Source organism: Cupressus sempervirens, chromosome 8 (genome assembly GCF_028749045.1).
Source record: "Cupressus sempervirens isolate cs-2001-9-10 chromosome 8, ASM2874904v1, whole genome shotgun sequence".
NCBI lineage: Eukaryota > Viridiplantae > Streptophyta > Pinopsida > Cupressales > Cupressaceae > Cupressus > Cupressus sempervirens.
This window is the reverse complement of record NC_143125.1, coordinates 280,382,453-280,526,631: the sequence shown is the minus strand read 5'-3', so window position 1 is coordinate 280,526,631 and position 144,179 is coordinate 280,382,453. Positions and strand designations below refer to the sequence as shown.

The 144,179-nt window shown below is 35.7% G+C and overlaps 1 protein-coding gene across 7 annotated transcripts; it reads right to left on the bottom strand.

The window, feature by feature from the left end:
- Positions 1-29,642: 29,642 nt before the first annotated feature.
- On the bottom strand, positions 29,643-128,040 carry LOC149542530 (uncharacterized). 7 transcript variants are annotated; one of them, XM_089797459.1, is made up of 15 exons: positions 127,278-128,040; positions 85,941-86,019; positions 85,731-85,820; positions 85,426-85,470; positions 84,787-84,822; positions 84,484-84,528; positions 84,181-84,225; positions 83,847-84,009; positions 83,636-83,694; positions 57,616-57,726; positions 57,334-57,485; positions 57,138-57,177; positions 40,227-40,289; positions 39,796-39,992; positions 29,643-30,534 (listed from the first exon to the last, which is right to left on the bottom strand). In XM_089797459.1, exons 1-15 carry the CDS (start codon positions 127,889-127,891, stop codon positions 29,922-29,924), a joined length of 2,352 nt encoding a protein of 783 aa, XP_089653585.1. In that variant the 5' UTR covers positions 127,892-128,040; the 3' UTR covers positions 29,643-29,921. The 7 variants fall into 7 exon arrangements, with proteins under 7 accessions (XP_089653585.1, XP_089653584.1, XP_089653586.1 ...); XM_089797458.1 differs by having other exon boundaries at positions 57,601-57,726; positions 127,278-128,005; XM_089797462.1 differs by lacking the exon at positions 29,643-30,534 and adding an exon at positions 30,795-31,111 and having other exon boundaries at positions 57,601-57,726; positions 127,278-128,006.
- Positions 128,041-144,179: the final 16,139 nt, after the last annotated feature.

Genomic DNA, 144,179 nt, shown 5'->3' with positions numbered 1-144,179 from the left:
ATTTGCAAAGAGAAAATTTTAAATGAAGCAAATGCAACTATAGAAGATCTACTTGGAAGGAACCTCATTCTACAAGAAGAAGTCAAAAAATTGAATAGAGAACAAGAGATTCATTCAGTTAGAATATGTGGTCATGGAAAAAAAGAACCAAGCTGAAAATGAAAAAAATATAGTAGAAGAAGACAATATACTACTCATCACTAGGTTGGGAGAAAAAGACAATGAAATCCAACATCTCTCACTACATCAGGAAGATTTTGTAAATTAGTTGAATAGTAAAAATCAAGAAGTCATCAATCTAAGGATAGAAAATGAAAGACATGTGAATGATCCTAGAACAAAAAGAGAAACTAGTGAAATAATGATGAGATCACAAGAAAGCATAGACCAATTAGCAGAGCTATCTCAGAATAGACACAAAGGTAAAGAAGGATTGGGATACACTAAACAAGGAGATTCATCACAGCAAGGAGGTCAAAACAATAAAAGATCAACATGTAATCATTATGGAAAGATAGGGACCACATCAAACAAATCTTGGAGCAATAGAAAGTCAAATTTTAATGGAAAATGCTATAGTTGTATAAAACATGGACATAGAGCAAGTGAATGCATAGAGAAAAAAAAGTTTGAAGGAAAAGGTTTCATATGCAACAAACAAGGTCATAAATCTTCAAAGTGCAGAACCAAGAATTGGAATCCTATGTTTGAACAACTTTCTAAAGAAATATTTGGTTGGGATTATGACACTTGGTGTGGATGTTATCTATGTGGTGATTTTGGACACATTGGAACTAAATACATAAAGGCTCACTTCAGAAAAAGGAATCCTACCAAAATATGTTATGTATGCAAAGAACTTGGTCATCTAGTAAAGCATTGCATGAATAGAGCTAAAGTTGAAGATGAAAAGAAAGAAAAGGTTGATAGGATCAAGACTCAAATGAAGTAGCAATGGGTAAGGAAATCTCCAAAGAACTCAAGTGAAAATAGTAAGGTCATTGACACCCAAGGAAATTAATTAGGTGGTTCAATCATCTCTACATAAGAATGTAAGGAGACCACCGGAGTTGTATTAAAATTCATATTCCACATCAATTCCATTCATTCAATCAAGAAAGGCCAGATTGGCATATCAAATGCACTTGGACAAAAGAAAAGTCTTGCACTTTGCCAAGCTATTAGTTCTAACTGAGTCACTCCTTAGACCTAATCGAGCTATTAGTCCTAACTGAGTTACCTCTTAGACCTAACCGAGCAAAGGTAGACTCGATTGAGTCACTGACTCAACCTAGTGTGGTTAGTTGAGCTTCAAAGGTTAAAGACCAAATCAAGTATCTTTCACCTACCTAGGTACAAAGCATTAAATGGATCCCTAATATTTAAAATCCGATAAAAGTTAGAAATTGAAAACTCATTTTTCACCATTAATTCAAAGTTTTCAAAGAACACACCACTCCTCGAGCCCCCAAAGTGATTTAGAGAAAATTTGTTGAAGGAAAGTCTCAGTCAAAGTCACAATCTTTAAATCCTTCATCAACCAAGTAATATGGCAACATCTTCTAGTGCAAAGGTCAAAAAGGGTTTAGAAATATTAGTAAAAAGTTTTTACTACATTCCACCAATATTCAAATTATATCCAGCAATCATTGAGGAGAAGGATCCATAAGGGGCACACTCTTCAATTCCTCCCAAGGTACTTCTCATTCACAATATCATATCATTCTATCACTTTTCTATTCAACAATTAGGTAATTTTGAGCTAGATCAGACATATGGTGTATTGTGCAAAAATGATGTGTTGAAGCCAGAACACAACCATTTAGAAGTCAAGGGTTTGACCCACATCATCCATATTCCAAGAAATTCTTGAATCAAATGGATTGGGCTTATACTAAGCCAAGTTCATGGCTAGTGCAGACCTATCCCATCATGAAGAAGACAATCCATAAGATAACTGGGTATCCAATGTTGGAAAAGCCAAAAGTTACCAAAACCTGACGTAGGAAAAGGAACAAATAACTAGGGCCAAGGGCTCACCTAGCTATCCAAACCACCCTGTGAGAGTTAACACAATGGAAGAAAACACAAGGAGTAGCAACCAAAGGAGGAGGAAGAGTGAAATATTTTTATTGATTCATCAAAACATCTTCATACATGCGTAGTTGTAAGGCCTTATATGTTACGGCCAGCTACAAATACATTCACATTCAAATATCCAACTATAAACTTACACTTTCAATTCTACTCAGCAATCTACTCTTCAAAAACTTCTCCCCAAAAACCTTCCTAACTCTAAGCCTAAACAGTCTATATATACTTGCAAAAATGGCTTATGGATTATTCTAGAACATTGCATAAGAGGAGGTCCGACCCAACAATGGTCTGGACTCATCCCAAGAAAAGATCTTAACATAAATGTCATGATCAAAATAAATCCCACAAGTTGGCTCATAGAAATCACATCCAAATATTGACACTCAGCATACACTAGGTAACTCAACACACACTAGAAAACTGGCACTCGGCATCAACTGGAAACTGGGAACTCAGCATCAACTGGAAACTGGCAACTTGGCATTAACTAGAAAACTGGCACTTGGTAGCAACTAGAACTCAATAGCAACTGGAAAAATGAACAAAAGTATAAGATGACAAGGAAACCTAGGATGCTCCTGCATTAGACAACCAGGGTTGAAAGAAATGATTCGCCTAAATCATTGAGATTTCACAACCTAAGCTGAACCCAATTCAAATTGAGAAATCCATGAAGCATCTTCAATAGGTCTGTTCTTCCACTTCACCAAATAATCATAATAATATTTTCCTCTTGTGCTCTTGCCAACTCTTTGATCCAATATCTATTCAACTTCTTCAATCTACTTCTTAGGATAATCATCTGATACAACAACTTCATCCTCTAACTCATGATAATTATAAAAATTAGCAATATTTAATATAGGAGATATATCCATGTCATTAGGTAACTCAACTTTATAAGCATTACCACTGTCAAACTTCTTCAAGATCTTACAAGGTCCAAATTTCTTCATCTTTAGCTTACTGTATGTTCTAACTAGGAATCTTCCTTTCTTCACATGAATGATCACCTCATCGCCAACTTGAAAATCATGGCATCTTCTAGACTGATCAGCATTCTCCTTATACTTCTAATTACTTTGTTCCAACCTCAAATTTACTTCCTTATGCAAAGACTCCATAAAATCAACAAATTCTTCTCCTATAGCGCTTCTCTTTTCTTCACCAACAAAATCTCTCAAATCTAAGATACCTCTAGGATGCATTCCAGTAAAAATCTCAAAAGGTTTCCTTCCTATACTCCTATTCACAAAATTATTATATGCAAATTTAGCTTATGCCAATACCATCTCCTAATTACTTCACTTATTCCCAACTAAACATCTTAGCAAATTACCCAAGCTTCTACTCACAACCTCTATCTATCCATCTATTTTTGGATGGAATGTAGAACTAAACTTCAATTCAATACCCATCTTCTTCAACAAAGTCTTCCAAAAATAACCAACAAACTTACTGTCTCTGTCTGAAATAATAATTCTTGGTAATCCATGCAATCTCACAATCTCTTTAAAGAAAAGTTCAGCAACATGTTCAGCATCTGATGTCTTCTTACATGGTATGAAATGAGCCTTCTCAGAAAATCTTTCCACTACAACAAATATGGAATCATACCCCTTCACTGTCTTAGGTAATCCAAGAACAAAATCCATATTGATGTCAGTCCAAGGTTTCTCAGGAACAGTAATAGGTGTATACAAACAAATATTTTGACTCACCCCTTTTGCAATTTGAATAACTCCACAACTCTTTACAAATTTTTGAACATCCTTATACATTTGTGGCCAATAATACTTATCTTTCATCAAACTTAATGTCTTATCAATTCCAAAATGTCTAGCCGATCCACCACTATGTTGTTCCTTAATCAAATTCAACCTCATAGAACTTCTAGGAATAGACAACTAAATACTTTTGAACAACATACCTTCTTGAATGAAATACTCATCATACTTACTTATATGATCTATCAAATTTGGTGCTCTACACTCTCTCCAAGCCTTCGAAAAATCAAGATCAGCATCATACAAGTCACATCAAAACCAAGAACTTCAACCTTCATTTTAGTCAACAAAGAATGTCTTCTATTCAATGCATCGACAACTCTATTAGTAACTCCACTCTTATGCTTAATGGAAAATGTAAAACTCTGCAAGTACTCAACCCACTTCATATGTCTCTGATTCAATTTATGTTGACTTCCCAAGTATTGTAAAGCTTTATGATCAGTATACAACACAAAATCCTTCGGCATCAAATAATGTCTCCACTTCTTCAATGCTTTAACAATAGCATAAAATTCTTGATCGTACACAGAATATTTCCTTTTAGCATCATTCAATTTTTCACTAAAGAAAGCAACAAGCTTACCTTCTTGACTTAATACAGTTCCTATTGCATTACCATTTGCATCACATTCTACTTGAAATACTTTGTTGAAATTAGGCAAAGCCAATATAGGTAATTCAGCGACCTTTTGCTTTAGAGTTTCAAAACTCTTATTAGCTCTATGTGTCCACTTGAATTCTTTTTTTATCGCCCCTCATTGTCTCAGTCATAGCATTACAAACAACACTCAAATTCTTTATAAACTTTTGGTAAAAACTAGCCAAACCATGAAATGATCTTATCTCACCCACATTCTCAAGTGTAGGCCATTCCAAAATTGCTTTAACCTTCTCAGGATCCATCTTCAATCCATCAACTGAAATCACAAATCTCAAATACACAATCTCCTCTTGCATAAAAGAACACTTTTTCAAATTAATCAGCAACTTTTCCTCTTTCAACCTCTATAATACTTGTCTAATATGCTCAAGATGTTCTTCCTTAGTCTTATTGAATATCAAAATATCATCTAAATAAATAATTACAAACTTACCCAAAAATCTTTTTAGAACTTCATTCATCAACCTCATGAAAGTACTAGGTATTAATCAAACCAAAAAGCATAACCAACCATTCATACAAACCATCCTTTGTCTTGAAAGTGGTCTTCCATTCATCACCTTCTCTAATTTTGATCTAATGATAGCCACTCTTCAAATCAATCTTGGTAAAACACTTTGCTCCACTCAAACAATCCATTATGTCATCCATCCTTGACATAGGAAACATATATTTCATTGTTATCTTGTTAATGGCTCTAGAATCAGAACACATTCTCCATTCTCCATTCTGTTAGGTGCTAATATAGTAGGTATAGCACACAGACTAAAGCTTTCTTTGATCAAAACTTTCTACAATAACTCATGCACTTTTTTGTTAAGTTCTTCATTCTCTATAGGTGTCAATCTATATGGCACTTTGTTTGGCAAAATAGCTCTAGGAATCAGATCCATACAATGACTTATACTTCTTACTAGAGGTAAACCATTAGGAATATCATCACCAATAATGTCTTTATACTCATTTAGAAATTCTATAATTTCTTTTGGCACTCAGTCAATACTACCATCTGTCACTCAGTCATCACTAACTGGCACTCGATTAACACTATTTTTTGGCTCTCGGTCTCCATTGAAAAAATTCAATTTTTTTGGAATTATAGAAAAACAAACTTGATTCCTCCTTACTTCCTTTTCAAATTGTTTCTCATTAACCATGTAAATTTTTTATAGTAGTACAATTGACCTCATCTGGACTTTCAATCAAAGGCAGCAATGTTTGTTTCTTCCCATTTACCCAAAGAGTATATTGATTCAATCTTCCATCATGTACAACATATCTATCATATTTCCAAGGTCTATGCAAAAAAATATGACAACAATCCATAGGCATAATATCACACAAAACTTCATCAAATTAATGTCCAATTTTGAACTTCACAAGGCATTGCTCACTTACCAATATCTTATGCTCATCTTTGATCCACAAAACATGATAAGGTTTGGGATTTTTCAACCTCTGCAACTGCAACTTGGTAACTAGCTCTTCTAATGAAATATTTGTAGAACTTCCACTATCAATGATCACTCTGCAACATTTTCCAACCATCTTACATTTTGTCTTGAAAAGACTTATGTTGGAAATCTGATTAAAAAGCTCATTGTTGTTGAAGATCAAAGAGGGAGATTGTTGTAAAAGAATGTTTTCAATCATTTTTTTATCATTGATGTCAAACCTACTATTTGTAGGAATGATATTTTCTTATAAGATCCAAGTACTATCATTTAGTTGATTGATGAAGAGGATTTGATCAACAAGATGTAACAAGAACACCTAAGGGAAAGGTTGAGTTATGATTTTGTAATGAAGTGCAAGGATTAGTTAAGACAATGTTCAAGTAATGTATTGATGGCATACTCAAAGATAGAGAGGTTGGTTACACTTAGACACATTCGAGGAAGAAGTTGTAACAAGGTTGACTGCAAAGCTTAAACTAAAATCATAAGTGGGTGTTGAGCAAGTTAGTTGAAGTCGAGAAAATTTTTAGTAGAAGCTGAGTAACAGACATTTCTAGTGTGTGCCGAGTGATCTTCATGTGCTAAGTGAAGATCAGGTGTCAAGCATAGAAAATTCTCAATTGGTGCCAAGTGATCTTCAGGTGTCGAGCATCAGGAAAAACACAGTTGATGCCAAGTAACATAGTATGTGTCAAGCACCAATATTTCAATAGTATTGAGCTACTGATTATTTCAAAAGATTAAGATTTGCCAAATCAAAGATGGCATAGTGGTTACATTGAATTTTGTGAATGAGTTGGAGGATAAGGATGATGAGGAGTTGGCACAAAATCCTATGTAAACCATTTTTGGGTGAATTCTAAAGGATTAATCAAGACATTTCTAGTGGAAACATAATATGGGTTAGATGCAATGAATCATACCTAATCCATGTGAATTGAAATTAAAAAATGGAAGAATTGAGTGGGAAAAGGTACTTCAAGACTTCTATTTAAGAACTTATAGACCAAGAAGCAAAGAGATGCTGATATTGTTGCTGCTGAAGAGCCAAATCTATGAAGTGGTTGAAAGGGTGTCAAGGAGGTGACATCTAGGTGAAGGAAGAGCACAAAGGCTTTGCTTCTACAAGTGGTCATGAAGAGATGATTGCACTAGTACATTAAGTGTGGAGACTCAAGAGGACTAAGCTTGAAAGGAGGGAAAGTTGTCAAGAGTTGCATAGATTGAAGGCCAGCCAAGGGTCTGAGCTGAGAAGTGATCTGAGATCTACAAGATAAGTTGTATGTTATAGTTAGGTCAAGATTTTCTAATACTCTTTATCAATTGTATTAGATCTAAAAATCCCATTGACTTAGGTTGGCCTAACAGCCATTTGTAAATCCTTTAATAGGGTGGCATTCCATGTGAATGTTCTAAAGTTCTCTAACCCAACCCACTTCTAACAAGGTGGTTAAATCATGTAACAAGGTCGCATTTAATAGTGTGTTATAAGCCTTTAACAAGGCAAGCCTTTCACAGGGCATCACTTTAGAAGGCTGAGAATTGAGTAGCATGTTACTGGTGGTTTTTCCAAATTGGGTTTCCACATAAATCAGTGTGTCATGTGTTGATTTCTTATGTGTTATACTTGCATGTTGATATACAATAACTTGCTGATTAGATAAGTTAAAGCTTGGATGAATGAATAGTTGAATTGGTTCACTACACTTAGTGAAAATTTTGAATAGGATATTTGGACCTTGAATAACTGATTCACCCACCCCCCCCCCCCCCCATCTCAGTTATTCTAAAGCAATTCTAATAATTGGTATCAGAGCCATCTACTGATTTAGTTTCAAGGCACTAGAAGCAAGAAGATCAAGATGTCCAAGAGAGAAGTTCCCAAGCTCAATAAAGACAATTTTGTTGCATGGTAGAGTTTGATGAAATCACACCTTGGATCAATAGGTGACTATGCAAAAACTTTAATTGAAATAGAACATGTAACTCTAGTAGGACCTCTTACTACAGATGATTTGAACAAAAAGAAGGAGCATAACCAAGCAATGCTAGAGATTGCCTCTACACTTAATTATGTTGAATATGATGACATCAAAGACTCTGACACTGCATTCAAGATATGGAAAACCTTTTCAGATATCTATGGAGGAGATCAAAATGTCTAGAGAGAAGAGAGAAAACTTAAGAGGAAAATTTGATGATATGAAGATGGAGGAAGGTGAAAATGTTGCTCAGTACACTGCAAGAATGAAAGAAGTGGTGAGTGCAATAAGAAGTCTAGGTGGACAATTAAAAGAAGAAATAGCTTTTAGAAAATACTTAAGAACTCTACTCCCTATCTATGCTATAAGAGTTTCAGTGATCCAAGAGTTGAGGTGTGTACAAGGGAACACACTAACCTTTGAAGGAATAGTGGGAAGACTGACTGCATTTGAGCTATCCAATTTTGACAATTACAGACTAGAGAACCTTGAATCTACTTTCAAAGCCAAGATGAAAATAAAAGACACTGAGGAGGACACATCAAGCAAGAGAAGAAGAAAACAAAAACAAGCATCTAGTGATAGCAGCACATATGAGGAAGATGTGGAACAGTTGGAAGCACTACTAGCTAGGAGATTCCATAGAGGTAAAGGAAAATTCAAAGGTAAGCTCCCTATCATATGTTTCAATTACAATGAATTTGGTCATATAGCTACAGATGTCCACAGAAGAAGAACTACAAAGAAGGAAACAAGTACAGGAACAAAAGAGAAGATGACAGCAAAAATCACAAGGAGAAAGGCAAGAGATGCTACATTGTTGAACAAGATTATGATGAGAATGATGATGAAGTAGTCTATGTAGCCATGAAGGATGAATTAGATAAAGATGAAGATGAAGCAATAGCATTGGTTACCTATGTGAACAAGAATAACAAGTGGATCATAGATAGTGGATGCTCACATCACATGATAGGAGATAAAAGTAAGTTCATTACATTTACTCAATATGATGGAAATAGTGTTAGATTTGGTAATGATTCCCCATGTCAAATCAAAGGAAAAGGCTCTATCAAACTTACAGAGAAAATTTTATGTGACAATGCATACTATGTTGAAAGATTGAACTACAACTTGTTGAGTGTATCACAGTTAGGCAATGTAGGTTGAAAAGTTGAATTTGGAAAAAAAATTGCCAAGATCTATGACACTGACGAAAATCTAATAGGAAAGGGTGAAAAAACTAGGAGTAATCTATTTTATCTTGATATGGAAGATGCAACATGTCTTGTTGTTAGACTTGATGATGTGTGGTTGTGGCATAAAAGGTTGTGTCATGTTAACTTTGATAATCTGATTAGCATCAGCAAGAAAAAGAAAGTCGGAGGGTTGCCCAAGTTGAAGAAACCTAAAAACACAATGTGCAAACAATGTCAACTAGGAAAGATGACTAAGTCTAGTTTAAAAAGCAAAACATACACTTCCAATGAAGTACTAGATTTAGTTCATACAGACTTATGTAGCCCAATAGAAGTGCAAAGCTACCCAGGAGATAGATACATAATGTTATTTGTAGATGACTATTCTAGGATGATGACTGCTATGTTCTTAAAAAAAAAATTTGATGCATTCCAAATGTTTAAGTGGTATTTGGCTAGAGTTGAGAAGGAAACAAGAAAGAACTTGAAATGCCTAAGGTCAGACAGAAGAGGTGAGTTCACATCAAGAGAGTTTGAACTATTCTGCAATGGCAACAGTATTAAAAGGCAAACATCACCACCAAGAACTCCACCATAGAATGACATTGTTGAAAGGAGGAATAGGTCAATGATTGACTATGCTAGAACCTTCATGATGGAGAAAAATGTTGCACTAAAGTACTAGAGAGAAGCTATAAGTACTATAGTCTACACACTAAACAGAGTTCAAGTCAAGAAAGGTACAAATGTAACACCTTTTGAATTGTGGTATGGTCATTCACCTAATGTCAAACATTTCAAAGTATTTGGTTGTAAATGTTATATTCTAAAAAATACTAGAAATGGCAAGTTTGATGCAAAAAGTGATGAAGGCATATTTCTTGGATAATCCACTAGAAGTAAGGCATATAAGTGTTTGAATGTTAACACTAACAAAGTTGTGGAGAGTGCAAATGTAAATTTTGATGAGCATGTAGAAGTTCAGGTTGATGAGTCAAAGCAAATAGAAGATTATAGATCCTTTGTATACTTCTATGAAGGAATGACAATTGAAGACAATGTTGCAAATCAAGTTGGGAATTAGCAACAAAGTTCAGTATCTACCAAGTCTCAACCAGTGAATCCCAAGTTGCATTCAAAAGACAAGCTACAGAATGTAGAAAATGCACATTTTGATTCTAAAAATAGTATGCAAGAAAGAAATGATGAAATGCTAGATGAAGAAGAAAAAAATGACTCTAAAGCTAAAGGATCAAATATGGAAAGAAGGACTGAACCTAGATTAGCTAAGTATGTAAGAAGACATCACCCTGTAGATCAAATCATTGGTGACAAGGATGCTAGACAAATGACAAGGAATAGGCTCATAAATGAATCATGTCTGCTAAGCAAGGTTGAACCCAAAATAGTAAAAGATGCACTACAAGATGATGACTAGCATAAAGCCATGAAAGAAAAAATATATCAGATTGAGAAGAACAAAACATGATCTGTAGTTTCTAGACCAGTTGACAAGAATCTGATTGGTTCAAAATGGGTGTTTAGAAACAAACTTGATGAGAATGGTGAGATAACAAGAAACAAATCCAGATTAGTTTTCAAAGTCTATGCACAAGAAGGACTGGATTATTGAGAGAGATTTTTCCCTATTGCAAGAATGGAAGGAGTAAGAATGTTACTTGCATATGTTGCATACAAAGGTTTCAAAGTCTGCCAAATGGATGTGAAGTCTGCTTCTCTAAATGGTATACTAGAAGAGGAAGTCTACATAGAACAACTAGAGGGATTTGTTGATGAGAAGAAAAAGGACATGGTCAACAAGCTACACAAAGCACTTTATGGATTGAAGCAAGCACCAAGAGCATGGTATGAGAGGTTGCACAAATATCTTGTGAAGATAGGATTTGAAAGAAGATATGACAATAGCAACTTGTACATCAAAGCTGAGGATGGTAAAGACATTTTGATATCAAAGATCTTTGTTGATGATATAATATTTGGAAGAAAAGATGTTTTATGCAAAGATTTTGATGATCAAATGAAGCATGAATTTAAGATGTCAATGTTTGGAGAAAAAAAATTCTTTGTTGGATTACAAGTACATCAATTAAAGCATGGCATATTTGTGACCCAATCAAAATACATCAAGGAAGTACTCAAAACATTTGGGCTAGAAGACTCAAAACCAATCAACACACCAATGGCAACAAGCCATAAGCTATCCAAGAATGATGAGTCTACTAAAGTAAATCAGACATTTTTTATAGGTCAATGACTGGCAAGCTGCAGTATGTTGTACATAGTAGACCAGACATTGCATTAGTTGTTGGAATAGTAGCAAGATTTTCTACAAATCCAAGAGAAAATCACTTAATGGTAGTAAAGAGAATACTGAGATACCTAAAAGGAACTAATGACTTTGGTCTATACTACAAGAGGGATGAGAAGTTTGAACTAAAAGCCTACACTGATGCAAATTGGGGAGGTAACATTGATGATAGAAAAAGCACCAGTTGTGGAGCACTTTTCTTAGAAAAGAGGTTGATTACATGGACAAGCAAAAAGAAAAGTTGCACCTCACAGTCTACTATTGAAGCTAAGTATGTGGCAGCTACTATAAACTGCACTAATATTGTATGGATCAAACATTTGCTGCAAGGTATGAAGGAAGAAGTAAATGAGCCTGTGATACTTTATTGTGATAATACAAGTGTCATTAACATATCAAAGAATTCAGTAATGCATGCTAAAACCAAGCATATTGCAATCAAATATCACTATGTAAGAGAGTTGGTGGAAGACAAACAAGTGAAGATGGAATATGTTAGCTCAAAGGAATAGATTGTTGATATCTTCACAAAACCACTACCTAAAGATGCTTTTGAGTATCTTAGAGGTAAGTTAGGGGTGATACCCCTAGCTAAGGCTACTTGAACCAAAAAGCAAGTATGCCCTACTTCAAATAAAATGAATGATGAAGATTTTATACATTGATGCAGAGGATGTTTACTTTGGGATCTATGCCTAAAGTAGTAGAAGTGCTAAAATTCCAAATCAGTCAAAAGTAAGGTGACAGAGTGAGACATTAAATGAACCTATAAGACCTACATCTACATATTAAGATGCTAATATGTCTTTGGCATTGTTGTCAAAGAGGGAGAAGTAAACAACTAATCAATAATTATTGAAGATAAAGGATCAGAAAAGAAGGAGAGAAGTAGACAACTGAAATAAAAATAGAGGGAGATTTTAGAGGTTGATTAGAACAATAAAAGCTGAGCAATATAGAGGGAGAATGATACAAAGAACAAGGGTACAGTAGCAAAGAGGGAGAAGCTGAAATGAAGCAATCAGAATGGTAGAAGGAGATGTGATGTTACAATTTACTTTTTGACATTTGACTTACTATTCTAACCTAGTAATCTTATGGTTGAATAGTTTAGTCTGAAGGTTGATCAGTTTGGTTTGCCATCAATGCCAAAGAGGGAGATTGTTGGAAATCTGATTGAAAAGCTCATTGTTGTTGAAGATCAAAGAGGGAGATTGTTGAAAAAGAATTTTTTCAATCATTTTTTTGTCATTGATGTCAAACCTGCTATTTGTAGGAATGATATTTGCTTATAAGATTAAAGTACTATCACTTTGTTGATTGATGAAGAGGATTTGATCAAAAAGATGTAACAAGAACACCTAAGGGAAAGGTTGAGTTATGATGTTGTAATGAAGTGTAAGGATCAATTAAGATAGTGGTCAAGTAATGTATTGATGATATACTCAAAGATAAAGAGGTTGGTTACACTTAAAAACATTGGAAAAAGAAGTTGTAACAAGGTTGACTGCAAAGCTCAAACTAAAATCATAAGTGGGTGCTGAGCAAGTTAATTGAAGCCAAGAAATTTTTTAGTAAAAGCTGAGTAATAGACATTTCTAGTGTGTGCCGAGTGATCTTCATGTGCCGAGTGAAGATCAGATGCTGAGCATCAAAAAATTCTCAATTGGTGCCCAGTGATCTTCAGGTGTCGAGCATCAAGAAAAACATAATTGATGTCGAGTAAAAATATGTGTCGAGCACCAGTATTTCAATAGTGTTGAGCTATTGCATTATTTCAAAAGATGAAGATTTTCCAAATCTAAGCCGACATAGTGGTTACATTGAATTTTGTGAATGAGTTGGAGAATAAGGATGATGAGATGTTGGCACAGAATCCTATGTAAACTATTTTTGGGTGAATTCTAAAGGATTAATCAAGAAGTTTCTAGAGGAAACAAAATATGGATTAGATGCAATGAATCCTACCTAATCCATGCAAATTGAAATTGAAAAATGGAAGAATCGAGCAGGAAAAGGTACTCGAAGACTTCTATTTAAGAAGTCATAGACCAAGAAATAAAGAGTTGTTGATACTATTGTTGCTTAAGAGCCAAATCTATGAAGTGGTTGAGAGGATGTCAAGGAGGTGACATCTAGGTGAAGGAAGAGCACAAAGGCTCTACTTCTACAAGTGGTCATGAAGAGATGATTGCACTGGTACATTGGGTATGGAGACTCAAGAGGACTAAGCTTGAAAGGAGGGCAAGCTATCAAGAGTTGTAGAGATCGAAGGCCAGGCAAGGGTATGAGTTGAGAAGTGATCTGAGATCTGCAAGATAAGTTGTATGTTGTAGTTAGGTCAAGATTTGCTAGTACTCTTTAGCAATTGTATTAGATCCAAAAATCCTATGGACTTAGGTTGGCCTAACAGCCATTTGTAAATCCTTTAACAGGGTGGCATTCCAAGTGAATGTTCTAAAGTCCTCTAACCAAGTTCACTTCTAACAAGGTGGTTAAATCCTCTAACAAAGTTGCATTTAACAGTGTATTGTAAGACTTTAACAATGTAGGCCTTTCACAGGGCATCACTTCAGAAGGGTGAGAACTGAGTAGCATGTTATTGGTGGTTTTTTCCAAATTGAGTTTCCACATAAATCACTATGTCATGTGTTGATTTCTTATGTGTTATACTTTCTTGTTGATATATAGTAACTTGTTGATTTGATAAGTTAAAGCTTGGATGAATGAATGGTTGAATCGGTTCACTACACTTAGTGAAAAGTTTGAATACGACATTTGGACCTTGAATAACTGATTCACCCTCCCCCCCCCCCCCCCCCTCCTAGTTATTCTAAAGAAATTCTAAAAACTTCTCCTTAAAATAGGTTCCTCATCACTTCCCTTATTACATGAGGTTCTTCTCACCATCATATTTTCTCCAACCTCAAGTTCACTTGGTGAACTCTTAATGTCTTCTTGAATCACAGCGTTTCTATTATTTTGCCCACTTTTAGAGGATCTACATTCAAAAGATCTATGTCCCTCTTTACCACATCTAAAATAATTACCCCGAAAACCACCTCTAGGATAAGAATTACCTCTTCCTTAGTAAGATCTAGTACCTCCTTGGTATGAACTACTACCTTTCCACTCGATCTTGTCCTTTTCATCATTCTTCCATTCAGATTTGCCTTTATCCTGCATAGAATTGTCAAATCTACCACCTTCACCATAAGATCTACCTCTGCCTCTCTGGAATCTATCACCTCTACCTCTTTTTCTTTGTTCATGCTTCTTTGTCAAGATCTACTCAGCTTTCAAGGCATATTGATATGCTTCTTCTACACTTTCTAACTTCACAAAACTTATTTTATCTTGTATTCCAGATCTCAATCCATTAATGTACGTTGTAATTTTATCAACATCATCAGCCACATGTCTAGATCTGATATCCAATCTATAGAATTCCTCAGTATATTCTTTCATAGTCATTTCCTTTTGTTTCAAATTTTGCATCTTTCTTAATAAGATAACTTGGTAATCAGCTGGAAGGAATTTGTTCTTTACCTTGTTCACCATCTTTGGCCAAGTTCTAATCTTATCCTTTCCTCTCCTTTATCTTTTAGTTTGCAAGTGCTCCCACCATAGTGATGCATGACCTTTCAACCTAGTGACTGCAATCTTCACCTTTCTATTATCAGGAGTGTTTTCATACTCAAAGAACTTCTCCATATCAAAGATTCAATCCAACACAGCATTGGTATTCAATTTTCCATATAAAGAACAACTTCTACAACAGGCTTTGAATTTTCCCTAGACAACACTTGCAACAATCTTTCCTCATCTTGATCTTCTTCAGGTTCTGGATTATAGTTTTGTTTTGTTTCTTCATCATCACTCACATCTTCAAGATGCACTCCTCTCCTCAAGGTTGTCTCCATAGCATCTAATTTGGTTTCAATTTGTCCCAACTGATCCAATATAGCATTATCAATATTATTTCCTCTACCACGAACCATCTTTACAAATCAGGTTCCTAAAACATTGTAACCCTCTGCAAGTTATAGGTCAAATCTACAAATCTTCCACCCTATAACCAAATCCAAATCAGGGTTCTACATGATCCAATCTTCACAAGGATGAACCTCAAGCTTTGATACCAACTGACACAAATAAAGGAATGAATAACTAGGGCTAAGGGCTCACCCAACTATCCAAACCATACTGTGAGAGTTAACACAATGGAAGAAAACACAAGGAGTAGCAACCAAAGGAGGAAGGAGAGTGAAATACTTTTATTGATTCATCAAAACATCTTTAGACATGCCCAACTATAAGGCCTTCTAAGTTATAGCCAATTACAAATACATTCACATTCAAAGATCCAACTGTAAATTCACACTTCCAGTTCTGCTCAGCAATCTACTCTTCAAAAACTTCCCCCCAAAAACCTTCCTAACTCTAAGCCTAAACACTCTATATATACTTGCCAAAATGGCTTACAAATTATTCTAAAACATTACATAAGAGGAGGGTCGACCCAACAATGGTTTGGACTCATCCTAAGAAAAGATCTTAACATAAATGTTGCAATCAAAATAAATCTCACAAGTTGGCTCATAGAAATCACATCCAAATATTGACACTCGACATACACTGAGTAACTCGGCACATACTAGAAAAATGGCACTCGACATCAACTGGAAACTGGCACTCAACATCAACTAGAAACTAGCAACTCGGCATCAACTAGAAATTGGCAACTCGGCATCAATTGGAAAACTGGCACTCGGTAGCAACTGGCAGAATGAAAAAAAGTGCAAGATGACAAGGAAACCTAGGATGCTCCTGCATCAAAACCCTAAATCGAGGAAAATTGGCAAAGCTAACCCTAGTTGAATGGAATGTTAGAGGCATGAAATTGAATAGTGTGGCTAACATGGAAATCAAGTTTTTCATCCATGTCATAGCACACAAAATCTATAGTTTAAGTCATCCAAATAGTGTGCCATGTGAAGCAATGGTCTTGGCATACAAGGTCATGAAGAAGAACCTATCCTTTGACCTTGACAAGCTTCCACGCATCTAGCTAAGAAAGAACATGGAGAGCATTTAGACCTCCAAGAATAACTCAAGTAAGATCGGTTCACTCCTATTATGTTTATTCTTTTACTTGCAAAAATTCTTTCCTTCGAATGGAAATATAGTTTGGAGAAAAGACACCCTAATACTATATCAAATTAATGAGGTCATAGATGAGATGGGTGAGAATTTTAAAAGCATCATGGAGACATACTTTAATAACTTCAAAGAGAGGATGTAGAGTAGGCTTAGAATCCCTAAGAAATTGGTAGATGATTAGATGTATGCTTCCTAGTTGACTGTGACAAAGTTCAAATTCAGGAAATTAGACTTAGGATTGCATGGGTAAAACCTCTAACATATGAGGTAAATATTGATGAAACAAAAGACATTATTGAGGTTCTCATTAATGATCCTATGGACCCCAAGGCTAAATATTTTGGAACATATGAGGAAGCCAAGTAAAGAATCTCACTTGAGATTCAGATTCCTCAAATTTTGAAGAGAGGAAAGAAAAGGTTAGATAACATTGAGAAGAGACTTGCCAAAACAGATTCACCTCTCATGCTCACTAAAGGAAAGGGTGATGGTGTAGAAGACGAAGATGAAGAGAAAGATGAAGAGGAAGGAGGAGAAGAAGAGGAGGAAGCAGAGGAACCTCATAAAAAGAAAGTTAAGACCCTGTCAAAGTCTACATCAAAAAAACTAGAAAGATAGACTCCTATAATCACTGCTACTAAGCCTAGGAGGATAAGGAAGAAATCAAGACTTGAGGTAGAGGATGATGATTTAGATGATTACAATTCTCCTATCATCTCTCTCAAGAAGCCACCACATACCTTTGACCAAATATTGAAAGCATTAATGGAAGGATGTGGATGGTAGATTTTAGATACCTAAAATATGACACCAGAAGAAAGGATAAGCAAAAGAAAATTTAAGATGCAATGGTTGAGAAGATGGATAAATGGAAGTATGACCTTAATTAACTTAAAGGGTAAGCTTTTGAAGCCCTAATTAAGGTTATTTCTCACCATTGGGATAATATTGTAAAAATAGAGAAAGACGTCAAAGAGAAGACTCTGAGAAAATTAATCCCAAACCTTTCTAACAAAGAAATCAAAGAGGCAATGATCAAATATGAAAACAAACAAACTCTAAGATTTAAAGCTTTTCAAGTTTTATCAAAAAGTATAGAAGATTTTGCGAAGTCTACAACAAATATGTGGAAATAAATTTTTGATATCAAAGAAGTAGGAGCCCTACTAGAGATTTAGACAATTGTAGAGTTTGATCCTAAGAAGATTGTTGCAAGGTCATGGCATCACTTCCTACCACTCCTCCTAAGGAAGCACCTGAGAAACAATCCATTGAGTTGAACCTAGTTCAACCAAGAAGTGAAGTGAATATTGTTACACCTTCAGAAACTCTCTCCCAGAGGTAACCAAGCAATAGGCTCCCATAGTTTCCATTGAGTTGTAGTAGGAGGATTCGATTGACAAAGGAAAAGTTATGATACCTTCTTTAGCTATTAAGAGCAAAGGTAGAGGGAAGGTAGTTAATGACATAGACCTAGATGAGGAGATTTTAATCCCAAATTGTGATCAATCCAATCTATATATTAAGAAAATGGATATTTTGGGAGAATTATGGAGGAAAAGAGCCAAATAGCAGTGCTAGGAGTTGAAAGAGATAGAAGCAAAGTATTGGAAGATATCAAAAAAAAATTATGGACACTCTATCTATAGAGGTAAATGAAATAGGCCCTAACTTTCATGAATTTATTGATATTGTTCATAAGTTCAATGAGGACACTAATGGGTAGGACAAACCTCTTGAGAAAGCTGAAAGGAAGTTTGAGAATAAAGTGCTAGAGAATGTAGCACAGAAAAGAGCCATTGATCAAGTAGAATTATCTACTTTATTTTATACTTCAAAAAATTTTGTGAATGGTCTTGTTTCTTTAATTTTAAAGTTGAGAGATTTCACTAACTTTACCAAGGAACTAAAAGAGAAACTAGTCAAGATTGATATGGACTTGAAGGCTAGTGCTAGTCAATTGGCACTCAACCCAAGTTCTAGCTCCAATCATTTTGCAAAACCTAGATTTTTGACACATCCCCAAGTAGTTTGAGAGAAGAAGCCAGAATAAGAGAAACTCTAGTAGATATATAGAGTATGATGCTTCCCCAGATGGACATTATGTAGAAAATAATAGTTCATGCAAGGACACTAGTCAAGGATACAAATCTATCAGTTGCAGATCACATGATAGAGTTATCGGCAGAACTTCATATTGATCTAAAAATTCTAAAGGCAAGATAACTGAGATAAGACTATGTCTTTGATTTTGAACCTACATCATGATTTTCTTTCTCATTTTGGCATAATATTGTAAATTTTATGCATTTGTAACAAAAACAAGGGGAAAAGTATATGCACATGAAAGTATGTATAGAATAAAAGGAATATGTATAGTAGAAAGATATATAAAAAGAAGTTATACAAAAACAATTTCAAAAAATTAAAAAATAGATTTTTCAGTTCAAACCAAGTTGTAGAGTCTCCAGTGCAAACCAAGCTACACAAAAAAAGCATACTTAAAGAGGAATTTTGAAGAATTTTGATTTCAGATTTTGAGCATGATAAAAAAAAATTTACTAATGCCAAATGGGGAGATTGTTAATCTCATGGCAAGATATATTGTCAATTAGTGTCAAATCACTTAGTCATAATGGAAATTTGGTAGTGACCAAGCTACCAGTCTGGAATATTAATCGAGCTCATGAAGGAACCAAGCTAACAGTGTTAACCTAGAATAAAGTAATTATTGTCAAGCAAATTGACATTTCCAACCAAGCTATAGTGTCAATCGAGTTGACAATATCTACAAAGCTATAGTGAGAATCGAGTTAGTAGAGTATTCTTGTTCTAAGATGATAATCAAGATGGAAAAGCAATGTGCACCAAGTCACAAGTGTTTACCAAGTGATCAGTATGAACCAAGTATCCAGTATTAACTGAGTGCCAGAGTTAGCCAAGGTGGCAGTGTTTCCCAAGTGTCTTTAGTATCACCCAAGTAAGTCATTGGACCCAAGTTACAGCATTGAGCTGACTTGGTAATTATTTTTGGAACTATTTATGTTGCAGTTGACCTATGATGGAATTATTTGGATGGATATAAGTATAAGGTATTTTTTTAATCCAAATATATAATCAATATACTATGAATCAATGTACTATGAAGAACATTTATATAGAAGCGAATATGGAAGTGCAGAATAGTTAGAAGACTACAAGCAGCATAAGGAAAGGTAGAGACACATCTATCATAGTCGGGTGATTAGTTTACTCCAAATGATCTTCATCAGCAATCAAAGTTACATATCAAAGATCAATCCATTGATTCCTCCTAACAGGTCCATCGGTCCTAAATCCTTTAACAGGGTGGACTTAAGAGTCCTTTGCAAAAACTCCTAACATAGTACATACTTAATTATATTATATAAATCATTTCACAAGGTAGACCAAGTATTCCTATTACTCTTAATCGAGTAGATCACTAGAAGTGATCATTTGTAAGCCTTAATAGGCCAACTTTATTACTACATTAGTCAAGCATTGTGGGCGTCATCCCCACCCTAGTTTTACCTTCTACTTTGAGGGTTTCTAGGTTAACAAATATTGTGTTATGGTGTTGTTACTTTACTACTTTATGTCTCATTCATGCAAGTAGATTAGATAACATAAGTAAGTGGATTAAGTGATTGAAGTTTAAGCGGTTCCTAATTCAACCCCCCCACCCTCAATCACCTGGCTTGCATTATATTTCCAACACTAGCAAGTCAAAAAATCCATTCCTAGGATGATATATGGGTGGGTGACCTCACCCTAGGCTCCAATAGTTTCTCCTCACTTAGGAATATTCTCATTCTTAGAGTGAGGAACTTGGTAGCCAACTACATAAATAATAGACATTGGATGGACCTCTTTTCCCTCCTAGGTGATAGGATTGACCTTACTCTTATGGCCACTGGTCTCATGATCTTGTTGCAAAGCTCCATAATTTCTTTGTTTGACTTCCTTGATAGAACCCTCTGGTCCTACACTCACAATGGGCATTTCTCAATTAAATCGGCCTATTCCATGTTGATCAAAGAATTTGTTGACCTGATCTACTAGAAAAAAGTGTGTAGTTCCCATCTTATCCCCCAAGTGAACTTCTTCTAGTGGGTGATGCTTCATAGAAAAATCCATACTCTAGATAAATTTGTTAAATGGGATTTTAGAATCAAAAATAAATGTAGCCTCTAGAAGAAGGATGAGGAAAGCATCAACCATCTCTTTTTGGATTGTAAGTTTTCCTTGACTACCTATCAATTGGTCATCCCAAACTCAACCTCCCTTAAGTGACTAATAAGGATATCCACCAACACCCCCCCACCCCCCTCCCACTCTCCCACCCATTTCTATTGGATATTTGGAAGTAGTGCAATAATAGAATATTCAAATACTATGAGCTATCCCTTGTTGAGGTCTTCCACATGACCTCTAAGCTATTGTTGGAGTAATCTCTTTTTATTCCATTTTATTTAGAGTAATCTCGGTGGTGTGGCAAAAGCCAAGGCCCTGAAAAAAATCTTATCATTTTTCACCAGGGTTTAATGTTTCTTCTTTACAAATTCCACTCTTCCCTTTTCCCCCACTGAATATTTTAGTGTTAACTATCACTCAATAGCATCCCAACTCCTAGCCTTCTAGGTTTCAAGATTAGGGGGACCCCTCTAATTAGAAAGGAAAAAGATGTGCTAAAAACCCTTCCTTGAGCCTTGACTCGTCTAGAGCCTCTCCCTTCTTAGACACTCTGGTGGACAATAAGAGTGAGAGGAGCTTGGATGCCCATACCCACTGCCCTAGTAAAAATAATTAGAACTTATGTTCTTAATCTAGATTTTGAGGGTGATTTTGACACCTCGCAAAGGAAAACTTTTTTCTCTAATAGTTTGGCTAAGGAGCATGAGAAGAGGGCCATAAAAGATATGGTAAAAAAAATTGATACTCGACTGAGTCTAGCAGTGAAAATGGCTCTAAGAATAAGTCTAACAGAGACTCCTCCAACAAGGATTCTCAGAGTCCTAAAAAGAATGTTTCCCCTGGCCCTTCTACCAATCTCCCCTCCCCCTAGGCCCCATTGGAAACTAATAATATCCCCTCCCCCTCTCGCATGTCCCCTTTACTAAACTTAAGAAATATTGATGTGGGAGGGCTCAACAAAAGCAACTGCCTAAGGGATGTGAAAAAGTTTGCACTCAAAGTTATGTACACCTCTACTACCACTCTTTGTCTACTCCTATAATGACCTAAAAATGGTCATCTAGACTATGAGCCGTCTTTCTACAAATTTTGCATGATTTATTAATGACTTATCTTTGATCAAATCATCAGTTCACGACTTAATTGACTTTAACATATGGTTTTACGACTAGCTTATCCTAAGTCTTTTATTTAATCAGAAGAAGTTGCTCCCTTTTTAATTAAATAAAATCCCCAAAATTCACTTATCCTAAGTGTGCATGTGAAAATCATTATTCTTATTTTAAAAATAAAAGAAAGGCATTTTTGTCTCACGAGGTGTACACTTTCCAAGGTGTGTGAAATTTTTATTCTCCACATCTTTTGCCTCTTAAACATATCCATTAGTTCTTGTGTACACGGATCACTCAAGACTCATTCTCCACTGTTGATTTTGCCTCTTATTCTCTATTGTCCATTTCTCTTTAGAAGGAGGCTCTATCATCACTCTCTCATCTCTTAAACTCTCATGCTATTGTTATGTTGCAGGTTTTCTTAGAGATTTTAGAGCACTTGGAGCATTCACTTTGCACTCCTCTTGCACTTGAATTCTCTTACTTGCATTTAGCTTAGTTTTCCTTTATGCATAGCTTAGCTCACATAGCTTAACTAGGTGGCTATGTAACTATTCTTACTTGTTAGCTTAGATCTTGCATCTTATTCTAGTTTATCTTTCATTTACATTACACTCTCGTGATTCTTGGATATTGGCATTCTTGCCACTATTCTTTGAATCTTCCATTCTATGGTGCACCCTGCAAGAGTTTCTTAATCTAGATTTATTTTAGAGCCAGAATCTCAACGTTCTTGCATGTCATAGATAAGAAGTTATATGGAGCCTCCTATGGTGCTCTTCCTCATGGGTATTCTTGAGTATAAGGGTCTATAGAAGTGTGTCTACATTTTATACACACAACTTCATGAGAAGGCATCTGGTGGTAACCTAGTCAAGGAAGATTGTGTTTGGGAGCTCTTCAAGTTCATGAGGTGTGTGTGGATACTATATTGTCGAAGTGGCTGGGAAAAGTCATTTGATGGTTTTTTTATGTGTTGTCATATAGTCAACTCTTCTAGCCTGAGGGATTATTTTTACTCTTTTGTTATAGCATTAAGACGAAGACTGAAAAAATTTGTTTTAGCCATGTCTGGCTTGTTATGGTTATTAGGCTTAATATTTTTTCTAAGTACTCTATTTTGGATCATGATAATCTAGACTTTATTTTTGATGATAAGTGGTGGTACTATGCTTTTCTCAAATGGCTTTTGATAGAGGTAGACGTTATGTCTTACTTTCGTGTGTGCTTTAGATACTTTGAATATGTTGTTGATGTGTATCTAGTGTATTGTCAATTTACCATAGGATAACACCCTCTTGATGTTGATTATTATCAAAAACATGCATAAGCATGTTGACCCTCACTGCCAGTGTCAAGAATAGACTGCAAATAGAACACTAGCAAAAAAACTAGAAGCTTCAACCACAATGTAAGGAGGAGAATGAGAGCTTGAAAATTGATTTTTTCCTACATTGTCAAAGAACCATTCAGACAATACTATCACTAAGATCTCCACCACAAGAGGAGCAAGTGGTGAAACCCTTTTTGAGAGATTGTCGGCGCAAAGAGCAGAGTGTTGAGAAAATTGTACTCATTAGCTAAAGGTTGGAGCACAGCATGAGAAATAGAATGAGGAAGGTCCATGTAGTCATGGGTTGCATTAATGGAAAGAGGGGGAAGAAGGTCAACCAAGTTTGAGGAGGCCAAATTAGCAACAATATCATCTTAAGAAGAGTCTTCATCAACTTGTAAAGAGTAACTAGAAGTATAATCAAAATATTTAGCTAAAGAGGTCAATGGGCCCTTGGTCTACTATTGAAGTTAAATGGTTCTAATGAACCCACCAGGGATCAAGTCTTGTTGAGTGCAAGGCTCTAACATCATAAGGGATGAGGTTAGGAATCATGCCCCGAATGAATTTGGCAGAATGGATACCTCTGAGTAAAGAGGTTAATGTATTTTCTTGTTCTCGTATCAAGTAGAAAAGCTTTCATTACAACCCTCATTGGGTTGGATTACTCATAGGTTTGGTGCCTCTACTGAATAGTCATGCTCACGTCTGAACCTCCAACCAAAAAATGGATCATCATTAGCATCATTCCACCAAGTGGTAGCATCTTTATGATGTGAGAGAATAATATGTTGTTAAGTGACCAATTGAGAAGCATCAATATCATTGAATGAGGCACTCATAATCCAAAATTGAGACCAAGTTTATCCTTAACTATTTGCAATAAATTGATGGCTCCTGCTCACACTACTCCCACTCGTGATTTTCAAAATGAGCATGCTCCCACGCATCGTCCTCCTGCTACTATTGTTGCAACTGCTCACCATCCTCCTCTTGTTGCTCATGATAGATTCTGTTATGTTGCATTTCCTAGTGGGTCCTCTAGACAATCTCAGATGGCCCTCTCTAGTGCTGCGGGGAGGTCTGTGATCTCTTATGTGGATGTCGATGCTTTTGAGGCAGGCCTTTGTGGTCCTGCTTCAGTTGGGAGAGGGGGACTCTATCCATTGGTTGTGCTTGTCTCCGTAAGTAGCCCCATTGTAATTAATCTATATTTAGAAAATATTGATGAGATTTCTAGATACGTGGAGGATTACTCTTCTACTACTGTTATTTTTTCATTTTTGGGGTTTTTGGCCCTCTCTTTCAGATTTACATCCTTGGATTTCCAAACATTGGGAACCAAACATAATTGATACATTTCATATTTACCTTGTGACAAGGGGTTTTTTATTGTGAAATTTGCAAGTTTCGTAGATAGGAAAACCATTCTATGTAATTGTTTCTCTTAGGAGCAGAGGTTCCCCCTGATGGCCAAAGCTTGGTATCAGGGTTTTGATCCCGCTATTGAATCCTTTAATCGGATACCTTTATGAGTAAGATTGTTGAATCTTCCCCTTCACTTTTGGTTGGATTCGGTCTTGGAGGTTGTGGGGGAGGCCATTGGGGATTTCCAGATGGATAATTCAGAGTCTTCAGATGTGTTTAAGATGACATATGCCCGCATTCTTGTGGAGGATGATGTTTCCAAGGGTCTCCTTGAACAGATTACTTTGGCTTCTCCAAATGCTTCTTGGACCCAAAATCTTGATTATGAGGATATTCCTTTCAGGTGCAGGAAATGTCATAAGATCGGTCATCTCATTGCACGGTGTTGCTCTAATAAGGTTAGGTCGAAGAAATCGCATTCTTGGTGGTTGGGGGTTTTGGACCATCACTATACAGTTTAGAAAGTTTCCAAGGAAGGGGATGGGATGGATAGCTCATCTCATAATGGTCTTTCTTTGGTAGATGATATAGTTATTGTCTTTGATGATACAGATGTTGTCTCTAAAGCGGCTTTGATTCAGAATGTTAAAGTTGTCCCTTCTTTTGTTGTTAACTCTGCCCAAAACATTGTTGTTGGTGTTGATTTAATTGTCTTATCTCCTGTTGTTGTGGGTATTGAGGCCCATGTTTCTTCTATGAGGGTTTTGGGGGTTAGCATTGGTGCTACCCCTTTCCCCCCTATGGAATTTCTTGCAGTTTGCCCTGGTTCTTCAGGTTTAACTATGGATTGGTAGATGGTTGTTGAAAAGGTGGAGGATGGATGGACATCAATTAAAGGAAAAATGTCAAATCCTCCAAACTTTCGTTTGATATGTATTTATGTTCTCAAAAGATTGGACCAAAATGTAAAGCTTGATGGTCATTTGGTTTTTTTGGGCTAGTTTTTAGCCCTCTTGTTGGGAACTATGGTGTCTCCCTCTAGTTTTTCAGGTGGTGTTCCATAGTTGTATTATGATCCTTCATTGATATATCTTTCTTGTATCTTTGTACAAGGTTACGGATACTTTCAAAACCTGTTTTTACTTAAACAAAACTATGAAAACCACATCCACCAAAAGAGTGTAGAGATGTCAATATTGACTGGAATACTTACAAAAGTAGAAAGACCCCTAGTGATCATGGTATTATCACTATAAATAAATCTCCTTCTACCATCAAGTTAGACATTTCAAAAATACCATTAAAACTTCTCATTTTATATACAAATATCCAAATAAGTAAAGCTTTTCGTAAGTAAATTTATCACAAGATTCTAATTGCAAAACCTCTAGTTACAACATGTTACCCTTTACAACCCTATCAAATTCTAATATAGAATGTCCAACCAAAGGTGGAGACATAATACTAAATATTAGTAGTTGAATTCAAACTAATATTATTGTTGATGTTTGATAGCTTCAATCAGATAAACCTATTATATATTTGTTCCATATATTTGAGATATAGGTTATTGTTATATGAAAAAAAGTGTTATATATATGATTAAATATGTTATTATATTAATTATTTGATTAATGAATAGACATATCCTATGAAGAGACATGTCTATTCATGGTCTGTTCACTATATATAAAACTAAGAGAATGTTGTATTTAAACCACATACTAAACATAATGGTAGTGCTTTGTACATTTGCAGTAGATCTTGGAAAAAAATATGGTATCAAAGCTTAGTTGCAAACGTATAAATGCACAAACTTGATCATTGTAAAATCAACAAAATACATTTGATAAGTCAATCACAGATGTAAGTGAAAAGAAGGCAAACAATGAAGATTTGTGATAGGTATTTGCAAGAGCTATCAAAATCATACTAATAATCCTGCCAAGCACATAGTGAACATGTGGATCAAGAAATATAATTATGGCTTGACCAACAAAGATAGGGATAGGTCATATGTAATAACAAAGAACGCACTAAGATACTCTCTTTTGCATACAGTTATAATGATGTAGTAGAGGATTCGTGGGAGTAAAAAATTTATTATTTACTGCCAATTCTACATTATCAATAGTCTATTTAATAAAGTTCTAAGGAAATTGTTACATATGAAATTAGTGTTGAAACTTTATATATGTGCTATTATATTAATCCAAATACATTGGGTAGAGAAAGGAAATCAAAGAAAAGACTTATTAATGACCTTATCAAGCTATATAATCAATGATAGAAAAGATGTTTTCGTCATCACAGATAAATATAGTCTAATAGGGCATTACAAATATACACCTACGATCATGTTGCATACAGTAATCTGATGAGAAGCAATAATCATCTTAGAAATATTAGCTAAACCTTCTACCCATTCAAGAATGACATTAAAAATGTTGTTGAGGGAGTCAAACAAGTTGACCCACAAGAAGGTATAAAAGTATAGAGAAGTCATGAGAAAAGGACGATGACATATATTATTCCTAGGTCGATGTGAGTCCAAGTGTAAGCATGTTGGAAGGGGAATTATTTGCGTACAAGGACAATTAACTATATACAGACAACTTTGGTACTCAGGGACATTTTTTATTATCTACCTCACACTATAAAGTTGATTGTCAAATTAAGATGGCAAGTCATAAAATAGTAAAATAGCCGCATGCATATGTCATAGGGTATAGTATTGCATATCAAATTTGTACAAGTTTGAAAAAGAGATAGTTTTGATAGTAAGGAGAAAAGCATAAAGGATTTGAATCCAACCTTCTATTCAAGAATTTATTGCACTATTTCTAAGATGTGAATCGAGGGGTGAGTCAGAATTGTTTCAAACTAATTTTGATATGTACATGAAGCAGTTGTAATGTAGAACTTATAATGAAAATGATGTGTTCGATGATATGAGCGGCACAAGGTAACCTGGCATTATATGGAGCAAAGTATAAAATCTTATAATATTAGTGGGGAAATTCATTAATATTTTTAGTTACTTTTGCAGTTGCATTAAATTATTATATGTAGGCATATGTGATTATAATATATCTAGGGATATAAAATATGCTTATCAAAAAAAAATTATGCTAGCATATTATTTAAGGGTCTCCTTTCACATTTGAAATATTTTACATAAAATTCATAAGGAATGCATTTCTTTTATATGTAAAAGAAATAAAAATTGTGAGGGGAATGTGTGATTTTATTATGCAAAATTACTTATTCTTGAGTAATATATTTGCCTTGATCTTTTTCTTTCAAGAATGTTATTGTAGGATAACGAGAGAGATTGAGATTCAGAGGGAGCCTGACATTTCATTAGAGACAAACTTGAAAGAGGAGTAGATAGAGGATATGATTCAATGAACCTTATTTTGAGTACTTGGTGATTATCATCGATATTTTGGGAGGCCAATACTCTTGATATCAGATGTGATATCAAACCTTATTTTGAGCACTTGGTGAATATCACTGATATTCTTGGAGGCGAATACTATTGATATCAAATGTGATATCAAACTTTATTTTGAGTACTTAGTGAATATCATGAGTTGATATTATGATATCATATGCAATATCAAATGGTGGAAATTTTCTAAGATATCAAATGAGATATCCTTAAAATTGTTATTTGTAATATTACATTGAAGTAGTATTTATTCTGTGTGTTTATCCTCCCTACGCTAAGAGGGAGTGATGATGTTTGATAGCTTTAGTCAAATAAACTAATTATATATGTGTTTGTTATCTATTATATGAGAATGTGTGTGTGTGTGTGTGTGTGTGTGTGTGTGTGTGTGTGTGTGTGTGTGTGTGTGAGAGAGAGAGAGAGAGAGAGAGAGATTAAATATGTTATTATATTAATTATCTGATTAATGAATAGATGTCCTATGAAGGGACGTGTCTATTCATCGTCTATTCTCCATATACAAATCTAAGAGGATGTTGCATTTGGAACACACATACCAAACATAATGGCAGTGCTTACTACATTTGCAATAGATCCTAAAAAATCAACAATTATTCTTATTATCATGAAGACTAAAATGTAAAATTTTATGAGATGATCTTTGGCTTGAATGTAAAACAAATGTCAATTGAATGAAAATGAACTAAGCTTACATACTATTAACCCTCTATGCTACTATGTTCGTTATTAACAGAAATGCAACATACAAATCTTTAATTCAGCAGTAATGGACTACACTTGTATGGATAGATGGATAGAAATATTGATAGGTAATTCTCTAGTCATTCTCTATATAAATTGTATATAGTTTTTCTAAAGATTCAATATTATCAGAGTTTAAATATCAAGTTTTAGTTCAATGATAAATCACTTGTTCTGTAATAAATTAATAAAAATATCTTATGCAATATCAAATATGAAGATTGTTTACTGAATGGATCTTTGGTCTACTAGTGCAATTGAACAGTTCTAAATGATTCTACTAAAGACTGAGACTTGTTCATTTTAATACTCCAACACTACAAGGAATGAGACTAGGAGCCTAACCCTAATAACATGGTAAAGATAGATATCCCTCACCTTATGAGGTTCACCAAAACGATATCACCTTTAAGACTCATGGTCTTGAATGAAGCAACTAAATGATTTTTGAAGGTTTCAAATAAAATCATCAAACAACATAAAAAACTAAATATTGAACTGTCAAAATGGAATGATAACAAAGCTGCAGAACATGATAATCCTAATTTAGGGAGTAACCACAATATGGAATCCCATTTCATCGGTTAACTTGATATAAACTCGCTTTTAGTTTTTTCATAGTAAGATAGAAAATTTTGTATTAAATAAACAAAAGCCTTTTATCTCGAAAGTGATTTTATGTGGAAAAATCATATTAGCAGCCATTTACAAGTTTCAATCTATAAAACTATTACGATCATTACCATTATTAAATTATTATACAAATTAATTTACATCAAAAATCACATTAGCAGTCATTTTGCAAGTTTCAATCTATACATCAGCCATTACTATCAGTGCTGTTTATCCGTTGCAGAATAATTGATCATATGACAAGACAGTAATGAGGGGAGGCAAAAATTTGCAAGATTTGGAATTAACCTATGGTTGGTTTGAACATACATGCTAGAGTAACTATGTATATACAGATCTTATCAAAAAACTAAACATTTCAAATTTTCACTTTGAATACGCATAAACTTGCAATTTTTTCTCACTCACACAACCAAGAATGTCTGTTCCTTGCATCTGAACATGTTTCACATCTTGGATAGGAGTTTCATGTGGCTCTAAGCTACTTATAGCAGATAAACTCTGCACATCCCAAAGGGAAACTGCTTTGATGCACTCATCTCCACAAGCAAATAATGATTGCTTACAATCGGGGCCCCTCCCAGATGTTTCTAAAGTAATTATTGCAGATTTTGGCACTCCCGCTGCACTAACACGTCCATGCATGACTTTCTCAGAGTTGAAGTTCCATTCCATACCTGAAGCAGAAACCTCTTGATGTGCCATTGGGTTCCCAGACTGTGGGTTCCTGCCATTCCTTGTTAGAACAAAATGAGACCCCATTCTTGGAGTTCTTGCCAAGGATGAAGGGTCGATAATGCCTTCAGCTGATATACACTGAGAGGAAATAGTACCCTCCATGGAAAAGGAACTGCTTGCTGAAGCCCCATTTTGTTGACCTACAAACGGACGATATGAAGCTACAGCAATATTACTTTTACTGCAATAAGCAACTGAAATACAAGAACCTTGGTTTTCCGGGCCAGTAATTGAATAAGACCTGCCAAAAGGAAACAACTTTATACCGTTCAAAAATGCATGTGTGAACACATTATCTAATGATAGTAATGAAAATTGAGCTGAAGGTGCTAATCACTGCATGGATACCAGATGGACCTCACCAATTAAATTATATATTCAGACTGTACTATTGCCATACAAAGTTCTTAATGATAGACAGAAGCTCAATAGTGATGTTTAAGCAACTACGCATTATTCTTTTGCAATATTCAAATAAAAAATTTAACTTAAAAAGATGAATTTTAAGGAAATTTATGAATATATTTTGTCAATATAAAAATTCCAACCAGTACGAGTATGGATAGACTTTGACATCAACAGAACATGACACGAATAGTGTGCTACAATATAAGGAAAATAAATCCAACCAGTATGAGTATGGACAGACTGACATCAACTGAACGTGACACACACAGTATGCTACACTTCAAGGAAAAACAGATCCTGAACCAAACACTTAAAGTTTAAGCTCAAGGTTTGGCATTTTGTTCCTTGTACTGTCACCAAGAAGATTGAGAATACATGCCAGTTGGACCTTCCACCATTTCTTAACATTCCTGCGATGTTACAGATAAGAGCAAGATTTATTGTCCAATCTTGTTGGAAGAATACAGTCCAACCTGAAACTCATCATGAAATAATTGAGAATGTAATTATGAAACCATGGTGGTAGAAACCCACCTAATCAAAACACATTTTCATTTTATTTTAATTGTATAAATAAGAAACTTGTTTTTCATAGAGTGATCGAGTCAGTGTTGAAACTCCCTTTTCTAGCCATAAATGTTGTTTATCTCAAAATTTGGCCTCTTTATTGTCTTGAAATTAAAATTCTATAGAAAACTCCTAAATATGGACATGTTTTTCTGAAGATTTATTTGAAAAAATTGTGGTAGTAATTTGTTTTCCTTTTCGATTTCTGAGCTCAAACGTTATTTGCATCTTTTAATATTCATCTTGTTTCCTAACACAGCTAGTGTGAATACAATACCCCAACAGCAGCAGTCAACTAAGATATCCTTTGTTTAACATTAGTGTTGGGGTGTTTGAAGTGTTGTATCCAGTAGGTTACTCCTAGGTCCTAGACACACATATTACTTAGAGTTTCCTTAGGGAACACGTGAAAAATCCCACTTTTGCTGACATTATCACATTATCATTTTTCCACTATTGTTGCACTTTTACACCTTGGGAGGCTGATCCACCTTTAGTAGAGTGTGAAACTTTCACATTTCCACCTTTGGAAGGTGATGCACCTTTAATTTTAATTTTTAATGAATGTGTCACACTATCACTTATCCACATTGTGCTTTCCATTAGGCCTCCAGATCTTGGATGGTTATCTTCATAACCAAAACTTACAAAAGCTAATGCAAATGTTATTCTTTTTCCATTTATCTTCTATTTTAGCTCAAATGTTATTTATATCTTTTGAGACTCGTTTTTAGCCCTAACATGGCTACTACGAATACAAGAGCCCAACAGAAACTGTCAGCAAAGATATTTCTTTGTTTAACATTAGCCAATACCTGTTTCTGTTAAGCAGTACAATTCAAATAAAGTTTTACTCCAAATAGATGCAATCAGATCTTCTTCTAGCAAGTAAGACACGTGATCCACAGTCAAACTCAAAAGATGTACAAACTTGGCATTGCATGTAGTTTTTTGTTAACAGTTAGGCTAGGCGTTTTGTACACCTTGCATATTTATAGTATATTGTGTTGTAATTTTGGCACCTGATTCAATGGTGTCACCCATGGAAGAATTCATGGATGCCTTGGATGACGCAACTCATCACTTGGAATGTTAAGTACAGTATAAGTTACTTTATATGAGCAAAATGACGGGAGTTACAAATGTTACAAGTAAAGATAGTCTGTGATACGGAGGTTGTAACCTGTGAGTGAAAATGATCCTTGGGAGTTTGAGAATTGTGCCTTTGACATCCACCTAAGCTGTTGACAAGTGATTGATTTGTTAAGAACTACACTTTGACTAAAAATATTGAGTCATTGACATGGTTAAAATGTAAAAGGTCCATTTGTATGAGATTCTGCCAGTATGCAGCTGGAACTCGAAAAATTTTATCATAGAGAACCAGCAGCAGAGAAAGCATCCCCCCCTACTATGGCAAAGGGCAGCAGTTCATTCTGCAGGTCCACCAACTTGTTTTGAAAGGAGCCGGTAGGTGGAGGCCATTCAATGCCCGCAGCGTCCCTTCTGGTCTGGTTAGAGAGTATTAGAGGTGCTTACAAAAATGATAAAATCTCATTGTTGTAAAGCTCATTTGAGCTAATATAGTGAGTGGCACTGATTTTTGGGGCTCAGTTTTTCCCAAGAGGGTATTTTAGAATAAATCTTGGTTATGTTTCTATGTTGTTTACACTATATTTCTGTTCATAGGTTTCTTTTTCATCAAGCTTTCTGTCATTCAAAATCTGTAAAATGGAATTAAACTATTCTGCATTTCAATATTAGATGCCTAAAAGAAGCCTACCAATACTTGCAAACACAAAACCAAATCTTCATTCCACAATGGCAACTCCACATTAACAATATTATCATAAATTCATTATCAAAATTTGGTGTATTTTTGCATCTGCGTTGTACAACTCCAAGACTCCCAATGGCAACTCCACATTAACAATATTATCATAAATTCATTATCAAAATTTGGTGTATTTTTGCATCTGCGGTGTACAACTCCAAGACTCCCAACAATGTCAGTTTTGCAAATAGGTGCTAATTTCAGCATTACCAAATGTACCTGAAAACAACTTGCCCAATTCTTCGCAGAATCCCACCCCGATCTTTGCAAAAGTCAAAGTCTAACCTAATACAAACATTAGTACATATATCACACTTGAGACTTGCCCCAAGTGGAATTTCTTATACTCGACAGCTGGGAAGCTAAATTTCTTTAAACCTCCTTTAATTGTAACAGAATATACATAAATATGAACCTTACACCTGCAGATTAATTCAGCTCCTACTTTCTCATTCTAACAAATTACATTCCAGGAATCTTCTTATAGTTCAGAATACATTCTTGGTGAAATTCATTCATCTTTTCTCTCCCAAATTGTCAGGGAATTTGATTTGCTGACATGAGAAAATTGCATATTTTGAAAACCAAAAGTCAAATCAACATTTCCATTTCCAGATAAGAAATAAACCTCAGTTGTCCAATGTGCAGAGCGGCCAAACTAAAAACTTTAATCTTTGAGGAGCCAAAAAGAATAGTGCGTGTATTAATAATGCAAATGTAAACTAAACTTCTTTATCAGAATGGTATAGTTTAGGCAATTTGCAGATTTGAATGCTCTGATTATTCTTTTGTTGCAAACTTGCAGGTAATGATGAGTCTTTCCTAATGAAGGAATCGGTTTAGAGAATTATGTGGAATACCAATGTAAATAAGAGAATGCAATTTAATCTTCGGATCTGAAACTGCTGAACTTCCAAATAGAGAGTATTGATTGATTTCTATTTTTCTCTGGGACTTACTGGCTGGGTATAAATATTGTTTCCAGTAAACATATAATGAAAAGGTGTTTCATGAGTGGACATGTCTCATGTCCACTCATGACAAGACCTTTCAATTGAACAAATGGTTAATGTTAATTATAATCAGATTTGTTTATAAATAGCCAATTATTTCCTTAACAAATTGCCAATCTGCTAGAGCATTAATGAATCATTACTCAATCCAAAAGGAGACTTCACATGCAATCATTATTTGATCTATATATATCAACTCAAAGATCACATTTTGATTTAAGTCAAGAGAGAATAATTATCATCAGAATCTGCCAACACTGATCGTATTATACTTGATCATAAAGTTCCAGGTCTGGATATCAGGATGATATATTTGTCTTCAAGGTTCTGTAATGATTACACATGTTGAACATAGCAATTGTGTATGTATACATACATGCATGCACACGTGTGTAAGCATTACAATCTATCATTCTAATATCTGACCGAAGCTACTATGTATCAACAAATAATAAGATTAGTGGTGTACAAACACTCAAAAGAGGTCTCAGCCTTCTGAATTAAAATGGTTCACCTTATAGATAAATCTGTAGACTTTTCATTCCTGATTCCAACAATCTGAAGAAACACAAATTGTAGAGATCTCAAATCCAATAGCCTGCAGGCTTCTGGACAAAAGGTTCCTCACAAATAAAGTGGAGCACACCCTGCTCATGTGTCACTCTCACAAAAGTTAAAAGGAAGAAAAATCTGCCAATAAAATTTTCACCTTATTTGCCAATTCATAGCACCCTGGCCTGGATTTGGAGGATGCGCTTCCTGTGAGCATCCATAGGGCATCTGTGAGCTTTCAAACGCATCAAAAGACCCAGCATAAAAAACTGGAGCTTTTTGGAATGAAAAAACAAGTTAAAGCACATTAACACATGTGCTAAATAACATGTTTTATTCTGATTCGGATTAGTAATCTTGAATCTTGATTGATAAACATTGAATCATGAACCCAAAAAAAAATTTGTAATTGTAATGATTTTCTGATTTGCATTGGAATGGTGAACAGACATATATGATATGGCTTATTAAGTCATTAATAATTTCAATTTGAATATTTGTGAACTATCAGATATCTTGATCAATGGTGAACGCATCCAAACCCCACAACCCCTCCCCGCACCCAAAAAAATAATAATTGTGCATCCGCACCCGAATTGGCAACTTAGCCCACCATCAATCAAAATTCAATCCAACATGGAAAATAAAATGGCCAACTCAAAGAAAGATGAGGGAACATATCAAAAACTTCAAACATTTGATATCATAAACCTTACTTTTTAGCAAATAAGGCCATATTCCATGAGAGACTTTACATGAGCCTATAGTACAATGATCCATAGTACAAAGTGAATCAATATTTGTGACCTTTTAGTTTCTTATACAATATAGGCTAAAATACTGATTCTAGTTCTGTACTGATGCGGGATTCTGATGCACGGATGCACAGACTTTTTTTTATATTCTAAATGCGTTTGGTTGCAACTATATGAATATATACACACATACCATAATTTGTATATGCAAAGAAATACAAGAAATATACAAAAATAAACCATTCCATAGCATGATACTTCACCATTGATAGTTCAACTTCAAACTTCAAACTTCATAAACACAAAGTGACAAATATAAAAATTGAAATAAAAAGGAGCAAAAATTAAAAAATGAATTAAACACATGTAAAATAGTCACTTAAGTGACTTTGGGTGTCCTAAAGGCCTTTATATGCATGAGTGTTGTCCGTATGCGCCTGGATGCTCTCAGGGTGCTCCCTGGAAGCGAATCCTGGGACTGTGGATGCTCTCTGGATGTTTTCCAGTGTATCCCGAGAGCACCCACAGTCCCAGGATGTGCTTCCTGGGTGCACCCATGCAGAACCAAGATGCATCCATGCACCCGTGCACACCAGCACCAGCACCCAGCAAAAACCAGAGAACACCGGTATCTAAGAATATAGGCATTTTTTATTTTAAATTGCTTTTGGCAAAGGGTTCAAGCCACAATGTGTCAGCTTGCAATAAGCCCCTTCCAAATATAACCTATTGAATCTTGAGATCTCTCAAAACTACTAACAAAGGGAAAGAATGCAAGTACGTACACTAATTGCATTGAGTTTTTCTAAGGCCATTGTCAATTATTTTGATGATGTAAATATATCATATAAAACTGTATCAAACAAAGACTTTTCAATACTGCAGACAGAGGCAAACTGGGCAGGTGGGCTTCATTTGTATCACATAGACCTCATGTAAGTGGAAAACCTCAGTTACCAACTTGGTTACAGATGCAGCTAAGATATGCTGTAACGACAACATCTTGAAAAAGGGTTGGGTACATTTTGGATACATCCATACAAAAGAAACACACTAACACATATATTTTCAAAAATTAAATGTAATTAATTATAAATATTTAAAATTTTGAAATATAATCAATCAATGTCTTAAAAATATTTATTATATATACACTATTAAAATGGTATAATATATATATATATATATATATATATATATATATATAGATCGGTAATGGGCAGAAGCCTAGATTAATTATTATTATTTAATAAAATTAATTAGTATTGTGTTAAGCTCAAGTAGACTCAAACCTAAGACCTCTTACATGAGAGGCTCACAAGTTACCATTGTGTTGTAGGATATATATATTTATATATATTCTTAGTCGCATTTTCCATCTATTTGAGATATTATCCAGAGAAGCTATTTTTCTGTTGAGAATTTATTACTTGCTCTCCTAGACTTGGTTGATTCAATCCAAAGCTGAATCATGAAATCCAAGCCCAAAAATTTTGGTGTAGGATATAACACCACTCCATGGAAGAGTCTGATGCCTCTGCTCTATAATATTCCTTCGTCCACCACTTGATAAATACATCTGCGATTGTCACCCAGAATATACATGAGTTTTGGTTCTAAATTGCTTAAATAGTAACTTACGGTTTTCAACTTTACTACTAAAGAGATTGGTCTACGGATCAACCCCTAACCAAACCAATAGTCATTTTCCACTCTGTACCCAGTTCTGGTATGACTGGTACCTTGAAACAACAAGTTTTCAGGCCGATTTGGTATAGTATCGGAAAACATTAGTGCCTTCTTTGTGCCATGTACTACACCTATAGTTTGACAATCTTTAGAGAGTATGAAGTGGGGAAATAGTATACATCAGCACGCCAAAAAGATCGTTGCTAATTTGTGATAATATTTGGGCATGTTGAATTTTGTTAGGTCATGTTAGATGCCATTGCAATTGTTGGTCTTGGGTTTAAAGCAACATTATATGTATCCTTGAGGATTAACATGTTAAAAAGTACAATTGAGAATTTCAGCAGTATCCTTCACGGCCATCTAAAGAAGTGGACTGAGACAAGTGCATAATAATTTTAGATAGATGAATTAGATAAATTGAGTGCAACTTCCTTGTTGCATTGGAGCTTAGGATTGCTCATGGGATCAAAATATATATTGAACAAAGTCATCTCAATGCACTGTTCACTTTACTTGATGAGGTCATAGTTAAGATGGGGCTACAACATGTGCTCCAATTTATTATGAATCGTGTTAATGTTTGTGTTGCTACCGGAACATGTATCCTAGTTAGTTTTGAATTACACACAAAACCATAATAGTAAACTTAACCTTAGAAAACATTGGGAAAATTCAATGAATTAAATCCATGTTGGAAGAGACCAATACCACCACAAACCCATCTACAATCACATAAGGTTGTTATATATGATATAAGCCTTCACAGATCGGACAGAACTTTTGGCCAAAAGTGAGGAGTTGTCACCCAATTCCTTACATTGAAAATTCTTGAGGCTACCCAGCTCCTTGAATTGGAAACTCTTGGTACCTCCCATGTCCTTGCATTGAAATTGTTTTGTGACAAGAAGATGAATTTGAAACAAATGTTCACTTCAAATGTGTGATTAAAGTCTGGATTTGTCAATAATATGAATGACTGGAGCAACATCAATTATGTTTGTACCACGAGTTTTTGGACAGAGGAAGAGGAGATTTTGATATTTTGACACATTTAAATAAAATTTTACAAGTGAATGGAGAAAGATCCATAACAGGCTACTTTTATAAGGTCATGGATATGACCAAACAGACTATCAAGGCAAGGATGGACCATGCGAGGGGTGAGTAAATTCTGATATGTGAGACCATCTATGAGAGATGGTTTTACCAAATGAATTGAACCTATGTTGTATAGCTCCGTAATCTAGCATTACTTCATACTGATTCCTTCAGTACCACTTGGGAGATTAATGAGGGAAACTTCCAATCAATTGAGAGATTTTTCCCTATATCAATAGATAATCATCCAATCATAGCAAATTTGCCCACATAATGATAGGGAATGGAATTTTTGGCCACTATTTGTACAGTGGAACACAAAACCACTTTGAAACTAGGATCTCTCAGAAAATCTGAACTCTGTTTATATTTTTTGAAGGTAAATTATGATAATAAAATGCTTGTTGACTTTATTTTTCTGCGAGCCAGAAGGGGGAATTATTGTACAGCGGCAATGCTAGTTCCTGCAAAATTATGAGATTGAGAAAAAACCTATCCCACAATCTAGTGAGAGATGGCTAATAAAAATATGTCCAAAACTAACAGTTGATGGCAATGCCCATCTCAAGTCAGCCATGTACTTTGTGTACTTGTGAACATTCTTTGAGTGTGTTTGATCACATATACAACAAAAAACACAACTGTTTGACTAAACAATGAATGATTAATTGTTTTATTGTCTACCAGAAACTTATCCTTCAGCTAAAATAAAATTAAACATAAGCAAAAGTTTCATTTCCAGTTGTAGATTATTAAATTATGATATCTGTTTTCTTGCAATATGCAATTTGCAATTAGATTTCTTTTCTTACAGGTAGCCAACTCATGCATTGAATTTGATTATATAAGGGAGTGCCAAGGATGTTCAGCAAATTAATATTCACCTTCTATATGTGGATTAGCTGTGCTGTGCTGTGGATTTCAATATATTACATGCTTTGTGCTTTTGCTTCATCTTGATTGATTTAAAGGTTCAAATCAACTAAATCATGCATTACCCCTATTTCATTTGTTATATCATGATCTTGTTGTTGTATCAACTAGATTAGTCACAATGCATTTGAAGGAGCCAGCCTACTCCAGATGTTGCTTTAAATTTAGAAATCTGTGTTGAAGCTCCTGCACTGGTAATTTTGACTCAAAGGCACAATTGGAAGAAGTCTGGTTCACCTAATCAACGATTTGCTTTCATGATCAAGTCAAACTTCTCATGTTTTCTTCAAAGATATGTTAGCAGACCTAAGGGTTTTGCAAAACGATACATTTTAAATAACTACTATTACAACTATACTACAGAATTACGTACCAAAGATAGGCTCACTAATTTATTCAATAGTTAATAAAAGTATTTCACAATAAGCACATTCATTGCTCCCTCCCATTCACTAGCTAATGCTTCAAAACAAAGCCTAAAGAGCCAGCAATACAGAAACAGCCAAATAATCAGTTCAATCATCTTGACTTCAGGTGGATCACAAGAATCTTGATGGAAACTTCTGCCTGCATTTTGCTTATAGCTTCTATCATTGTATAATGCAATAATATGAACACAAACCACAAATCTTAGACAAATAAAATCATACCTGCAGAGGGGATCTTCCACATTCCAAATTGCAGGCCCAACACAAGAGGCGCCTAGAACAGCCCTCCCACCATACTCGTTTGGGCCTCTAAAGGATGCAACCGAATGCAATGTGTGAATTGGTTTGTTGTTGGAACTACTCATGCCATTTGTTGGTGATGATGTTTTACGTAAATCAAAAATCAAAAGCTTTCCATTCTACATTTGTGAAGCACCAAAAAAGAAAAGACAATTAGTGAATTCATCAGTGCTTTGAATGCTGAGTTTGAAACTAGAAGAAAATATCAATACAAAATTCTTTTCAGTGAATAAATCTTAGATTAATCAAAAAGTCTTTGGAAGTTGCAAAATAATTTACTAAAGATGTCTGCTGCATTTTTATTAACCAATCATGAAAATGCATACAAAAGAAACACTGAACCCCATCCATACCTGTAAACCAGCATAAACTTTATGTGGATCATTAATGTCCCATGCGCATGACCATGCAGGACACTAGAGATTACAAAAATTGCACAGGAATCTTGAGTCAGTGAGGTTAGTTGTAACTTAGATTGTGCAATTATAAAGGGTCAAAAGGAAATAAACTCGCATAGCTTCAAATATTGACACAAGCATTTTCTAATGAAACTGATATATTTCTATGCATTGCCTCTACTTGCTAGACCTATTATTATTTGATAGGTTTTTAATCAGCATCGGTCAAAACTTGCACCAGATATACAAAAAAGATGTTACCTACATTCACAAAAAGAGCTACTAGATTGATATGACAATCCCCTACAATATATTTACAATCAGAAACAACATAATATAGAGATTAGAGAACAATTCTCAAGCACAGATTAAACTATCTTGCTAGAAACTATTCTTCACAAAATAACCAAACCCTTTGTCCTTGGTTCATGTCAATGGAAAACAGGTTCTTCCCATGCAATGTTGTGTACTTTTCTTCTACCAAAACTTCTTTGTGTTCTTGTGCATTGGAAGCTTTGAGCTTTAAAAGGATGCAGAATACGTCTGTGAAAACGACTGGTATAAACATGTAAAGTCCCCTTTTCAGACATTAGGAACCCTAAAGTTGAATTCCTAATATTAAAATTGGCTTTTGAGAGTTAATGTAAATATTAAAAGGGGTCAATTTAATATATTAAAGTGAGCTGAAAGGTGACAAAAAAGAGGAACAAGAAGAAAAGACAGGCAGAAGGAGTTGAAGGGTCATTTGGGCATGCTCGGTTTATGATTCAGACTTCAGTCTCTCTTGGAGAGTTATTTGAAAAGCTTCATCTTTCATCTAGCCTGAGGACAGAAACCCTCATGTGGGTAGATAGTGGACGCAACCCCATTGTCCATGGAGACACCACACTAGGTATCTCACGTGTGCTTACATGTTCTTTCTTAGTTTTCCAATCGAACTGTAATGCTGTGTTTAAGATTGGAATTTTTAACGTTGGTTATTGTATTGCTGATGTATAATGCAATAACATATTCTGAAGAGTTTGTATGAGTTTTTTTGGTCATGCTACTGTAATTGCTGAATATGAGGTTCTCTACAAGCATTTCTTGTTTATTTGCTGATCAAGTTAGTTTATTGCATAAGCAAATCTGTTTGTATTCTGAATCGTAATTTTGAGATAAGTTTTAGCTATCTATGTTTGACATTGGGAAGATGGTGCATGAGTTTGAATTTGAACTGGGGGCATATCCCTAAGCACTATTTATCCATTGGACTTATCGCATAACGGATTGGAGCTAACACTTGTCTATGCTTTTACGATTCTGAAAAAATCACTAAAAATCATAAAATGTCCTGAAAAAATCACTAAAAATCATATAATGTCCTGAAAAAAGCACTAAAAATCATAAAATGCCCTGAGAAAAGCATTAAAAATCATAAAACATCCTGAAAAAAATCCATAAAAATCATAAAATGTCCTGAAATAAACCCTAAAAAACATAAAATGTCCTAAAGAAACCAGTCACAAAAAAATCAAATGTCCCCAAAAATGCTAAAAATCGCAAAACCCACCAAAAATCTGTAATAAACCTCGTAAATAGTCACTGTGGATAATCACCCCTTTTGCATGAACACTTGCTTTCATATGTTTCTTTATGATCAGCTATTGCCAGTTCTAATGTTTTGAAGTCCCAAATCGAACATACGCATTCAAAGTGAATAATAACTTTTCAAATAATATTTTCCCCTACACAATGACCTGGAGAATAATTTATATTCTAGTCAGCTATCTATGTTTGACACTGGGAAGATGGTCAATATGAATAATTTTTTTGAATAATATGAATATTTACACGGCCATTTATACAGACATATTTATGGATGGTAATTTACCTGTGTATCAAAGGTAATGGAACCAAGTCTGCTGTTTTTGCATTGAGCACATTCATGCCGAGCTTGCTGGATCGGTTACACTGCTTTGAGTATTTTTGCACAAGTCAGATAAACCTGAGCTTACCGTCAGAGTCTATGCATTTGGCTTGTAGTTGCAGAAATGGGCATTCTGTCATTGAATGTGAACTGTATTCATATAAATAGTCCGGTGTATAAAGGAAGGGAGATGATAAGATTAGGAAGAAGAATTACAAGAGAGCAAGAGGAACCATCTATGCTTACACACAGAATGTGATTGATGAAGCACGACTGTTAATTGAGGTGCAGATCACACAAAAATTATCAAATCAAGTGGTGAGAAGCTTCTAGGCATCCATACCTTTTTGACTGGAAAGAGCACTATTAGGATCCTTCTTTCGGAGCATGAAAGTTATATAACGAACACAGTTGGGTATTTGCTAAAATAACATTACCGGGCATTTATGGTTGGAGAACAATAGAATGCTAGACCATCATTAGCAAAATGGTCAGGAAATCATAATGGCAGATGATATCTAAAGGAATACGAAAGTATGAGTTTGTGTAATTTGTGAACTTGTTGTATTGCAGACTGGAAGTGTGATGCACAACAAAACAAGGAGTGTGTGGACAAGAGCAAAAGGCATGAACACGAAGAAATGGTATTATTCACCCGGTGTGAATATAAAAAAAGCGAAGGAAGCATATAGGGGTGCAAATGACATTGTTGTGGGTTTGCTATAATTAAAGTTTCAGCAATCATGGTTCCTCTACTGGCAACAGGAACAGTTATGATTAACAAAGCATTCTGCAAGCACAATGATACTGAGTAAATTCACAGAGAGTCGTAGAGAAACTGATACAAGAGGTACCATTGTTAGTTCTGCTTAGAGAACACTGGAGCTAAAGGTGTAGTCTTCCCGGCACAATCAAGTCTCTTGTGAAAACAAGCCAGAACCTTTTTAGTGATATTGTCTAGTGTACTAAGTTGTAATAATGAGCATATTTGTAGCTATATGTTGAAATTAGACCAGATTCACATCAAGTTTGAAAATTTGTTTACAGAGACAAATAATATCTAATGCTGGGAAAAATACGAGGCTTGGGAAAGATCAGAAAAGACATTTCTAAGTGACAACAGTGATTAGTCCAAAATTTCCAACCTGATGTAAGAATGTTAATGCTAAACATTTATGATGAGTATAACAAACTCCCAGCACAGGTTCAAAGCGATTTACCCTTTATTGATTACATGGATTTTCATGCAAAGCTTCAAAACAGGAATGATATGACAAAGAAAAAGTACTATGAATTGACTCAGGATCTTCTTGCAAAAGATAGATGCAAAAGTTTGCATAAGGAGTTTTCAGCAGTCAAAATCCAGGTTACAGGTGGTTTGGAGAAAGAACAACCAAATACTAGTTATTTACAGCCTTCACGTGATCATGGGATTGACGTTAATAGTGGCACAGGTTTGTTGACAGGCAGTTTGGAAGTAGAGGGATCTTACAGGGCTGCTTGCATTGGTGCTCTTGATAAGTATGCTAATAGCCCCTGTAAGGAAGTTGACCAATCAGCCAATGATGACGACTCCCCATCTTATCTAAGTATAAAAGATAACATTGAAGAAATGGATATGTGTGATGAAAGCACAAATGTCAATGGGTTCCAATCGGTTGAGGGGAATAATGTGGAGGAAGAACCAATCAGTACAGGTGAGAAGTATTAATAATTTTTTATTGGTCATTTGCAGACCCATATTGACAAGGAGATAAACTCCTTTGAGGATATAATACAGAGGGCATACCACCAACTATAGAAGCAATTAAGCATGGCAATGACATTATTTCAGCAGTTGTAAACAAATCGGAAAATTTGACCTGTGACAGCCCTTAACCCTTAGATGAATTTGGACCACAACCTTTCTCATTGCCAGATTTGAAGGAAAGATTGTTGGTTTCAAAGGAGAGGGTCGTACAAGTCTTGGCAAGGGCAGATGAGTTTCACAGGCACATTGAAGACCTCATGTGAGAAGACTCAAACAGATGAGAGGCAAATGGGGAATCCGTGTGGGATCACTAATGCTCAATTGCACATAATGAAAGGAAGCTTTTGAAAGTTTGAAATCAGACTATTTACAATTGTTTTGGGATAAGGATCTCGCTATCAAGTTTGTGGAAGATAAGGAAAAAGAGATTGATGAGATCTGTCTTCAGCTAAGCATGAAACATTACTCCCTATACCAGGCTGAAAATCAGACTCCTAATGCAGTCATTCACAAGGTAACATGAACTTAAAGATAGAACTATGGAGATGGCACAAATTGTTGAAGGAATCAATACCATTTGATAGCAAGATCCTTATCCCAAAACAATTGTAAATAGTCTGATTTCAAACTTTCAAAAGCTTCCACCATTCCCCATCATGATGAGGCACTTTTTTACAACAGCAGCTACATAACTTCACCATATCATGAGGTAAAAGATGAGCCAAGTGATTTTACTTTGAAACCTATGTATGATGGTGACCTTTTTATTAATGGAGGCAGTGATTTGGTTGATGCTATTCCTAGTGAATCAGAAGATGGAGGTCCCATTAATTCATCTACTGTTTGGTCAAAAGGATCTTATGATATGGTAGTTGCCTACTTATTAATAAATGATTTTATCTTTATGCATACACCAGCTATCAGTGGTTTCTATGCTTGGTCTGCTATTATATTTTCAGATTTGGCTTAACTTTTAGAAGGTAGTAAGCTGCAGATTGTTTCTCTCTTGAGGCGCTTACTTCATGAGATGATTTTCCTTTCAATACCAAGGCCAAATGACAACATCGGTACCATTTCTATTCCTGATATGGATTATAGCAGCAGCATGTGAGGTCCTTATGAATTGGACTTCCTGCATATTCGAGATGTTTTTGGTTTTAGTGGGATGATCTGTTTGTTTAGTGGGCTGATTCAGGATGATGATAGGTTGATAGGCACCTATTCCTATACCGAGGATCCTACTAACAGGTTGGTTTGGGATCTAGGTGATAGCAGGATGCATGTTTTGCATTTTGTGCATTATAGTGTAATATACTACGCAGTTTGAGATTTATGATTAGTGTCGCGCAGCCTATGATGCAGTGGTACTTCACAGATTGTCTTGGGATCTAGGGATCAAAGTTATAGACAGGTTGCATTCTCACTTTGGGTATGACGGCATGTCAAGTCATGACTTCAGGGTTACCATTATGGGCCGCAACAATGCTAGCAAACAGATATGGGATCTTGGTATTGGTTTATGGACTAATGATTACTTGAGGGAAAGCAATCTCGAGGGAGGACTGTAAAGTCCTCTTTGGAACATTAGGAACTCTAAAGTTAAATTCCTAAAATATTAAAATTGGCTTTTGAGAGTTAAATGACAATTTTAAAAAGGGTCAATTTAATATATTTGTCGTGTGGATATTTTGCAACTAACAATTTCTGCATATTCAGTCGCTAAATAGGTAGCCAATCACAACATGTGAAACAATCTCTCTTACCTATAAGGGAAGGCTCCCCCTTCACACTATTCCTTGGATCAATTCAAGGTAAGCAAGAAGTAAAGAGATGCATTATAGGGTGTTACTAATATTCTTGATTCTTTCTTTAAGGAAAGAATCCACTTACTCGCGGAGCAAGTAATAGGCAAGTTGGATCTCTTATACTACACTTCTATCTAAAAGTTAGAAACAGTGATACCGATACCAAACACCAACTCACAGGCTGATTGAGCATAACCGCTTAGATCTATGTCCAGTTTTATCTATTCCATAAGAAGAATATCTACCATTGGGGCACACAAACTTCTAGAAGCAGAGAATTTCTAACTATTGGCATGAATTTGAGACAATAATATAAGCTACAGACATAGCTTCTCGTCTATACATTGCTCCCAATCACAGCTTTGGCTCCAATTGCTTCTTAGATTCACTATGCTCTATTTAAACACACAATAATAACATAAACAAAAACTAATAGAAACAAATTGCAGTCACAGCTCCCAATTCGTTCCATCATGATTGTTTATAGTCACAATTTAGAATCTAAATGCTTCTTTCTATTCACTTTTCTTTCAAATTTGTACCACACGATCACAGCTATGCTTGCACAAATTGCCAGAACTCCCATGCATATATTAAAAGATTATTTTTACAATGAGGGGGACACTCCTTATATAGGAAAAAGGAGTAAGAGAATGAAGCAGAAAAGGTGGGAGAAACTCAACCACCTCGACTTAGTCAAATTAGGAAAGAAGATTTATTGGATTACATGATTGAAGATTCGTGTAATCGGATTACATTCAATTTATCTTTTGGAACTACAACACTATGAAGAAAATGTTGGAACTATTGAATCAATCTTGTAGATTGTTAACAAAAGCATTTGTACTTGGTGATGCAATCATGGATGATTGTCAAATCAGGAGCTCCTGTATTCCACGCCACTGTATTCTCTTTGATGAATTGCCAATTGTCTCTTGAAAACTAGATGTGATCAAAGTGCTTTGGCGCATATCCATATGAACTCAGGCTCTAGGGAAGCCATTGGGAAAGTGAAGACCAAATGAATGTCGCTTCTTTGGATTTGAAGCATATCTTATTGATGGGATGTCTCTACTCTCTGAGGAAATTCAGACATATCTTGAAGAGTGTGTCACAACATGAAGATGAAAACATCTTCCAATGAGACTAGATCCTTGAAAATTTTGGTATTTTGGTATTTGAGTTACAATGAAAGATCCATGAGGGGTAGGTGTTCGAAACATGGATTAGATACTTATTGAACACATTTGAAGACTGGAAATGAATGGGAGAGCTTGTATTTTGGAAAAAAATAACCAAATTTGGGTTTAGGATGATAGATTACATGTAGGCAAAATGGGGCTTTTGTTTTGATGCCCAAGAATACAAGTTGCAAGCATTTGTATGTGTGCAAAATGAGAATTTTGGTATTGAAAATTGTTAACTTTCACCATTATCGGGTTTATGAGAGGCAATTACATGTGGTAGAAACTCATCATTTTACTCGATGTAAATATGCAATCAGGTTTGTAGAATGCAATTGCATATGAAGGAATATGGAGTAACGTATGGAAAATGGATGAACGTGAAGGATGAAAGGACGGAAATGCACTTGCATTTTTGGGGGAAAATCTCCAACTTTTTCTCAATAAACAAACCAAAACAAACAACAAAGCAACAAAAGTATTTATAAAAGACAGAGAAAAGGAAAGAAAAACATATCTCTTGTTTTAACTTAGAACAAATATCTAGGGCTGCATTCAAACAAACAAATGATAAAGAGCAAAAGAATGCAACAAATTAGCAACTTGATCAAGAAATGCAAGCAAAACCAGAATCTTACACTTACTTGGAGATTAACGAGTAAAGTTTGGAAGAAGTAATTTGAATGAACTTCTTCTCTTCAAAATTGGGTTTAGCAAGTGCATTTACGTGTAAAGATCAAATGCTTTGAAAAATTAAAACCTTAGCTCCAAATCGTGGTTTGTAGATGCAAATGCATGTTCAATATGATACAAATGATGTTGCAAATGCACTTCTATGTGCAGCTTGCATTTCTCCAAATGATTTTCATGTTTGAAAATGTCTTCCCAAGAGAAAATCGTGGTTTGATCCTTGCTTTACATGTGCATGAGTGAGCAGCAAAATGTTTCCATATGTTTCTCTTAAGGAAATCGGGGTCTACAAGCTCCATTACATATGCGTGTATTTGATGCAAAAATAATTGTTGCAAATGCCTTTCCTTGCAAGCTGCATAGCAAAACGTGGTTTAGATGCCCTATTGCATGCAAGTTTTGCCTTGGAAGAGAAAAATCAGGTTCTCCAAACTCAAACGCGTTTTTAAAAACATGCAATGAAGATGCATATAACTCATTCCCAAGACAAATTTGGGTTTAGAACATACAAATGCATGCCACATTTTTGAGTTGAAGACCAAAATCGGGGTCTCTAGACCTAAACACATATCTTCTATATACAATGTAGATGCAAGTAGATCACTTGACAAATCAAAATCGAGTTCGCTATGTGCCATTACATATAGTGTTTTCCCTCTTTACCTCAAATCAAATTCTCCAAGCTCTTTTACATGTGAAAATGTGCAATGCAAATGCATGTATTTCACTTGAAGGCCAAAATCGGGTGCTTCGGAAGCTTTTTACATGTGATGTGTTTGGACATTAGAGCAAAAAGGAGTTCTCCCAGCCCAAATGCATGTGTAAAATGGAGGTGCAAATGCATGTCTTTGATTTGGAAGTCAAAATTGAGGTCTCTACATGTCATTGCATGTGACTTTTTTAGATGCAAAGGTGAAATCAAGTTTAGAAACCTCAAATGCAAGTTTAAAATGTGCAAGACAAACACATATAACTCATCTTTAGACCAAAATCGGGTCTAGAAGGGCTCATTACATGTCACATTTTTATGCCTTACATTTACATGTTATTCACTTACATGTAATTTGACCAAAACTCCACCCCCAAGTCAAAATTGGGATCTCTAGATGCAAATGCATGTTTTTAATATGCAAAATGGATGCATGTAAGTCGTATTGCCAGCAAAATCGGGATCTTGAGAGGCTTTAGCATGTCATATCTTTGAACTTAGGAGCAAATTGGACTTTGTAGATGTCATTGCATGTACTTACATATCTAAGCCAAAATTGGGGTCTCCAGATGCATTTACATGTATTTCATTTTTAAAAATAACATGTAAAAGTGTTGCATCACTTAAGTTTTCTATTTAGCAAATGTCTAATTGATTTACTTAAGTGAATCTCACTTAAATCAAAATACATATTTACGCTAACATATTTTAAATGTTATACATAAATATGTTCAAAAAATGATATTTCACTCGAATGTTTTGAATTAAAACATTCAAGTAAATCTCAACATCAAATTAAATTATGAAGTGCATAAAGTCACTTAAGTGATAAATTAAAAAGCAACTCAACATCAAATTATAACATAAAATGCACTACGAATGAATGAATGAAGGTATTTTAATGACATCCACGAAACCAACCAGCCTATGGGACCCTTTTCATGTTCTTTTCAATGTCAATCCGCCTTTTATGAATCTATTTTAAGAAGCTCGTTGTTTTATGTAGTCTTGTTTCCTAAAACATCTGATGTAATTGGCCCTCCTTCAAATTGTCCTCGAACTGCTCCTGGATATCTTAGTATGCCGTACACTCAAAGATGAAGTGTCATTCTATTTCAACACATCCTTTACTGCAATAGATGCATTTTCTTTCTTCCCAATCCTCCTTGGGCACCATCCACCTCCCCATCTCAGATCGTAAATGATGGGATCCGGTTCATAACTGCGCCACTAATAGCCTATATTTACCTTTCATATCTACACGAAGGTAATCTTTAATCTCATGGCACCACGTGGGGTTGAACTCTTTCACATAGTGGACCTTATCTTCCCTATTTGTTTTGTCCACATGACCGCTTTAAATTTTTCCAACACGAACCTTTTTATCTCTTCATTGGTGTTAGGACGTTCCAGTATGTTAATGTCCCTCTTAATTAGCCATTTTTCGTTTTGCTTCATCCATGGTTTCTTTTTCTAGGCTAGCCCCTCTTCAACCACCAGTTTGGGCCTTCATTGCTTGTCCATATTTTCCACCTTGTTTAAATAGCTTAACAGATGTATAACTGCAGAGGCTTCCATCAGGAACATCCATGCTTCAGCCAAGAGGATCTCGTATGGTATAGATGATTTGATTTTAAGGTTAGTAGTCATAAGGTTCTTTTGTATTCTTTCTATTTGCATCCGTTTGTGGTTGACTAATGACTTCAATCACCTAAGTGAAAAATCTAAAGTAATAAAGTAACTTAAAAACATAACACAAAGTCATTTTAAGTTCTCTTTTTCAAAAATTGCAACTCAACATTAGAATATAAGTCCAATATTTTAATATGCAATTGAACTTGGAGAACCCACATTTTAGGAACTTAAACCTTGATATATTTTGACTAATAACTCTGACTAAGCCCCAAGAGATATCGAATCGAAGGGAAAACCGAAAGCAAGAGTTTGAAGGAATCAAAAAGACTAAAACAATCTAAACAAACACACAAAATCACAAAAGGGACTTTGAAGAACTCAAAAATCAAGTATAGACTAACAAGCTAAAAAAGCAAAAAAATACTTGGCAAGAGCCTTTAGTAAAAGGATTCATTATATCAGTCAGAAATGATTGGTTGATCAATCTTGACCAATTAAATAATGAGTTATCTCAAAGAAACACAAAACTCTATTGGAAAAGTTCCATACTGTTACCTACATTTTTGTTGCCAAGTTTTAGTCTTACTCTTAAAAGCTTGAAGTTATTGGTATTTAAGTGGGTTTGTGTTCAAGTGTGATGTCCAAGTATCCTTTAGGTTACTTCTCATCTTTCTCGAGTACCTCGTGTTCTTTGCACGATCTGTTAATCGAGTTTCACAATCTGTTATCTTGCACCAGGATCCTCTTTCCTACGGATTTTGAGCTTTCGAGATAATTTTTTCCCTTAAGCGAACTATATTAGTGCATATCCGAAGGATGAAGCCATAATACTGAATAACAAGCTATGAATCTGATTATGTCATGCTGGGAAGGCCTACGAAGCTGTGCATTAAAGCCAAGATGAATTCCATTCAAATTTATAGAAGTAAAATCAAGTGTTAGGAGGGAGCACGGGTTTATGGGTTCTCTGTTGTGCACTCATGGGAACAAGGTTGTTTTGTTCTGCTTCTGATGCTATAATAGCATGAGCCAAATCCCAGTCTCAATGATCAAATAGTGTGAACACGATGTTGAATGAATCATTTTGGGCTCATAATCAGTAAGGGATGTTCAAAGACCTAGCTTTGAGGCCATTAGATTGAGGTTAAGGGTAAAGTGTTGTTAGTTGTGCTCCAATCCAGGAATGGTGTTGAGAAAGGGGTTTTTTGTCCCAAGGTAATGAAAAAGGTTACTTATCCAGAGGCTTTGGATATAGAAACACAAGCAACGTTAAAGTACGAATATTCCTCAAAGATGCTTGAAACATACTTCCAAAGAAGTCAGTAGTGGGAATGTGACCCCGATATAAAGGAGATGTAGTGTTAAAAGCTTTAGGCGGAAAGTGAAAAGGTGAAGTGCACAAGCCATCTGAGGATCTCTCCCTGTGCTATGATCCTGAATAGAAGGAAAATGGGTTTGCGGAAAAGCTAAGTTTCTCTCTCTTTCCCGCATATGGTAAGATTATCAAGTATATCAACATTCCAGATTTTGAAGAAAAGTAAGGCACTTCCCGTAAAGCTAAAGCATTTGTGTTGTTAAGTGATTCTTAGTCATGTCACTTTATATAAAGTAATAGAGCTTTCAGTAATTTAGGATTTTACATGCAAATGAACGGAAAGTTTAAATAGTCATTACTCGTCGAATTAAATGCAAATCATGTCATTATAATCGTTGGCCCAACTTAATTTCATTTATGTGGCACCAAACATTCTAATTCCTACACCTATTTCATCAAAATTGCCTACAATTGGTTTCTTCAAGTGTATTAAAACAATTATTTATCGAGATCTATATCCTGTGTAATCATAACGATGGCAATCAGAGTTGTTGGTTATGATAAATTAGTAGGCCTAGAAAGTGAACTGAAAGAGCTAACAAACACATCTTTTAAATTCTACGATTTGGGTGATCTTCATAGGAGACTCAATTCTCAACCAATTCATCCCATTACTCAAAAGCTTAAGGAAAGTGACCTAGTTGAGGCAGCTGGTTTTCCAATGGCAGTGCATGTACCTGAGCTCGTGAAGGAGTGTATCAAGAGATATGATCCTAAGACAAAGAAAATCCTATTCCCTAATCAATCTATCCTCGTTTCAATCAATAGGGCATTGACGCAGTCCACATTCGGTATTCCTGCGAGAGGAATACTGCAATATTGATTTTGGGTTTTTCGCGTCTATGTTCAATGAGAAGAAGACTCTCAAAGGGGAGGACATGCCGAGGACATGGTTCCAAACTACTCGCTCAAAAAAGAGCAAAATGCCCAAGACTCTGTTTGGGACTAATTTGAAAAAAGAGATAGTTGACATCCTTGCCCTGCTTCTCAAGCTAAAAGGAAAGGAGGAGATTTTGGAGTTCATCGAGCACCCTTTCTTCCTTGTGCAAGCTATATGTGCAGAGGATATGAAGGTTGACTAGGCATAGATCATCTGTGATGAGCTCTCCTCATGCTTAAATTCGGCCTAAGGGTTTAAACAATTTTGCATGTCTTCCTATTTGATTTATGCCCTAGCAACTCACCACATGTGGCTCGGCCTCCCTAGCACCCAGAACTATGATAAGCACACCAAAGTATATGAATTTTACCCACATTTGCAACTGCAAAGAAGCTAAGAGTATGTGGTTGTTAATGATGCCTTCATAATGAGACTATGTTGAGAATTGCAAGGATGCCCTGAAAGGAGATTTTTGCCAAAGGCAATTTCGGCCATAAGCCAATTCCGGTGCTCATTCATCCAGTTTCCGAGTTTCTCCTATTTGCAAATAGGAGCTTACAATAGCTCTTCTAAAAGGCTTCCAAGATATCCAAAAGACATGGTGGTTCTAGTTCAATTGTGTCGACAGATTCTTGAAGTGAACACCCTGTGTTCTAATGTGAAGAAGACAGTCGGGATTCTCTTCCCTATTATGGTTGGTCTATATTCATGTGCTTCCAAATTAGATGCTTGTAATTTGGTGAAGAGCTTTGAGAACAAAACTAAATTGTTAGACTATGAGGTACTCAGGCCTCAATATGATCTAGTTAACTTTGTGAAGGATCATTTGAAGTTAGGATATGCCTACAAGCATGTCTCGAACATTGAAGACTTCTGGATTGGGTGTCTTGATGAATATTAAACCTGGGAGAAATTTTGGTCACCACTAACGATTAATCAGATTAAATTGTATAACGAATTTGTTGATGTTTCTGACCTTGCAGATGATGGAGCTTGCATGCATCCCACATCCTACGAGAAGATCAAAGGCACCCCAATTTTGTCTACCACACCTGCAGGTCCAATTGTTGACACTATGGAAGTTCTTATGTAGGGGATAATCAAAACAATAGATAAATGGGGTGGAGTGGACCCGAGCAAGGAAAATGAGGACTAGGAGCACTGGTTCTATAGCTAGAGTGTCTTCAGGTGTTGCTCAGTCAACTATAGCAACAACTACCATGACTACTACCTCAGCCTCTACAAGCCCATCACAGGCCATTGGTCTGGGAAGAGATCGACCTCCAGAGAAGAATGTGCCAATCACTCCTACTTGTGGAGTTGGCCCCCTTCTGAACACCAGGAAAGTAGGCGAGAAGCAGAATGACAAAATGAGGGGAAAGAACAAGAAAAATCAGTGGCCAAGCCATCTTCCCCTGTCCAAGTCATCAATTTGGATGGCGACACCAACCCCATGGACGGCCAGGAACAAGATGCATCTCAGCAAGGGGATACCTTAGCCCTTTCAATAACTAAGGTCATGGCCTTTCCTCTTGTTGCTTATAGTAAGCACACTCCATTAATCTCGAGGAAGTTATTCAATCCCATTGCCTTCTAGTCAGCTATCAATGGGTCCTCTACAGAGTCATGGCTCGAAGAGACCATTGATAGAAAGAAGAGGAGATATGAGGAAGCAGCTCCATCGAAGGACTTGATCACACAAGTCACTTCCTCTCAGCCATCCAAGAAGACGAAAAAGCAGAAGACAATTGTTGCATTGGCTACGGATTCAACAACTGGCCATATGCTAGTTGAAATTGCTAAGCCACAGAAGGAAAGCAGATTTCATGAGCTTTCCATGGATGACTTCCAGATCTGCACAGTGGATCTTCGCATCCCAGTTCATGACTCCATGGTAAACATGTGGAAGTGTACCAATGAGAAAATCAAAGATAAGCTAGAAGAGCTTAGAGCAAAAAAGGAGATATTGAAGGCCCCAAACAGAGAATTGGTGGAATACATAAGGTTTGCACTCCAGAACACTTTGTCAAGTCAATTTGACCCGAATGCAGAGGAGTACAAAAATCTACTCCTTAAGCTGCAACAAGAAAGGCAATTCGGGCAGGTTGGTCGAGCATTGGTAGATCAAATGAAGGCTCAAGGTCTCCTATTAGTTGAAAACTTGGGAAGTCTAGTGTTGGATGCTCACAAGCTCAGGGAGGAAGCCTTAAATCATCAGAGAACCATACAAAAGGCAGCAGATGGACTAACAGCGCAATTGGCCCTTCTACAAGAAGTAATAGACATGAAGACAAATGTAGCCATTGCTCACGGGATCCTTAAGACAAGCAAGGAGTCAATGTTTCACTGGAAATAATCCTTGGAATTTTTCATAGAAAGCTCCATGAAGTCCGCAAATGAGCTCAAGGATGTACACGACCTGGTGCAAAAGGTCATAGAGAAGTTGTTTCAATATTTGAAGATATTGCACACTGAGTCTTTTGTGTCCACTAATGGCAAGCTTGCGGATATTGAGAGAATGAAATCAAAGTTCCTGGCATTTGTCGATGAAGCCGTTGACCCACTCAATTTCCAAGTGTCCAAGATCCACGAACTCTCAGCAATGGATGCAACCATAATGAGAGAATCGTAAAAGTTCTAGTCTAGGGTGCCCAGAATAGATGAATTAATGGAGATGCATGACTACTGGATGGTCCGAACCGACAACATCATCATTCCAAATGTCGAAGAACTGGACAAAGTAACTGATGCCATGAAAGCCTATAGAGCCAAATCAGTTACTCCTAAGAAGACATGATGTTCTGATGTTTTTCATACATCTGTCACTCTTCCCCTTCTCTTTCATTTTATAACCATTTTTGGCATTTTGTCAATCTCTGTAATGGACAATGATTCAAGCTTGTCTTACTTCTAGTCTTTCTATTCAGAGATGCTCTACAAGCGATCATCCAATGTAACTGGCCATTTTGAGAAGGCCTATAAATGTAATGACCTTTTAAGAAGTTAATAAGATCGGCAAAAATTACTTTTGGGCAACCCCCTGTAGCTAGGACTACTATGTGCGACTCTAAGTCCATTTTTAGTTTTGTTGTTCATTTAGTTTTAGTGTAGTGTATGGAATGAATGTGCTAATGTTGAGAATTGAATGAATGTGAATGAACTTGGTTTTATTTTCTTCGTTAAAATAGACTATGTCTTACTTTCTTCAGCATAAGCATCTCTTTTGTTCTTTGTGTTGTACATCATAGTTTTTATGCTTAGTATAGTTTGTCGCCTAAGGAAGCCAAAAATTGGAGTGTGGTGTAGTTGAGAGATAGACAATCCAAGTATTGTCAAAACATCAGCTAATAGTGTAATCTAGGAATTACCTATTACAACACCTCTTCCTTTCTTCCTGTTGTCGTAGTTGGCTATGCATGTTTCCATTCCTTGCGTCTAAATTAGAATAGATTGCATGTTGGGAGTTAGTCCCCCTTTCAATTGCCTAAGTTGTTTAAGGTGTTGAACAACTTGGTATTTGTCTTTTCTGCCATCTGGTTAAGAGCATAGCCCCAAAACCCAAAAAACAACATTCATTGCATATCTTGCATTTAAAAGAGAGTTGTAGCTTTCAATTTAGGGGTCCCTGATAGATTACTACATTGACCCATTTTGTTGTTAACATATTTGTCCTCCACAAGGCATTGGGCTGTTTAAAGAGTCAAGGTATAAAGCAAAAATAAGGAGACAAACTGTTAACCAACAATTTTGTAGTGACAAAATGTGGCACAACAATATTAAAGTGAGCCAAAAGGTGAGAAAAAGGAGAGAAGACAAAAAGACAGGAGGGAGGAGTTGAAGGATCACAACTTGGAGCATTAAAAGAAGGAAACTTCACTTTCACACTTGGAGAGTTGTCGTGAAAGTTTCATCTTTCATCCAACCTAAGGACAAAAACCCTCGTGCAGGTAGACGATGAACGCAACCCCATTGTCTGTGGAGACGTCACACCCAATGACTCACATGAGCTTACAGGTTCTTTCTTAGTTTTCCAATCTGACGGTAATACTGTGTTTAAGACTGGATTTTTTATCATTGGTTATTGTATTGCTGATGTATAATGCAATAACATATTCGGAAGAGTTCGTATGAGTTTTTTTGGTCATGCTACTGTAATTTCTGGATATGAGGTTTTCTACATGCATTTCTTGTTATTTGCTGGTCAAGTTTGATAGTTTATTGCATAAGCAAATCTATTTGTATTCTGAATCGTATTTTTGAGATAAGTTTGGGGAAATATCAACTCAAGATATTATAAAACATGAGAAAAGCTTATGTGAAAGCTTAATAACTATCAACCATCCTTTGGCAACAAATCATTTAAATCTCAAAATACAACACTTCAGAAGTCCCTATAAGTAAAATGAAATATACTTTACACTTTTCGCTGAGAATATTTTACATTTCTTAAAGCTGCGAAGAGATCAACCTGTAGACTTAATTATCATATTGTTCTCATGTTCAATTAATTTTACTATGAATGATACAGCATAATCTAGAATTCTGAAATACATATTTTTCTTCTATGATTAATGCAATTTAATTTGCCATTTTAAAAAAGTGTAATATCATAAAAGAAATTATAAGTATTTATCGGATAAAAACAATTTAAAAATTAAGTTAAATATGTCACACATTGGAACTAAATGTACAAGTACATATAATATTACATTACTTTCTCATGCCTCTGTTTCAAATTTATGCCAAAAGTATTAGAAAATGGATTTAAATTTTAAAAAGGCAAAAAAGTTATGAAGTTGTCAAAGCCAAACTATCTTTAGTCACATTGCATAAATGCCATAAGTTCTTGATGTTTGCAAACCACTAAAGGTTAAGGAAGCAAAAAAAACAAAAGCAATAGAATTGTATGTTGTAAAGTGCGATGTATACCTCTAAATTGTATGTCAACACAACATTCTTAGTCTGTAAGCTGTCATGCAACAAAGATTATTGCAATCAATTCTTTGAACCTTTTTAAAATAACAATTCAAAGACCATATAAATCAGCCTATAAAGAAGTACAACCCAGAAAATGTCCTCCACAAATCCTCAAAATACATCCTTGTTTGGTTTTACAGAAGCACACCTGACAAGTGATAATTTCTTTCCCATAGAAGCTACTAAAGCCAATCTACCGGGTTCACCTGTGCCAACAGGTGAGATATGCAAATCCCGAACTGCTCCTGTTCCATCTGGAAGATGTATTTTATCCCCTCCATGAAAAGCCAAAAAGCTTATCTGCAGTTTGAAAAGAATATAAATATAACAAACTAACCAGAATGTTGGAAAAAATTACAAAATTAGATGCTTTCCTCAACTACTATATTCTGAACTCAAATTAATTTATATTCACCGAGAAAAAACCTGCCTTTGTGAGGAAATGCACGTTACCCAGGTCAGAAGCCTTCTGAGATACTAAGAGCATTTGACTAAATGCATCCATGTCAAAATATCGTCCTCCTTCTAATTCTAACTGCTCCTGTAAAGGAAAAGTGAAAATGCATACATCACAAAATAAATTAATTTGTTTCCGGCATACAAAAAGATTAGTGTCTAGAACATCATTCTGCTACGAAGACAAAATTTCCACTCATACATGGAAGCCCTGTGTTTTAAAAACTATCTATAAGCCTGTGACAAAGAATAGACTGTTATAAGTGATGTTGAGATTGAAAGAATCAAACAAAAGAGACCTGCTTTGCAAAATATAAAAAGGAACACCAGAGGCGGTGGATTCGTATCAACCAGAATTGAGTTCAGAAGGAACTGACAAAATGCTCAGGAGTTCTTCAAACCTCCTTGTTCCATTATTGAGCAGCAGCACATGGAAATACTAGCACCCAACTATGCAGAACATAAAAACACTCACCTCAAGATGAAAACACAAGGCAACTGAACCCAATATTTATTGGCTCTACTACTAAACAAGGATACCCAATCATTTAATGAATTTAGGCGTCCCTCTGTAGACTCCATGTACAAACAGATTACCAAACTTATGGCTGAACAATCAAAGCTTGCTTTACCAACCCTACTCTCACTGGACAAAAGTGGTTTTGTAGACAGGAAAGACTCTACATGGTGTTATAATGTCCATTATATGCTACAATGTGATCCCATCTCCTCAAACCATTAAAACTTATTTTACTATCCCTACTTTAACTGGAGAAAAGTGGTTTTGTAGACAGGAAAGACTCTACATGATGTTGTAATGTCTGTTAAATGCTAAAATGTGATCCCATCTCCTCAAACCTCTTTTCCATCATGGTCGAGCAATCAAGACTGAAGGCTTTAGGGAGAATCTTATTTGAAAGTGACCATCTTCATAGTAAAAAATTGTGGACACACCTCTTTTCAGACAAATGCATCAGACCTCTGTAGCAACAACCTACCCAAATGTTTCAAAGAAGCGTAGCTGGTAAGAATGTAAGGTTTGAAGAGTAAGCTTGCTGAAATTAGCAGCTCACATTCACCTTCTGAGAAAATTCTCCAACCTCTGTCTATTTCTCTATTGTGAGCCTAGGGAAGCCTCCAAAACCATCCAAATCCCAATGAAGAGCAGTATGAGAAAATTCCTATGGCAGGGAAACAATGAGTGAAGAAAATGCTCTGTCGATGTGTGATGTAATACGCATGTTGAAGTTTTAAGGAGGTACAAATTTGATTTATATTGAAGCTTTCAATATAACCTTGGGAGCCAAACTCGTTTAGAGAATTTTCAGGGAAGATGATCAGCCCTAGAATTCAATGGAGAAAACTAAATATTTAGATTCAATGGCACCAATCATAATCAAATGGGTCTCACGTTTCAATGTTCATAAAGGAAAACAGGCAAAGTGTGTACTATGTGTCAGGATGTCGATGATGGAACTCAAAATGAGTCTCACTTCTAGGCTAACTATAGCTCTGACAGATAAAGAACTTGGAAAGCACATTTTTGGGAAAAACTAGTTGGATTCAGTAACAAACAAAAGTGTGTACTAAGACCATGTCCCCTTCCTAACCAGTTCAGTATGGTGGATTGTTAGCCTATCCAGTGCATTCCAGTATGCTAATGTGTTATGGTTAGAGAACTTTGGAGACAATTTATCCAGCAAGATAGCTCAAGAAATTATGATGTTCATACTGCCCTTTTCCACAGTGATTTTTGTTCAGTTCTCCCATACTATTTTTACTAAGTCAGTTTCCAGCCACCAATACAACCAGCTATTTAATATTATTTAAAAATATTTTGGCAAAGACCATATGGGCAAATATATTAAAGGTTAAGTGATATGCTTCAACAAAGGGCCACTTTTGAGACCTACACAGCACCTTGGAGAGATGAGCGATTTTAATTAAATATTTAAAAAGGCAAAAGAGGAAAGGACCATACCGTTTTGGAGGCTATAAAAGAAAGGTTTGAAAGTTCATTTTAGCTATCAAGCAACATCTTCCAGATTAGTGAGAGACCCAATCTACAGGAATTTTGTGGTTTCATTAAAAAATTACATTATAGTCGAACTTTAATGCCGATTTGTTTTTATCTCTGTCTGTTTTAGAGTTGTTAATTGACAGAGATTACTCATCGTTGATTGAGGAAGGATTGGGAGTATTTAAAATAGTGTAACATTTCTTTAATGGTCATCTTAGTTTGTTTAGGTAGTTTCTATTTCCGACTTCTATTTACATTTGTTTCTTTTAGAAACACCATAAAGTAATTGCCTATGTATTGTAGATGTTTTCATTTTTTAATATACAATTACCATTGTAATTATGTGGGTTTTGCTGCTTTCCCTCAAAACCAAAGTTTCAAATTATGAACGTAACAACATGGAGGGTTTTCTGAATTTTTTTTACAAATAAATCATTGTGGATTGCATCCAAATTTTCACAATCGTCTGTTGTTTTTTGCTCAATATTTTCCAACAAAAATCGTGGGTTCGCTCACAACTGGAGGGTTTTCTGACTTTTTGCACAAAATTTAATAATTAATGTTCCAACAAAAATCGTGGGTTCATTCACAACTGGAGGGTTTTCTGATTTTTTGCACAAAATGTCATGATTAATGTTGCAATTATCTGAGTTAACAATAATTATTTCCTCAAAAATAATATCTAGGTTTTGCCTGATTTTCTCCTAAAAATCATGGGATCTTTCTCTACAAGAGAGTTTCCTAATTTTTGAGATGAAAAATCAAGACTACTGCTTCAGTTTCTGGGTTCACTGGTTGTAACCAACGCACCTGCCCAATTCATTGGAATGTTGCACCAACTCAAAGTGCTATGAGAGTGCAGAATTTGCAATTCCTGAAACTGACATTTTGAAACCCTTGTCTCAATTTCTTCCTCACACAAGCAAAATTTTCAAATTCCCAAGTCATGAATGAATCAATTATCACCAATGAAGGCTTTTATAATTGCCAAGAAAAAGTCGACCAAATGCTTAACTCAGACTTTTCATAACTTAAACTCCTATAACTTAGCTTTTGAATATATTTGCTTTAGATGATTTGAAATCAGCGTTACAAGACTCAGAGAGTCTGCCCAGGACTCATGAGTCCCCAGATGAGATTGCCTTGCCGAGGCTGGCTACCTCTAGTCTCTGTCTCAGCCGAGTCCTGATCGAGTTTTGCTCGACTCGCCAAGCCTCAGTCAAGCGACAACACCAATAAAGTGAAAAAAAATATTTTGAATGACTTATGGTTTCTTTTTTTGGTCTCAGTTACCATGTTCTGCTGTTTAGGCCCGGATCCTAGTACTGGTACAGTTTTGGTACTGGTTCTTATGGGGTACTTAATGGGTTCTTTGTGGGTCCTTCTGTGAAAGACCCTCAAAGAACTTGGGTACCCACGAAATCCCGGGGGGCAGTAGGTCAGTCTATGTATGTATTTCTGATTTGTTCATCAGCATGCTCTTGTATCAATTTTAGATAATGTCTTGCAACAGTTTGGTAATATTATTCAAGTCAAAATTGGTCTATGTAATGCCTTTAGTTTATGACAGCAGTGAACAGCATTCTACTTCAATTCATTTGAAGGTCAGGGATTGAAATTTTTTATTTGTAGATTTGATTAAATTAATTTTGATAGATTTGTAAAAGCCAGCCCATAGTTATGTTTATTGATCATGTTCGGATTGATGTCAATTTGTAATGCATGTAAGCTGAAACTATATCAGTAATACAATTATTTATTTATAATTTTATTGGCCATTATGGATTTATGAGGATCACTCTTCTTTTTATATATGTAACTTCGATGATTGAACATATATACATACATATACGGACGAACCTGAATCCGCAAGGGGGGGGGGGGGAATTGTCGTACCAACGTACCCTAACCTTGTATCCGTACCAGAACCAGAATCTAAATCGGCAACTTAGTTTTTGGTTTATAATGCATGACTAAGACCTAAAAAGGTCACTCTATCACTTCTAAACAAAAAGAATAGAGAAAGAAGACTTGATAGAAGAGTATGGGGGTTTTGGAGTTTTCCATTTCTAGAGCAAATTTGGAGAGGTAAGATACATTTCTTTGTATTATTTTATAATAAAAAAATTACATTATCAAATCTTTTTCTTATTTGCATCTGTTTGGACTCTTTAGATTTGTTCCATTTTATGCTGATGAAAAACTTGAAGTTTGTAAATTTAATTTTCTATATTCTAGATGCTTTTTTTTTATCTATGGTATATTGCAGCAGCAGCAACATCATGTCTCAGCATGAAGGTAGTGGAATTAGGCCTAAAACTAACCCCGATGCTGACCTTGTTGCAGTAGCAAGGGATAGGGCTTGGAAACATGCCATTCTTGGCCATAGAAAAGGATTCATTCAATGTTGGCATTGTATGGTAAGATATAATAGGGGAGGCATTAATAGATTGAAATATCACCTTGCACGTATACCAAGGCATGATATCAAACCATGCAAGGTAGTACCCCAAGATATCATGCATGATATGCAAGCTCTTTTAGTGGCATCACAGTTAGCTGGAACTAGAAGTGTAGAGGGCTCTTCACGTTATCATGGTCACCCTCCAATTCCACCTACTAGTACAACTGCATCTTAAAGCGTGAGCATTGGGCCTCAGGCTTGTAACCAAAGATCCTCACTTGATTCCATCTTTGTTCTGTGCACAACTCTAGGTGCACAACTGTCGCTTGAAGGCATGGCTTGGAATAAGGAGAAGCATGAGCAAGCAAAGTTGGCACTTGGAGATTTCTTCTTCTACAAACCTTCCATTTAACATAGCAAGGTACTTATTATTTTAATTTTTAATTTGTATGTCTTCTCTTGCTCTCAAGACTCGTGAATTTGTATGTCTTCTCTTGCTTTCAAGACTCGTGAATTTGTATGTCTTACTTCTCTTACTAGTAATTTAGTGAGTATACTTATTTGTTTATTTAATTTGTTTTACGTCTCCTTAATGGCAAATTGTCATAGATGTTACCGTTTGTGGTCCGGGATTCAAAGCCCCTAATGATGAGGAGCTAAAAGGTCCTATTTTGGCCTGACGAGTGGCTGATGTTAAAGTTGAAATTGAGGAGCAGTATAAAGAATGGGCCATGAAGGGTTGCAACATCATGACCAATGGATGGACTGATAGAACACATAGAACACTTCTGAGTTTTCTTGTCTCCTCATCAGGGAATTCAATATTGTACTTAGGAACTTAAAAGTTAGTTAGCAATAAATTGATTGATCATTGTGATTGTACTAAATTTCTTTATATTTTCTCAGATTTGATGGAAACATTGTCATTGATGTCAAAAGCGTCCGAGAGATTGATGAAAGCATTGTCATTAATGTCAAAGGATGAACAAAACTATAAGCATCATCAATGTCAAAGGGACAAACTGTCATGAAGAGATATGGATATAAAGTTGATAAAATGAATACGAATATAGAAGAAATTGTTTAAATTGAAGATTCAAACATTGATATTAATAAGACATAAGAAAAATGATATCATACCTTAAAAGAGCTATGAAGGAAGCATCAATCTACATACCAAGCTATGTATGAAGAAGGCCATCAACACTATGTAAAACCCAAATACATTAGAGTATATATTTATTTAATTATAAATATATATGGTATATATATATTTCAATAATACACAGAGCTGAAGACAAACATCTGAGATTAGATATCTATGAAGAAAAGACAAGTCAGCATATCTTGAAGTATTAGTGGAAGAATGTAATGATAGACACACACATGCTACACAAAGCAACCAGTGTTGCATTGTTAAATTAGAAAGAAATAGAAGTTAAACCATGCCCAGCAAATATATCATGGTCTACCATCAAATATGTAATTTGTAAACCACAGACTGACAGGTTTTTCTTATGAAGCCAAAGAATTATATGAAACTTCATCTGAAAATTAAATTGTTAGACTGTGGAAAAAGCAAGATCATGGAATTCATATAGCATCACAAAGACAGTAGCCCTAGCCAGAGTATAGAAAGAACCATGCAAGTAAAAATATACATATATGCACAGTGGCATGAATAACGACAGTATCCGGAGTTTTCAGTATGTATGCATTCAAATTTAAAACATAATAAACTGCAGAGGAGAATACATATCACTTTATCCATGTGAGGTTTCAGGTATCATGGAGATAATTATGAAATAGAGGATGCCAAGGGTCGATGGTAACTATGGGGGCAATAACCATATTAAATCCAAGCCAGGTTGAGTCAACAGAGTTTTACGGCAGTCACCTATGGAATATGAAAAGCATGTGCCGTTAATTTGGCAAAAACTTATGAAGCAGCATTGATATTGAAAATAAAAAGAGCATATAGTATTGTAAAAGAAGATTCTATAAACAGCGTATGGTATTGATAAAATTGGAACATAAGACTTTTGAATTCTCCCAGTCAACATTGAGGAAGCCATGGAAGACAAACAGCCATCGGGTATGAGTGCTGCAGTAAGGGAGTGTAAGATTAAATGCGGTTAATATCAGATGCATAGACACATACACAGGACCATCATACACATCAAGTTTAAAATTTCAAGCACGCGCCTAACTTCAATGATGAATACTCAGCAATGAGTCAACATATAACATGTGTATGTTTTACGGAAAGACGGTGATAGAGATGAGGAAGTTTCGAAACATAAAGAGGCATACAAAGACCTTCAGAACGATTATCAAAGCATGTTGTTTTTATCAAAAAGTACTCCGCTGGGTAAGAAGAGAGTTTCGTATTAGCACTAGAAGGGATTTTCGAAGTGCAACAGCAATCAAGCAATATATGAAATGAACAATTTGATTTGGAGAAAAATATCGATAGCAGACCAGATGTTTGATGTCTGCAACAAAATGATAAAGAGAAAATTATCGATCTAAGATATCCACGTCAGAATTCCCTAAGTCAAATGATGAAGGATTCAATGTGTTTCAGTTTCTTATAAATATATGTGTCCAGAATTGAAGTTTGTCAAGACCACATTACACCGTGGTATAGGAAACCACAAAGCTACAACAGCGAATTTGTATATAGAACAATACCAAGCAATGGTTAATTTAGAAGCAACGTCGATATATTGTTCCTGTCTAAATAAATGAGAATCAGAAATAAAACAATGGTGGGTTCATGACATCAACAGTCATGATAAGAGTGGCATCCTTATTAAAAGAAACTAATCCAAACAAAAATCCCCCAGAAATTATAAAAGGTGCGATTAATATGGAATTAGTAATAAAATATATAAAGTTGTGATATGTTAAGATAGTTATTAATACTCGAAAAAGAGAGAATAAGTATGATTGAAGAAAGGACACATTCAGAATTCAAAAGTCACATCTCTTACATATAAAAGATATATATTTGGAGTTGTTACAAAAAAAAAATCAAGTGGTGAATGAAGTGTGTACAGATATCAGTAAATAATAAGAAGTAAATAAAGTGCAGATATGTGTCAATAAGAATAAGATTAAAAAGGGGAGAAAAAGAACCGGGTGCACCATTGCAAGAAAACTTATCATTTGAATAGTGTGAAGAAATCAGATGTAAGCAAGATATAAAAGAAGATTATTTCAGAGCATGCAGAATCTGATGTAAGGAAGATTATTTCAGAATATTAAGAGAGAAAGGAATATAGAGTAAGAGCAATAACGAAGTAATAGTGTACATAGATTTATATATTTAGATTTATCAAATCTGACATATATATATTTTAAGTGCAAGTTAAAGAGATAAAAGAGAAATTCAATAAGGAAGATTGTTGTTCTTTTAAGGAGAATATTTCAGATAAATACAAATATCAGTTTGAAAGAGAAGAAGTTTGTGAGAAGACTTATAACAAGACTTGAAGTAAAGAAAATTATAGAAGTGTGCAAAGCAAAATAGTGCAAGGATTTGTGCGCTAAAGATATCCATCATCAATTGAAGAAATCAACATCGTAAAGGTGGAAGAACAGTTTGTGTGCAGTGGGTTGGTGCTCACAAAGACAAAAGCGGGAGTTGGAGCTTCCTATAGGTCGGTGCCTGCAAAGTTTGGGAATTGGAGCTTCCAATGAGTCAGTGCTCGTAAACATAGAGAATGCAGCCTCTAGTAGGTTGGAGCCTACTAACCAATTTGTTATAGATCAAGTATATATATAGAAGCAATTATTTTTCGTGGTTTTTTGCCCCATTAGATTTCCACGTAAATCATTGTGTTAATGTGTTCATGTGCATAATTATTCATTTCAGCATTTGAAGTTTGATTATTTGGATAAAAGTTTTAAATTGGCAACTTGTTAATATACTAATTCACCCTCCCTCTCAATATATTTGTGTGCTCTTCAAGGTTCTACAGTGTTTGTGAAGTCAAATGATGCCTCCGGGAAGACTAAAAATACAGAGTATCTTTGTAAGGTAATGAAGGAAGTGTTGAAGGAGATGGATGAGGAGAATGTGCTGCAAATTATGACAGATAATGCAGCAAATTATGTTGCTTCTGGTAGAATTCTTATGGAGAGGCCCCGCCACTTATTTTGGACCCCTTGTGTTGCCCATTGCATTGACCTCATGTTGGAGGTTCTAGGTAGAATTCCTTGGATAAAAAAATGTATAGAGTAAGCAAAAAATATTTGTAAATTCATATATAATCATGTTTGGGTCCTCAACATTACGAGGCAAAACACACAAAAGAGTTGTCTCATCCAAGGTTTACTAGATTTGCAACAAGTTTTTTCACGTTGCAATCTTTGCTTAAGTCAAAGGCTGGTTTGAAACGCATGTTTGTATGTGAGGACTTACAAGTTCATCATATGCAAAGCTCAATGCAGCAGTTGAGGTGGTTGATATGGTTTTTTATGAGAGTGGCTTTTGGAAACCCACCAAGGAGATTGTGGAAGTAATTTCATTTCACCATTTTTGTAAAAGTTTTAAACAATTGTTTATGTTCATAACTTCATTGACATTCACATTGTTCATTTTTAAAAGGAAAAGTTAAAGCTTACTTTTCTCTTTTCACAATGATTACAGTTCACAGAGCCTTATATTGCTATCCTACGGATTGTTGATGGAGAGAAGCCCTCAATGGGTTACATTTATGAGGACATGGATAGGGTGAAAGAGGCCATTTGAGCTTTTTATGCAAGGAATCAAGATAAATATGGTCCTATATGGGATGTCATTGATAAGCGATGGCACAATCTACTTCATAGGCCTACAATGCAACTGACCACTTTCTTAATCCAGCATACTAATTAATTGAGCCCAAATTTTTGGCCCGATGACAAGGTGGAGTGGCCTCTATGATGTTATAGAGAGAATGTTACCCGATGAAACTATTGGAACACTTATAGTCCATAAGGTAGAGATGTATAAGAAAGCACAAGAAGACTTATTTGCATGACTAATGCAAGAAAAAATGGATAGAATTGATCCCTAATAAAAATCTATGATTCCAAATTATAATTTCTAATTTTATTACCACTTCAAAATCTAGAATTTAGATTGATAAAGACAAAGTTATAAAACTTATTTTAAAATTTTCTTGTTTCAGATGTATGGTGGGAAATGTTTGGCACTAAGGTGCCAAATCTACATAGGGTTGCAGATTATATCTTGAGCCAACCATCTAGTGCTTCAAGATGTGAACCTAATTGGAGTATGTTCGAGCCTCAGACATATGGAGGGAGGATGGAGTGAGTTGATTATGTGGATTGAAAGGTAGAGGCAGTGGCGATGGCAGTGGAGGAGGCTAGAGCACAAGAAGACACAGGACCCTGAGGCCGAGAGTGATGGATCGGACTCTGATGATGAGAATTATGAGGATGAGTATGAGAATGAGGAGGATGATCATGATGAGCATGTCATTGAGGTTCAACCTCAAACACAGGGAAAAAGCATGGCTCTAGAGTCTGATCCACACCCCTCTTGATTTCTAATGCCCTACACAATGCTTTTTGGTTTTCTTATAACTGTGGTTTTGGAACTAACTTGATGCCCTAGATGTTGCATGCTTGTTTTATTAAAATAGTTGTTACTAATTTATGCCCTAGAAGTTTAATCTAGTTTTATGGAAACAAAGGTTTTAATTATCTAATGCCCTAGATGTTAGATTCATGCTTTAATGAAACAGTGTTTATTGATTCAATGCCCTAGATGTTATTTACCTTTTTTATTAGAATAGTGGTTTAGAATGTACTGAGGAGATATTGTATAGTTAACTTGAATTTATTTAGTATTATTCATGTTATATAATCATTTTGATAATAACACACTGAAAACATTTCTTGTCTAAGTGGATTCAGGAAAGATCCGTGCTCCAAGAAAAGAGGGAAGACATCACCAGGAAAGGACGCAAACATGGTCAAGAACGTCGGGCTAGTTGAACTATAGGTTGGTGAGTCTTACACACTATGGTTACCCTTTGACCTTATCAAGTGTATACAAAGTTAAAGGATTTCATCAAATTGTCACATTACCCTAAATCTTGTTGATAGGACCTAGTGTCTAGATATTGACATGTGCTCATCCTTGCACCTTTCTCGTTAGATAATTGTAATCTCTTCTATGTTGCTTAAATGTGCCTTATTGTAATCTCGCGCGAAAATAAATAATATAAATAGGTATAAATAACTATTAGGTAGTGTACATAATATTTGTATATACATATATGAATAATTGTGGTTCATTGAAAGATGAGGCACAATTATATATATTAATAAATCCAAATATATATTTACTATGTTATATTATATTAAGAATAAAGTTAAATAAAGTTATATATATATATCAATTCATATTTGCACATATGGCTTTAATATATTACCTATCAAATAATTGTGATCTCCATGATTAACATATTAAACTATAACATGTCTTGTTTAAGTGGGTGCAGGAAAGATTTGTCCCCTGGTAAAATGAGAGAAAACATCGCCAAGAAAGGATGTAAACATGATCAGGAACGTAAGGCCAATTGAACTCTATGTTGGTAAGTCTTACAAACTAGGGTTTCCCTTTGACCTTAAGTGTATAGGAAGTAACCTTAAAGAATTCTATCAATTTGTCACATTAGCCTAAATCTTGTCGATAGGACCTTGTGTCTAAGTATTGGCCTAATCTCTTCTATTTCGTTTAAATGTGCCTTATTTTAATCTCACATAAAATAATTAATATATATAGGCATTTATAACTATTGGGTAATATATGTGATATTTGCATACATATATGAATAATTGTGGGCCATCAAATAGTAGTAAATACAAATATATATTTACTATATTATATCATATTACAAATAAAGTTACCTATATAAATATTCAACCTATTAAATAATTGTGATCTCCTTCATTAACATATTTAATTTATTAAACTATAAACCTTATTTTCTTCTTTTCATCGAAAAAGAATTTTGGTAATTACATTGATGTTGAATTTAATAATTAATTATGAAGCCTGCCTTAGTTTTATTCAGTAAATAAACTAATAAATAACTTAATTATTTCTTCCCTAAGTCTTGGAAAGATGAATAAAAGTTTAATTATTTTACTAGGGGACGGTTGAAATCAAAGGGAATAAAAAGTAATTTGGACTTCCTAAACAAAAAGCCCAGCCACGCATTAGACATGAAGAGTCGTGCCAAACCCACAAGAAATGCCTTTGGCATGATAAAGCATTGGTTGGAATGAAATCAAAATTACAATAGAATGAAATGATATGAAATGAAAGAACAAGCTAGGAAAATTGCAAGACATAAAAAGCTTTTGTTTTTCATTTTAAAAGACATCTGGGCATTCACGGAAGAAAGGACAAACTCATGCATAGGTAGAGAGCAAAAGAAAATGCCATAGGAAGCTGCAGTAACCACATCTGTACCATCCCCAGGTTTGAAATGCAACTACTGGCATGTGATGTTGACTGCAGTTGTGGAATGTTTATTTCTTTCTTTCTTCTTGCAGAGAATACCATCGAATTAGCTGAAATATATTGGATTTGCTCTTGAAATACAGAGATTTCTTGGGTTCTATTAAATGCTATTTATATTGACTAGTTTCCAAGGAATTTATCTTCAAACCTGTAGTACTACTACCAAATAGAAGAGAATTTCAGGAGTCATGTTCTCCGCTATTTGAATGCATACCTATGCAGATTTTCATTTCAATTTCGAAGGGTTTGGGTAAAACTCGGAAGGGGGAAAAAACAGATGTAACAATGCTCAGGCGGTTTTATTTCCATGTGAATTCACTTGCAAAACTATTATGGGTTTCAAAAAAATGGTGGAAGAATATTAGATAAAAGTTAAAACATACCTGCTGTTAATGCTGTAATACTCTTTCCTTCTTATCATGTTGCTCTAAATGTGAACTTAAAAGGGTTATAGGATATTAGTTGTGACAAACACAACATTAATGTTGTTATTATAACAGCATTAGGGACTGTAAGTAATGTGATAGTATGTGACTGAAAAAGGGATATTTTTACCAGCAAATTGAAATTTCATTGAGCTGCTAAATATTTCAATGTCTATATCAGGGTTATAAAAAATTTCAAGCATTAAAATATAAATGGTCATTCAGTTTGTTAGTTTTTTCTGGCGCTTGGACATTTTAAGCAGTGTACATATTTTCCATTGAAATATTAGGTATGGTGACACTTCCAACGAATGAAATGGGGCTTATACTATTGTTATCAGCGCCTTAAATAATGCTTTTAGTAACCATTTTCAGCTCGTAGGAAATGTTTGTTTATAAAATTGTTGTTTAAAAGACAATATTTGAAGAGCACATAATTATACTAAGAGCGGGGGGGGTGGGGGGTGAATCAGTATAATAACAAATTTGCCAATTTAAAACTTATACCCAAACAATTAACTTCAAATGTTGAAACGAACAATTATGCACATGAATACAATGACACAAAGATTTACGCGGAAACCCAATGAGGGAGAAAACCACGACAAATAAATGCTTTTATATAATCTTGTTCTTTTACAATAGATTTGTAGGCTACAACCTCTATGTTTATGAGCACCAACTCACTAGAAGCTCCAACTCCCACACTTCGCACGCTCCGACCTAGTGGAAGTACCGACTCCCCATTCCTGTCCTTGTGAGCACCCACCCACTACACAAAAAACTCCTTTTCCACCTTAACTATGTTGCTTGATTCAACTGATGATGGATACTTCAATTACTACTTATACTTGTCGTTTATATGAATGCTTCAAATCTACATATTCACTTTTTTATTTACATCTATATTTTCTTCTTTTATGCCTTCATTACTTTTTGCTCAAATATTTATATATTTCTATCTCTGCTTCAGCAATCTGCTCTAAAATATATCTTTAGAATATTTTTTTCCACTCATGTCTGTTCTTAAATCTTCTCTCAACCGCTCACTGCTTCATTTGCTGCCTTGCTCTGCATATATGCTTTAATTTTTCTTTTTATTACCTTTCTCTGATATTCTATATTTTCAGATATACTTTCTTATTTCTATGTTCCGACTTCTTGAACTTGTCATTATATATCTTTATTAGTAAGGGGGATGGGACTTTTCCATAAGTTGTGTCTCTTAAAAACTATTCAATAAAATAACATTTTATTATATAAACTATATTCTTTTGGTATTATATAATTTTCTCACTTAATATTTTCATATTTTCAAATCCAATTGTCTTAAGTATCCACCAATTATTACCGTTGTGCTACCTACCAAAGTATTTGTTCATTTCTGCTTTTTGAACATTTATCAGTCTTCCTACGCTTATTGAACAAGATGTCCTTATCGTTCTTCAGGCTTACGAAATTACAGCACTTGTTTAGTTCGCTGAATATTCAAGTCTTTCTCCGTCACTGATAATCTTTTTATTAACGCTTGTGAGAGCTTCACCTGCATTCTTTTTGATATCATATCATCAAATATCATTTCTTTTTATATTTTCATGTGTTTGCCATAACTTAACTCTTATCGCTAACATGTCTTAGATTTTGACTGAAGAACTTCAACACGGTTATGTGTGAATGACTCCTCACAAACTTTTAAACATTTTAATATTTCACATACACCTGTATATGCCGCTGCTATATGTATAAGACATTCTTTAACACTGACTTGGAACTCCCAATATCATTTGCATATAACCAAACTTGCTGAATATTTATTTTACCTTTCGATTATGGACAAGAGACAAAGCTATTTGTCTTCCTTAATTTTAATAATTCTTATCACTAATTTTGAAACCGCCAAACATTCTCTATCTGAATATGTTTTGCTCCTAGTGCCGCTTGGTGTTGAAAAGCAATCGTTGTCTTCATACAAAAACTCCTGTCTCATTTATCGCTGACATACTATAATATCTCTCAGCACTTTCACATATGATGTTTACCAATTGTAACTTTCGTGTTGTCCTCTTTAGAAAATCACATCTCCATTGCACTTCATGCTATGAGCAATCTATTGACTTAACAAAACAGATCATTACTGCTGCTGCGTGTAGATACTTTCGTCCTTAGTACTGTTCCCTAAACATCAGCTAATATATATCGAAGATTTTATGAACTGTGGCCATTTGATACAAAGGTTTTTGTTTGCATCGCTTTAGATGTTGTTGTTACATTATCCATGATTCCCGTATATAATCACTGTCAAAATTTGCAGACATCTAAAGTTTGCCAAATTAAGTCAGACATATAATTGTTCCTCTGTCTATACAATGGTTGTCTTCCTTATATATCTTCTCTATAAAATGCTATCTGCAGTATCTTGTCTTCTTTAATAATTATCTTCTTTAGTTGGATTCATCAATTTGTTGCCTCTCACTGCATACTGGCATATTGATCTGAACCTTATTTCTTAGCATAGACAGATCATCATTGCTTCCATCATTGCTATATTTCTAACTGCATAGGTGTTTAGCATTATTTCTTAAATGTTTTGTCTTCACGGTATATTGTAGTTTTTATTCATCAGTTCATTACATAGATTGGCTTGTGACATTAAGAGAATGATTCTGATCTTCGTGGTTGTTATCATATATGCCATATCATTACTTTGTTGTCCTCCATCAAATGCTCATTCTATCATGTAGTCATATAGTCATGAAGCCTTGTTAATATTCTTTATGTGCTATTGGCTGCTCTGTAAATCTGAAACTTGTTCACACATCATAGCTTTGGTTTCTTGTATTTTCATACCTTTGACATTGATGATGCTAACACGAGTACTTTTGCACATGTTCATAAACTCCTTTGACATCAATGACAATACTTCCATCAATGTTTATACCAAAATTTATTTCAAACTTAGAGCTGAGTTGTTATGGTTATTAAGAGTCTCTTTCAGCCTTACGAAGGAGAAACTTATCATTAGAAGCACTTTTATGACTCTGAATTAGCTTTCTAAACCCTAGTCCAGCGTCTAAGAAAAAATGTTAGTGTTCTTGATCACAATGGTACTCTAGGGACATACTCTAGTAAAGTATATTATCAATACTGTATTTGCAGTAACAACTTTGTATTAATTGTAACCAACCATGGCTGTTTATACAAATTTATACCCTTATTTAACCTTTAAAGTTTGAAACTAATGAGTGAACTATATAATTGGGGTGGAATCCAATTCGTCATATCAGTTAGGGTGATAGAGAAGGAGAGCTTATAGCTCCAATTTCACCAGTGTTGGGATAGCGAAGAAAGGATACCCAATGGGTAGTAAGTCTAAAGATTAGGGTGTGGAGTCGATTACGCCAATAGTCTTGCTTGCACTAGTAAAACCTTGGCCGAGGTAGACCATATGTTAGTCGTAGTCAATTTGTCAATACCAGATGCACAATCAAGTCAAAGGTAATACTAGTTAGGAGGGCCTATAGTGTGTGACTGGCTTAATGTGCAAGGCCAATCACCAGAGGTCAACTAATCTTACCTCATGATCATATCTACAATCCTACGAGGGGTTGGGCCCACTTCAAGCAGGAAGTGGGTAAGGGGGATCAATCGATTTGTGGATGGATGTTAAAATCACTCTGGAGATGTTTTCCCTACCAAGCATGGGAGCAAAAGAGAGACAAAACATAAACTCAATTAGTTAAATGCAGTATGAATCTCTAACCCTATCTGGTGATTCAGTTATATTTATTTAATTACATCTAGGATACCGAGTTCGGACCCTAGAGCCTAGGTCCAAGTCCGGATTCACGCGAGCCCAAATTCAAACCTAGGTCCGCTATGGGTCTGCGTATGGTCTGGATTTCAAACTGTGGATTTGCATAGTGGACTCAAGCAGACCCACAACCCAAAATTCGGAGCCCTAGACCCACAGAGGACCCGCAACAATTGAGTCCATAAAGTAACAAAAAAACACTTTAAAAATGGAATTTTTTTACAGTTTTTTTGTAACCCTAAAAGGAGCCTAATAAAAAACATTTGCTCTCTCATTTTGATGTGTCCATTTTGCAAGTTTGAAGAGAAGGTTGTAGAGATTATTTGTGAAGTCAAAGGTCCTTCAAATAATCGATATTGAGTGTTCCAAGTATGCATTTGATCCTTCCTTTTGCTTATTTGATAGTTTGTTTTAGTTTTTGAAAAAAAAAAAAAAAAAAATTTGTTACAAATTGCAAGAATGAGTAGAGTCAAAATTCAATGGGTGGAGGAGGGATCCCAAAGATTTGAAATTGGTAAAAGTTCTCCTTTGTGGAAGTATACAACAAGAATTGAACTATGTGTTGGAGGGTGGGAACATATGGAAATGCAATTTTTGCAAAACCCAATAGGCCCTAGGGGTAAAGGGATCAGCATGTGTGAGGGCTCAAAAGGACATTAAAAGGGGTTGCTGGCTGCTCAAGTAGCAGCCATGTTAAAAAAAACAAGATGCTGATAGGTTAGTGTAAAGGGGGAAATAAGAAAGATCAAAGCACAAACCACCAACACCATCCTCTCAAACAACGACTAGACAACATACCTTCTTATTGCCACATCACTCATCATTAACTACTGCTGCTCCACTGTGGCATTCACCATTCATTCTTTGTTTATAAGAACTCCTTTAAAACTCTTGACAACATGGCATTGTTAATGTAATCATATATATATATATATATATTATGAGATTGTTCTTCCAATAATGTTGTCACAGTGTAAGGATCAGAATTTATAACTAATTTAACAATTACGAATTTGCAGAGATATATAAATATATATACGGCAGATATACATATAAATGAATCCTGTTATTTATACCACACTTGAAAACTGGAATATTATGTGTTTGATGTGTGTTTTAAACAGGCGGAGATCCTCATGAATATATGATGTTGATAGGGTGACTATGGGTCATGCCCGATAGACGTGACTCATACTTAAGTCGCGTCTATCATGCGTGACTCAGTAGTCACCACCGATAGACAATCGATCTCCACCATAAGCCAAACTAATGCTATTGATAACGATTTCTTTCAGCTTTGTTAAGTCATATATAGTATAATATATCTACAAGAGTATATATATATTTATATATCTAAATATATGAAATGACACGATGAACAAAAAGTAATATTAAAATATAATTTCAAAATTAAGTCCAATTAATCTATACTTTAACACTGCCTCTTAGATTAGTAGGACAAACAAAAATTGAATATTTTTATTTTTATTTTTAACACAGAAGAAGACTTTGATTAGAAGACTTCTTTATTTAATATCAGAGAAGTGTTGGTATATCAATAATAAGACGTTCACCAACTTATATTTGAGATTATGTAATATGAGTATTGGCCTATCTAAATATCAATCAAATGATATTCACCAAAATACTCTAGAGCAATGGCCTATCTTCTGAACATCAACTGAATGATGTTCACCAAGTACTCAATGTGGTATTGACCTATCAAAATATCAGGGCAATATGTTCACCAAGTACCGAAAATATATCTATACAAGCAACTTGTAGATAATCAATTTAATGATATCTAACGCCTAGTTGTTGATTTATAAAATAAAGCCTTTACATGAATGAATCATGCTACAAGTTGTAAAATCGTCATCTTACAATAACTTCTCCGAATACAAGTGAAATCATTTTAAAGTCGTCACTTCTTAATGATCAACACAAATTTCATAGTTTCATATAATAAATATAACGTACAATAATCAATTTTTCTGAGGCATTTCCTCAAATTTTACAATCATACCAAGTTCTTTACAGAAGTGCTCCACCTTTGTTTTAGCAAGTGGTTTGTTAAGAGTCTACAATTTGATTCTCTGTACTAATATATTTCAACTCAATTGCATCCTTCTCAACCATATCTTGAACATAGTCATATGGTATCTCGATGTGTTTTGATCTATTATGAAACACTGGATTAAGAGATAGTTTAATGCAGCTCCGGTTATCATAATAGATAGTAGTAGGTAGTAGAGACTTTCCGAATAATCCAAATAGAAGTTTTCTTAGCCATACAGCTTCTCTTGCTCTCATGGATGCAGCTATGTACTCAGCTTCTGTAGAACTCTGGGCTATTGAAGACTGCTTCCAACTAAACCAAGATATCATCACTGGCCCAAAAGTAAAACATCCTAAGGAGCTCTTACAGTTCTCAGAATTTCCTGCCCTGTTAGAGTCTATATATCCACTTAGATTAAGTTTAGTCTTAGTGTATTTTAGACCATATCCAATTGTACTACTAAGGTACCTAAGAATGTGCTTTGTTGCTACTAAATGGGTTTGTTTGGGCTCACATATGAATTGACTAAGAGCATTTACACAATAACAGATATCAGGCCTTGTGTTTACCAAATATATTAGAGAACCAATCATTTGTCGATATAGAGTAGGATCAACATTTTCAAAATCTTTTGTTGCTTCTTTTAGTTTCTTGAGATTTGTTTCCATAGGAGTCTTCATTGCCTTGTTGTACAACATGCCAAATCTTTTGAGTATGTCCAGAGTATACTTCCCTTGATTTAAGAAGATTCCATCAGAATGCTGCCATACTTCGAGTCCCAAGAAATAGTGTATTATTCCTAAGTCCTTCGTTTCAAAGTCAAACGTAAGATCTTGTTTACATTTATCAATAAGATAATCTTCTCCTGTAATCAAAAGATCGTCAACATATAAAACCATAATCAACATATCCCCTTGTATTACCTTGTAATATAGATTAGGATCTGCAATGTTTTTAGAGAAACCAATTTTAGTTAAGTGATGATCTATCCATTCATACCAAGCTCGGGGAGCTTGTTTCAATCCATATAAGGCCTTTTTTAGTTTACATACATAGGACTATTTATCTTTTACTTCAAAACCTTCAAGTTGTTCAAGATAAGCTTCCTCTTCTATAACACCATTCAAAAATGTAGTCTTTACATCCATTTGATGAATTTTCCATCCCTTGGATGCAGCAATGGCTATAACAGTTCTAACAAAGGTATATCTAGCTACTAGAGCAGTAGTTTCCTCATAGTCTATTCCTTCCTTTTGAGAAAATCCTCTTGCCACAAACCTTTCTTTGTACTTGTCAATACCTCCATCTGCAGCATGTTTAATTTTAAATAACCATTTTGAGGAGACAACCAATTTATTTTTTGGGTCTAGGAACAATATCCCAAACATCATTTTTAAGTATGGAATTATATTCTTCTATCATGGCATCATTCCAATTTTGATCTTTCATTGCCTCTTTTACATCGGATGGTTCAAATTTGAAAATTTCACTCAACAATGCAATATAACTAGATTATATGTTAGGACGTTTTCTTTCCCTAATGAAATCTAAGGGAATGGAATTGTTTTCTTCAATTAGTTTTCTGGCCCATAGTGGTTTTTTCTTATCCTCAAAAGTGAGAGTAACGTCCATAGGTTCAACAGAGTTATCTTCCTCCATTAGAAACTCCCTCTCATTGTCAGAGATTTGTTCTTCTAGTGTATCTTCTAAATTTGATTCAATTTTGTCCTTAGATCTTTTGAAAGTTGAACCTTTATCAAATATTACATCTCAGCTTAGTTCAATATTTCTTTGTTTAGGGATATAGATACGATAAGCTTTAGAAGTTTCACCATATCCTACAAAGATTACCTTCTTTCTTGATCGATCTAGTTTTGTCCTCTTCCCCTTAGGAATGTGCACATAGACAGGGCAACCAAAAATTCTTTGGAATTTAAGATCAGGTTTCTTCCTGCAGAATGCTTCCTCAGGGGTCTTGAATTAAGATGAGAGTGTGGGCATCTATTTTCAATGAAAACAGCAGTGTTGGAAGCTTCTTCCCAAAGAAAAGTTTCAAGATTTTGATCATGAAGCATTGCTTCAGCAGCTTCAACTATGGTTCTATTCTTTCTCTCAGCTATTCCGTTTTGTTGAGGATTATAGGGAACAGAACACTCCCTCTTGATCCTCACAGTTTTACAATAATTTATAAAGATCTCTAAAATGTACTCTCTACCATTATTAGTTCTCAAAACTTTTATTTTCTTCCTAGATAGATTTTCTACAATGGCTTTAAATTTTGTCAAGATTTCTTCATACTCTTTAATCTTTAAAAAATAGATCCAAGTTTTCCTCGAGAAATCATCAATGAATATGATGTAGTATAGAAACCCCCAAGTGAAAGAACTGACATTGGCTCGCATAAATCAAAGTGAATAAGTTCTAGAACTTCTTTGGATTTACTTTGATTATTGAGAAATGTGGTTTTAATATTCTTCCCCAATGCACAACCTTTACAGGTTCCTTCATGATAAGGATAAAGTTTGGGTAGACTAGTTACCATTTTCCCTAGAGAGGGCAATCCTCATAAATGAAGATCACCTAGTCTCCTATGCTAGATTTCATTTTCTTTGAAGGAATCATGAAGGAGAGTTGAATGTGTGTGAGAGTTTAGTTGGTAAAGACATCCATGTCTGGGGCCAATTTTGAAAGCAAATTCTTAGGCCGGGCTAAGACTTTTCCTTCCATAAATGTGACTCTGTATCCTTCATCTTCAAGAGCGGAGATGAAGACCAGGTTTCTTTTTATACCAGGTACATATAGTACCTTCGTAAGTTCAATTGCTTTTCCTATTTTCAGATGTATAGTACATGTCCCTATTCCCTTTACATGTCCACTCTTTATGGGAGGCTATCCGGATTCTGAGACAAAATTATATGCAGTTGGTAGCCGACAGAGATTATCTTATGGAGTGGGGGAGTACAGCATACGATGCATTATTGGCCAAGGAAGATGAGGTGAGTGAGCTTACTCAGCAGCTCGAGGTGACTTCTGAGATTCTTAAGAGTACACAGTTGGCTTTCGAGGAGTCACAGTTTCATTTGGCTAAGGTGACCATGGAGTTAGAGCGACTTCAGTCTTTACCAGATTCTGTACGATCACGGACTGTGGTGTCTAGTGATCCGCGGATGTCCATGGTCGAGGTTGATAGAGGTAGTGGAGATGAGGATATATCTGTCCACGACACTACTATTGGCATATTTGGTCCATTTCCACTGGAGGCAGGTTCAACTGAGTTGGGCACTGCAGCTGAGCATTGTGATATGTTTGACTTGGAGGGCACAGAGACTAGTGATGTTGTTGTTGATTCTGCACTCTTGGCTATATCATCCTCTGACTTAGCTGATGATCAGTCACAGTTGGTCATATCACGTCTGCAAGATGAGTCTTTGACTGAGATTGGTTCTTTTTACCGGCATTAAACTAAAGGATATGTTAATCGGTTTGCTTTTGATCCATGTGTTGAGGAGTTGATGGCAGACAGGTTTGGACTGGGCTCTCATTTTTGCTATCTATCGTGTAATGACTATTCACCATCAGCAGTGCATGGGTGTTATGGTTATGAGACAGTGGCCGGTAATCTGCAGAGTTGTGTTAACTGCAGAAGATGTACAGTGTGTGGATTCTCTATATTTGGTGCAGTTTCATGTGGGAGTGGTCACTATTGTAGCAGAGTTGGAGTGTGCATTCCACATAACACGGTGGGTTGTGTGGATGGTGTTTATTATGTTGACAGTTTGGGTGATCTACTCTACTTGGGGTCTAATATTTTGAGAGTTTGTGCCTCATGGGTTCCTGACTGTGGCAGTAGTGGATTTGGAGTTCAGTTGCACCGTGATTCACAATTCATTTATGGATTCCTCTTGGTTAATTTTCACAGGTTGTTGCAGGAGCCTATGTTGACTAACAGCACTATAGTTCATGACTACATTTGGGATCCAGGTGGATTGATTGGGTTGTTGTTCGACCATTGCTAGGGGACAAGCAATTTTGGGAAGGGCAGACTGTAATATCCCCTTTTTAGCATTCATAGCATGATGTTGTCGTTAGCCTATTTCCCCACGGTCCCGTAGGCTAACCAGGACATCAAAAGGGCTTAGAGGCCATTTGCCCTAGATAGTTTTAGTTCCAGGTCTTTCTGAGGGGTTTTGAGGCAACTTTGGGCATACTTACTATTTATAGTAAGTCATCTTGGGCATGGGTGGACATCCAGTGGCAGCGGTATGTCGATGGTAATTGTTTAAAATCGGCAAGAAGACTTGTTTATCATTGATAAGATTTGTTTTGCATTGATAAAGCTATTTTATAAAGTTAAATTTAAATATTTAACTTTATTAATACATAGACTATAGTTTGTGAGAAATATTTAAATTAAAAGAGTCCCTTTTATTTTATAACACATTGGAGACATAAGTTACATAAAGGGAGTTATGTTTTATCCCACATTGAGAAAACGAAGGATGGAGCTCTTGTGAGAACACTATAAAAGAAATGGAAGAGCTTCTTTTAAGCATGGTTGGAAATATCAAAGAAATTGGAGAATTTTCTAGAGGTTATGTCTCAATAGTTTGAAGGACGAAATCCCTTCAAGCTGAAAATCTTGACGCCATTGAAAGATATGGTCTTGAGATTCAACAGGGTGGCAATCCGAAAAAGCAGAAACGAAAAAGCAGTCCGAAAAAGCAGAACCGAAAAAGCAGGCGGAAAAAGTGGAATCGAAAAAGCAGGCAGAAAAAGCGGAACTAAAAAGCAGGCGGGAAAAGCGGAACCGAAAAAGCAGTTCGAAAAAGTAAAGCAGAAGAGGCAGCATTGAAGGAAAATTATTACAGCCATCTACAATCAGGTTCTTCACTTCTCATTTGGCATATTTTCTGAGAAATGTAGGGTTTCAGCTGAGTACAAAATATAGCATCAGCACTTCACTATTTTCATATTGTACTTGTCTTTGTTTTCCATTTGGCATTATTGGTATCAAAGGAAGGCAAGGATCTTGCAATTGAAAGAGCATTGTAATTTTTAGACTATCTATATTGCAAACCTAGAGTTAGATGATCAACTTATTAGTTTGCATGCCAATTGTTCGACAAAATGTCAATTGGCTGTAAGTTCTCTTTTTGGCATAAACAATGTCATAATTTTGCATACTAAGTGTTTATATTAATGCCACTTGGTTGTAAGTGCATAATGCCATCTTAGGTTGCATCCAAAGTATTTGTCATAATCACTAGTTGTTGTAGCTGCATATTGTAAGTAGTTTAAGTCACATATTTGTATTGAATATTGCCTAAATTAGTTGCACATTCATGTTAGGTCATTGTTTAGACAAATCCAGAGTCTTTTGTAAGCATTCTCTTTGATGCAAATCAAAACAAGAGTTATTGCAGCAATCTGAAAAGTTATATCAGTCATATGACCCCTTGTATGCAAAGTGTTTGACAAAATTCCTTGAGCTTTCATCGGCATTTTTGAGGGCAGATTTGAGGAGGGTCATTACAATGGTATCAGAGCTTGCTTGCAAAGTGTTTGACGAAATGTCAAACAACTGAAGTATAAAGATTTTTGGTGTTTGAAGAAGTTATAACCTATTGGGGTTATTCCACTGGATAGCTAGTATCATCCCCAATAGTTACTTCATCAACATAGTCTTCCTTGATTGAATCCAACTGTTCTTTAAAACCTATAATATTTCGAGAGGCCCCGCTATCAATTACCCAAGTAGTTAATCTGGTTGAAGCTTCACTAGAGAGGGCAGAATAGAATGCATTATTTTCAAAATTTCCATTTGCGTTTTGGGTAGATACAAATGATTCTTGTTGCTTAATTTTATCAAGACACTTTGATGCTGGATGCCCAATTTTAACACATCTAAAGCATTGCATTTTGGAGAAATCTGGTTGCTTTCTCTTTCCTTTTAACTTATGTTTTCTCTTCTTCTTATTTACTTGTGTAGAGAGAACTTGTAAGTCTTCCTTTCAAGAGGAGACATTTTAGCCTCGGGCTACTTGCATGCACTCTTCTTGTATACAATCAGCTTTGAGTCTTTCGAATTTAGGAAATTTAAATTGAGAGAACACTCCTTGTTTGAAGGAGTCCCATGAAGATGGAAGGCCTTTTAGGGCCAATATTGTTAACTCTTTTCCATCACTGACATGTCCTATTGAAGAAAGTTGATTTTGTAGTTCAGTTATTCTCATAAAGTAACAGGAAATTGTCTCTCCCTTATTCATTTTCTATTCGAGATTTTGTCCCTTAATGTGATTATAAGAACAACATTATTTATCTCAAACATATTTCCACGAGCCTTGTACATCTCATGTGCAGTGTCTAGTTCTGAAATTATTGGAAGTAGATGAGTTTTTACACCATCTACAATAAGCTTCATGGCTCTGTTGTTATCATTCTCCCATTTTTCCAGTCCCTCATTTCTTTCGGGGGGTGGGTCAGAATTTTCGATGAACTTATTTAGGCCATGTTCTTTCAATGTGAGTTTTAACCGTAGTTTCCATCCAGCAAAGTCAGAATCCCCTTCTGACCTGTCTTCTAGTCTTATACTGTTCACCATTATGAATAGTATTTGAATAATATCTGATTTAGGATCACTTCTCAAACTAGGCTCTGATACCATGTTAATGTAATCAGATATATACATAAGCTGTCAGATTGTTTCTTCCAATAATGTTGTCACAGTATAAGGATCAGAACATATAACTAATTTAACAATCACGAATTTGCAGAGATATAAATATGGCAGATATACATATAAATGAATCCTGTTATTTATACCACACTTGAAGACTGGAATATTATGTGTTCACTGTGTGTTTTAAACAGGCGGAGATACTCATGTATATATGATGTTGATAGGGTGACTATGGGTCACACCCGATAGACGTGACTCATACTTGAGTCACGTCTATCGTGCGTGACTCAATAGTCACCACTGATAGACAATTGATCTCAAACATAAGCCAAACTAATACAGTCAATAACGATTCGTTTCACCTTTATTAAATCATATATATTATAATATATCTGCAGGAGTGAATATATATATGAAATTACACGATGAACAAAAGGTAATATTAAAATATAATTTCAATATTAAGTCCAATTAATCTATACTTTAACAGACGTTTTCTCTCAAACAGAAGTAGAAAACTTAAATTTGTTAATACTTTAAATTTGATTTCTTTAGAATATAATTTAATGAATTAGTTTATGCTAATATTACCAAAACAATTATTATACTAAATTTTATTGAACTAAATATTAAACTAAATTAAGTTTATACTGTTAATAGAAATAATATTACATTGCATGGCCATACCCAGCTGTCCCAAACCAAGGAAAAATAATTTTTATACTGCCAAATTCTGTACCCATGCATGAACCAACAACTTAAGAGTTTAATACAAGAAGAAGATAGAGAAGTAAAAAATCCACAAACAAAGGTGGTCATACCCACTCAAGTTCTGCACATGTCCAATCAATTTACAAAAATTGAATACTTCAGTTATCGAAGGATGTAGTATCATGCTACCGTAGATTATATCTTAATTCCTCTATCTAGCCACCATAGCAATTTTCATAAGATCAATAACACATTTTCCCTTTTTAAGCGGGAACTAACGTGCTAATAGTTCAGAATCACAGACAATGACCCAGAAACATAGAAAATGTGTCATACCTGTAACACAAAGCTATGTTGAATGCCTCTGTTCATTCCAAAACAAGATGATGTAGACCCTAATGGACAAACATATATATTATCAAAACATAAGAAGCTTGAGTTGTTTTGTGAAACTGAGAACAAAGCATTTTTAATTTAAAAGAAATCAAAGAATCTAAAATCCAAGCATCTTATCTCAGGGACAAATGTATGTGCAAAAAAGCTTTACCCTGTTTTGGTAAATGAATTACATCATTTCGAAGTGTATGTCTTTTCTTCAGTGAAGGCTCATACAGCTCATATCCCTTCCATTCATCACGAACATCAAACCGTGTCATGTGACACCCACTTGAAGATCTGTATGGTTCTGACACAGTAGCCGCCAACATTGCCTATAATAGAACTCAGGACAAGACAATACACATATTCATAAAATAATTGTATTTACAAACAAGGTATCAGTACTGCTACACCTCAAAAACAAGCCTTCCAAAAACTAATTACCTATTTATTTAAAATAAATAAAATTCACAAGCTCAGCTACCATATAAACACAGACACACCTTTTGCCCATGAAGTCTTTGGATTTCAGCAAACAGATTTTGTTTCTACAAATCATAAAAAGCCCAGTTCAGTTTTGAAGAAACTTAACAAAATGAGACTACAAATACATGTATGACAACAATGCATAAAGATACACCAAATCCTGCTTCTTTGATGAATAAATTCCCAGTTAACTGATTCACCTTGGAAATAAAGATATGCAGATTCAACCATACCAAATGGCTTCAAATAAGAATTCATCAGAGTATAATTTGTACAGAGTTTGTGCAGCTCATTCGAGATATCTAAGAGAGCATCATTACCTCTGCCCTGAGAGATTTGATGTCCATATGATGTGCATACTCCTCCTAGATTATATCTTGCAGAATCAGTATTTGCATGCAAACGAGGATAATTCTAGATAACAAAGGTATCACCATAATGATATCAAAAACAGAAAATGCACAGAACTGAAGAGCCTCAGAATCAAATAGCAGTATTTACATTGCAACATGGCAAATAACTTACAGAAATATTTATTTGCAACAATATGTCCCCAACCAAATAAAAAAAGTGAATTGTAGAGTGCATTGAGGATCCAAAAAGTTCAATCTAATACTAAATACCTTTATTCGATGATTTTCTTCAATCAGATTCTTGTTCTGCAAAACAGAAGCTGGAGTATCAGTATTTCATTACATATGCACGAATGACAAAGCAGATTGCAAATTACACATATAGGCAAACATGAGCAGTTTACTAGCCATTTGGCTGCCTGATCATAGAATGTAAAATATAACCTCATAAGCCTCTCAAAACTATTATACCACATAGATGGTCTCCTTGTTCATTATATTTTCAGTATTATACTATTATATCAACATTAAGCTCATCCAATCAACTTAGCAAGGCCTTGAACGATGATAAAAATTAATGTACATTTCAGTTAATAAACAATATCAAAGAAACTTGCAATTTCTCTTACTAAATTTCAACAATATTCAGCATTCACAGAAATATTCAACAATCAAAACACAGCATCTGTTTAGTGTAGCTCTACATTTTAACACGAGTCTGAATTTCACAACTACAAGAAAAGCATGTTGAGACAATCTAGCGCAGAAAGAAAAGAAATGCAATATTAAATACAGGAGTAAATTAAAACAATAATAACTTGTCCCCTTAAAAACTCATCTATAGGATAAGTATCATAAAGACAATAAAAATGCTATAATTATAATATTTCTCAACTTGCTTTGTATTACCTCCAATTTTAGCTTTTCATTATCTGCTTGAAGCAAAATCAGTTCCTGAAGTTCAAAGAGACATTTATATCAGACAACAAAAACTGCATAACACTAACCTGTTAACATGATAGCAGAAATAAGTGATAATGATTTGGAAGATTAAAAAAAGGAGAGCAATTTAAAATATTTATTTTATAAATATCTAGAAGAAAATGCAAAGGACTCTATGACGGTACATGGACAATTAAGGTATCCTTTTAGTAAATTACACCAGATATTATAATAAGGAAAGAATAGTAGGTATAAACATGCACACAACTGACCTGCTGCATCTCCCCATCAGCTACAGCTATCCGTGGTACATAGAGTATTCTTATCTCAGAAACCTTACACTTCTTATTACAATGTGGACACTACATTTCAATTAAAAAATTGAATATTAAAGTTTGGTGTAGACATCTCACTAATCCAATATAATAGGTTCTAAATATCATTAATAATTTTTGTAGTGAAAGAGCTAAAATATAATTTACCTTGCCAATTCTCTTTCCACCCTGTTGAATCCATTTCCTTATACATGACCAACCGAATAAATGTCCACAGGGAAGACAGCTGTATTCCCAAAATCACAAGCAGAATTTCAATCCTCTCATTTATACCAATTAATAAACATGTGTACTAACACAAACAAACTGAATTTTCTCCTATAAAATTCGGACATGGTTTGAAAATAAATCTCCAAAAGACAATTGATTTATAGTGATTGCCATACAATAACATTGCCAAATTTCATTGGCCACAAATGTCACTACAAATTGCCATAGGAAATTTTTGAACTCATATTAGAAATGTATACTGCTTATATGCACTAACAAGGGAAAATATTAAAAATGAGATTTAAAAATAATTAATGTACCATATGAATGTAAAATGCACAAAAAAAATTCTAATGTAAGTAAAAAAGTGCAATTACAAAGGTATTGTTAAAATAAAATAAGCACTTGCCAAAACTCTTCAAAGGCAAACAGAATATGCTAAACACTACCAAAAATGTTTGCACAGAAGCTGATGCAGTCAGCATAATATTCTTTCTAAATTGCTGCACACAAACTCTTTAGCACATGTAAGGTTAGAAAAGATCAAATCGATCATCCTCATGTACGGCTTCTATACTAAACTAGGGGTCCACAATTGCCTTTTACCAATTGACGGTCATAATTATTGTTTGGACAAAATTGACTTATCCAACATAGTATCATAGCAAGTTTGAAACTTTGTCCTATATTTTTATAAAATAATACTTCTAAAGTCTCCTTGACACATTTGAAATTAATATCCACATTTTAAGAATCTTGACATATATAAGGAACACTTTTGAGTCTTGAAAATTAAATGAAAGACAAACCAGTCAATTCACACATGCTTACAAATGAGACTTAAGTAATGATTTACAAACCAAAATACATCCATTAAGTTGTTTGACAAAGCATCAAACTCACTATAATAAACAAGCTGCCAGTAGATGCACATATCAAATCACCAAGCGCAATGTAATGATCTGGACTTAGTAGGATCAAAATTAAGTAAATCTCCACTCGGAATATTTCGTCAAACAGTTGACATGTATCCTGAATGCTTTATGTTTTACCACAGCTGAGAGAAAAAATGTCTCTATGGAGTATAACAATATGACAGAAGCTTACAAAAACAAAGTGGATTTTCAGGAAATGACAGTACCAGTTATATTATCCTTTGCTATAGCAGATTTTACACAATGACATATCTATTCTATATCATAGCGAAATGCAGATTGAATGAATGATAACTTGCTATTTCATTACACTCTTAATCACAAGTTTAAAATGTAAATGGAGATAGATTAAGGAACCTGGCCTTAGAATGCATAGCGCTGGAAACCTATATGACTGCCCACGACACTGCATCCAGTAGTCTCAGTTCCAGAACTACCAACTTCTGAATATCTTCACATGCCTTCTAGTCATTGTGCCAACCCTGGTATTGTATTCCAAATCTGTGTCTCCTTAGTGAATGCTGTGCCCCTCTTGTAACCAAACTTTTGTACTGACCCTGCCGTCCTTAAACTTCCGGCTGACTGTGAGTATGGTATAGACCTGGGAATGATGTTGAGGCACTCTTGTAGGAACCCGACTACGTTGCATTACCACACCAAAGTCTATTATCACCACCTTATGCAGTGAGTCTGCTACAGTCAATCCTTGGGCTTGCTGACGGGACTGCACTATAAACTTCACAACTTCCGGAACTTCCGTGCAATTATGTATAGATAAGTTGGCTGAACCATGGATGGATGTGAGTGTGTTCCATTCACTGGTGCATTACAGACAACTGGTCAACTATCAAAACATTGGCACTCCCATAAGTTTCCAGATTCCTGTGTATTAGTTCTGATAACATTACTACCAGTCAATACTGAGGAAGCTCGCCTATTCACGGCTCTCACTATGATGAGTGATTGAACAGTCGTTCCTTAAAGCCAATATCCTATACTGTGACATGTTACTTCGGAAACAAGTTGGCAGTGTATAACTGAAACAAGAGAATGTTAATTGTATAACTGTAACAAGAGAATGTTACTTACTTTGATGTTTTACTTCTGTAATAGACTGAATGGCTTCCCTGTCTATTGTCTCAGCTCAAATAAATCTGATGGCAACCTGTCTGTTATGGCCCTCTGTTCTTTATCTAACTCCAGCTTCCATTAACCGTCCAAGACTCAAAATAAGTCATATTTAGCTTTGCAAATACAGTGTGAGTTACTAGGTTTGCATCTAGTCTCACTGTTCTTCCGTAAGGGGTTTCGTCCTTAGGAGAAATCCAGTCACATTTAAGCAACCATTAGGATTTGAAGATATATCATATATATTCGTTGTGTCTTTCCCAACACGGAGTCTCTTATTTATAACCTCAAAATGAGAGAAAAGTGTTCGAATAAGAGATGCGGGATAAAACACCAATTTCGTCTTCTAGTCACTTAAGTCACTTTATAAAGTGAATGCTTTATTAAAACATAAAAAAAACTTAATTAAAGTACTTTAATACATTAAATGACGAAGTTGAAACAAATCTTCCCTTGTGACTGGCAGGCATCCTTACTGGTAATGTCATTAATCTATCCAGATGTGGAGATAGATTCATTAGGTGCCAAAAGGACTAGCGTGAAAGAGGGGACATGAAAATCCTCCCTTCCTAGGATTGCTTGCCCTCAAGCAATCTCAATGTTGGATGTTATAAAATAGATTCACCTTCCCAAGTGGTGTCTTCATACGGTAAATCCTTACAATGGACTAGATATTCTCTGACAAATCTGTTTCGTAGCTTCCTCTCCTTAGTCTTAATCACCTCTGCCGGATCCAATACAAGCCTACCCTCCTCATCAAGTAGAGGCAAGCCCTCTGACAATACAACCTACTGACCAATTGCCTTCTTGAGGCATGAGAAGTGAAACACATTGTGGATTCGACTATCACCAGGTAAATCCAACTCGTAAGCAACCTCACCAATCCTCTTGGTGATGCAACAAGGTCCGCAAAATTTGGGCTTAAGCATTTTTGACCCACTTTTCTTCAGGGAGCTCTATCTATATGGCTGGAGACAAAGATAAACCATGTCACCTATCTCGAAGTTTCGCTCAGTACGATGTTGATCAGCATGTAACTTATGCTAGTTTTGTGCCTACTGAATATTATCCCTAAAAGATCTGATAATATCCTGTTGATCCAGAACCCAATCTTTGGCTAAGGGAGCCCTACTGTCCTGTAAAGCCAAATCAATGAAAGAGAGAAGTTCGTAGCCATAAAGAGCGCAAAAAGGAGTCATCCGAATGGACATATGATATGTGGAGTTATAGCAATACTCCCCCAAATACAACCATCTAACCCAAGCTCTTTGTTGACTTGCAATGTATTTTCTCAAATACCCTTCCACACATTTATTTACTATTTCGATCTGACCATCCATCTACGGGTGATAGCTAGATTTGGGTATCAACTCGGTACTTGTGAATCTAAAAACCTCCTGCCAAAAGGTGCTAAGAAACTTGTTGTCTCTATCACTCACGATAGTCTTGGATAATCCATGAAGACGGAAAACCTCTCAAAAGAACAACTCTTCCACCTAAGAGGCCGACCAGTCTGTTGCAATAGCAAAGAAGTGCGCAAACTTAGTCAATCTGTCTACCACCACAAAAATGCAGTCCCTACCTTGGACCCTCGGCAACCCTGTAATAAAATCCACGGAGATACTCTCCCACCTCTGAGCTGGAATAGGAAGAGGCTGAAGTAAACCTGTTGGGAAGCCCGTCTTGACTTATTCTGCTGACACATCTAGCACTCTCTAACATGCTACAATACATCGTCCTTAAGCCCCTTCCATGAGAATCTCTCTCTAATATGCCTGTAGGTTTTTTAAAAGCCTAGGTGACCTGCTAAAGGTGCATCATGTATAGTGTGCATAATATTCATTTTAAGTTTAGATTCTGGTACTAGGTAGATTCTACCCTTATAATATATACTATCATTCATTACCTTGTACCGATCATCCTGAAGTAGACCATCATTAATCTGACAAGCATGAGTATTTTTAGAATACTCAACTAATAGTTGGGACCTCCAATCTGCTGAAATCTCGGAAATGGCACAACACTCCATCACTGAGGGTCTCCTAGAAAGTGCATCAGCAATTATATTGTTTTTACCCTTGACATATTCAATGTCAAAATCATATGCTTGAACCTTGCTGACCCATTTTTGTTGTCTTTCATTCAATTCTTTCTGTTCTAGAAAGTAATGCAGGTTGTTATGATCAGTCTTTATTGTGAACTTACTTCCTACCAAGTACTGTCTAAACTTGGCTAAAGCGTGCATTATGGCCAACATTTCCTTGCCATAAGTAGAATATAATAGTTTGTTGCCCCTAAGTTTCCTACTCTTGAAAACTATGTGATGCAGAGCCACACCTTGGAAAACTCAGGAGGAATCAGACACTCAACTGAGTTGCTTCAAGGGGCAACTACAACCTCCAAGATCACACACTAAAATCAGATTCAAAACAAAACTTTGAAAATAAAATCCTCCAAAATATCTTCTTGCTGCCTCCGGATAGACTTGCACTCAGACATGAATAACTTTCAAACCAAAAAAGATTTACTCAATCCAACCGTTGAGATTTGGCGTAACTAGGTTTCAAACAACATATAAAAATTTGAGAGAAATCCAACGGTTCAAACCCGAGATATTGACCACGCATCGGAGTACATTTTTCTGCAAAACATTGCTTCTTGCTGTCTCTAGATAGACCCGTGAACAGACATGTATAACTTTTGAACCAGACAATATTTTCTCAATCCAACCGTTGATATTTTGCATAACTAGGTTTCAAACAACATATAAAAATTTGAGAGAAATCCAACGGTTCATTTGGGAGATATTACCCATGCATTGAGATTAATTTTCTGCAAACATACCGAATTCGACCCAAAACTAAAAATTTTTAATCTTCTGCAAACTATCAACTTGTTTCCAGTGAGAAGATAAGAAAAATCCATTCAAAACTCAGACCATCGAAAACTTGCACAAAGAAAAAATGAAAAACATTCCATATCTCTCCAAATTCGATTCGTCTTTTTTTTACATAGCCGACTGGCTCTCATTTTAAAACTGACTTTCTTTTCCTAATTAAAGGATGTGAAACGTTTTCTTCTTATTTAGAAAAGAAGAACGTCTTCTATCCAAAAAAAGGATAAGAATCTGAAACGTTTTTTCTACCAATATTAGATAGTCGTTTTCTAAATCAGAAATATTCCAAAAACTGCCTACTACCTATTATTGGATTCTAAAAATCATTAAACACTCCACCTACGAACTAAAAAAAAACTATTCTAATTTAAGATCCACACACCTGGTCCTAGGTGGCTATATCTGGAGAGCTTATCGAACTGCTACTCTAGGTATGCCACCACATGTAGGACGTTATTACAAACTTCAAAAACTAAAAGCATTTAAAACATAACATTAAATTTCCTATTACATTTTCAACAATGTTGCCTCCTACAGTGTTTCTCTTCTCTGCCACTGCAGCACTATGGGATGTCAGTCTTGCATCAAAACTGCCCCAATTCCGCTCCCTAAAGCATCACACTCCAAAAAAAAAGGTCTAGAAAGATCCGTAAGTGTCAAAACTGAGCATGTGCTCATTACCTGTTTCAGTCTATCAAAGACTAACTCTGAATCCTCTGTCCATCTAAATGCCCCTTTCCATGTCAGATCGGTAAGAAGGGCTACTACCTAGGAAAAACCTTTAGCGAATCACCTATAACAAGAACAAAGGCCAAGGAAGCCCTGCAAAAGGAAGCCCCACAATTCAGATACATCTCTCGGTGGTGGCCAATCAAGGATTGTTTGTATCTTTTCCTGATATAACTTAACTCCCTCTGCACCAATCACATGAACCAGATAGAGAATCTCAATTAATCCAAATTCGCACTTAGACTCCTGTGTAAATAAAGAGTGTTCTTCCATGAGGCTAAGGATCTCATCTAGGTGTTGCAAATGTTCCTCCCAAGTTCTATTAAAAATCAAGATGTCATCAAAGAAGAACAGCACACTCTTTCGTAGCTGCTTTTTAAAGATGTGGTCCATGCATAACTGATAAGTAGCTAGTGTGTTAGTGAGCCCAATGGTATCACAAAAAACTCATAGTATCCATAGTGGCATCTGAAAGATGTCTTATGCACATCCTCCTCTCAGACTCATATCTAATAGTATCCCGGTCGAGGATCTATCTTCGAGAAATAAACAGCTAAATGAAGCTCATCCAATAACTCATCAATGCGGGGAATCGGATACCTATTTTTAATGGTCCTCTTATTAAGAGTGCGGTAATCAATACACATCCGAAGAGTGTCATCCTTCTTTTTAACCAACACCACTGAAGAGGCAAAAGAGCTGGAGTTGGGCCTGATATGTCCCATATCTAACAGTTCATTAATCGTCTTCTCTATCTCTTCCTTGTAATGCCTGGGGTGACGATAAGGAGTGGTAATGACAGGTTTGGCACCTCCTCTAGCTCAATGATATGCTCAAACCCTCTATCTGGTGGAATACCTAGGGGTAAATCCTCAAATACCCTCCTATGTTTGTCAAGCACCGTCTGGATGTCACAATGGTACTGTTGTCCTGTATCTTGTGTTTCCTTAGAAGAGATGAAACACTATGTCGCCCACTCGATATCATCGTGCCTCAAAATGGCTTCCATCCTGTGAGTTGTTATCAACCTGGGCTCCCCTTCTGGCATAGCCTTGAGGACCACCTGTCGGCCATCCTGTAAGAACTCCAAATGCATCTTCTCAAGGTCAACCTTATATCTTCCTAGTCTGTAACCACTGTCTCCCCAACATGGCATCTAATCCATCTAAATCCACCACATAAAAATCTACCTCAAGAAGGAAATCATCAAAACGAATTGGAAGTCCTGACACCTTCCTTGCACATCTCCACCCTAACCTCAATCTGTAACCTCCTCTTGGTAACCCATCGTGAGCTTATGAAGTTATTCGAGGCACCTGTATCCAAGAGACATATAATACATTGTCTTCTAACAATTCCTTTCAAACGAAAGGGGTGTCCCGTGGGATCGCTAGAGAGTGATGCTATGATAGGAGGCTGCCCCTGGGTACCTTCCTTCTTCTTCCCTCTAGGTGGTCGATCCTCGTTCTCCTCCTCATCACTACCATCAGCATAGCTTCCCTCCTACTACTCATCCTCCTCCTCTGAAAGTACCTCTACATAATGTATCTTGCCCTTGCCAAGGCATCTATGATCTGGCGTCCATGGTTCTCTGCAAGTGAAGCATAACTTCTTCCTCCTGAATTCATTTCGTGTCTCAAAGTCCATCCTAGGAAGTGTAGACTTATGCTGGTTTTTGTTCTTTTGGAAAGAAGAAGTCCCTTTACACGTCTTCTTAGGAGGCTATAATATCGAAGAGGATGACTCTAGATCATGTGCAATCTTAATAGCATCATCCAGAGTGTTTGGTTTAAGTACCTTAACCAAACCTCTATATCTATCCTGCAAACCCTCATTGAACAGCATTACCTTCGTTGTTCTGTCATGTCAGGAACCATCACCAAGATCCACTGAAACTCATCAATCAAATCATCTAGAGATCTGCCCTATCACTGTTGTGCCAAATCCTTGTAATAGACCTCTATATCCGTTTTGTCAAAGCGAGTAATCAGCTTAGAGCTGAAAGTCTCATATGATGTAATGAGATCTTGATCCTGTGTAAACAACCAATGGTGCCACCAATCATATCTCGCTCCCTCTAACTACATCGTAGCAAATCTAATGACTTCTATCTCTGACATAGGTTTAAGAGTTAGGTACGTGTCTAGCTTGTGAATCCAAGCTCTCGCAGATGTCTTACTGCTGTCATCAAAAGTAGGAAGAGATAATTTGTTCATAGCATGCTTTAGGTCTCTGTTTGGTGCTCTAGGCCTCTTATCCTGCTATTGTCTATCTAAATCTTTTCTTATTTAGATATTGAACAAATGACATATTTTGTTTAATAGGATCAGGAAACAAATCTCATTCATCATACATTGCCATAACATTATCCGTTAGTAAATTTGGTGGTGCTACCTCTTCTATTGCATTAAACACTGGCATTAAAGGCCTATCAATGTTACATGTGGGAGCCCTAACAGCTCATGGTGACCTAGCTACACTATTACCTCCACTGTGATGACTTGAGGCTCTCCTATTAACAGGGGCTAATTGCTATATATTAACTACAAGTTGTTGAAGCGCATCAGCTATCTTATTCTACCCATCTCTAATAGCTCGCAATGTTTCCCTTGCTTCCATGTCTTGTTCAGTTTCATTATGTGCCATTTGAATGTTGTTTATTTGTTCAAATTGAGCAACCTGTTTAGTCTGTTCTACTTGTTCCTTTATTCCAAAAATCAACTCCTCATCCACTGAGCAACTATCCTCAATAGCAATTTGTTCCAAAGACCCTGCTTGTTCCGATTGAAGGTGACTATAATTATAAAGTTTTTTCCTCATACCCTGCTGCCATTTTACTTCCTGATTAACCCACAAGATGGCAGGACCTGTGGCTCTTATACCACTGTAATGATCTGGACTTAGTAGGATCAAAATTAAGTAAATCTCCACTCGGAATATTTCGTCAAACAGTTGACATGTATTTTGAATGCTTTATGTTTTACCATAGCTGAGAGAAAAAAAACGTCTATATGGAGTATAACAATATGACAAAAGCTTACAAAAACATGGTGGATTCTCAGGAAATAACAATACCAGTTATATTATCCTTTGTTATAGCAGATTTTACACAATGACATATCTATTCTGAATCATAACGAAATGCAAATTGAATGAATGATAACTTGCTATTCCATTACACTCTTAATCACAAGTTTAAAATGTAAATGGAGATAGATAAAGGAAACTGGCCTTAGAATGCATAGTATTGGAAACCTATATGACTGCTTAGTTTCGGAACTACCAACTTCTAAATATCTTCACATGCCTTCTAGTCATTGTCCCAACCCTAGTATTGTATTCCAAATCTGCATCTCCTTAGTGAATGTTGTGCCCCTATCGTGACCAAACTTTTGTACTGACCTTGTCGTCCTTAAACTTTCATCTGACTGTTAATATGGTATAGACCCGGGAATGAAGTTGAGGCACTCTTGTGGGAACCCGACTACGCTTCGTTACCACACCAACGTCTATTATCACCACCTTATGCAGTGAATCTGCTACAGTCAATCCTTGGGCTTGCTGATGGGACTGCACTATAACCTTCACAACTTCAGGAACTTCCACGCAATCATGTAATAGATAAGTTGGCTAAATGGTGGACAGATGTGAGTGTGTTCCATTCACTGGTGTGTTGCAGACAACTGGCAACTATCAAAACATTGGCACTCCCATAAGTTTCCACATTCCTGTGTATTAGTTCTGATATCATTACCCCCAGTCAACACTGGGGAAGCTCTCACCTATTCAGGGCTCTCACCATGATGAGTGATTGAACAGTTGTTCCTTAAACCCGATATCCTATACTGTGATATGGTAATCAGGAAACAAGTTGGCAATGTATAACTGAAACAAGAGAATGTTACTTTGATGTTTTACTTCTATAATAGACCGAATGGCTTCCCTATCTATTGTCTCAACTCAAATAAATCTGATGGCAACCTGTCTGTTACGACCCTCTGTTCTTTATCTAACTCCAGCTTCCATTAACCATCCAAGAGTCAAAATAAGTCATATTTAGCTTTGCGAATACAGTGTGAGTTACTGGGTTTGCATCTAGTCTCACTGTTCTTCCGTAAGGGGTTTTGTCCTTAGGAGAAATCCAGTCACATTTAAGCAACCACTAGGATTTGAAGAAATATCATATACATTCGTTGTGTCTTTCCCAAGACGAAGTCTCTTATGTATAACCTCAAAGTGAGGGAAAAGTGTTGGAATAAGAGATGTGGGATAAAACACCAATTTCGTCTTCTAGTCACTTAAGTCACTTTATAAAGTGAATGCCTTATTAAAACATAAAGTAACTTTATTAAAGTACTTTAATACATTAAATGACGAACTTAAGACAAATCTTCCCTTGTGACTCGCTGGCATCCTTACTGGTAATGTTGTTAATCTATCTGGATGTGAAGATAGATTAACCAGGTGCCAAAAGGACTAGCACGAAAGAGGGGACATGACATGCAATTATCAATTACGAAATTGAAGGATGGAACATTGATATTGTTATTGGCATTGGTGATTAAGAAATGATTGAATAGGTGCGCCTTGTTGAGGTGTGTTGGGCTCGTAGTCAATTAAAAGCTTGACTTTCATACTTTTGGTTGGGCTGCAGGTTTATTTGAGTTTTGTTGGCAGTTTGGTGTCTTTACGGCCTTTCTTATATTTTTACATTATGTTTGGGCTTAAGACCACCTTCATTTACGTTTTTATGATTTCCCTTTTGGATGAGGACCCCTACAAATCCATTTTATGTTTGGGCTTAAGACTACCTTCACTTACATTATTATGATTTTCCTTCAAGACGAGTCCTACAAATCACTCGCCGATTTTTTAAGAAAAAGGCAAATCAAGTTTGCCCATATACAAGCACTTCACCTATACCTGTCATCACTTTGAGCAATAAACCTCTAGTTACACCATGGATACGAGTCAAATGCTCATTGCTTATGTATGCTCCAAGTTCTCCTAAGATGAACCTGTTGTGAGATTTTCACACCATCACCCAATTGCAATAGGATAGCTTTGGCTTAATTTAGGGTTGGCAGTGGTTTCAAAGTCTTTACACCAGTAAGCTGCAAGCTGGAAATTTGGACTGAGTAAGGCTGTCAAGTGAGAACCCAGCCCTTAGTAGAGTCTTGGGTTGCCTTAGAGTGAAACTTCCTTGCACATGTGTAGTTTCAAGCCTTGACCAAATTATGATTTGCAAAATGATGAGAATGCCCAACAAAGAGTTAGGCGTTGCCCATATACAAACATGTCACCCATACTTGTCATAAATTTGACCAATAAACCTCTAGTTACACCATGGATACAAGTCAAACAGTCATTGCTTATGCATGCTCCAAGTTCATCTAAGTTCATCTAAATTTGACCATCACCCAATTGCAAATGGGGATCTCCACTCTTTGCTTTGCAGTAGGATAGTTCTGGCTTAATTTAGGTTTGGCAGTGGTTTCAGTCTCTAGGCCAGTAAGCTGCAAGTTGGAAATTTGGACTGAGTGAGGTTGACAAGTGAGAACCCAGCCCTTAGTAGAGTCTTGGATTTCCTTAAAAGTGAAATGTCCTTGCACATGTGTAGTTTCAAGCCTTGACCAAATTATGATTTGCAAAATGATGAGAATGCCCAACAAAGAGTTAGGTGTTGCCCTGATTTCCCAATGACAAGATTGCAATTTTCATACAGCACTTAGCAAATTTGAAGGCAAGATGTTGAAATACAAACTTGTGAGGTTTTGGCAATAGTTAAACTTGAGATCCTGTAATCCGACCAATATTTGAAGATCTCATTCAAGGCATAAGAGAGCATCCAGCTTGACAATAGTGAAGTATAAGAGCAAAGACCTTTTTGGGAAAGCTTTAATGGCTGTCCAACAGTATGTTGGAATCTGACCTCACCTTGAACAGTGGTGTCCAAGAGTAGGTAGGAATCCAACCTCACCTAGGATGGAATCCAAGATATCTTATATTACTGCCCTGCTCATGCAATGACATCTTGAGACGAAATGACAGAACCTAGACCTGTGGGCAAATCCTCCAAGCATGCTTGATCTTGAGCATCATGCATTCAGCAAACAATTGAGTAAACCAATCAAGTATGGCAATCAAGTCTGCAAGTAGAGAGCAACATCAACGAAGACAATGGAAGATCCAACAAGAAAAATCGAATGTTTTATGATCAGATTCAAATTGATCAATTTAAGAAATCGTGTACTAAATCCAAGTTTTAAGTCTAAGTTGGAAAACTTTTTTGGAAAGCTTAAGTGCTGCCCAAGCATAAGTCAAATTCTGACCTTGCCTTAGACAGTGCTGCACAAAGGTAGGTTGGAATCTGACCTCACCTTGGACATAGGATCCAAGACATCGATGAGTCCTGCCCAATCATGAGCAAATGCTTTCAAAACCCAAGTCAAACTGAATGCCTTAAAAAGATGAATTCAAGTGATACATGGAACAAATCTGGGTGAGTTAGTAATGAGATTCAAACATGGGTAGTCAAATCTGACCTAATGAGACAAAAATCATGCAATCAAGAGACAAACATTATGGACAAACAAACGAAATTGGAAGAGTAAGCAGAAATCGATTGAACAAAAGAAAAGATTGATTTTGTAAAAGTGAGTTTGGTCTGAAACCTTTGGAATCGTTGTCCAAAGGCACGTTGGAATCTGATCTTGCCTTGCAGAGGGCTGTGACGCTGTCTAAAGGCAGATCAGAGTCTGAACTAGCCTTGGACAGGCTTTATGACATGGGTGACTTCACGACTTTTGTCTCCATTTCAAGTCATGACATGGTCAGCCATGGATGGCCAAGTGAATTTTGATTTATCATTTCAAATCATGAAATCTTATTTCTAAAATCATGCAATACTACCAAAGTCACTCCTTACTCATTGTTGTCTTTGCATGGTGAATACTTGTGAACTTTTGGAGTATTGCACAGTTTCTCATATTCCTCATTTAGTTTTTTTTGCTTAAGTTGCATAAGATTTTATCGTTTAAGTAAGGTAGTTGGATAGTTAATTAGATGATGAAAGATCTTCTTCTTGTTAAAAACTTGGTGAAACTAGTGTCCACACCTTTTGGTGTTTCTTGATTACAAATAACAGTGTATGGTTAGTTTGGGCCTCATTACAAGCACTTCAATTACTTGGTGATCATTGAATTGCATAATTTATGGTATGATGAGCATTGGTAATTTGAAAATCATACTTGAATCCATTGAAGATTGCATCCTCATTAGCATAGTTGACTTGGCATGCCTAGAACTGATTAGGTCTCACCACAACTTCAACATTTTGTTGCATAAATAAGAGTAGAATTTGTAGTTTAAATTTATGAACCTTCATTCCATTTACACTTTGCTTCAAATAGAAGTTAGGAATAGTTGATGCAAACATATTGCTACATTATTTTTAAGTCTAAGTGAATTAGCATAAGTCCCCCAAACAAGCTCATCCACACTACATTGCAAGTTCACAGTGGGAACCTTGGAGTCACCTCTATGATCTTCTGCACAAACTTAGCATACGTGGTGAATTTATTCAAGAGAAGATAGAATGTCTTTGGCACTTTATTTTTTTGTTGGTGTGGTCATAAAACACCTATCAACAAAACCAAGATCATAGCCACATATCCATATTGTGCCCCAATTCTAATATATTCCACACGTGGGTACACCTTAAATATGATTCACGAACATCCACGACTACTGTATGCCCTAGGTTTGTCCGCAAGATGAACTAAGGTTGTAGCCAAGCAAAGTATCCGTGCCCTATTCATCCTTTAGATCCCATGGCCCAATATTTTCTATTATTATGGAAAGCATAAAATAAAACATCTCTTCAAACCTTTCATTTATTGAACATCCAAAACTCCAAGGTTTTCAATCCTTACCCATCTAAAACTCATCATTGCTTTCATTCCTTACCCATTCAAAGCTCCATTGCTTTCATTTCTTACACATCCAAAACTCTATTCCTTCCACTATTCAAGGTTGCAACTCACTTACCCCAATTGAATTTATTTTCACTTGCTTGTGTGTTTTCAAACTATTTTCATCAAGGTTGAATAAAAAAACACAAAATCATATACAAATAATATAAATTTCAAGATCTCTAACGCAAATATTGCCAAAAAGAAAATATATGTATGTATATATGATGTTGGATGCAGAAGCATCCTAGGTGAATTCCCAATCAGCATCAACATGCAATGTACCCTTCTAGGTCTATACCCAGCCATTAACAAAATTAACCCAATTTAAGTATTCTTAAGTCCTAAGTTCAATTGAGAAAGATATATTGATTCCATTTCAATATTAATTACATGGTACAAGTATGGAAGATTGTTCATTCATTACACATATTAAGTAATTGGATTCCTTATACTATTATAGCTCTTTATAGCTAAGACTGATCTTGCTATGACTTTGGTATCAGAAGACATAAGACTTGAATGCAACCCAAAGCACTTAGAGACCCACTTGATAGGTTTCCTCAAAGTTTACAAATCCAAGCCCTTATCTTGGCTTGGGGCTGTGCCCTAAAGGATACAAAAGGGACAATGATCCCTACCTTGTCTTGGGAATCTATCCTTTTGGGATTTAGACTGCTCCTCTTGGTTGGTTTAGCCTTCCTAGTACTCGAATAGTGACAGGATAGGAACATTATATATATATATATATATATATATATATATATATATATATAAAGAATCGAGTGTGCCTTTACTCAATAGTGTGTGTGTGTATATATAAAGAATTGAGTGTGCCTTTACTCAATGGATGTTGTTGATGGAGATAGCATTAAGGCCCAACCTTTTAGATCAAACTTGTCGTCATTCCATGTCAATATGATATTTTTATCTATGCTTCCTTTTTAGGTTGTCAAGTAGACAATTCTAAATTATCTTGATCCCTTTTCTTTAAGGTTTGTGTGAGTGTGTGTTTGTTCTTGTCATGTTTTCTTGACATCTTTTGATCATTAGTGTAATCTTGGTATAATGTGTGATATGTAACTTCTAGGAGTAAGTCAAAGTCAAGGGAGGGGGATCTAATACCCTTCCTTATGTCTTCATGTGCCTGTTTTCATTTTATTGATATATGATGCTTAAATAATTAGATTTAATCAATTATTTTAGTTGTACAAATATAATCGATAAATAAAGATCAAATCATACTATATATTGCTTAACTAATAAAAAAAATGATTATGTGATTTAATTATTATTTGATTACATTATAAGATTGTTATTTATCATTAATCAATATTAATGATTAATTTAACAAGGCACTTATTTGAACGTTTGAGGTATAAAGATTTATAATGCTTTTGAGTGATTTTTCTTATTTAATAGGAAATAAAGATTTGAATTGAAAATATTAAATAAATGGCTTTGTGTAATAATATGAATTAAGCAATTCATTTATTTAGTTTCTTTCATCTTTCTTGTGTGACACTTGTAATACCCTTCCAAGTATCTTTGTTCCTATGTGTTGTGAATGATCCCGTGATTCGATATTTGGCTATAATTAATATTCGCCTTATATATATAGTATCAAAATATTAAACACTAAGCATTAACGTACAATCTGATTTTATTATTATTTTGGTTTAAATGATTATTGATTCTTATTCTAGGCAGCTTTGAAGTGCCTCTTTCCTTATTAAACAAGAATTAAATGAATGCATAGTAAAAAATTATGTAGCTATTTGGATGTTACGAGAGGCATTTTGTTTCTTATTTGGGCCTCTTTCTTGAATGCACCATTTTGGTGATTCCAAGGCAGTGTTTCAATCCTCTACTTTAGTTCTTCCTTGGCAGTGTGGTAGGGGAATGGGTGTAAATATATTTACTCTTCTTGCATAATAAATATTAAATACTAACGTACCTTACTACAATGACTATATACTGCAGATTGATTTCGGCCTTGCAACCTAAATTGATTGTGGTTGACGAATTGAGTTATGTTGATCTCTTCCTTGATGAGAAACGAACATTATAATTATTTATTATTCCTCTTTTCTTATTATTCCCACAAATCAATGATTCTTAGACAAGAGTACCCTTATAATTATTTATGATTCCTCTTTTCTTATTATTCCCACAAATCAATGATTCTCGGATGAGAGTAATTGACTCCCATCCTATATAATGTATGATGAAATGATGCTTTCAAGAATACGTCCATGTCACTTCATAACAGCTATATCCTTATTCGAACACCTTCCTTAATTAATCTTTATTCATGTGTTCATTCTACTAATTTAATATAATATAGATATATATTAATATTAGCTGCATTATGTTTTCCTTGATGATGTGGATCGTTAGGATGATCGTATCTTTGCTAGTTTGTATGCATAATTCATGTTCGGTAATGTGTTGCATGTTGAAATTATGTAGCTGCGAAAAAGAACATTTACATGTTACAATCAGCAGTTCTCAGAATTTTTGTGTAATAACAATTCCTTCTTTATATTGTTCTTACCGGTTGAGGCTTTGTATTCGCTGAAAATTGGTATTGGCACCTTTCAGTTATTACTTCTACTCTGCGTAGAGTCTTTGTGTGACTATTGTTCGTGACCAAGCCATTTTGTTCTCTTCAACTCTCATTGATAGAATATTCCTACTTTGTTAATCTTTATTAATGTTGAGTCTTCAAGTGTTCCATTAGTTTTTGCATTCAATCATCATATATGCTAATTGTGAAGTAAGCAATGATTGTAACTATTATCTTTTCTAATTCCACACGACACTCTTCATCTTCGTGTCGCTTCGATGCTCATATAACGCAAAACAAGTTACTCAAAGGACACTCACGATACATGATTTTTTCTGTGCATGTGTATAAAGTTAGTACTTGGTGGAAGGCTTTTGTTGTGTATATGTGTATTTGATCTGATGTCCTGCAACGCAGGAGAATCCCCAAAGGAGATGTCCTAACCCCCAACAAATAATCACATAGTAGAATATAAACAATAACTCGAAGATTTACATCCAGCATGCCCGGCTGTAAGGCCTTTCGGGTTACGACCAAATATATAAACAATCACAAAAGTAATTCTGCAAGACCTTGCAAGATCCAAACTCCTAGCTAGTCCATATATGCAATCTAGTAGAAACCCCAAGAAGAATCTAAACTTGTACTCGCAAGCCACCAAGCAACCTCCTTGTTTCTCAAGCCGCAACTACTAGCTCTGCTAACAAACTTTGTTCTCTCAGTTACTCCTTGCTCTCCATGGTAGACGAATAATGACTCTAGAGTTCACAAGACCCTCCACTTATACTAAACCAAGCCATAAGTCGACCTAGCATAATAGACATTAAATAAACACTCCCATTAAATACACTCTCAAGCCACAAGTTGGCTTGGCTACAAACATTGAATACCTAAGACAATTAATTACTTAGGACAGGCATCAAGTTTACAATGCATAACTAACTCAAAAGACCACATATGTAACACCCCACAAAGGAACCCAAAGAAATTAACCTAAAGTTTCACTAAATTTGCCAAACAATTTTTTTTTGAAAGCTAATATACAACAGCAGTTATAGAATAGCAGAAGCAATATCATACACTCATACATAAGTAACACATAAACAAATTACATCTCTTAAGGGTCCCATGACGTAGAATCGCATTAAGCTCAATTAACATTAAATCCAATACATAACAAATCCACATCAAAGAATAAAATACAAGTATGAATCCATTTAAATAATATACAATTATGGGATAGCAATTGGCAACAATCAATATGCACAATCATCCACTGTACAAGTCACAGGGCATGAAAGGTTGAAAGAATAGACATCATAAAATAGATTACAACATCTCATAAGATTCATGAAATCAAATACAATACAATAGAGTATAACCATCCATCATAGTATACAAGAACAAAATGAAAGGTAATACATAACAGGGAACTCCAACAACGGCATCGAATTGTCAGATCTCAATGGTAAAAGTAAAAAGCACTACAACCCAACCTCATGAAACCAAAAAGGTCCCCTCCCACCGCACCGAGGAGATAGTCTCAAGTCCTAAACAAGTTAACAATCCCAAAAGTCAAATCCAACATCTAGGTTACGAAACACCTAAAAGCAATCTACCTCAAAAGTACCAAGACAAAAATGACATCTAAACCCAAGGCAACAATGACACGTAGGAAATCTACTATGTAAGTGGGCAACTGTCATCGCATGAGCCAACTCTAAGGTTACCCTAGCAACCTCATTGGAATCCAACCCCCTAGTGACTCTATGCGACACTAGTGTCCTTTCGTACTGACAAGGAATACTAACGAAGCAAGGTCGCAACCAAGCATCCTCTTTACTCCCATCTTGGCTTGTACTAGCACTCGAGGCATGGACGAGGAAAAACAATGACTCTTATTAATTCATTTTACTCTCATTTAATGCAATGTTATCACTTATTAAAATAACCTACAATGGGCTACCAAGGCAGCCTCTTTAGGGCTCTGGCCTTCATTGCAAGCTACTTCCCAACATAACATACAGATAACCTAACCTAAGCTCAGTAAAACCAAAAGGTCTCATACGACCATAAACCACACATCAGTTCTTAAACAAGCAACTGGAAGGTACTCAAAACATCACTGATCAAAATCACAAATTTCATCACTACAATCATCCTAACAGGACTGATTCAAAATCAAGTATATATACAAAACCATGACATCATCAAAACAATAACTCTCAACCTCTAGTAGACATCCCGAAACTGGTCAACACTCTAAGTCAACCCCAAACCCAAGATACAAGAAAACATACAACAAGCAATGTACTTTTATAGTTTTGGTTGGTTTTGAAAACACACAATTTGAGTTTACAGTAAGGTTCAAGTTTTCATTTCGTAGTCAATTTTCAACTTAAGTAAAATTTATAAAAATTCCCCTTACAACTTACCCCATTTTCACTTTTAAATCAGAACACATCATTACCCTTAACTTCTAAAAATAATAATGCCTATATTAAATATTATAAATAATTTAAATAATAATTATTGATTTATTAATAAAATATTCAATTATTAGCAACCATAATCATTAATTAATAATATAATAAAAATTAATTTAAATTCATTAATAACATTTAATATTAATTTAAGAATTAATAATAACTAGAAGCATAATTTTAAATTAATTAATTATCATTAAACTAAATCTATATCTAATATTTAAAACCTTATAAAAATTTAATATATTAAAAAACTATTAAAAAAACTTTAATAAAAAAATTTCCTTAATAGCGTTTTTAAAGACCTGTCGGCCTGCCTATACAAAGACTATCGCAGCAGAGTACTGTTACATCGGCAGCAACAAGGACTGTTGCCGCAACAAGTCTGTTGCGTACACAACTGCGACCGCCGCACAGGGGTGAATAGGAGAGAAGGAGGGGAGGTGGGGTGTTGTGGCCCGCCTCCCACTCTCTTTTTTTTTAAATAAAAACAAACAATTTTCACCCCTTCCCCCCCCAATAATGTTTTTATTTCCTCAAATCAATTTTGATAAAAACATATATATATTTTAAAGACTTTCCAAGATTAAATCTAATAGAAGAAATACAGACAATCAATCGAATCTGAACAAACAATCTAGATTTTTCCCACAAACCCTATTCGTTATTTAAAAACAATTCTCTAAAATTTTACGAGGGTTTCCAATTATCAAATCATATAGAGATTGTCTCAAAACAAGAACAATAAAAAATTTACAAGGGTTTCAACCCAATTTAAAACTCTAAAAACATATTTATCCAGAGACGAAGAATACAAAAATTTGAAGAACGGAAAAATACTGTACAAATAACCCACAAGATCCTACCTAACTCTGATGCTAAAACAACAATTGCACGGAGCACACAAATAATCCCCCTTTTCTAAAATAAAGAGTTTTTCCCCCAATTTAGGGCTTTGATTGTGCAATCACACGCAAAGCCCTTTTCCTTTATTATTTATTATATTTTAGTTTTCATGTGCACCGTTTTGCAAATTAATTTAAGATATCTTTATTAAATAAATAAATTTCTCTCTTTAATTAATTCTCAAGACATTTTTGATAAAAATATTTATTAACTTAAGTAATAAAAATAGTTAGCATTTATTTTAAAATAAATTAAATAAATATTATTATACCCAAAATTATACTTTAACTAAAACTTTAATTTTAATTCTTTATTTAATTAATTCCTCAATTAATTAAATATCAAATTTTCTATATAAAATTCTCATTAGATTAAATCATTAAATATTCTTTTAAATTGATTTAATTATAACAAAGAATTATCATAGACCCACAACACTAAAAATGAAAACCCATTATAAAGTACAAAATACTAGATCAAGCTCAAGGGTTAAAATCATGAATTTACATCAATTGACGAATTCCGAAGGGTAGACAACTCAGATATTTGTCCTACTTTCTAGGACAATTGGCTTAAGTTTAGGATTTGGACTCAAAAATTATCTCCCCTCTTTTACCATTGAGATACTGCGATAGGGTACGCTCATCCTGGCAATTCAAGGAAGTCGATACTCGGTACCTGCAATCTGCATAAAATCCACGCATGTACATTCACATAATCTAAACTAAACAGGCAATGGCGAGAAGTGGCGCATCGTGTAGATCCTAGCCAGCAGGTGACTACGACTCCCTCCCTCAACCATATTAGAAACATCATACATAAAATAAAACACACAGGTACACCATACACATGCAAGTATGGAGTAAGTATCCATAGAAAACACATAATAATCCATCTAACTATCATCATGAAATAATTGAAATCATTGCATACAAGTATCATCATCGAAGAACAATAATGCATACATGAAGTAACTAGTACCAAAGTAAATCAGCATAAAATTAACTGGGTATGAAGCAATATCCAACAAACTGGAAAACACATATCACTAATCATCAAGCATAAACATAAAGATGGCCTAAAAGAGTTCAACAATAATATCTGAAAAGTCAACCAAGGGTAGCCACTCTAACATAAGAATGTGTGCCCTTAGGCATAGGTGTGCTATCCAACTATCCAAATCCAAGAGCGCACACATCAACTCCCTTGGATCGAAGCTCGCAAATACAATCTCCAAAGTTTGTGCGTAAATCAAGAATACACAACCAATAGTCACAAAATGGCTATAACTCCGAGATGATAACTCCAAACTCTATCGTGCTTAGGACAAGGTTGCCCAATATGTCTCAAACACAACCCCAACCGCACGAACCATAACTCCACAAATCCGGGCCCAAAGCCCCTGCATACAGGATTGTTGACTTCCTTAGGATTCTCCTGCATCAGACACCCCATGTGTGAAGAAAAGATGTTCTCAACAGCTGGGAGAACATCTTTCAGGCTTCAGCATATAAACCCCAAACTAGTTCTTCACATACATGTCCTCCACCACATCAACTTGCACACTCTTGCCTTTGTTCCACTTAAGCAACTTTTTTTCTACAATAGGCCACTATTTTTTCTAATTCTTCACATTTGTTCTTGGTGTGCAACAAGTTTGCTTCCCATGTTGATGTCTAACCCTTTCAGAATCATTCAACTCACTCTGCAACCAAATCTAAGATTCCTCCTACCAAGGTTTGCATTCTACAAAGGAATAAGTGAATGCTTCCTGCCACCCTTCTCAATAGTAAACACATTCTTGACACAAGTATGCACAACACTACAATCACGCTGCCAACGTCTACCATGTACTATGTGACAACTACTCATGTCCACAATATCACATAACACCTGATCAAAATTGCTCTCTTACTTCCAAAGCGTGCTCATTTCGCAAACATATGATCCTATAGGTACAAGGATGTCTCATTTTCATCAAACCAAGCTTTTGAACCATGTCCTCAGCAACCAAATTGTCAGTACTACCATCATCAACAATTATATTCCAGCATTTGCCTCCAGACTAACAACAAGTCTTGAACAAATTCCTCCTTTGACAAGGTTCCAACATCTTCTTACCAAGCAACACTCTTTGAATCAACAAGTTCTCCTCATCCTACTCGGGTTCATTCATCGAATGGTTAGCCTCATTCACCATAGCAATTCTTTTATCACCAGTCTTTCTATCAATATTGGGACATTCAAAAGATCTATGTCCTTCACCACATCTGTAGCAAGTACCCTTAAATGTATCTCTGTTTGTTCTCTTTCTCTATTCAACAAGTTTTGGTTCATCTTCGGCAATCTATTTATTCTTCTTAGAATGTTCCTTCTTTTCCTTCCCTCGGGAATTACCTTGATGTCTTCTCTTCAATTTCTCTTTTGCCCTCAAAGCATATTGATAAGCATCCTCAACTGAAGCAATATTCAACATATCAATCTCATCTTGGATATTGAATCTCAAATAATTGATATATCTAACCACCTTTTCTTTAGACAACTCTCTATGTCTAGACTGAATAGTCAACTTGTAGAACTCCTCAATATAATCTTTCAAAGACATATCCTTCTACTTCGGATTCTGCAATCTCTTAAACAAGTCAAGTTCATAATCAACAGGAATGAACTTAGCCATTTGTAACCATCAATCTCCACCTAGTAATCTTCATTTCAACTTCCTCTTCTCTATCTCTTTGCAATTCTTTCCACCATAAAGAAACATGTCTTTTCAACTTAGTTTGTGCCAACTTCACTCTGAGCGGATCTCCAATATCCTCTAACTCAAAGTAGTCTTCCAATTCACCAATCCAATCAATCAAGTCTTCAAGATTAAAAGTAACTGAAAAATTAGAAACATCCATCTTGTGTTTCACCTACAACTGAGATCCTATTCTATCCAATCGACCAGCCCTATCTTCCATGAGTCCCTTCATTCAATTAGTTTTATCTTCACCACTAGATCCAATAACTTCAAAGTCTTCAAGAGCTTCCTCATAACCTTTTTTCAGCACCCACATTCCTACGTACACCAGCAATAGCTCTCATGATCTCATTTCTTCATCAACTCCATTTCAGATCTGAAATCTGATCTAACCTTCTCTAAAATTCTAGTCTCCACAACATCACAGAGATCATCAATCGCCATAGGGTACAATACTCTTGGAGGCATCTTCCTAGATCTTTGTAAACCCGAAGAAACAAATCCACAAGAACGACTAGCTCCACAAGATCCACCTCCTTTGATAATCTTCAACTGGATCAAACCTGTATTCTGATACCACTTGACACAGTGCAAGGTAGGAGAATCCCCAAAGGGGATGTCCTAACCCCCAACAAATAATCAAACAGCAGAATATAAACAATAACTCGGAGATTTAGATCCACAACAATGACGATTATCATAATAGAATCATAAGATTTACAACCAACATGCCCAATTGTAAGGCCTTCCAGGTTACGGCCAAATACATAAGCATTTACAATGGTAATTCTGCAAGACCTCGCAAGATCCAAACTCCTAGCAAAAGCCTAGATCCGCAATCTAGTAGAAACCCCAAGAAGAATCTAAACTTGTGCTCGTAAGCCACCGAGCAACCTCCTTGCTTCCCAAGCCACAGCTACTAGCTCTACTAACAAACTTTTCTCTCTAAGCTACTCCTTGCTCTCCGTGATGGATGAATAATGACTCTAGACTTCACAAGACCCTCTACTTATACTAAACCAAGTTACAAGCCGGCCTAGCATAATAGACATTTAATAAACACTCACATTAAATACACCCTCAAGCCACAAGTCGGATTGGCTACAAACATTAAATACTTGAGACAATTAAATAATTAGGATAGGCCCCAAGTTTGCAATGCATAACTAACTCAAAAGACCACATAAGAATATGTGCCCTTAGGCATAGGTCCATGTGCCATCCAACTATCCAAATCCAAGAGCACACACATCAACTCCCTCGGATCAAAGCTCGCGAATACAATCTCCAAAGGCTATCAGTATATCAAGAATATGCAACCAACAGTCACAAAAACGTCTCTAACTTCAAGATGATAACTCTAAACTCTATGCGTGCTTAGGACAAGGTTGCCCAACACGTCTCGAACACAACCCTAACCATGCGAACCACAACTCCACAAATCCGAGCCCGAAGCCCCTACATACAGGATTGTTGACTTCCCTAGGATGCTCCTCAATCATGATCTGAATGCAAACAATTCTTTTCAGATATATTATGTGAGGCTGTTCAGTTCAGTAAGTATTAGGGAGATACTTATATAGGTTGTTTTTCTCTATCATTATACTCGAGCTAAGTTGTCAGTTCGGGTTCGGGTTCGGGATCGAGATTTGGGTTTGAAATTCGTTTCATTTATTTGGGGGTTGGGTTCGGACTCGTTTTGGGTTGGTATGTATATATATGCAGCAAATAAGTCATACACCACTATGCTAATTTTAAAGTAACATAGCAAAATACTCCACCATATCAATGTTTCAGTTCGAAAACAATAATGTCAACATTAATAAACAGCCATCACAATCAATTATCATCAAAAACCATCAAGCGAATCATCATCATTCTACTGTTGCAAATCAAAATCACAAAAAAGGAATGCTATAGCTTCACACGTTAATTGTCATACTCAATGATCCAAAGACAGCAACTTTGGATCAGACTAGATGAAGCCAAGAAAGCGGGCTTTGGATCTAGATTTAACCACAGTAAAGATCTCTTTAAATTTTGTTCAATCCATAGTTTTCTATACATGTTAGCCTATATCCACAACATGCATTCCATAATAGATGTGTGACACTTCTATACATCTTGATTCTTCTCAAGTAGCATTTAAATCAAATTAAATACGATTAGTAATTTGAGTCCAATCATGTGTTTGAGTCTAATTTAGCATTAAGAACTTGTTGAAAAAGTAAACAAAAAGGTATTTTTTACCAAATTCTCTGAAATTATGTGTGTTCCTATACTAGAATCCAAATTCACTCAAAAGTCATCTAACTTCTGTCAGGGTTCCTTTGAGAGTCTTTGTGGCAGACTTTTGACAGATTCTGACAGGGACCAAACTTTTAAGAGAATTGAACCAGGAATTCCTAGGTCCAAGAGAGAATCTAGTAACTTAGTACTCGAGTGTTAAATTTAAAGATAAGAGGAACATGGTTCATTGATTGGAAGTTTCAATATCTTTAACAAGCATCTACTGTAATTGTTTTAAGAACTTGATAAGGGATTACCTTTTGGGTGTGGCTCGGTTTTCCCTCGGTAGAGGGGTTTTCCCAGGATAAATCTTGTGTTCAAATTTCAGCTCTTTGCATTTTTCGTATTTTGATTTATAACATTAACATGGTGTCAAAGCGGGTCTAAGAAAATAATCCGAACTAGAATAGGAAAATTGGATTCTAAAAGGTTTGTGATGACCAGTGAGTGTCAAATATGTGGTTCAATGAATAATTGAATACTGAGAAATTCTTGCAAGTTGCATGCTGATGGAAATTTAAGAGAAAAAACCTAGACAAATTTTCATTGCAAGGAGTTTCTTCAAAGAGGAAGAAATGACATTTAGAGGGAGACTATTCCGCTGCAGAAATCAGATTCAAAGGGAGCTTGAGTAGTAGATGTAGAATGCCAAGTCATTTACAAAGGATCGGCAAGCTTGTGTAACAATGTGACTGCAAAAGCTCTTTGTTGGCCAAACATTGGAGCTAATTTTCTGGTATTTTGATAATTAAAGTTAAGATTATGTTTTCCCTATTGAGAGGGGGATCTCGGCTGAGAGGGGGTCTAGGCATTCAGAAGAACTTTTATGTACATTAATGAGTTCTTCTTTGTGAGGGAGAAGTTCGAGATGCAATCCCTTGCTAATGCATTTTTCTTTGTGAAAGAAATTTGAGGCAAAAGCCCTTATTCCACCCTTTGGAAGTAGCTATGGTGGATCCACCCTCTGGGAGTAGCCATGCCATGTGTAAGACTCCGTGACTTGGCTTTCTATTCCTTCTCCCTCTAGGAGTAGCCATGGTGAATGTCATATTGAGATGACAATATTATGATGACATTTTGTTGATGACATTTTTTATTTGGTTGCAGCTATTTGCACTTGTCATGTGATGAGATCTTAATATTGTCTCTTGCTAAGAGGGAGTGCTGAAATTATGTAGCTGCAAGAGAAAACATTTACAAGTGACTATCAACAATTGTGAGAAATTTTGTGCAATGACAATTCCTTCTTTCTTTTTTTCTTACTTGTTGAGGCTTTGTATACGCCGGAAATTTGTATTGGCACCTTTCAGTTATTTACTTTTGCACAGTGTAGGGTCTTCATGCAGCTATTGTTTGTGACCAAGCCATTTTTTTCTCTTCGGCTCTCATTGATATATTATTTCCCACTTTATTAATCTGTTATTAATGCTGAGTACTTGATGACCAGCATCATATGCCGTATGACCCAGCTCATGGATTCAACGTCGATAGTTGACGGCAGATCATGTCTTCAAGTGTGTCATCAGTTTTTGCATTCAATCATTGTAAATACAAATTGTTAAGCGAGAGCGACTGAAAATATTATCTTTTCTCATTCCACACGAGACTTGTCATCTTTGTGTTGCTTCAAAGATCACATAATGGAGAACAAATTACTCAAAGAACACTCATGGGCGCATCACAGCACATGATTTCTTCTGTGCATGCGTATAAAGTCAGTTCTTGGCAGAAAGCTTTTGTTGTGTGCAGGAATTATTCCTTCTGTATTCGATCTGAATGTGATCAATTCTTTTCAGATATATTGTGTGAGAGTGTTTGGTTCAATAAGTATCTGGGAGATGCTCGTATTGGTTGTTTTTCTCTGTCATTATAAACAAGTGTTAAATTATTTTTAGAGCTCGATAACGATTATCTTTTGAGTGTAACTGGGTTTTCCCCTCGAGTAGGAGGGTTTTCCCAAGATAAATGTTTGTGTCCTCTGTTATCATCTGCTCAAATTTCAGTTGATTGCATTTATGTATTTTGGTTCATAACATTAGCATTGCATACATGTAAGACTAAAATTAGTAATGATTTCCTCCTTAATCATTGTCTAAAAACCAAGGCACTTTGCTTGTATTTAATTAACCATTGAATATTCTCTACTAATGATGTATTCAATTAGCATTGCATACATGTAAGACTAAAATTAGTAATGATTTGTCTAAAAACCAAGGCACTTTGCTTGTATTTAATTAACCATTGAATATTCTCTACTAATGATGTATCCAAAGGTAGAGCCAACTTCTAAGTAATTCCTTCAAAATTGATGAGGAGTAATGTGAACAATATAGGTGGCCAATACACTTAGGTAAATCAATGATTCAGGATAAACTATAAAGGGTACCGAATATTTTCTGCTTTGCATGAATATAGACTATAATTCAATGAATAACGATCAATGATCTCTAATACCACCGCCCATCAAATAGTCAACCCGAGATATTGTTATCTGTTATTCTACTATTCTAATGTATATCATATAACACTCCATGATTGTTTCATACAATTACTTATATATAATATTAATTAATTATCATTGACTAAAACATTATTGATTATTTTTATTTGTTTTATTTTATTTATTTATTTCTCCTTTATTATTAATATTTTTTTTAATTATATTATTAATTACTTATTTATTATTAAATCCTATGTCAGAAAGTGGACATCACACAACCAAAATGATGTACATTTTTATCTTTTATTGGATTTTGGTTTTAGGTGAATTTTTTATATTTAATAAGCCAAATATTTAAATTAAATGTTTTTTCCATAGTTGCAAAAACTCAGACTCGGCAATATGACTTGACTAACCCAAAAACAAATTTTAAAAATCGAGATCCACCAAAAACTTGGTAATAACTCAGCAAATTTATCAAACATTTGAAATTATATAATTTCTTAAAACATTCTTAAAAAGCACATATAGACAAGATTAGTAGAACATGTATTAATTTTCATCATACATACGCATTGGAGTTGAGAAGCATGTTCAAAAGGAAAAGGAGTTCAAATATCATACAAATTTTAATAAAACCACACAGCACCCCCTCTATTGGGGAGATATAACCATAGTTGCATGAAGACAGGGTACTGGGGTACTTTGGTTACAGGCACAGGTACAGGTACGGCAATTTTCCAAAACAAGGGACGGGGGTACGGGTACGTCAGTTTTTATTATAATTTTAATATTTTATAGGAAACCTAAAAATATGAGTCATGACATTTAGAGTTTTCAAGAACAGTGATATGTTTGAAGATGTGTAGTTTTCACTGTTTCAGTTTCAAATTTGCAATATGTTTGAAATAATATATATGCTGTATAAAAATCAAAAAATTGGAAATCTTATATGTTTTGAATCTCAATGCATAACAGTGAAGGAAAACTTTAAATATGCACAAGAAGATCATAAATCATTTAACAACATATTGCAAATGATAAATATTAAACTTCTAACCTGAATAATGATAAAGTTCAGCAGTTTACTCTTCAGCGTTAACCAATTGACAATATTGTATCATAATTTAAAACTGATTACATATTAAGTTATGCTTTGTAAGCAGCAAGCTGTTAAACAAAATAAATTCAGCGTGGAGAAAATTTTACTGTTTTGCCTCCTAAAATTAACAAGTGCTGACATGGTGTTTTCCCCTGCAGGGTACATACCCCAACAAGTACCCAGTATGGGAAACATGTCCCAGTACCTGATTCGTGTCCCAGGGGTCTGGGTACACGTACCCATGCAACTATGTATATAACCATTTATTGCTTTTTAAAGTCAAACCATATAATATAACTTATATTGATAAGTATTATTATATTTTAGATTAATATGCATATTATAATTGTAAATTTATTCATATAGTTAGATTTTGTCAAAACTTGAACCCTTTTATGGGTGAAATCATGAATAATTAAATGACATATAGGAGTTCTGCTTCATGTCCTAATCTGTTAGCATTTTTGTATGTCATGCTTCCTAAATCGCATTTTCTTTTCTTGCCTCTATCACAGTTGTCTTTCACCACTATCGCATTTGTTTTTTTGCCTATCACAAGCAGGGAAATGAGTTCCCTTTTTTAAGGTTTTTGACTTTAAGTTTTGTTTGGTTTTTAGCATTGATGTTTTCATGACTTCCATGTGTTTTTTGCAATTTTTCCCAGTCATACTTGCTGCAATTTCACAAGAAACTCGTCCATGATTGGCGAGTGACTCGCGACCATAAATGGCCTGTGAGGTTGCAAAAAATGCCAATTTTTTCATCCATAATATGGGCATGGCCTATAATAGACCTATGATTTTAATATTGTGTACTTTGACGGCATTTGACAATGTCATAGTTCAAAAACTGACAAGGTAGGCATTGAGAACTTATGGAATCCACATGCACCTCAAATGTAGCCAATTTTAGCCCGAATTTGAATTCTTGAGAATTTAATTGTATGACTAGGTTTTGGGAGTCAAGTGAGAATGCAAGTGGCCTTACATGGACAGCTAATTTTAGAATGGTGTAAGAGGTGTTGTCAAAACTCTTAATCAAGATTTCAAACTCAAATTCAAATTTGAATATAAGGTAAGTATGATGTAAATTGGGGAAGATGAAAAAATAGAATTTGGTGGAGGGAAAAGAGTAGGGTGTTGAGTCTCACTGATAATTTTTACATACAATACGAATGACGTGCTTGAAGGAAGGCAATTAGGAAGTCAAATACACAATTGCTGCAGGTTTATAAACAGACTCAGATCAAATTGAAATGACGTAATAAGAAGCAAATAGGCTTGGCATGTTGTGTAATGATATTGCAAGTTTAAAAAATTTAAAAAATCCTACTTTTGCTGGCATATTTTTTATGTTGAATTCGTCTTATTTGCTGTAGTAAATAAGATTGTTTTAAGTATTTGAAGTGTGTTTCAGGTACTTATTGAGGGGGTTTACACTTCATACAATAGGAGAGCATCAAAGCTTGAAGATTTTGAATGTGCAGAGAGATTAGCCAGGAGGCAGTTTGCAATAGGAAAGAGCTTGTGGACTTTGAGAAAAATGTATAAATGAGGAGTCTCACATTGTTAGGGTTGAGGTAGAGTTAGAAGGGGAGGTAGAAATATTCCTAATGCTGGATGAACTGAGTTGAAGCTTTGCAAGACGAAACTAGAAGAGGCTCTGCTCAAAGGAGAGAACCTAAGAGTAAAGACGGTGAAAGCTACAAAAAATGCTAATGATACAAGTGGTGAAAAGATAAAGCAGCAGTAGCAGTTGTGACTGATTCTTTGTTGAAGGTGTTGAGCATGTTGTCATTGATGTCCAAGGTTAATGATCAAGGTTGCATGAATCTCAGGTGATACTCAAAATAATAAATGATTTGGATGAGTTGCCTGCTTGTCTGCTTGTCTGCTTGAGTTGCTTGAGCTGTTTGGTTGAGTTCTTGGCCTACTTGGTTGAGTGCTTGAGCTGGTTGGTTGTCTGGTTGAGCTACTTGGATGCGTGCTTGAAATACTTGGTTGTGTGTTTGAGCTGTCTGGCTGCCTGGTTGAATTACTTGGGTGTTTGCTTAAACTAACTATATGTCTACTTCAGCTGCCTGTTAGTTTCTTTCTTATGCCTTGTCAGCAATTGAATACTCTAGAGGCACGATTCGATTAAATGTAGTGAAGTGAAAAATTCATGTGCGGCTTCATTTATATATACTCCACATATAGATGGAACAAAATTTATGAAATGAATTTATGGAATAGATTTTTATATACACCAAGCATGAAATAAATTTGGGAACGAATTTATTAATAATTCCTTCTTTAGGGTGGTGCAGCTGTAGTGTTTGAATGGGCAGATGTGTAACACCTGGAATCAAGAAAGAGGAATCATCTTTATTATGAAGTTCAGTAATGTCTTGGTTTAAAAATGGTTTTTCATTTTGTATCTTTAAAAGGGGGACGAATAAAAATCAAAGAAGCTGTGAAATCTTGTAGCGCTAATTATCTCTGCTACTCTGAGCAGAGTCATGTTTTCTTTAAAGACTGGGTGGTTATCTATGAAAAAAAGTGGAGCTGCATTGATGGTGATTATGGTATGAAGTCATAAGATGGTGGGATATATTTTTTAGGGATTGTCGATACTCATTTTAAGATAGCATATGTGTGCATTGATGAAGGAGCTGTGCATATAAAAATTCTCATTTTTTAGTCCAGATATATTTATCTTTATGATGACTGGGCCATTGTTTTTTAACATTTTGTTATTATGTATATACTGGGCAGCTGTATTAATTGTGACTGAGAAATTGGAGACATGAACACAAAATAATGGAATCGAGTATTTTTTTAACAGAAGCTACATTTATAGGAGTCGGGTGTATTAATTGGTGCTGCGTGATAGTCATTATAAAAACATTGATCATTTATTCTTAGTTTGGTTAAAAAAGTGTTGATCATTTGTTCTTAGAGTGGTGCGTTTTTTTGGTTATGGATCGCCAAGTGAAGTAATTTTCTGGGTTGAGCTATGCTAAAGTTTATGGAGGTCACTCAGCAGAGTCTCAACAAAGTTGTACACATCCTTTACTGGTAATGAAGGCTGTGTTGACTACCCTTTGATGATCAGAGCTGTAACATATACTGGGTGGAAGATTACAGGTGTGTGATGTGTTGACTCATTATTTTGAGCCATGATAAATGCTTGTGCAGAGACTCCGGGAGTAGCTCTGTTTTTGTTGAAAAGCATTGATGCAGTAGTTGATGATGTCAAAAACATGCCTTTAGCATCGATGAAGTAATTCTTAGGGGCAGCATTCTTTTGAAAAGACAAGTTATTAGGTGTGCACTGCTGATCATTTTCTGGGCAGAGCAAATGGAGATGTTATTGAATTGCTGAACTGCTAGTGAAGCATTATTGATGTGTGGATATTTTTGAAATCTGTTTTAGAGCTGCACTTGATGTTATAAAGTCAAACTTATCATCAGTTGAGAACTGCTTTGAGGAGGTTGTGCGTTATTTTTGAACTGTTAAAATTGTTTTGAGTTAGTGCTCAAACTGAGGTTGGTGCCTCAGCTAATTGGAGTTGGTGCTCAGCGGATTGTTGGTGCTCGCTTTTATATCTTCGGGACATAGGTTAAGTCCACTACTAATCTCTCTAAAATGCTTCTGAGTCAGATTGAGAAGCAACATGATGACGGGAGACTGCATAAAGAATTCAAGGAAATAAGATTCAAAGGGAGCTTGTGTGCCTAAGGGAGAGCGCCAAGTTCCTTGCAAAGGTTCATCAAGCTTGAGAAGCAGTGTGGCCTCAAAAGCTCATTGTTTGGTCAAAAATTGGAGCCAATTTTAATCTATTGTGATAATCAAAGCTGTGAGAATGCAGCCCTTGTTTCAAGATTCAAAGGTATAATCATAAAATACTTCTCTCTCTATTGTTGATCAATTTAGCAATGCCTTGATAGCAGCATCATCTGCTACCTCCTTTGCTATAAAGTTTTCAAGGAGCTTCAAAAACCCTCAGAAATCAGTGCTATCTTTGTCAACTCATCATGCCTCCTGTCTGAAGAGTTTGATTGACTGGATGGTATTAATTTACACATAAACCAGTGCTCAGATTTTTATTCTTTGTCCACCCCCCTTTGATGTATTTGGAGTGTTGAACTTAAAACATTTTCAACTGACATCCATGTGCCTTTCCATAGCAGTAATACATCACAATAGCAAGAAATTAACATGCTCCCACTATTGGCAAAAATTGCAAAAGCCAAGTAGCAAATTCCTATGATGGATGCACTTGATTGCTGATCTTGGGCCAACTATAAGGCATAACTCCTCCTTCACTTTAGGCTCTGCAATACCTAGGCGGGTTAACCTTAAGATACAAATTGATATAAAATCTGAACCTATTAACAGCAGATGAAACCCTTATATCTTCTGATACTTATGCAATGAACATAGGAATGAAACAGCTACAAATCACAATCTATGAACCCATAAGCTAAGTGAGCGCATCCTTTTTAATTCTTCAACATTAAAGTAAAATTGATTTGATTTGATTTTAAGCTTGATGCTTATTCATGATTCCTTCCTCTGTAAACTGAATTGATAGATCAGTGCCTTATCCTTTGGGACTCAGTCTATCCGATTTCCAGACCTAACTGACTGCATTACAACCAATTTATCAGCAATTCTCACTGAAAACTCATTCTTAGATATCCTTCCTACCACCATGGAAATCCTATCAACTTCACTAAAGCATTTACTTAATTCATTGAATTAAAAGCAATAGTGAAATGACATACAATTCAAATTGAGTGCATTCAACTGAACAAGCTTTGCTTATACAATCTCAAGACATCCAGATAATAGCAATGGAGACAAGATTCAGGAAGAAAAGACATGGGGGCCGTTCATCTTTGTATTAATTTCCTTTTGAAAATTGTATAACAATTGTAATAAAACTCCAGAATAACTCAAGACAAGACAAGACATTAAGATCCTATAATATCAAAATCTTCTCAGACATTTGCAAAGTGAATATATCATAAAGTCTGCATCAATCAACTGGACCGAACAATACTTAGTAAAACTAAAATTGTAAATGAGTCAAACCCTTTCTCTAGCCTTGGAATCTCACTTATAAAGGGTGAGATGCAACAAGCTTCAGGGGTAGAGAAACTGACAGCTGTCCCTAAAAGATATTTACATTTTAAAGCTGTCAGACAAGACAAAAATTTGTGCAATACGAAAAGCTTTACATTATAATATTCCTTTTATGGGGCCATTTTTTGATACACCTGTTGTTGCATTTTCTTTGTTGATGAAAATGGCTGATGATTGGCTTTATTGTTGTTGTGGCTCCTCGGAAGATGTAGCTAATGGAATTGATGGTGATGTTTCTGGCTTTGATTTTTGTAAGCTCACTTCAACTCGAGGATCTCCATTTATATCATCATGAACTGATAAGACAACAATTATATTTATTTCCTCTTCTGCCAAGTCATCAGTCTGGACTTCTGTGCTTGCAACTGCAATTGGTTGCTCATTTTTGTCCTCTTCTTCCTTTTGATCTCTTGATGATGTGTCAATAATCTGTACCTCATCTTGTTCTATCTCATCATCATCAGTTTCAGCTTCTTCCAACTGCTCACTATGAGCGATATTTGTCATCCACTTGTCAAAAAGTGTGTCATCTAGCTAATTAAATTGTAGAATATCTTGCTGTTTCTTAATCACATATTCAGCAAATTTGTCAATTTCAGCAAAATCTCTTCTTAAAGAATCAAAGAATAATTGTGCTTTTACAATTTCTTCAATTGCGGCTGCCCACCGTGCATTTCCTTTCTCATTAATGACTCTATTCATTCTCAAACAGAATAGGTCATTCAATTCTTGGGTCCATTCCTCTTTATTTTTCAATCTATTCCTTCTATCTATAGCATGTGGGAATAAATCAAATTTGACACTTTTATATTTGTCCAAATAATTAACAATCCTCCTTTGTATCTCAACTCTTCTATCATCAAAATTTGAGAGATCATGGACAATATCATAAGTTTTCTCAATATGCTGATTAGATGAACTGATCACAGAAAAACATAAAAAGGTAACCTCTTTACTTCTCTTAATCCACTTATTCACAATTGGCCTTAAGGCTTGATCATTTGCCTTTATCTCATCCCATATGTTTATTGTTTTTGCCAATTTCTTATAAAATGAGGGCCAATCAACTTTATTAACCAAATACATGAGGGCTTTCCTCAGCTTATCCTCATATTGTATTTCCAGTTCCATGTGCAATGCCCATAGTTTACTTTTTTCCTCTTCAAAATCCTCTGTAGTATAATATTGTGGCCTATGTGGTGTATCTGGTATCTCAATGAGAGGAGTGGATTTAAAAGGCTCCACTGGTGGGCGAGGATAAGTGATTCTTGGCTTGGTGGGTCTTCCCATCACTTTATTTTCAGGTTTAATTCTCTTTTGAACTTTTTTATCATGTGCCTCCAAGACTTTCTCATATTTTTCTTGTAGCTCTTGCCTCTCCTTTTTGTCTCTCTGAGCTGTGGCACAGATGAGGTTGGATGATCCAACACCTAGCTCCGCAGCTTCCTCAGTAGTAGTTTCTTCAACTCTTTTGATAATGAGGTTACCTATCAACTCGGTATCATTAGGCTGGGAAGAGCAGTCCTAGATCCTTTCCTTACTGACCAAATAACCAAGGTTGCCTAGTCCTCGCTAAATTTAGCACCTTTTATTTCTTTCTTCCCCTGATCCTCTATACTCATTTTGTCTAAAACAGAATTAAAAACCAAAGCATCTGCTATATCCCAATTGGATGGCAACAAAACACCGGATGCTTTTACCATTTGTCTCCCCTCTTCAAGGGTCAAGCTCTTGAATTCTTGCATCATCTCTTCTTTTATCTAATTATGCACATCTGCCTCTTCCATTTCTGGATGCTCTGTTTTCAGCTTATTGCATCTTCCTTCAAACTTTCCCATGTTTCTCCTCCAAGAAAATTGGTAGAAGGCTCTAGTTTTGACAAAATTGTCATCAGAGATATATTCATGACTAACTTGTTCAATCACAAGGTCCAACTCCTTTACTTTGTAATCTGCCACTGTTAACTCAAGGCTTGGCATGGGAGGTTCCTGAGGATTCCCCTCTTCTAACTCTGTTTGAATAATGAATACTCCCCCTTGGGATTTCAATTGCTCCATCTGTTGCAGGTGTATCGCTTGTCCATCTCCCAGTTGTAGTGGGAACTGAGTTTCTTGAGGATTCCCCTCTTCTAACTCTACCTGAGTAATGAATACTCCCCCTTAGGATTCCAATTGCTCCATTTGTTACAGGTGTATCACTTGTTCATCTCCCAGTTGTAGTGGGGACTAAGTAGGTGAATATTCCTCAATTCGAGATGCTTGTTCCCTTATTATTTTCTGCCTCTTGGGCGAGGGCTCATTAGGTCTTTCCTCAGGAACAACCCTGGTTGACCCCACTATCTGTTTTTCTTTGTCTGTAATGACTCTTTTATTTTGAATTACACTATAGCCAAGTCTCCTTTGCACAACTAATTGCCCCGATCCTTCTATAGGGGTAAATGACAATTTCCTCCTGACCTCTTTGGCCTTTTCTGGAAATGAATTAATAAAGAATAGTTTCTTTTCATTCATGACTTCCATGATTTCAAAAAAGGTAGTCATGAGTTTATTTAGCTTATCTGCCTCTGTTTTGGCACCAGCTAGAGGCTTGTGGTTGTCATCAAACCAATGAATGAATTCCAAAACCCTAGAATACACTCCACTTTTCCTTTTTTATCTCCTGCTCTTTAGAGACAACTCATTCCTTATTATTTCCTCAGGGAAATAGAATTGGTGATCTTTTGCACCAACCTTAGCCCTTCTGCTGAATATCTCAAAAAATCCCTCAATATCACAAATATAGGGATGAGAAACAGCCATCTTGTACTGGTCTAGGAATTTATACAAAAATAACCAACCATCTTTGGTGATTATGAAATGGTGGGCCACAGTACAAGTGGGGAAAATAGAGCCTTTGTTTCTTCTGGCCAACTGTGCTTCCTCCAATCCCCCTATCTACCACAGCATCTCTGCAATTCCTACCTTCAAAGGCATTTGGTAGGACAGTACATGGGGAGTCCCTTGGAAACCATAAACGCTAAAGACTGTTGAAATAGGGTATGGTATGATATTAGCCCAATTATGGGACACTTTTAAATCAGATGGATTATCCATAGGTCTAATAAAATTCATTAGTGCCTTGGGGATTCTGGGACTATCCCTTAGTAGGAAGCATCTTAAATTGGATGCAAAATATCTATCAAACCTAACAAAACTAGCATCCTCTGCATCCCAAGTCATGTCTGCACTCCACAACTAGATTGGCAGATGTCCTTCTTCATATTTTCGGTTCAGGACCATTTCCTTTTCAAAATATGTAACTCATTTGAAAAGGAACGTGTGCATCAACAATGAATAATGGCCAAAAGTCTTCTTTACCTTGCTCTTTGCAATTCCAACTAATCCTATGTGAATCTCTTCAACTATATAAGATGCAAAGTGAAAAATAATATCCACACCAAAAGAAGAGATTTGAACCATCATATACATAAATTTTATAGGCATGAAATTTTGTTCGTCCTCATCAAAAACCCTACACAGAGTCATATATATTTCCATGGCCCTAGAAGTGAAAAATTCCTTCTTAAAAAGTTCTTTTGTAGATATTGTAACCACTGGTAAATTTCCAATTGAACCCACGTGTGCCCTCAGTGCACCTTGCCTAACCCTATCCCTCTTAGATAAATATTCCTTCTCTAGCCCTGGCAAATCAATGGGTACATGATAATCTGAAAAAGGTTCTAAACCAAAAACCTCCCGAATTTCTTCAGCATTTATTTGTACCAAGCATTCCCCATCTACTCTTCTTACTATCCTGGTTGCTAGGTAATAATTTTGGGCAATGGCCATGAGTAGGTCAGAATCCATAAAAACACCAGGGAGCAAATAGTTTTCTTTCTAAGAACCACTTCTTAAAGAGATAGAGCCCTATTTTGGTTGTAATTGCATCCCTAACCCAATTTCCTCTATCATACTAGCCATCAGCAATCTGAAGCCTAGGGTTTACAGGAATTAACTTTTTCATCTGGGCAGACTCATTTGTAAATTTGGGCAACAGTTCAAGAAAATCATCATGTATATTTCTACTCGCATAATCTACCATTCTCGAGAAAACTTTCTTTGGAGGCATATTGGATAAAATTTGCAAAGTACTAGAATACTTCTATGTATATGATGAATGGAGAAACTTACTTGGCTCATTGTTACTTTTCACTGCAATTTTGCACACACTGTGGATACTGGAGGTTCTTTCACACCGGGAACAATTCTTCAGCTGGCTCTTAGCTCTCTATAATTCGGAAATTTGTTTGCGTAGAGCAGAAATGGTGAAATTTTGCAATATATCTTTGGTTCTGGTTTGCACGGGGAGCTTTCAATTTTCATAAATGAATTGTAAGGAGAGACAGAGTGGCACCACCTTCTAAATTTGAAAGTGTGCTGTTGATTCTGAAAAAATCCGACAATCCAGGAATAAAATTGTGCATGATTCACTTTCAATCTGCCAAGTTGGTAGTCAATCCAATCAAATTTCTCCACATAAGCTCCTCCTTCCACTGCTAGCAACTCATTCTGGACCCACTAGCACTTGAGGACACATGTCGCACTCTCACTATGTCTCTATGCATAAACATCGAGCAACTCTTGCATGCGACATAGCGACCGTTGTTGATGTTTCTTTGATCTGACGATGCATATTCTACAAGCGTTTTAATGCAATTGTGGTGGGTCCTTTTCATTTCCCTTTGGTCGCCCTGTTGCATGTATTAAACATCGAGCAAGTCCCTATAGCGACATGATGACCACCGTAGATCTTAAAATGATCTAACGACATCAATCAACATGAATCCTTTTCTAAGTGTGAATCCACGCAGCATGTGACATCAGACTACCTTTACACGCTGGCACAATTATTTAAAACAACAAACCTTGTTAGCACTACTTTTTGAAATCAGGTCCTACCGCATCTTCCTTTTCTAGGCGGTTGCTATGTCGTTATCGGCGAAGAGCCTACAAATTCCATTGGCGACATAGCAATCACCGTTGTTCTTGAAAAAACCCGGTACCATGAAAATAACACATGCTCTCAATATGATACTTTATTTACTGTAGTTCTGACACATCTGACATTCTGTCGTGGTGACATGGTTCATTAATGACAAGCATAACTTGCGGCGCCGTAAAACACTTTTGGCCCACCATGTTTTCAATTTTACAGGAGGTCACCATGTTGCTACTAGCAAAAGGCTTGCAACTTCCGGTGGCGACATAGCGACTAGTGTTGATTTAGAAATGATCAGACGGCACGTGATATTCATATTAAAACCATTCATATGTCAAGGTGATAACTGGTTGGTTGCCATGTTGCATGAGATAAAGTGACTACAAGTTTTCAGAGTGACATGACGACCACCGTAGATCTTTAAAAGATTTGACAATGGAGAAACTTTAGGGGAAATAATGAAACAAGTTGAAAACCTTTTAAAAGGCACTCGAAATAATATATAATATTTCGAAACGATTTTCCCACTCAAGCTTAAAATACAAGCATACAACCTAAAAGGGGCTTACTTAGGGTACAAATTCAGTTTAATTAGGGTTTCAGTTAGGGCCAAACATTTGAAAAGAACTAAACCCTAATTTGCGCATAAAAACCAGGAAAATTCACATAATGACATAACCATAAAACATGAGATAAAAACATGACCAACAGCTACAACATCTAACGAAATAATTAGATAATCACACTGAAGAAGACAAAGCTGAACATCGCAATGGTAACCCCAAGCAAGATGCGTATTATACAGAAATACAACTCTTAACTGTGACCAAAGCCCTCCACTAAAAAAAGAAATAAAACAACAGAAGAGGTAAAGGCTCTAGCAATTTCCATTTTCTGCATCAAGTTCATCTAAGAGATGGTCGATCAATCTGTAAGAATCTACCAAGTAGTGATGTATCATGTAACATTCTAAGCACACATTCGAACCCATATTCCAAGGCAACCTCAGATATGCCCAATACATATTGAAATCAAACTCGATCGCAATTGATTGCAAGGAATCATCAGAATGGATTTTAAGAAAAGACTTAAGAACATTTCCATGATTTGATTCCTATGATCAGATGCATAGGTTTCCGCACACAAGATAGTACTATATGATATGACAGAGTATGCACGATAAGAGATAAAAACTTAAAACCCTTATTTACTGTTATTCAACTACCATGTTAATTTTTTTATAACAGGTACAAAAAATAACAGCAGAACATAAGACGAAAAAACAAAGAAACCAAGATTACCCTGCGAAAACCCTCCTTTCCGAAGGAAAAACCCAGCCACACCAAGAAAATCTCTTTAATGAATACTGAATGTGTCTGAATACAATTCTCTCGAATGCTGAAACTGTGTGCCTGGAACAACCCCTATACAGATTACTTGAAGAACTACACACACAGATTACAATCTGTATCAGATATACTTGATAAAAACCTCAGACTCCTGCAATAATCGTTCATAAAAATGGCATGCTCTGCAGATATAATTCACAACAACATAAACATCATCTTCTACAGAATTGACTGTAGCCACCCATACATGAAACGTGTCTCCAAATATACTCCACTGGGAATAGCAACAAACCCAAATTACCACCGAAAAGTCTCTATTATTACTTGGCAGTAATGCTTCGTCGTCTTGACTGACTTCAACAGTCATGTAGATACTGAGTGGTAACTCTCAAGTACCAGCAGTTACAAAAAGGTGAGATGATTTGCATTCCAAACAGCCACGTAGGAAAGGTCACCATGGAGCTCAATGGACGCGCACATAAGACATTGCATTTTGCAGCGCTGAGGACTCTTCATTTACCTCAAAAGATGTGATTTTATATATGTAATATAGAGTCCAGATGGTAGATTCTTCACAATCTCAGAATGCTCAAACATGAGAAGGAAATAGGCATCACTGAGTGAAGGCATCATAAACATACCACCTGTGTGTTAGGGAAGTCATACCAAATAAGAAAAATGTCTCCTGCAGCTACAAATTCTAACACTATGGACAGACCCAAATCCAATTCAAACGATGTAATAAGAAGCCAATAGGCTCGGCATGTTGTTGTGCCATGGTATTCAAGTTTCAATAAGAATTTTGCATGCATAATTCAATGTTGAATTCATCTTATGCTGTGGTAAATCAGATTGCTCTGAGTGTTTGATGTCTGTTAAATACATCGTTGTTTTAATGAACGTCTCTGTGGCCTCAATGGTCTTACTTCAAGGAAGGCAACTTAACTTAGGAATGCATAAAGGGCGCTGCACAGAGACCCTATAAGAGAAGCTGCCCTTGAAACTCACTAAAGGCAGTTCAGAAAACAAAATCAAAATATGTTTTGTTCTGAGCCAGATGGAATAACTGCACTTTTTCCTATATTAATTGAATTCCATTTAATTTTGGTATTCTACATAAATCTCAATTCCAAGTGATGCTACTGTGATACTTGGAGCCGTTTTAATATCAAATGCAATATAGTAAATCTTGTCCTAAAATTCTCTATTTTTCAACATTCCTTTTGATATACGTCAAGTTTTGTTATGTTCCTACAATCTTTTGGAACCGAGTCCAAGTGAACAATCAGCTTGTCAAGTTTTTGGCGAAGTCTCAGCCTCAACATCATAATTGCACCCAACCTGGGTCAAAAAAATCTGCAAACAATTGTATTCAAACTGCAACCTAAATGCATATTACATCCATAAAAAATAATGCAATATGCTGAATATAGCATAAGTTCGAAGTCTTAAGAGTGTAGCACAAGCTTTTACACACACCATGATAAAAGGTGCCCTCAAAAATAGATCCGTTAATAAAGGACGATCAAATATAGTGTAAATGGCAGAGGCTAAAATCTTAAGACCGCCCTAAAAAAAAATGCGTCTCTAAAAGAATGAGGACAAGCTTTTAGCCACACCTGATGCGGTGGTTTCCAGAAGAAGTCCAGGGTTCCATACAAATGGGGCAATTTAAAGAAGTGTCTGCATCAATTCCTGCTTGGGTCTCCGGGTTCTCGCACACAGCTCTGTCCCCCCCCATTTCCTGAAAATCACCTTGAGTTGCTGTCAGTGCAACTCTTTCGTCTACATCATCCGAAACATTAATAACATTATACGCTATAAAACCGTCGCCATCTATCCTCGCAAAAGTAGAATCTGTGTTTGACATGTCTTCGCTCATTTCCCTCGCCACTTCATTGAGTTCATTCAGAACTGTCAAATTAGGGTTTTGATCATGATGCTCTGTTCCAACAGCGATTTCGGAGAGGAACGTCCTTTCATCGAGCTGATCGTCCTCTTCTTCTTCATCTTCTTCAAACTCTCCTTCTTCTCCCATTGCGTCGTCTTCTTCCACATTATTGTTGTTTCTATGATCGGGTGAGGAGCGCGGTGGCTGGTGCTCAACATTTTCGTCGTCTTCAGAGGAATGGGAAGTGCTATCTGGAACTTCATCTGCAGAGAATACATCTGCACTCGAAATGGGAGATTGGGGAGAAGTAGGGATTGAAGGAATTCGATCAGGCGACGTCATATCTGCTGGACCTGCTCACATTAGTTTCCATACGGGTTCCCAGAGTTCTCGCGTGCTTGCATTTCGAATTTGAATGAATTCGGAAAAGGAGGTCGCAAAACAGAGAGATGAAGTGAATTAAGTTAAACGTAAATTTTTTAAATACCAGTGGTAAGTCTGCTCAAGGCTTGTGCGTTTAATGTTGAGCTTTCGTTTTTTCGTTTTTTCCTTTATTTTTGGTTTTTCAACTTGGCAAGGTGGTTGTGTTCTTTAACTCTTCAAGAGCTCGTTGAATAGATCTTCTAAGAGTTCTTTGTCAAGTTAGTAGCAAAATTGTTTATGCTGTTCTTAAATGCATCACATTCTAAAATGAAATATATTTTTCGAAGAGTTTGATGTCTAGTTAGTTGCAAAATTATATTTATTGTTCTTAAATATGTCACATTTATTTCATTTTCACTTTTCTTGAGGTGCAAAAATACACATTCTTCTAATATGTCACATTTATTTCATTTTCACTTTTCTTGAGGTGCAAAAATACACATTCTTTCCTCCCAATTATTTGTCGGTCTTTTTCAACGCTCGCTTTCACAACAAAGTTGATAAACATAATGCAGTAGAATCTTGGGTTGCCTTTCTATCATGCTTATCTTTGTTCATTCTACCTATTAATGTCGAGCTGCAGTCATTGTGGAGATCCAGTGGTTGCCAAGTTGCAGTTGCTACCGAGTTGTTCAATGTTGGTCGAGCTATCCAGTGTTGGTCAAGTGTTCCTTCATGTGTCGAGTGAACCTGATGCTTGGTGATGCTTGGTTCCTTCTTTGAACGAATTCATCTATGACTAGTTCTTAGTTTGAGTTGACTTGTGTATTTAATTTGGATCATGAATTTAATATTGGGATCTTGTCTTGGGATGTGTGTTGACCATTTAAGATTGTCCTTTCTATTATGTAGTGATCTAGAATCTTTTGTAACTCATTTTGGCAAGTATAAATAGGGGTGTTTAGGTTTAGGTTAGGTATCACTTTGAGAGTTTGGGTGGGGGAAGTGAAATAGGAAAGCTAGAAGTACGAATTAAGGATCTGTAAAACCCCTCTTGAGAACTCAGGAGAAATAAATCTAACATGTTACAATGTTTACTAAACTATTTTTTTTTAATAAATTTAAACAACATCAAAGTAATAATAATGTGAAAGCAATATACACATACACATCAAGTACACATAAGTAATTACAAATACAATTTTCCATTCCTCACAAGTTCCTTCACGTTAAGTCACATCTAAGAAGTTTATAATAATTAGTTTAAGTCTCAAGTATAAAGTCTCTTGATTGTAAAGAAATAACAAATACATTATCACATAAGCAATTGCATAAGTACAACTAATAATATGAAAGCACATCTAATGAATAGCATTCACTGCACATGTCACAGGGTATGCAGAAATAGATAAAAGTATATCAATATACAATAAAATATCCTATAGGATCTAAAAACACATGATGCACAGTCAAATGAATAGAAGTCTCTAAGATAAGAATAAGAATGATAATAGTGCAATGATATCAATGAGCATCCAACAGCTAGCAATGTAAGGGGACCCAAATGGTAAGGAGACACTACCTTTCAACTGTGTGGTCACCTAATCAGACTTCCACTACCACCGTGTAGGAGAGATAATGTATGATCCACACACAAATAATCAAGATAAAATAATCCTAGGCAAAGAATCCTAATAGAAATTTATCTCAAAGGTACCAAGTACACAAGTAACTTCTAATCCCAGAGGCAACATATACATGTAAGAAACCTAATATGCATGTAGGCAAGTGTCATCACATGAGCCAACTCTAAGATTACCCTAATAGCATCTCTGGACTCTAGTCCCTAGTGACTTTATGCGACATCAGTATCTTTTCTTACAAACAAGGCATACTAACAAGGCAAGGTCGCAACCAAGCATCCTCTCCACTCCCATCCTAGTGTGTACTAGCACTGGAGGCAAGGGCAAGGTAAAATACAGACTTTTATTAATTCTTTTAAACCCATTTAGTGAAATGTTATCACTTATTAATACAACTTACAATGGGTTACTCAGGCAGCCTCTTCAGGCCTCTGGCCTCCATTGCAAGCCACTTCCCAACATACACATAGATAACCTACCCTAAGCTCATAAAAGAATATCTCATAAAATCACAATATTCACCTCAGTCATATACAAGCAACTGGAAAGCACCAATAGATAAATCATAGTATTCACCTCAGTCCTACACAAGCAACTAGAATGCACCTATAGATAAATCACAAAATTCATCTCAGTTCTATATAAAGAACTGGAAAGCACTAATGGATAATTGATCGAAAATCTCATAGGTTACACCAAGAAAATCACAATACACAAGCTTACAAAAAAAAATTCAATCTTGTGAGGCCTCACCTCGACCCGTCATAGCATAAACATTTTATTACAATTTGGTATTTGAGACCTTGATAGTTTGACAGCTATTTGAGACTTGGATGGACAGTGGATTGTTTTATCTATTGATTTTGATACTTCAGTAGTGCTTTACATTTATGATATGCACTAAGAACCTGATATTGTGTATGAAATGATCGAACACATATGGATGCAATTTTATGACAATGATAGTATTAGATTACAATGCGATGCAAAATGTTAAGTTGAATATGATGATTTATGATATGCAGATAAATGCTAAGTTGAATATGATGATTTATGATATGCAGATAAATGTTAAGTTGAATATGGTGATTTATGATATGCAAATTTATTATGATGGTTTATGATATGCAGATTTGAGATTCTAACACCTATACTGATGTAATTGAAATGATTAGAAAGGGGAATTTAAATTGAATTTTGTCAATTTGGATTTCGTAAAATTTGAATTATGCATTTATGATATACATTTTATATGACCTCCTTGGACTAATGAAGCTCAAGTTTAGTGTGCAAGAAGTGGAACCGTGAAATTTCTCAGGGGAAACAAGTTGAAAACCTATGAATACAGTTTAACCAAGGCGAATCTTTGGAAGATTCAAAAGCCTCTTTGTGAAAGTATTTTGTTTCGTAATGTTAGTTTTCTTGTATGAGGAAATGTTTAATCATGATTTAGATGAATTAAGGACATGTCATGGTGAAGTGTAATGTATTTTAATGTGTCACTTGACACTTGTAATTGTCTATGCGTTGATGACATGTCACCTAGGGTGTTGGTCACAAAGTCACTTAATCTTATTCCTTTCCTCTTCTTCTGATTAATCTTTAAGTACACCCACTTGGGAGAGAGTGTTAGGAAGGATCACCATCATGTTGATTTTCGAATTCAAGCTTGTCAGGGATTTCAGGGGGCCTAAATGAGTTCCTAAAGTGTCATTTTATTGAAAATAAGCCACCTAATGGTAGGATAACATGTTAGGGGCCTAAATTCAACCATTTTAGTGATTAGCTAACTTAGGGGACCCCTTAAACAATGCACTCTTGAACTAATTCGAAATTTTGGGTTTCTCCATGAGTGTACCCTCACAATCCCACTTGGTCAACTTTCTTATTTTGGAGGGGCAACGATGTAAAAAATAGGGGGCTTGATGTTCCTACTAAAAAAAGGTTGGTAGAGAGTCTTTTTAAAGGAGTGAAGACAAATTAGTGGGTTGTTCACCCACTCTCTAAGTTTAGAGATAGTTAGGTTTTCGAAGGAGATTAAGGGAGCTCTACTACAACTATCATTGCCTTAGCTTGGACCAAGGTTGGTGTTCCAAACCATGTTTCATTTTCCTTCTCTTACTATTGCAAAAATAGATTTGCAAGTATGGAAATTTTGTTAATGGAGTATGCGTGGTATTGTGAGTCTTTGCATTGTGATTTTGGTGATGCGTTATGGCAATGGGAATGTGTATTGTGATCTTGAAGTTTTCTTGGTTTCTCCTTCTTGGTTTTCTTGTTTGGTTTTTGAATATTGAATGTGATCACAAGTGTGAAGGCATCACTCACCCCTAGGAGGGAAGAGAAGCCTTGGGTGAAGGGCTTAGTTGGGCTCAACATTGTAGTTTAGAATATTTACCTCATGTTGAGGAGTTGTTTTCTTTCATGGAGTATGGGCTCCATTGAAGCCATATACCTTTGTTGTTTTGGGAGATACAAGGGATTTGTGTGTATGAAAGAGGAAATTTTACGATGGCCTTAAGAGGCATATGCATTTGAAATATGACATTTTATGTTAGTTATGGCATCTCCTCTTTGAAGAGCCCACCTTCGCCCAATGTGAAATGATCCCAATGGAGAATCAATGTGCAAGCCATGGGAGGGATTTGTTTTGTGTTATGTGTTGTGTTTCATTCAATTGCTAGTGATGTATGAGTGTAATCTCGTTTGGATCTTGTTTCCCTTGCTCAGTGGGTGGCTTCATAGAAGCCTAGGATGGGAGGTGAGCCTCCATGGTTCCTAGTTTGTGTGTATGTGCAAGTTTTGTGAAGATGGAGTCGTTGAAGGTATTAGGGTTTTTATCCATGACAAAGTTGAAAAGAATCAAGTAAGAGAGACAAATGTGCCATGTTATTCCAAATGTATCATGATATCAAGCTCCCTTGTGATTCCATTGTGATGTAAAAGAGATTGTATCATTATTTATCATCTGAAAGTGTGGAGGTAAAGATTGAGAAGTTATATACATATAATTTACTTGTAAGGAAACATTCATTAAGAGATTTGATGTATTATGAAGAAGTTATGTATTAGACCTTGCTCCTCATGTTATTTTCAAATTATTTGGTAGACATATTTCATAAATGTTATGTGGAAGAATATCATGGGTAGAGTTGGTCAATTTAAATCATAGGTGTTTACATTGCAAGTTTATATGTCAAGCACTTGATAGCATGGAAGAAAATCATCATGTTGATAACTCATTGCATATGCATGAGCATTAATCTATTTGGATTTCAAGTTCAATCAAATTTTTAGGTAGATAACACTAGCTTATCATCAAATACATTCACCTAAATCTTATGGTAGGATAAGCAATAATAATAATAAAAAGATTGGTTTGAGAAAAAAAAAACACCTAGACCAAATCTATGATGAAGCTTGCTATAGGTTCACATTTCCTCTCTATAAAATGTATGGGGAAGAAAAATAAATCCTTCCCCAAAATACAGAGCAATAAAATAATAAAAGAATATACCCAGAATCTTGTCACGAGAAAACAATTAAGTAACCACCTTAAGAGCAAGGAAAAACAAAAAAAGTATAATGATACTAAATAATCCTAAGGACTTGACTAGGCATCTAAACCTATGACCACTCACCTTGGTAGGTACTAAACACTCCATCGCCAAGTTTATTCACATGGGTAGAGGTGTGCCTTACAATTAATTTGCCCTAAATATATTTATAAAGAAGAAAGGCAAATCTAAAAAAATCCAAACTAAAGCCAAACAAAAAAAAAAACAAAATGAAATTTATACCAATCTCAACTAATGGTGAGTCCATCCACCTAGGTGTCACTCTAAACCCCATGCAAACAAAAGTAATTATGAAGTGTGGTCCCCACTAGGCGTCATGTCCTAGCCACACCTTGGACTAATAAAAAAAAGAAAAAATAAATGATGGAGCCTTTTGTTATTCTAACGTAGGGAAGACCTTAGCAAGTTTACAAGGTGCAAGGTCATGCTTGTCCTTCCCCAAATCTGACCATGCATAGGAAAGAGCCCCACCAAATCTACACATGCCTAGGAAAGGGTGTTTAGGTGTTGGAGTGTGGGAAGAGTAGATTGGAGATGAGTAATGGACACATTAGCTCCTTGGGAATTATGCCCATAAAATCTTACACCTAAGTGACATAAGGAGAAAGGAAAGGTTGTATTGGGAGGAGAGATAAGGAGGCACGTGAGTGTAAGGGGAGGTTTAGGATTTGAAGGAAATTTGCATGGGTGGAAAAGAAAAAAATGCAGACTAAGTTGCTAGACTTGACCCTAGATGTTAGGTGGTTATTGGGTGGTGGGGCAATAAGTAAACCTATATTATTTAATTACTTTGCACTTCATGTTATTTTTTAGAAATTGAGAAATGGGTGGGTAGCATGGTAGTAGGTAGGTAGCAAATTGTTTTTAATTGTTTTTTTTTTAAATCTCATTTTATGTGAGTGTACCTAGTTCAAAGTTGTTATTATTATTATTATTTAATGTTTGGGGGTAAGTTCTATGTGGTAGTTAGTGGTGAAAGATTTAGAAATTTATGAAAGATGTATCTAATATTAAAATGATACATAATTAGAGAATAAATAAATAAATAAAATTAAATTAAATTAAAATGACAAATAAAATAGATAAATAATAAATGGGTTCTAGTTAGTAATGCCTAATTAGCAAGTTACCTATATGGACAAAGGGGGAAAAGGATTATATATAAGAAGTTCATTAAGGGGATACATATATACAATTAAAGGAAAATGAAAGATAAATGGGGAGGGAATGTATGTAGTAGGGCAACTATTCTTTTATCACTTAAAACATCTATGCACTCATAAAACCTAGAACCATTGCTACTACACTAATATGAAAATTAAATTTCACTTGTATTTGTGTAGTGTCTTAATTAAGAGCATAGACGGTGAAAGGGTTATAACTAAAGTATCTTTATAACTTATTATTGCAACCATTGACTTGTCAACAGGTGATCCCTCATAGAACACTTGAAATCTAGATTTCGAATGAAACAGATTTTGTTCATTGACTAACTTTACCATACCCAAATTTAGTGGAGATACACATTGCCAAGCCACTATTCATTAGGACATAGATCTATACATAAAATCTATAGTACACCTTTCAAAAAAAAAATTTGTGTTTTTATCTCATAAATTTAGGGCATGACATTCTGGTATCACAGCCTAGTTACAACACTAGAACTTAACCCATTACACTTAACTCATTAAAACTAAAACTTGTGTGTAGGATGCTTGTTGTTACCCGTAATGGTCGTCGAATGGCTAGAGGCTCTAGAGGTGCTCAAATGGCATCTAGAGGGACCAGACATGGAATTGGTGGGCCTCCACCCGAGCAGTCTTAAGATCTTAATCAACTCTTTGTAGCCATTCAGAATCTTATCGGGGTAGTATAGGAGAGGATGCCACCTGTAATTCCATAGCCCATACATCATGGATTAGGGGAGTAGAGAACTTAAAATAGGGAAAGAAGGAGGATTCCCCCACCTAAGGAAGTAAAGGGACTAGGTGACTAGGAAGAGGCCTCAGTTCATCAGGTTGATCCACCACCAGTCATGGAACCACTAGTAGTATTGAGAACACCTAGAGATATAGGGACTGAAATTATGGATACAATTCAACTGAAACCACCACTTTTCACTAGAACCACAGATGGTGCATAGGTAGAGGCATGGTTACAGAGTTTAGAGAGGTGCTTTGGGTTGCGGCCATATGGGAGCAATTTGAAGGCCTGACTTGTCATCCACTTACTATGAGACAATGCTTCTAATTGGTAGAAGCGGGAGGAGACCATAGGTGGAATCAAAGTAGGCACCCTTACTTGAGAGGCATTTGTGGCTAGATCTAGGGACAAGTATCTCTTAGAGCATTTCACACAGAGTCAGATTGAGGAATTTCATGACCTCCAGCAGAGGGGCCTTACTATAGCATAGTACGAGAGTAGGTTCTTAGAGCTCCTTCCCTATGTCAAGTACATGAAGGATGAGAAGCTACGCATCTTTCAATTTACCATGGGTTGAACTTGTCTCTACAGAATTTAGTATGCCTAGCTTTCCCAAGCACCTTCAAGGAGGCAGTTGAGATAGCACTAGTTATAGAAGAACTTTGTAAGAAACAGGAATCTTGAGATCGGTCCCACAACTAGAATTACTCTCAACAGTCAGGACAACAAAAACCCTCATGGAAGGGTAAACATGGTCAGTCAGCAGGGCCCTCCAAGGCCCCACTGGTGCAACGAAAGTCACAATAGGATAAGAGGCAAAAGTCAGCACAGGGGTATCAAGGCTCTAAGCCCAAGCAATGGCAATCCCAACAGTCCTGACAAGATCATAGGCCACAAGCTCCATATGCACAACTTACTAGGACTTAGGAGTCCTCTCGTGGTGGGTATAGTGGATCCTACAGGACAGGTGGTCTACAGTAGTCTAGGCCATAGGGAGTTCAAGTTCAGATTCATGGACCATGTTATTCTTACGGTGGTATGGAACATATAGCCAAAGAGTGCCCACAGGGACCAACAGCTAGTAATTAGCAAGGGGCCACTTCAGAGCCTACGGTAGGAGACATGGGTAGATCCCACAGGGTATTCACAGTAGTGGATAACCGCTAAGTTGAGCATCAAGCTATAATTATTAAGGCTACATGTATAATTAGAGTTACTACGGCTTATATATTGTTTGATTCTAGAGCCACCAATTCTTTTGTATCTCCTTTTGTAGTGGAGCATTGCGGGCTAGTAGTGGAGCATTGCAAAATGATAATTGGGAAGTTGAATTGGCATCTGAGGTTAAGGTGATGGTTGATTCCCTTATTCATAATTATTAAATTCAAATTGGAAACATGAGCACAACCTCAGATCTTCAAGTTACCCCCTTAGGATCATACAATGTAGTCCTTATATGGATTGGCTATGTGCACATAATGCTAAGATGGATTGCATATAGAAGAAAGTTGAGTGTTTCAATGATTGTGGTACTCCTACGGTGATTTCAGGGTTGTAAAGGCTTGTGTCTCTTCATATGATCTCCACAATGCAACTTAAGCAGTGTCAACGAAAGGGATGTTAGTTGTATGCAGTATCTATTAGTAATAAGGAGGAATATGATGAGAGTGAACCTTCTCTAGATGATTATCTGATACTATAGGAATTCAAGGATGTGTTTCCCTTAGAGATTCCAGGTATGCCATGACCTAGGGTAGTTGATTTCCACATAGATCTAGTGCCAAGAGCTGAGCCCATTTCGAGATCTCCATATAGGATGGCTACACATGAACTTAATGAACTTAAGATTCAGTTGGAGGAACTCTTGGAGAAGGGACATATTCATCCTAGTGTATCACCTTGGGGTGCGCCAGTGATCTTTGTGAAGAAGAAAGATGGATCACTCAAATTGTGTATTGACTACTAACAATTGAACAAGGTAATGATCAAGAATTGATACCCGCTCCCTAGAATCGATGACCTGTTTGATCAATTGCAAGGTGCCCAAGTATTCTCCAAGATAGATTTGAAGTCAGGATACCATCAATTGTGGATTGTGGAAAACAATATTCATAAGACCGCATTTGGCATAAGGTATGGCCACTATGAGTTTATAGTGGTACCATTTGGCCTTACAAATGCCCTAGCTGTATTCATGAGCCTTATGAATAGGGTGTTTCATACATTTTTGGATAAGTTTGTAGTAGTGTTGTTCTTTGATGATATATTGATATATTCATGTGATGAGAAGGAATATGAAGAACACTTGCGGTAGGTATTGCAATGCTTAAGGGAAAATCAACTATATGGCAGTTTTTCCAAGTGTGCCTTCTTCAAAAAGGAAGTACATTATTTAGGACATGTGATATCAGTAGATGGAATTGCAGTGGATCCATCCAAGATCTAGGCCATCATGGATTGACCAACACCAACTAATGTTTTAGAAGTTAGAAGTTTCATGGGATTAGCAGGATATTACAAGCGGTTTGTAGAAAGATTCTCTAGAGTAGCTCATCCCATCACCTCACTTTAGAGGAGAGGGAAGAAGTTTGAATGGACAGACAAGTGTGAGAGGACCTTCCAACAACTTAAGAAGGTGCTTACTAGCACACCAATCGTAGCAGTACCAGATCCTTCATTAGATTTTGTAGTATGCACAGATGCTTCACTGGATGGTATTGGATTTGTTCTCATGCAAAATGGTCATGTCATAGCATATGAGTCTAGGAAACTCAAGAATCACAAGCTCAACTATCCCACCCATGATTTAGAGCTTGCAGCAGTAGTTCATGCCTTGGCAAGATGGTACCACTTTCTTCTAAGACATCACTTTGAGCTTCATTTAGATCACCAAAGTTTGCAGTAATTTTTCACACAACCAAATCTAAATGTCCAACAAAGGAGATGGATGGATTTATTATGTGAGTATGATTTTGATGTACATTACATTAAGGGAAAGGAGAATGTAGTTGCAGATGCCTTAAGTAGGAGATATCATGAGATATTTTCTATAATCACTAAGACGGGTTTGAGAGAGTGCATACTACACCATCTTCTTGAAGATGTATTTTATACAGAATTTGTCAGTTAGTCCACTCCCAGAGACTCCTAGAGGGAAGGTTTTTTGATTTCTCATTAGGTCTAGATGGATTACTACACCATAAAGGGCGCATATATGTAACACCCTTGGGTGGCTTATGTGAGTTTATCATTTCAAAGGCACACAAAGCACCCTATGTAGCACATCCATGTGTCAAGAAGCTTCATGTAGATTTAAGGCAGTTTTATCATTGGCTAGGAATGAGAATGCAGATTGCCAACATCATAGCCAAATGCGTAGAGTGTTAGAGAGTTAAGGTAGAACACGAACATCTAGGTGGACTCTTGCAGCCACACGAAATACTTGAGTGGAAGTGGGACACTACCTCCATGGACTTCATTGTTGGTCTTTCAATGTCTTCTCGTTGTCATGATACGACAGTATACACTTTGACCAAAGTTGCTCACTTTTCACCTACTTGCACTACATTCACAACACCCGCAATGACACAGGTATTCTTGCCAGATATTCTTAGGCTCCATGGCATTCCTCGTAAGATAATATAAGATAAAGACTCCTTATTTACATCATCCTTTTGGAGGGAATTGTAGACATCACTTGGTACCAAGCTCAACTTTGGCACTGCCTATCATCCTCATATGGATGGGCAAACAAAGAGAGTTAACCAAATCCTAGAGGATATGCTACAAGCATATGTGATGGACCACTAGTCCAAGTGGGAAGAGTACCTCCATCTTGTAGAATTTGCCTATAACAATGGGCATCACACTTCCATAGGCATGCCACGTTATCAAGCCTTGTATGGTAGGCCTTGCAGGACACCTCTAGGTTGGGATAGGATTGAAGATAGGATATCTATAGGGCCACAGTTAGCCAAGGACATGGAGCAGCAGGTGGTATTGATCAGACATCGCCTCATAGAAGCTTAAGATAGGCAGAAGAAATATGCAAATGCAATGAGGTTGGATAGAGAGTACATGGTTGGTGAGAGAATATTTTTGAGAGTGTGACCACATAAGAGCCCAATCTATTTTAGAAAAGGCTCTAAGTTAGCACCTCAATTTGTGGGTCCCTTTGAGATTTTGGAACGAATAGGACCAATTTCTTATTATTTAGCCCTACCACCTAGCCTGTCATGCATTCACAATGTATTTCATGTATATGTATTAAGAAAGTATATTTATGACAAGTCTCACATCATAGATTGGGATGCTTTGCAGGTGGAGTCAGATGAACATATAACATTGAAGCCCATTTGCATTTTGGCTCAACGGACCCTCACACTTCAAGGCAGAGAGTTGGACTAGGTTAGGGTCCAATGGGATTGTTATGACAAGGTCACAACTTCATGGGAGGATGCAGCTTAGAGGAAGACTCAGTACCCATATCTTTTTTATGAACTCTAGGAGGAAGTTCATGCTTAGGGGGAGAATGTGCGGCCTCACCACGACCTGTCATAGCATAGGCATTTTATTACATTTTAGTATTTGAGACCTTGATAGTTAGATAGCTATTCAAGACTTATATGGACATTGGATTGTTTTATCTATTGATTTTGATACTTCAGTAGTGTTTTACATTTATGATATGCACTAAGAACCTAATATTGTGTATGAAATTATTGAACACATATGGATGCAGTTTTAAGACATGATAGTATTAGATTACAATGCGATGCAAAATGTTAATTTGAATATGATGATTTATGATATACAAATTTATTATGATGGTTTATGATATGCAAATTTGAGATTCTAACAGCTATACTGATGTAATTGAAATGATTAGAAAGGGGAATTTAAATTGAATTTTGTCAATTTGGATTTCGTAAAATTTGAATTATGCATTTATGATATACATTTTATATGACCTCCTTGGACTGCTGAAGCTCGAGTTTAATGTGCAAGAAGTGGAACCATGAAATTTCTCGGGGGAAACAAGTTGAAAACCTGTGAATACAGTTTAACCAAGGTGAATCTTTGGAAGATTCAAAAGCCTCTTTGTGAAAGTATTTTGTTTCGTAATGTTAGTTTGCTTGTATGAGGAAATGTTTAATCATGATTTAGATGAATTAAGGACATGTCATGGTGAAGTGTAATGTATTTTAATGTGTCACTTGACACTTGTAATTGTCTATGTGTTGATGACATGCCACCTAGGGTGTTGGTCACAAAGTCACTTAATCTTATTCCTTTCCTCTTCTTCTGATTAATCTTTAAGTACACCCACTTGGGAGAGAGTGTTAGGATGGATCACCATCATGTTGATTTTCGAATTCAAGCTTGTCAGGGATTTCAGGGGGCCTAAATGAGTTCCTAAAGTGTCATTTTATTGAAAATAAGCCACCTAATGGTAGGATAACATGTTAGGGGCCTAAATTCAACCATTTTAGTGATTAGCTAACTTAGGGGACCCCTTAAACAATGTACTCTTGAACTAATTCGAAATTTTGGGTTTCTCCATGAGTGTACCCTCACAATCCCACTTGGTCAACTTTCTTATTTTGGAGGGGCAACGATGTAAAAAATAGGGGGCTTGATATTCCTACTAAAAAAAGGTTGGTAGAGAGTCTTTTTAAAGGAGTGAAGACAAATTAGTGGGTTGTTCACCCACTCTCTAAGTTTAGAGATAGTTAGGTTTTGGAGTGAGATTAAGGGAGCTCTACTACAACTATCATTGCCTTAGCTTGGACCAAGGTCGGTGTTCCAAACCATGTTTCATTTTCCTTCTCTTACTATTGCAAAAATAGATCTACAAGTACGAAAAAATTGTTAATGGAGTATGCATTGTATTGTGAGTCTTTGCATTGTGATTTTGGTGATGTGCTATGGCAATGGGAATGTGTATTGTGATCTTGAAGTTTTCTTGGTTTTCTTGTTTGGTTTTTGAATGTTGAATGTGATCATGGGTGTGAAGGCTTCACTCACCCTTGGGAGGAAAGAGAAGCCTTTGGTGAAGGGCTTAGTTGGGCTCAACGTTGTAGTTGAGAAGATCTACCTCATGTGGAGGAGTTGTATTCTTTCATGGAGTATGGGCTCCATTGAAGCCATATACCTTTTTTGTTTTGGGAGATACAAGGGATTTGTGTGTATGAAAGAGGAGATTTTATGATGGCCTTGAGAGGCATATGCATTTGTAGTATAATGTTTTATGTTGGTTATGACATCTCCTCTTTGAAGAGCCCACCTTCACCCAATGTAAAATGATCCCAATGGGGAATCAATGTGCAAGCCATGGGAGGGATTTGTTTTGTGTTATGTGTTGTGTTTCATGCAATGGCTAGTGATGTATGAGTGTAATCCCATTTGGATCTTGTTTCCCCTACTTGGTAGGTGGCTGCACAGAAGCCTAGAATGGGAGGTGAGCCTCCATGGTTCCTAGTTTGTTTGTATGTGCAGGTTTTGTGAAGATGGAGTCGTTGAAGGTATTAGGGTTTTCATCCTTGACAAAGTTGAAAAGAATCAAGTGTGTAAGAGAGACCAATGTGCCATGTCCTTCCAAATGTATTGTGATATCAAGCTCCCTTGTGATTCCATTGTGATGTAAAAAAGATTGTATCATTGTTTATCATCTGAAAGTGTGGAGGTAAAAATTGAGAAGTTATATACATATAATTTACTTGTAAGGAAACATTCATAAAGAGATTTGATGTATTATGAAGAAGCTATGTATTAGACCTTTGTCCCCATGTTATTTGCAAATTATTTGGTAGACATATTTCATAAATATTATGTGGAAGAATATTATGGGTAGAGTTGGTCAATTTAAATCTTAGGTGTTTACATTGCAAGTTTATATGTTATGCACTCGATAGCATGGAAGAAAATCATCAGGTTGATAACTCATTGTATATGCACGAGCATTAATCTATTTGGATTTCAAGTTCAATCAATTTTTTAGGTAGATAACACCAGCCTATCATCAAATACATTCACCTAAATCCTATGGTAGGATAAGCAATAATAATAATAAAAAGATTGGTTTGAGAAAAGAAAACACCTAGACCAAATCTATGATGAAGCTTGTTGTAGGTTCACATTTCCTCTCTATAAAATGTATGGGGAAGGAAAATAAATCCTTCCCCAAAATAACAAGCAATAAAATAATAAAAAGAATATACCCAGAATCTTGTCACAAGAAAACAATTAAGTAACCACCTTAAGAGCAAGGAAAAACAAAAAAAGTATAATGATAGTAAACAATCCTAAGGACTTAACTAGGCATCTAAACCTATGACCACTCACCTTGGTAGGTACTAAACACTCCATCTCCAAGTTTATTCACATGAGTAGAGGTGTGCCTTACAATTAATTTGCACTAAATATATTTATAAAGAAAAAAGGCAAATCTAAAAACATCCAAACTAAAGCCAAACAAAAAAAGGAATGAAATTTATACCAATCTCAACTAATGGTGAGTCCATCCACCTAGGCGTCAATCTAAACCCCATGTAAACAAAAGTAATGAGGCAGTGTGGTTGTCACTAGGCGTCATGTCCTAGCCACACCTTGAACTAATATAAAAAGAAAAAAATAATGATGGAACCTTTTGTTATTTTGACATAGGGTAGACCTTAGCAACTTTGAAAGTTGCGAGGACATGCTTGCCCTTCCCCAAATTTGACCACGCATAGGAAAGAGCCCCACCAAATCTGCACATGCCTAAGCAAGGGTGGTTAGGCATTAGGGAGTGGGAAGAGTGGATTGGAGATGACTAATGGACACATCAGCTCCTTGGGAATTATGCCCATCAAATCTTGCACCTATGTGACATAAGGAGGGAGGAAAGGTTGTATTGTGAGGAGAGATAAGGAGGCACGTGAGTGTAAGGGAGGGTTTAGGACTTGAAGGAAATTCACATGGGGGGAAAGAAAAGAAAAAATGCAGACTAAGTTGCTAGAGTTGACCCTAGATGTTAGGTGGTTATTGGGTGGTGGGGCAATAAGTAAACCTATATTATTTATTGCTTTGCACCTCATGTTATTTTTTAGAATTTGAGAAATGGGTGGGTTGCATGGTAGTAGGTAGGTAGGAAATTGTTTTTTATTTTTATTTTTAAATTTTAAATCTCATGTTATGTGAGTGTGCCTGGTTCAAATTTTTATTATTATTATTTAATGTTTGCGGGTAAGTTGTATGTGGTAGTTAGTGGTGAAAGATTTAGAAATTTATGAAAGATGTATCTAATATTTAAATGATACATAATTAGAGAATAAATAAATAAATAAAATAAAATAAAATAGAATTAAAATAACAAATAAAATAAATAATTAATAAATGAGTTCTAGTTAGTAATGCCTAATTAGCAAGTTACCGATATGGACAAAGGGGAAAAAGGATTATATATAAGAAGTTCATTAAGGGGACACATATATACAATTAAAGGAAAATGAAAGATAAATGGGGAGGGAATGTATGTAGTAGGGCAATTGTTCTTCTATCATGTAGAACATCTCCGCACTCGTAAAACCTAGAACCATTGCTACTACACTAATACGAAAATTAAATTTCACTTGCATTTGCATAGTGTCTTAATTAAGAGCATAGATGGTGAAAGGGTTATAACTAAAGTATCTTTATAAGTTATTATTGCAACCATTGACTTGTCAACCAGGTGATTCCTCATAGAACACTTGAAATCTAGATTTCAAATGAAACAGATTTCGTTTCATCGACTAACTTTACCATACCCAAATTTACTAGAGATACACATTGCCAAGCCACTGTTCATTAGGACATAGATCTATACATAAAATCTATAGTACACCTTTCAAAAAAAATGTTGTGTTTTTATCTTGTAATTGTAGAGCATGACAAATCTCATCACACAAACATGTGGATATAACACATTGGTTGGGAATAAAATAATCGGGACTAAACAACATCACATAAAAGCATCACAAAAACAACCACTTCCCAAGCCTCTGGTAAACATGCCTATTTGGTCAAACTACTAGGTTTCCCCCAACCTTGCCATAAAATAAAACATGACATCTCAACATGCATTTAAGACAAGTGTAGTTA

Excerpts from the sequence above, each read along its gene's own strand:
- LOC149542530 (XM_089797458.1), bottom strand. The coding sequence starts at position 127,891 with ATGACGTCGCCTGATCGAATTCCTTCAATCCCTACTTCTCCCCAATCT. Across the intron at positions 84,823-85,425 it reads ATGAAAAGCTAAAATTGGAG|AACAAGAATCTGATTGAAGA; the intron begins GTAATACAAAGC and ends TCTGTTTTGCAG. Across the intron at positions 57,727-83,635 it reads AACATAGCTTTGTGTTACAG|GAGCAGTTAGAATTAGAAGG; the intron begins GTATGACACATT and ends TTTCCTTTACAG.